General features: G+C 53.2%; 9 protein-coding genes across 15 annotated transcripts in view; 2 read left to right on the top strand and 7 right to left on the bottom strand.

Moving 5' to 3' along the window:
• The window catches only part of TLX1 (T cell leukemia homeobox 1), a 6,425-nt gene extending 4,004 nt beyond the window's left edge, over positions 1-2,421 (bottom strand). Inside the window, exons 1-2 of the mRNA XM_066190576.1 lie at positions 1,906-2,421; positions 41-242 (exon numbers count right to left, since the gene is read on the bottom strand). Of these exons, the coding sequence (XP_066046673.1) occupies positions 41-242; positions 1,906-2,374 (671 nt within the window). The 5' untranslated portion in view covers positions 2,375-2,421. The remainder of the gene's footprint in view (positions 1-40; positions 243-1,905) is intronic.
• A 36,094-nt stretch (positions 2,422-38,515) lies between these two features.
• KAZALD1 (Kazal type serine peptidase inhibitor domain 1) lies at positions 38,516-48,801 on the bottom strand. Of its 2 annotated transcripts, none has more exons than XM_066190574.1 (5): positions 48,728-48,801; positions 42,977-43,577; positions 41,596-41,756; positions 40,467-40,614; positions 38,516-40,252 (listed from the first exon to the last, which is right to left on the bottom strand). In XM_066190574.1, exons 2-5 carry the CDS (start codon positions 43,476-43,478, stop codon positions 40,167-40,169), a joined length of 897 nt encoding a protein of 298 aa, XP_066046671.1. In that variant the 5' UTR covers positions 43,479-43,577; positions 48,728-48,801; the 3' UTR covers positions 38,516-40,166. The 2 variants fall into 2 exon arrangements, with proteins under 2 accessions (XP_066046671.1, XP_066046672.1); XM_066190575.1 differs by lacking the exon at positions 48,728-48,801 and adding an exon at positions 45,073-45,090.
• A 2,255-nt stretch (positions 48,802-51,056) lies between these two features.
• Positions 51,057-56,037, bottom strand: SFXN3 (sideroflexin 3). Its single transcript, XM_066191038.1, has 11 exons — positions 55,981-56,037; positions 55,221-55,387; positions 54,828-54,998; positions 54,568-54,666; positions 54,231-54,306; positions 53,677-53,762; positions 53,215-53,342; positions 53,040-53,089; positions 52,833-52,882; positions 52,401-52,448; positions 51,057-52,134 (listed from the first exon to the last, which is right to left on the bottom strand). The coding sequence occupies exons 2-11, from the start codon at positions 55,382-55,384 to the stop codon at positions 52,038-52,040; spliced, it is 969 nt and encodes a 322-aa protein (XP_066047135.1). The 5' UTR covers positions 55,385-55,387; positions 55,981-56,037; the 3' UTR covers positions 51,057-52,037.
• An 804-nt stretch (positions 56,038-56,841) lies between these two features.
• Positions 56,842-64,929, top strand: PDZD7 (PDZ domain containing 7). 4 transcript variants are annotated; one of them, XM_066191034.1, is made up of 17 exons: positions 56,842-57,349; positions 57,988-58,395; positions 58,580-58,720; positions 59,109-59,283; positions 59,620-59,796; positions 60,019-60,166; positions 60,381-60,441; positions 60,870-61,295; positions 61,779-61,982; positions 62,174-62,212; positions 62,402-62,559; positions 62,734-62,825; positions 62,971-63,062; positions 63,159-63,230; positions 63,602-64,096; positions 64,403-64,503; positions 64,637-64,929. In XM_066191034.1, the coding sequence occupies exons 2-17, from the start codon at positions 58,203-58,205 to the stop codon at positions 64,784-64,786; spliced, it is 2,724 nt and encodes a 907-aa protein (XP_066047131.1). In that variant the 5' UTR covers positions 56,842-57,349; positions 57,988-58,202; the 3' UTR covers positions 64,787-64,929. The 4 variants fall into 4 exon arrangements, with proteins under 4 accessions (XP_066047131.1, XP_066047129.1, XP_066047132.1 ...); XM_066191032.1 differs by having other exon boundaries at positions 62,171-62,212; XM_066191033.1 differs by lacking the exon at positions 56,842-57,349 and adding an exon at positions 57,761-57,779 and having other exon boundaries at positions 62,171-62,212.
• An 80-nt stretch (positions 64,930-65,009) lies between these two features.
• On the bottom strand, positions 65,010-70,796 carry LZTS2 (leucine zipper tumor suppressor 2). The gene is made up of 6 exons (XM_066191037.1): positions 70,715-70,796; positions 69,863-69,931; positions 68,377-68,817; positions 67,498-68,013; positions 66,709-66,978; positions 65,010-66,624 (listed from the first exon to the last, which is right to left on the bottom strand). The coding sequence occupies exons 1-6, from the start codon at positions 70,721-70,723 to the stop codon at positions 65,947-65,949; spliced, it is 1,983 nt and encodes a 660-aa protein (XP_066047134.1). The 5' UTR covers positions 70,724-70,796; the 3' UTR covers positions 65,010-65,946.
• Positions 70,797-72,596: 1,800 nt separating this feature from the next.
• On the bottom strand, positions 72,597-77,630 carry TWNK (twinkle mtDNA helicase). 2 transcript variants are annotated; one of them, XM_066191029.1, is made up of 5 exons: positions 76,333-77,630; positions 75,570-75,810; positions 74,781-74,888; positions 74,314-74,455; positions 72,597-73,726 (listed from the first exon to the last, which is right to left on the bottom strand). In XM_066191029.1, exons 1-5 carry the CDS (start codon positions 77,591-77,593, stop codon positions 73,472-73,474), a joined length of 2,007 nt encoding a protein of 668 aa, XP_066047126.1. In that variant the 5' UTR covers positions 77,594-77,630; the 3' UTR covers positions 72,597-73,471. The 2 variants fall into 2 exon arrangements, with proteins under 2 accessions (XP_066047126.1, XP_066047127.1); XM_066191030.1 differs by having other exon boundaries at positions 72,597-73,690.
• MRPL43 (mitochondrial ribosomal protein L43) lies at positions 77,605-78,799 on the top strand. The gene is made up of 3 exons (XM_066191031.1): positions 77,605-77,942; positions 78,277-78,389; positions 78,568-78,799. Exons 1-3 carry the CDS (start codon positions 77,635-77,637, stop codon positions 78,780-78,782), a joined length of 636 nt encoding a protein of 211 aa, XP_066047128.1. The 5' UTR covers positions 77,605-77,634; the 3' UTR covers positions 78,783-78,799.
• Positions 78,800-78,849: 50 nt separating this feature from the next.
• On the bottom strand, positions 78,850-108,180 carry SEMA4G (semaphorin 4G). Of its 2 annotated transcripts, none has more exons than XM_066191028.1 (16): positions 108,064-108,180; positions 87,355-87,583; positions 86,042-86,190; positions 85,420-85,482; positions 85,243-85,341; positions 83,976-84,069; positions 83,652-83,765; positions 83,285-83,451; positions 82,967-83,136; positions 82,659-82,803; positions 82,360-82,582; positions 82,158-82,273; positions 81,678-81,829; positions 81,411-81,472; positions 79,730-81,314; positions 78,850-79,647 (listed from the first exon to the last, which is right to left on the bottom strand). In XM_066191028.1, exons 2-15 carry the CDS (start codon positions 87,467-87,469, stop codon positions 80,473-80,475), a joined length of 2,511 nt encoding a protein of 836 aa, XP_066047125.1. In that variant the 5' UTR covers positions 87,470-87,583; positions 108,064-108,180; the 3' UTR covers positions 78,850-79,647; positions 79,730-80,472. The 2 variants fall into 2 exon arrangements, with proteins under 2 accessions (XP_066047125.1, XP_066047123.1); XM_066191026.1 differs by having other exon boundaries at positions 79,730-81,329; positions 108,064-108,179.
• A 3,522-nt stretch (positions 108,181-111,702) lies between these two features.
• SLF2 (SMC5-SMC6 complex localization factor 2) lies at positions 111,703-136,909 on the bottom strand. The gene is made up of 20 exons (XM_066191025.1): positions 136,711-136,909; positions 135,040-135,083; positions 134,467-134,591; positions 133,139-133,196; positions 131,326-132,452; positions 128,033-128,115; positions 126,956-127,066; positions 126,514-126,681; positions 124,482-124,584; positions 122,984-123,059; positions 121,579-121,720; positions 121,042-121,150; positions 120,237-120,413; positions 119,554-119,651; positions 118,802-118,889; positions 118,190-118,312; positions 117,313-117,390; positions 115,631-115,717; positions 114,162-114,230; positions 111,703-113,031 (listed from the first exon to the last, which is right to left on the bottom strand). Exons 1-20 carry the CDS (start codon positions 136,818-136,820, stop codon positions 112,996-112,998), a joined length of 3,012 nt encoding a protein of 1,003 aa, XP_066047122.1. The 5' UTR covers positions 136,821-136,909; the 3' UTR covers positions 111,703-112,995.
• Positions 136,910-137,434: the final 525 nt, after the last annotated feature.

Genomic DNA, 137,434 nt, shown 5'->3' with positions numbered 1-137,434 from the left:
GCCGCCCCACCCCGGCCCACCGAGACCCCCGGTCCCTCACCTCCACTTGGTGCGCCGGTTCTGGAACCAGGTCTTCACCTGGGCGTCCGTCATCTTGAGGGCCTTGGCCAGGGCAGCGCGCTCGGCCGAGGCCAGGTATTTCTGCCGATGGAAGCGCTTCTCCAGCTCGCAAATCTGCAGGCGGGTGAAGGAGGTGCGCGGCTTCTTCTTCTTGGGGGGCGTGCGGTTCTGGTAGGGGTGACCTATACGGCGTGTTACAGTGAAGGGTGAGAGGGCCACTGGGGGGGACACGGGAGGAGGGGGGATGAGAAGCAGAGAAGCAAAGAAGCAAGCAGCGACACATCAGCAGAGGGGCTCCGGCTCCCGGCCGCTGGGCAGGGGACCACCCCCCACCGCTCCGAAGCCGCGGCTCCCCCGCCGACACCCACGCACGAGCTGCAAAAACTCGGCGGCAGCCCCGCGTACCAGGAAGGCCCGGCGGCCTTTCCTGGGTGCTGCGGGCACCGCCGGGCACCGCTCGGCTCCGGCGGAGGGGAAGGTGGCCGCTTGCCCGGCCAAGTGCCTGCCGGGGAACTGGGGGTCGGCAGCAGCAGCCGGTCCTGGCGCTGGGCCGGGGCTCCGCGATCCGTGCCAAGCGGGCTCGGGATAATTTCGTTCAGGCGCCGCACTAACCCCATCGGCCTCGGCCCCAGCGGCTCGTACACGGGAAGTAAAGTCCCGGACTGGAAACCGGAGTTGCAATTTGTTCTGTTCTGTTTGTTTTGTTCTGTTTTGTTTTGTTTTAAATATATATGGCTTTGTTTGTGTTGTTTTGGGGTGGTTTTTGTTTGGTTGGGTTTTTTTCCAACTCCACAAAAATAATTAGTGAAAAGTCACATTGTGTCTAAGCCAGGAACAAACTGAGTGAAATCCAGTCAGGTGCTTGCCAGGGGAACAGCCCGTTCGTCCACCCGCGGCCGTGCCCGAGCTCAGCGCCATCGGGTCGAAATTAAACGGGAACCTTCAAAAATCGGGCCTCGGTTTCCGCCCTCGGGGAGAGGCGTTCGTTTTTTCCCCGTTGTAATTTCGTTCCTTTTGTTTGTTTGTTTGCGTCTTTTTTTATTTATTTCTTTTCGTTGTTCGAGTTTTTGCTTTGTTAGTGCCGAAAGACGAGCCCAGCTATACCTGGAAACGGTGGCGAGGCCGGGAAGCGGCTCTAGCCCGAGCCCCGCTCTGTTCGGGTCTGCAAAAAGTCCCTTTTGGTGGGGAAAAAGGCTTGAGCCAAAACCCGCAGCCGGGGAAAGCCAGCTCGGTTAAGGAAGGGAACGGGACGGCCTTCCCGGGCAGGCCAGGGTCGCGGCCGCCTTTCTGCCTTCCCGCCGGCGGGCTGTGCTTCCCAAATAACTCTCGGTTTTGAAGGAAAGTTTCCCCGCGTGTTGGCCCGGGCGGCAGGGACGGGGCAGCCGTGCCCGCGGCTCGCGGGAGGTCGTGCGCGGGGTTTACCATCCCTTTTCCTCCTTGCCCGCCTTTGCCGACCCGTATCGCGGAAAAAAAAAATACGTAAAAAGCCTACATCAAACTAATAATTAGATCAATTAATTAAAAGGAACTAAAACAACAACAACAAAAACCCCCACATGCACAAACAATCAAACCAACTAAAATATCAAAACAAACAAACAAAAGGAAACACAGCTCATTTAGAGGGGGCTGAATACGCCTCGTTTCCCACCTCGTCTTGCTTCTGGCCTCCTCCCGGACCAGCTTCCCAGAACCATCCCGGCTGTTTTCTCCAGCCGGAGAGATCTCCGGCTGGATTCTGCGTGCTCCTGTGGGCACCGGTTGCCGCGCCGAGGCCGGGCGGCGGGGAAGGAAGCGGGACAGCGGGAGCAGAGAGGGAAGGGGGGTCCCGGTGGCTCAACTCACCTGTGAACCTGTCTTTTGTGTACCGCCTGTTGCTCTCCATCCAGGGGAAGGTGAGCCCCGTGAGGCTGTTCATGCCGTTCACTGCCGGCACGGCGGCGGAGAGGGGCTGGTGGACGCCGCCGGCCACGGGGCGATGGGCCGGGACGCGGATCACCCCGCCGGCCGAGCTCAAGGTGTTGCCGTTCATGCTCACCGCCATGTTCACGTTGTAGGAGCCGGGCAGGCCGCCCATGCTGCAGGAGGTGCCGGTGTAGGCGCCGGCCGCGCCGCCGCTCGCCCCGTAGCCACCCGTGACCGTGTTATAAGCGCTGCCCACGATGCAGCCCAGCCCGTAGTCCGCCGAGTCCTGCAGCCGCGGGTGCGACACCATGCAGCTGCCCGGCTCCGACGTGTTGAGGATCTGGTCGATGCCGAAGCTGATGGGCTCGGCTTGCCCTTGGTGCAGGTGGTGAGCCCCGAGGTGCTCCATGCCGCCGCTCGGGCACCGGGGCCGGACCTCCGGCCCGGGCAGGGCAGCACAGCCCCACACCGTCCCGAAACCGGCAACGGGGCCGCACACCGCCAGGGCACGCCGGCTAGGCGCTCAGTCCCATAGCACGGTGGCAGAGCACTCCAAGAAACGCCAGCAGAGCCACGCAAGGCCGGGACACGGCAGCCACACGCTCAGCACGAAGGCACACCAGCACAGCCATGCGCAGCCCAGGTACAAGAGTGAAACACCCCCGCAGCCCGGGACGCGACAGCCGTGCCCAGCGCGGCACAGGACACGGACACGGGAGACACAACCCCGGCAAACACACCCAACAGCTTCCAGGAGCGGAGACGCCACACCGCAGCCACGCACGCTGGTCCCGCTCCGATGAGACCCAGCACCCCCAGGTACCAAGACACGTCAGAAGCCTCTCACCCAGGACACACAGACGTACGCACGGACACACACACACACACACACACACACACACACACACACACACACACAAGGGTGCCCCGGGGACCCCTCGCCGCGGCGGGCGGTGGGGAGCCGGGAGCCCCGCGGAGCGGAGCGCGGCGGATTGTGAGTGCGATCGCCCGCCGCCCCGCTTGCCCATCAATCACCCTACCCAGGGCCTACTGCTGCAGGCCCTCACTCTCCATTGGTTGGATGCTGAGAGCAGCCCAGTGAATGACAGCAGAGAAGAGCACACAAGAGGAGTTTCTTCTTCCCCAGCCCCCTCTCGCACCCCCACCCTACCACAAAAAAAAAAAAAAAAAAAAAAAAAAAAAAAAAAAATCACAGCCCGTCTCGGCCTTATAAAGTGAGCTCTGGGTGAGTGCAGGGCACTGGAGGGTGAAATAGTGGCTGATACCGGGAGGCAGAGTGGGGACGTTTGGTCCTGGAGTTTGTGGCCGTGGACTGCTGGGAAGGGAGATCTTGTCTGCCAGCCCCCGCCGGAGAATCAAGCCTAAGTTGCGATCACCAGGGGCTGCCGCTGATCCCAAGCAAGGGCTGAAGCCGGATGATCCCCTTCTGGTGGGGTCCCAGACCCGCCATGCCCCTTTGTTCTGGAAGGGTGTTCTCAATTTCAAAAGTCGATGGTTTTTCAAAAAACCTTTCAAAAAGCTGCGGAGGAGGCCACTCTCCCACCACCAGACCCCAGAGCAGGGACACGGGGACGTTGAGAAGGGCACTCCACCGGTGCCCGGACCTGTGGAAGAGCTGTGATGGGAGGAGGCGAGGGGCTCTGAAACACACCTCCCCCCGGAGAACCGGAGCGGATCTCGTTCCCCCGGGATGATGGCAGGCCCCAGCTGCGCCCCACGGGGCAGCGGACACCGCTGACGGGGCACCGGCCACTGCTGGCCCCGCCATCTGCTGCCTCCGTCCCCTCCCGCCCCTGCCCGCGGGGAGATGGATGTTTTTGTTTAAAAAAAACATATTTTAAAAGTTTAAAAGAACATGAAAATGAAAGTCACTATTGCAATTTCTGTGAAACTTGTGGCTCTGGCCCATCGGTGCCTGCTCCACACAGCCGGGCCGGGGGCAGAGCAGCCGATGGGACGGGGCGCTGCCGTCTCCTTGAATCCGGCCTCCCACTGCCTCCGACCGGCGCTGCCCAGTGCGACGCAGCGCTCCCCGCCGCGGCGTAAGAGTTTTGCCCGGTAGTTTGTGCTCTGCTCGCCTTATCTTTCCCGCTACGGGCTGGGACCGGCCGTCCAGGCTCCCTCCTCCCCGGCTGGGGCAAAGGCTGCCCTTCACGTCTTCCCCGTGCCCGTGGTTTAGTGCCCACGAGGGACTGTGGGGACTCCCACGGGACAGCCTCCTCCGGGGTATCGCCCATACAAAACAATTGGCACTCGACAGGAAAGTCACGTCTGTGCACTCAGGTAGACCTCCTCACTCGTCCCCGGCTGTTTCATCCCATCCTCATCCTCACACTCCCAGTGTTGCACACAAGCTCACAAACACCCTCATGAGCTCACAGGCATTGGTATTCACTGTCCCACACATTCTCTTGCACACACACCTACATTTGTGCTCTTACTCAAACGTCCCCACACTCTCACAGTTACAACCTCCTGCACACGCACAGGTTCTAACACACGTTCTCATTCACACATGCACAACTGTATGTATTCACACACACAGTCACTCCCACAACAGGCAGCAACACACCCCAGTTCCCGTGTGTTCAGACACCTCCAGACATGCACACACTGACACACAGTGCTTGTGGGTTCCTGCCACCCTCGCCCAAGCCACGACTCTGCTGTGATACCCCAAGACCCGTCACTATCACCACATCCACCATCACAGCCCCACAGGGGAAGGCTGTGAGACCGCGGGTGGCAGCAGCAACCCAGAGTCGCCCCTCGGCCCCGTGCCCGGCCCCGTGCCCGGCCAGCCTGCCCCCACCATCACCCAGCCCTGCCTGCCCGCTGGGGTCGGGTTTCCCCCCCTCCCAGTACCTGCCTCAGTTCTTGACTTCTGAACTCTTCAGGGAACTCGCTGGCGCCAGCTCCATCAACCAAAGTCCTTGTGGTTAGGAGGAGCTGGGAAAGGAGGGAGGGAGTGAGGGCTGGGGCCAGCCGGGGCCGGGAGGCTGCCCTCGGGCAGGGGGCCTTCTTGTCCCACAGGACTGCAGCTGCCTTTCCCCTTCTTCAGGATATGCCTGAGCTTCTTCTTCTGCCCCTTGTCACACAGGAGATGTGGGGTAGAGCCTGCTCACCTGCCCGATCACGTCAGGTTGTCTCCACAGGGCAGCATTAAAACATGCCATGCCAGTCGTGCACAGTGCCGGAGTCCACTGCCAGTGAGCTCTGCCATCCAGAGGGGCTCAGATCTGCTGCCAAGTCCTGAGACCCAGGAGATACCCTCCCCCCAGAAAAAAACACAGCTGCCTGGTGCCTCTTGCACATTCCAAAGGCCCCAGGTGATGCCAGGAAAAGGCTTGGCCTCCCCTGTGCCAGGGATTCCCCCAGGCTGAGCAGATGCCGAAGGCCCCAGAGGGACTGGCCGCAAGAAATCACAAGGTAACACCAGTGATCCAGTCTGGTCAGTGAGGGTCACACCCCCCAAATGCTGAGCCCAAGGTAGAAGTTTGGGGTGATAAAGCTTGCCAGGAGACAGATTACAGGTACAGAATTCCTTCTGTCCTGCACTCAGTGAGGACAAAGGAGAAGAGCAGGCAGGGATAGGTCCTGACAGGGATTCAAAATTTCTGGAAATCAGTGGGAATTATTGATGAGTTTGGGGATGATGCATAGCCCCAGGATTTATTCTCTGCACAAACCAGACTTCACTTGCAACCTTGAGAAAGCCACAGCTCCTGGCATTGGAAGTTTGGGCACTGCACATCTAAGCTCCAGGACAACACCCAGTTCAGATATTCCAGCTCAAATTGCTCCTGGCCTCAGTTTCCCCTTATACTGTCCAGGCCTGTGGCTTGAGCAGTACTGTAGAGCACAAGACTCTGGAAATGTCCTGTCAATTAATATGCGGGTTTCGCCTCCCTAATTCTGAGGCTAAAGAGGCAGGGCTGCAAGCTCACACACTAAGATTTGACAGGGTCAATCTTGGTGCTTTTACGTTCATATCCCAACAGTAGAGTCTACAACGACCAGCACTCACTTTAAGGTGCATCCAGTGATCCTACAAATGGATCCCTGGAGTGGGGGCCAGAGACACCCCAGTCCAGCTGTCTCTGCCTGGATTCACAATCAGTATGCTTCCATTTGCTGAGGGCTGGATTTATTACTCTTTGCTAGGACTCGAAATGCCAGGTCCTGCAAAAAATAATTCAGATATCACACTCTAGGCAGAGCCCAGGAAGACAGACATGCCCAGGTTTTGCCCAAACTGCTGCTTTAGTTCTTAGTTCCTCTGTACAGAGAAATCCTGTTTCATGGAGAACACCAATAAGGTGGCTCAGACCTCCTTGGAGCTAGACAAAAGCCTCCAATGCAGGAGCTGACACATGCATTACGTTGGTGCAGAATCAACCCATTAAGGAAGCCCGATGCCCTTGGTCTCCGCTTCTCCAGAGCATCTCACCTCCTTAAAGTATCTGCAGTCACTATACATATTCCTGCAAGCCTTGAAACTTTTGTCCCCCTTCACCTACCCCAAGCAGCTGCTGGGACAAGTTCATTTCCAAAATGGTGTTTTAATCCTCCCCCAGATGAGGGCCCAGTATATCCATGCTAGGAAATGACAACTGGGATGAGGGCTCTTCCTGATGCATAAGGCTCTCCCTCCCCACGAAGTGCCCAGGGATCCTTTCTCAGGTTCTCTCATTGATCGTGTGCATCTGCCTCCTGCTAGCAGAGAGGAGCAGCCCAGCCAGAGCCTGACCTCCACCCTTCACTCCCCTTTTCTTCTGCCTTCCTGGCTTGCCGGGGCTCCTCTTGGCCCCTGAGCTCCTTTGCAGCTCGGGGCTCCCAGGAGTTTGGCATCGCAAGCTGCTTCTCTGCCTCGCAGCTGCTGGCCAGGACACCGCTGCGAAATACAAGCCTTCCTGAGGGGACCGTGGACAAAAGTGGTGTGTCTGGGACCTTGGCAAGATCCCAGCAAAACCCATCGGGCTCGGTCCGAAAACTGCGCTGCTAGCAGTGCTTTCCGGAGCCTATAAAATCCTCTATATTGATGAAAGGAGAGTGAACGACTCTGCCGCGGGCAGGTGCGCGGCGACACACACCCCTCCACAGAAGGGTGCGCCCCGACCCCTTCCCTCCCTCGCTTCGTTGCGCCGGGGCTTGCCCCAGCTCGGGTATTATCCATCTTTCTGCACGTCCATCACCTCACGCAGCTCCTTCTCTCCCGTCGTGGCCCTTGTGAAATTCATTACGGCGAAGGCGCCGCTGCGGCCTCGGGCTGCGCACGGGGCGCTGGCGGGAAAGCTCCGGGGCCAAGACAGCCCCGTCAGGCGTCCCTCGCCTCTCCCCGGACCGGGAGCCGAGGTCTCCGCTGCCGTCGGGGCTCTATCCCTCAGCACTGCCGCCCGCACTAAGTTACGCCGCAAGTGTCGCGACAGACGCCGATAGCGAAGCAGGACGACCCCCGCGCCAACCAGCCGGGTTCCCTCGGGGCCGTGGGTTTCCCACCAGGAAATCTCGTTTTCCGCGGCTCCCACCGAGCCCGAGTCCGCACGGGCGGCGGCGGCTTTTCCCCGGCTCAGGGTCCGCGGGAAGGGCGGCCTGCGCTTCCTGAGCGTTAAAAGCAATTAACACCATTTGGGGAATTTTTAATTGCTCTATAAAGCACGCTGTAAATAATTACTCCCAGCTCTGTTGATCCCTCGAATACGCACTGACAGTTGTAATTTATGGCTTTGGAAACGTGGTCCCGTGCATTCAGCATAACTCCTTATTACAGTAATGACTTAGCGCCGCTGCACTTAATGAGTATAAAGTGCCCGGCGCAGCGGGAGCCGCAGCATCGCACGAACTTCGCCCGCAACAATATTTCTCCCCTTTATGGTTACAAACGACCGAGGGGCTACGAGTTAATACGGCGGGGAAGGAGCGGAGGGGCCGGCTCCGCGCTGTGTCAACGACATCTCCCGGGGCAGTAGTTATCTACCAAAAATAAGTATTTAGAGCAGTCCGCAAATTGCCCCTTCACTCTCCTGTAGCCCCTGGCCTCTTGGAGAAAACGGGTTCAGGAGAGGGAAGTGCAGTGTCACGACTCGTCGCACCTGTGGGCGCAGGCAGTGCGTGTGCTGTGGAGTCCCGAGGAGACCTGCACCTTCCCTCTGCCTCCCGCCTCTCGTTGCCCTGGGACTGACCAGCTCCATGCAACAGGCCGGGGATCTCTCTTCCTTACGGATCCGCCCCTGACGGGGGTACCCGCGGGAGGGGAGGAAATGGGGTGGTGGCCGATGGGGCTCACCGTGCCCGGCGGCGCCCCATGAATATTCAATGTCGCCAGTTGCCGGAGGAGCATCTGCCAATAAATTATTGGTCCTGAGGCACCAGCCCCTCTCTCCACCGTGCAGAAATGCGTGTAATCCCATTAGCCCCGTCCCCTTGGCCACCCGCCCCGCACCAGCCCCTCTGTAATGAACGGCGTCTGGCCGCCACCCCCGAGGGCATCGACGGCAGTGGGGGACACCGGGGGCTTTGCCCCGTTATTAACTCACGGTTTAATTACACTCTCCGTGACGGCAAGGGAGCAAACGCGGGCTGGTCACCCTCGTCCCTCCACCGCCCTCCCCTGGGTCACCCCGGCTCCGAGAAACTCTGACCCCTGCGACAGCCAGGCCCTTCACGACATAGAGGATGGCAATCGTGACATGGCCCGATCCTGCTGTTGCCCCTCACCCCCGGGGGCTGCTCACCGCCGCCGGCCCCGGCTGCCGGCAGCTGCCCTGTTTGCTCGCTCACAGGGGAAGCGGCGGCCTCTTTGTCTCCCACCCGCCCCGAGCTTTAGGCCTTTTCCCCATCAGACAAAGTCCTGTTCCGCCAACAGATTTGTGTCTCTCCTCTCTCCCCGGCCCCCCCATCTTAAAAGCCACCCTCGAGGGCAGGGGCACAGGCAGCTCCCAAAGCCGGGCAGGCGGGAAGCGGCCCGCCCTGCAGGCTCCGCTAACAGAGTAGCTTTCACTAATGAATGAGAAGATCCGATAATAATGGTCTTAATTATTGCAAACATTGTTACGGGCTTAGCTCTAAAAACCTCAAAACCCTCCTCGGTAAATCCTCGCGTTTGTTTGTTTATTTCCTCCCTCTTTTCCCCTCCCCGAGGTCAATTAGTAGGCAAAAAGCAAATAGAAATTATGGCAGAACCAATCGGTAAACTTAAATCTGATTTGCTGCTGTTTGCATTGGAGAGGAGGGCCGGGCAGGGGGGGCTGCCCCGTTCCCCCCAGGCAGCTGCCGTACGGGTGGGTGGCTGCGGTGACGAGTCCTTGCCCTGCCCGCAAGTCCCTTCTCTCCCCGAAGTCAAGAGACTCTGATGGATTCAGGCGCTTTTCCTTCTTTACACTTATCTTTTACAAGTGATTCGTAAATAGGCTGAAATACGTGATCCGTAAATAAACAGAAAATATTTTTGTACCTAAGAAAAGTACCGACAAACTCCTGCACCAGGGATTATGACCTAGAGTAATTTTTGACCTTAAGATTTTTTTCTTGACATCTACATACTGTATGTAATCGAAGTTAACATTTGTGACGTTTTTATACCATTTATTTTATGACATTTTGAAATGTAATTTTTGGAATTAACAGTTGGCAGGGGGAAGTTTCCTAGCAAAGGACTACCCTGCTCATTTAACTAATTTTTGCACCTAAACTCATTGCTTAAGAATACATCCATACTGTTTAAGAATACATGCAAATTCTGTCAGGGCACTTAAAAACTTGCCGCAGCACTTGTCGTTTGCAGCACAGGTATTAGCCATGGGATAAAATCGAGAAAGTGATCTAGAAATAGGAAATCATGGGGGTTTCCAAACCCTAAGTCTCCTTTCCTGGCACCGCCTGCTTCCCGCGGGTAAAACGCCCAGCGGGTTCCACCCGGGGATCGATGCCCGGGGACGGGGAGCGCAGAGGATTATCCGTATTTAAACACAATTGACCATTGACGCAAAGAGTAATCTCCACACTTGTAAATTTAATCTATTATTTCCAGTTTTCACTTTCGTATTAAGCGTATTTTCCATCTGTAATTCGTTGTAGTAGCCAGCGCTACAGCCTCTTGATTCACCAAGTGACCATGGGGAGAAGTCAGAGCCGGCTCCATCCCAAAGGTTTTGCGGATGTTTCCAACTGCCCAAGTGGAATGCCGAAAATCACCTCAGAGAGCGCGACAGAAAACAAACATTAAACACGGTGTGTAAACATAAATTGGGCAGGAGAGTAGGTGACACCAGTTTCCCAGTTCCGTGCACATCACCAGTGGCTTTGAATTGCCAGTGCCGACAGGATCGGGGATTGCGAAACTCCCTGTTTTGTGTTATTGCTCCCTCCACGACTGTCTCGACCGGGAGCTTCCGGGGCCCCAGAAGAGCCCACAGTGCCTCGCTGGCCGATCAAGATCGCCCACGGACACCGGGGATGGGAAGGGACACGGATTTTTGTAGGTGGGGAAATGAGCTGTGACTTCTGGGGACAAATACTTCAGCGCTCCGATGGAATGGAGCCATCCGAGGCATTATATAATCTTCCAAGAGAGCTTTCTCCTTTCCTCAAAGTGTGCCCTGCGAAACAGGGACTCATCCTCTGCTGAAAATTTTCCCCAAATCTGCAAGTAGCAGAAGCTGAGGCTTCAGAGACGGAGGGAAAGGTGCCAAAACAGATCTGAACTCCCAGGGCAGAGATACTGTACCCCGTGCAAAACTCCCCTCCTCAGCTCCTCCTCTCGGACTGTGAGGTCCAACACAGAAATGCGGGGCTGGTTGTGGGGATTTCAGTCCTCGGAGAAATCCTGATCTGCCTTCCCATTGAGAGGGAAGCCGAGCCCCGAGTGCAGGAGTGCAGTCTCACCGAAGAGCCTCGCCGGTCCAACCAGAAATAAGAGCTAATGCAAGGCAGCGAGTGAGCTTGCAGCAGGATTTGCAGAAAGATGCTGGGAGAACTCTGGGGTCCGACACAGCCTACTGCAAAACCCAGATCCATTCCCCAGCCTCGCTCCATTCCAGGAGCAGCTCAGTGGCAAAGCTGAAGTTTTGACAGAGCGCTGAACCTGCTGCAAAGGAAACAGCAGTTTTGACACCCCTTTCATCCTCCCCGTGTATTTTTTCCCCTTTTTCCCAGGACTTTTACTGCTCATAGGAGATGAGTCAAGACATTTCCTTCTCCCCTTTCATAAATATTGCATCTCCCAAATGCAATTACCAAGGGCGAAGCAACACAAGTGTTTGCTAAATAAGATTATGTGATAATGTATTTTATGCCTGTGCTGTGACACCAGACAATCCCCCTATTAATAACAGCTCAATGAGATGTGGAAGTTCTTAACAGGGTGCTTTGGGGGACTGGGGATTTTTTTTCTCCTTCTCTTGAAAAATTTTTTTTTGTACCAAGGTAAAGACAAGCACAGAACCATGGCATCAGTTGTAAGGGAGGAAGAGCAATTCTGGGCACCAATTAAAATAACAAGTGGAGCTGAAAGCAGCCCAGAAGGTCTGGTTGTTCTGTAGATAACACATGGACTGGTTAGGGGGCCTGCTAAACATAATGTAAATCTCTCACAGACTTTCATAATGCAACAGGCCTAGAGAAGTTTGTGCACATTGCCATGGTCCTGTGAATGAATTAGTGCCTGACTAGGAATATTTGGGGACCTTGTAGGTTTATCAGAAATGCTCTATGCTAGTCCACACATCTCAAACTCTTAATAACAGGCAGAGCCTCACCTCTACCTGAGACAAGAGCAAGAGCTAGAAAAGCAGTAACAAAAAACATCCCTTGGTTCAAATTCCCTCTGCTGGAATAAGTCAGTCAAATTATCCCAATCAAAGCTCTCCTCTGGTGATCTCCAGCTCTCACCTTTATCTGCTTGTTTTTCCTTTTCTCCAGTGGCTGTGTCCATCTGCCAACTCCTATTGACCCGTCTATCCCTTATGGTCTTCTGCCTCTCTCATATGACTCTGTGTGTCCCTTTGCATATGGTCAAAAGTAGCTGGGGATGCTGGCTGCCCAGCCTGAGACATTTAGATTTGACCCCTACTTAGGAAGTCCTTTGAAAACTCTGTACTGCAAAGCCCAAGTTTTCTCAGTGGTCCCCAGTCCCAGCACCCACAGGTTAACAGCAAACCACCAGTTCCCAGGTCCATCCATCCACACAGCACCCAGCAGTCCCACGGTGCCTTTGCAGGACACTGGAGAACACACAGCAAATCGCTTGTGTTGAGCTGCCCATGGGGCATCGTGCTGAAAGTGTGAGTAGCCCCAGGCATCCAGTCAGGGATTTCCCTGCAGACATTTTCTGCTTCAGCCCTTGAACTGATTAAGAGTCTCTCCCAGAGCCGGTGGCCAGAGCTTGGTCCTCTGGGTGGCAGGGCCATCATCCCCATGTTGATGCAGACAGGGTGATACATGAATCCTTTGCCTTCTTTGATGCTTCCAGGGTAAATTCCTCCAGAGTCTGCAAAGTTTGGCTCTCTATTTCACATTAGCACTAGTTTGTAGCTGCCCTCTGGCCCCTGGGGTGGAAGGTCAATCCTTTATTTACTTAGTCCCTCACTTAGTTCATCTGCCGCCCTCCCAGTGCTTTGGATAATAGGCACAAAATGGGCTGCTAAGCTGCTCTCTGGCCATGAGCCTGCACTCCTGCGCCCCGGAGAAGTGTGTTGCCTTCTCTGGGTGATATCAGTGCCACACAGCAAAGCAGGCTGGGCAGGCAACAGCTCTTTCCTACACAGGGGCAAGATCTGATTCAGCATGGGATGAAATGAGGGGCACACATGCTTCCACGCACCAATATGGCTAGGCTGAAGATCATGAATGGCAGGGGAAAATTATAACCCTGACATCACACCTGTCCTGGCAGTTCCTGCATGGTGGTGTCTCTAGAGCTCGTCTTTGCTGCCCTGTAGAACAGCATTGTCCCTGGACACCGCAGTATCCTGGTTCCATTGCCCTCTTGGAGTGACTCAGGTCCTGTCCTGAGCCCATCAGATGCTGCTGCACCTGCAAGAGCTTCATCAGGCAAAGTCAGAGCCCTGTACTGGGCTGGGGAATGTGCCAGCTCCGGGATCCATGCCCAGCACAAACAGCCAGCTCCCTGCTGCCAGTGCCCTCTCTGCTGTTAGAGCATGCCCAGGACAAGAGAGCCTGATGGATCCAGCTGTGTCCTGGAATCCCCAGGATGGCTAATGGGTGGACTCAGAGACAGAAAATTCCCAGAAGCAGTGAGGTACAGATCAGTAGCCCAGCTACAAATCCCCAGCTGCAGCTGGCCACAAACCCAGTAGTTTTCAAACCTTGTCTGCCTGCATGAGCCCAGAGAGTGGCATTTTCCCAGTCCTGCCCCACCTGGGGACAGCCACCACTGAGCATCTCTCCCCTTTTTTGGGATGCTGCAGATCACTGTGGTGCAGCTGAGCTTGACCTCAGCTCCCTGTTGTCTGCAAGAAACATCAAACCAAAGTAATTGACAGTAGCAAACAAGCTGTATGACTAACTAAATGGTTATCAAATCATTATTATTGGATATTATTCACATTAAAAGGGTAAATTAAAGTACTTCTCAAGCACACCCACATGTGTGCTGGGTTTAGGCTCTGAAGAAGCAAATGAGAGATCTTGGCTCTCTCAGAGGAGATCATGTACCAGGAGTCTGCACAGGAGCTGGAATACAGTCCTGGGTCCCACCCTCTCCAACAGCAAGCGACCCGAGGTGCCGGTGCAGGCACTGCTGACTGCAAGGAATGGAGGTGTTTTGCAAGGGTCAGCCAAAAGCAGAGACAAAAGGGGTTTCCTTGAGGACCCCAGGCACCGGGAGGGAAGCGTGCCCTTTCCCTGGGTGCGCCAGGCTGGGTGTTTATTCAGGTCCTGGAGAACAATGCTGCAGCCGGAAAAACAACCTCCCTGCTGCCCTAGGCCCAGCTGGAGGGGCTGTGTGTGTCCCCCCGAGCTCGTCCCCTGGGTGGGTGAGTGGTGCCTTGGCTCACAGCCATGCTGATCATGTTTGTCACCACGGGGGCCTTTTTCTTTTTTAAAATCTTTTGGTTTCCGTGCTCTCCCAGTGCTTTGGATGACAGGAAGTAGAGCTTTTCAGAGAGAAGGTTGGGGATTTGGGGAGTTTCAGGCTGGGAGGGAGTACAAGCTCATCTGTCCTGACCTCCCACTCCAGCCCTGTCCCACAGCATCCTCTGGCTGCAGGAGTGCTGGCTATAACCTGTCACACTCTCCTGTGAGCCTGGGTGCACCAGAGTACCTCTGGAGCAGGGAAATTGCCCCTGTCCAACAACTGAGACCCCGCTCCTGGGATCCCAGCAGGCCCCAAATCTGGATGTGGTGACAGGAGGGGAAGGAAGAATGCAGCCGGTGCTGTGGTCTGTGGTTCAGCCAATCCAGACTTCCAGAGGGCAGGGGCTTCCAAGGGCATCTGCAAGCCAGGGATGGTGGGGTTTCAAGGCAGCACTAGGCTAAGCTCTAACCGCCCCTGCACAGCCACCTTTGCTGGCAGCCAGGAGAAATCAGCCAAATGGGAGCAGTACACCTGCTGAGGGTTACAGAGCCAGGCTGAGCCATGCCCAGCATTTAGCAGGGCTAAACTCTCACCGCAGTGGCATTTTTTTATCAGCTGGAGGATGCTGCAAGGCAGTCATCTGCCTCTGGACTGAGCGCTCCTGAGATGTGCTCCCACTTTGATTGCATTACAGGATGTGACAAGCTGATCCCTGCCAGGAAATTAATGAGGCCCAAACACCTTGCTCATCCATCAGCACCCAAATCAGCTACTTAACACACTACCCACCCTGGCCACACACCTAGCACTGCTTGTCACTGAGATCCTGGAAGCTTCACTTTCCAAGGACTTAATGTTGCTGCCAGGCTGGTAAAAGGCCCACACCATCATCAGGCCAGCAGACCCCAGCTCTCCTCACACCCCAGCAATGGCTGCTGACACCTCCCTCCAGGCTGTTCTGTCTGACCAATGCCTGCTTTCCCTGCCCACTGCCCGTAGGAACCGTCATGGTTCTCAGTACCAAGGCTGTGGGGAAATGCCCTGGCTACCAGCAAATACAAACCTCATATTTAGCAATTATTGGGGCAGGTTAACACAGAGCTGGAAATAAGAGCAGAAAACTTGGTGGGCTGGAGAAGTGTCTCTTCACCAAATCAGATCAGCAAATTGGTGAGAAATTTGAAGGAAAATGAATTAAAGTGGTTTGTCATATAAACAGTGGGGAGAGCAGTGTGCCAGGGCTTAATTTCACAGAGCAAAGGCAAAACAGGGCATTTGTAAGACACTAGTAAGTGGCATGTTTTCAAAATCCATGATAAAGGGAGCTGGGAAGTCAAAGAGATGAAGGCACTTCCAGCTCCTGAAGGCTGTGTTCCCCAGGGTCTGGTCCCCGCACAATGCTGTACCAAGACTGGTGTTTAATGTGCTCACAGCCTTGCAGAAGTTTTTATGAGACACTGGTGTACCATGATGCATTTGCTCACACTTGCAGCTTGCCAGGTGGATCCTCTGAAGCTGCTGCTGGGTTTTGGGGCAGTGATGCTTGATGCTTAGCAGCATGGCAGTGGCGAGACGACAGCTCCCTGGGCTTGTGCCAGGCGAGCAGAAATCCTGCCTGGCACCGCAGCATCCTGCTCGTCCTGTGCCCCACTGCCTGCATAGCTGGTGCTGGAAGGTGGGGGAGATGAAGGTGTCCAGGTTCCAGGGAAGATGGCCTGGGGGAGAAGTCCCTGCTGAGGAGCCCCAGTGCCTGGATAAAACCCTGGGGAAGAGGATCAGGCTGGTAGCCATTTCTCTCCTGCAGACTGGGGGTGCAAGGCAGCTTTGAGAGCCCAAACCTGCCCAGCAAGGACTGATGGCAGCTGATGCAAGCAGTGAAGCTCTTTGCACAGCAGACAAGGCCAAGCAAAGTCCCTGTGGGTCTTCACAGGGTGAGGGCATCCAAAATGTCCTTCAGTACCACTCCAGCATGTGCAGAGTCACAGCAGGATGCAGAAGATCAGGTCCTGAGGATGAGAGTGTCTGCAAATGCTTTCTGACGAGCTGCTTCTGTCCCTGAAAAATGACATTTCATTAAATAAGCTTTGAAGTAGCATGTGAAATTCCCATGTTGTGTTTGTGCTTCACTTTGTCTCCATTGGATAATTATGAAAAATACAGCTTTCCAAGTGTGTAACTCGCTCTTCTTCAGCTTAAAAATTTCCTTTCCACCTCATTCTCCAGGCAGCATTTTTTAACTTCATCTTAATTGTGGGGGGGAAAAAAAAGAAATTGACTTCTTGGTAATAAAACAAAACAGAGACAGAAACTTTCCAACCTGAAACTTTTTCACCAACGAAGTAAGGACCAAATGAAACAATTTTTTCCTGACTTTGTTCCCCTTGAAAAATTTCAAGAGGAAAAAAGTCACCAAAAGACAAAAATTCAGTAGTTTCCTCCCTAAGCTGATGGAGATCTCTCTAGAGGAAATGTGTCCGATAAGCTAAAGTGAACCCACCTCCCCTGCTTTATCTCAAGCAGTGTCAGATGGGTATTTCTAGCAGGATCTCTCCTGGACACTCAGAGCATCAAATTACTTTCCCATCCCGTACTCCTCCTGACCTGTTTCAGAGCTCCCAGGCTGATCCCCGGGGACAGCAGGCAGCCACACTGCAGGGGGATGTGGTCCCTGGCTGAAGGGAAGGGCTCTCACCACTGGCAGACTCCACTCTCCAAAGTGGCTGCTTCGCTGGAGAGGGCTGGGGATGTCCCAGGAGTTGCCCCCAGTGCCACACAAGTGGCTACAAGTTTTCTGTTTTGTCAGGGGTTTTCAGTCTTAGGAAAGCTTCTTAGCTGCCTCAGTTTCCCCACTAAGTGTTTCAAGCGGACATCTCACTGCAGTCTTTCCTAAAGCAAGTGTGAACCAGAAATATCTGGATTTCTTGGCATTAGAGGCATCTCAATTTACCCCTAAATACAAAGTCAGCAGCCCTTGCTTCTGACCCCACACAGGGCCAAACAGGGAACTGAACACCTCAAAGCACCCAGGTCCCAAAACACCCACGGCTCAGACTGGACACCTCTGCCAGCCGGGCTGGGGCACAGTCAGCAGTGGTGAGGGCAAGGCCAGCCATGTCCTCATCCCAGATATGTTCGTTTTCTGTATCTTAGGGTTTGATGTTAATATTCCCACCTGCCCAAGGAAATCCCCTTGGCTGCCACCACTGGTGGATCAACCCACACCTCCGTTCACTTTGTCCCTCAGGGCTTTGCATCCAGGTGCAAAGATGCAGGTGCTCATTTTTGTCATGGAGAGAGGGCCAAAAAGAGTCCAGCCTGGAAACTCTGACCCAAAATCAGGCCAATTACCCATTCATTGATGCTGCTCAATCCCCAGTGATTAATTGTCAAGAAAAACCATGTCACATTTTGCAAGCCCAGACTTCAGCACAGCGACACCACAGGTCCTTTATCAGCCCCGGGGCCAGCCGTGGCACCAGCCTGTCTGAGCCAGCCAGGTACCTCCACATCCCAGGGCTTGTTTGTTTTGGTGTAAGCCTGAGCGTAATTGGGGCTAAAGAAAAATACCCACAGCAAAACAAACGTGGCGCCAATGACGGACACAGCCCTGCAGCCAGCACAAAGACAGATAGGAGGAGAGCCTGTCCTGAGAATCCCAGGTGGAGATGCCCAGAGAGTTCAACACATGGCTGTCAACTGTTCAATTAATTTCCAGCAGCCCCTGTGAGAGTGAAGACTCCAGCCAGGCACCCCCTGCAGACTGGATGTGTCCAGGGCCAGAGGGAGAACCCCACTGCATCCCACCCTGTCTTCCCAACTAGGGCACCAAGACCACCTGCACCAGCCATGAGACTCTCTCATTGCTTTGTTTTCTTTGCCTCAGTTTCCCTCAGCATCATCCTGAATAATTCATGTACAAGACAGAGGATAAATCACAAGCAGTGATTAACATGAGTTATTTCACATGCTGGGAAGATCTATCTGCCTGAGTCTATCAAGTTGAGGTGATTAATGCAGCGTGCAGCCCTCAACAGAAGCCCTCACATTCAATTAGAGATGCTGAGGGGCTCCTGGACATCAAGAAACCAGAGACAAGACTGAATGGGAAGACCCCAAGCCACTGTAAGACATTTAGAGTGGATCCACCTCATATTAGCCTTAATCAGGATTAGTGGGATTCCAACAGGATGTGAAACGAAACACACAAATCAGGCACACTCTGACACCCTAGTGCATTTGTGATTTACTGCAAAGCCATCAAAGCTGCTTCTTAGGTCACATCCAACACACAAGTCTGCAGATTTGTCAGACCAGCCCTCTGATGCCATGGGAGTGGACTAGCTTGGGGGCAGAAGTTATTTTAGAAATATTTTTTTTAAGTGCAGCATCTGATTTGATTAACAATTATTTGATAACTAACTATTCATTAACATTAGTTAATTAACAAGCTGAATGTTATTTTACTTCTTCGATAACCACTGACTCCAAATGTTTTTTTCACCCTGTCCAGGGTAGCACTTGTTTCCAGGTAAGCTCCCCCTGTGCCCCATGAACACCACCTGATTTATTTCCAGCAACAGCAGCCTGATAGAGATGCTTCTGCATCTGCTGGAGGGTGCAAAAGAGGGAGTGCTCGGGGGATTTGTAGCCAAGATCACAGGTGTCCAATTTGATGGGGTTTGAATTCAAGTCCTGAGCTGGCTCTGCACAGACTATTTTTTGCTGTTTGATCTCTCTGCTATTGTTATACCAGACTCTTTCCTCTTGTATCAGGGTCTTCAACAACAAAATGCCTCTCTATTCAGATCTAGGTTTAATAATCAATGCAACACAAAACTCAGGAAAGCCACCACTGTGTTGTATCCACGTGGTGAGTGTTTAACTACGTGTTTTGGAGCGTTGACAGCATCAGACCCGTGGCACCCATTGAAAAGAAGGGGAGAGTCCATGGTCACAGACTGCTAAGCAGGAAAAACTTTCCCCAGCTCACTGGCATGGCCAATCCCACCTCCCTCTGCATCCTGGTTGGGCTCTCATTTCACTGCACAGCCCTGTGATCTTCCAGGGAGGACTTATATTAGCCCAAGCCATTAACACAGAAAGTTATTAGTAGGCTCTTGGGCAGAGTCTATTTTCATATTCATTTGGCTAATTAAATGTAAATCTGCTGCTCTGGATTACCACTAAGGGTCCTAAGCCCCATCAGTCAGCCTGTATTCACAGGGGAGAAAGGGTGTCACCTCTGTGCAGGGGTGATCCATGGTCACACGGGACATGCCAGGCTTGCCAAGTCAATGGGTGGCTCTGTCACCCATGGGTGACACAGGGGGGTGCTTCAAGTTATTTGGGCTCCAAGGAACAGGTACCACTCCTTTCTACCCGCAGGATATTTAAACCAGGGACATCTGGCCATGGCTTTCCACAATGGCAGGGCTTGAAAAATGTTCTATGAACGTGCCAGCCATGATCAATATTTGGAGCCTGCTGGCCCTGGCTGCCCTCCCCTGAGCCTGAGGGAGCATATGGGTGTTTCCACCTGGCTAGTGTTGCAGCAGCTTTTAAGATGTCACCGATCTCCTCACAGGGACCGTCTGCCAGTCACGTAGGCTGAGGTGACAGAGGAGTCCAAGGAACTCTGCAGGGTCACACCATCAGCCTGGTCCCCATTCTTGTTTAGGTACCCAACACACCACATGGCAATGCTACAAAATCACAAAAAAAAGGGATTTTCTGCTCCAGACAGGACACTGAAGGGCTGAAGGTGGGGGTAGGATGGACAGAGATGGATTCCCTGAGAAGTGGTGCGGAGATGCTTCCCTGTGGCCGAGGCACTCACATGAGGAACATGGCTCTCCAGTCGGCACTGACATCCCACCTTTCTTTACCATGTACTCTGTGTCTGGGTCAGGGCCCTGCCACAAACAGCAGCACAGCTGGATCTTGTTTCACTCCTTTTCTCAAAGCAAACAAACACAGACAGCGTCACCTGCTGGGTCAGCCTGGGGGCACCAGGGCAGGCAGGCATCGTCCTCCCTCAGCGGGCTTGGGTGCTCCAGGTTGCTCCTGCCATGTCGCCCATACTCAGCCTGGGCACTAGGTCTATCTTGCATCCCAGAAGTGGGAGAAACCAGCCCATCTACCTCTGTGGCCGTGGGTCTCAGGGCTTCCACATTGCTCACACAAGGGTGAAACCACCCTTTATGTGATAAAGGCAGGACAGAAATAAATGCCATGTGTGGGTTTGCCTGCCCAGAGACCCATGGGCATGGATCTGTACCCACAGAGTGCTCAAGGGATGGGCAGAGAGAGACAGAGCCAAGCTGCAAAGCCTGGGTCGGGGGGATGTGTGAGAGCCCAGGCTGGGGGAGAGTGCTGGGGAGAGCTGCCATGCCGTGGTGGTGGGGGAGCCAGTCCAGCCCTGCTGCCTGGTGTCTGCTTTTCAGTGCCTGCAGCAAAATCCACCTGCCACTCAAAGCAACCCCACATCCGCCTGCCCTGCAGCCCCACTCTGGTTGCATGTCCCAGCTGGTTGCAGATGGATAGGCTGGGAGCAGGCCAGCAATAGATTGAGTTGCTGAGAGCCAGGGATACTTTGTCCTGCTTTAGGGCAGCTCACAGGCAAAGCAAACCTGGAGTACCTGTCTGTTTGCTGTAGACTGAGCTGTAGCATTACACTCATCCTCTGAGTTCCTTGTTTATTTGGCATATGCTGCCCAGCTGCTTGGAATCCAAACACACACAATGAGCTCTGCAAGGTGGGGAAAGCAGGGGATAGTGTCTCCAGGAGTTCAGGGACTGTGCCACGCTGCCTGCAATCCCACGAGTAGGGAAGGTGCAGGGGAATTACTCTCCATTGCCTCCAGGTACCTTGCAGCCCCTTGTCCCACAGCCAGGCTGATCCTGCCTCTGCCATCTCACGGCCCAACCTGGTCCCTGTCACCTCCTGTTATCAGCCACTGAAATCCCACCTGTTTTCCCTGCCATTTGTAGGAGCACCCCTGTCTGTATTAACCCCTGACCCCAGCAAGATTCTTTTGACAACTCTGTTCACCAGGGGCTTGGAAGTTGAGTTTTTTTCTCCATGCCAGAGCTCAGCCATCCTGTCTCCAGCCCAGGATGCTCCATGGTCTTGCCCATCTTGGAGAGTCTGCAGTGCCTGCATCTTGGCACAGGGTTTCTGCTCCTGCCAAGCCAGCCTCTGATCCAGAGCAGTCCCAGCTCCCTGAAAAGCCTGGCAAGAAATGATGCTCACCTTCCGCTGGGAGATATTTGGAAGAAGTCCACCAGCCTCTCCAGTGGTCCCTGCTAAATTTCCATGGGACCCCTGTGTTGTCTGGGTACCAACAGCGAAGGTCTCATCCTCACACCTCCCAAGGCTTGATTGACTTGTGCTTTCAGCTCCCCCAGGTCCAGCTGGAGAACTTAGACCTGCCAGAGACCCTGGGAGCAGGGACAAAAGAGGGTTTAGGGGTGGAAGCCAAGGGCAGAGGGTGTGAGGTAGAAGAGCTGTAAACCCTCACCAAGAGAGGCCATCCCAGCCTTGGTGGATTTCTCTTCAACCTCCTCCCCTACTCACCCTTCCTTAATTATTCTTAATGGGTAAGCTCATAAGAGCTTCTATTAACTTTATTACCAGATCAATTAGTGCTTACTTCCCCCTCGCCCCCCCTCGTGTTAATAATACCGTCAAATATGAAGACAACATCTGCACTGCTACCCAGCAACCTGGAGAAGGTGCTGGGGAACACAGTCTAGTCTGAGCTCCAGATGCTTTGCTGGGCACTTCTGAGAGCGATGGATCCTCCCCAAGATGTGGTCTAGTGAGGAGGGAAGCCAGGGAGGAGGAAGATTAATTGGAGAAGACATTGGCACAAAGCAGCTCCAAAATCTGCTGGCATGAGCTGAGCAGGAGAGGTTTGGCACCAGAAGGAAGCCCTCTTGCCTGCAGCCCTGTGAGCTGGTGGGGTTGGCACAAACAGCAGAGGATACAGGTGTTTGTTGGTGGGTCTTGTGGAAGGAGCCATGGCATCAATCAGAGCACCACAGGATGGCAGGAATGGGGCCACTGGGACAGGAGATGGGGGAATGGCTGCAACTACTTTCTCTGAACAGAGGGAAGAGGACACCTTCCCAGCACAGAGTGAGGAGCAGCACCAGCACCTCTGTTCTGCTTCATGGGGGACATGTGGGAGGATGGGAACACCCCTGGGGCACACAGCATCCATCCTCACATCCCCTTTAGAGAGGGAGGGGCACAGAGGATGGATGTTGGTGCTGAGCACATCATCCAGCAATCCTTCCCCAAACTCTGTCCCTTTTGAGGACCTACTCCAAGCACCCTAGAGGACAGTGTCCCCCCTCAGCCCTTGGCACAGGCCTTGCACAAACCTGAGTGCTGGATGCAGAGAGGCAGGAGCTGGCTGCAAGCTGCCGTTGTGCTGGATGCCCTGGCTCTCAGCAGGGCCATTGCAGCCTGACTGACAAGCCCTGAAGGGAATGCACAGGGAAACTGTGGGAGCGAAAGGATTTTGAAATATTTAACCGGGGCACCTTGCATGGAAAGAAACTCCTCTTGCAAAGGCACCAGCTCCCACCACAGAGCATTTCTCAGACCCCTCATCTGCCCACGCAGTTTGTTCCAGCTTGAAAGGACCCACTTGAACATCCTGGAAAGGACACAGCCTTCCCAGCACCCCGAGTCACGTGTCCTCCTTGTGTCATGCTGACAGCTTGCAGCTTTGGCACTTGGAAAGTGCTGTGGGACCACTGCAAAATCCCAGCCTGCAGGGGCTCAGCAGGGCAGTATGGGAACAACTTGTACCCGAACCTTTTCAGTAAACAAGCACTCAGACGCATGTCTGCAGGGCCACCAGCCACCAGGTGAAGGTCCCTGCAGAGCCAGCTCCCAGTCCCATCCATTTGAGCCATGCTCAGCATTCAACAACAATGCAAATTTGTTCACCTGCCCAGGTCCCCTCCCAGATTCTGGAAGTTGCCAGATGGGGCACTGTGTTGTTTGACATGGTGAAAAATATCCACCAACAGCTTTTGGTGGCTGACAGCAGTTGACTTCTGTATGGAGACATTGCTGCTTGACTGCAACACCAGAAGATATCCCCAGCCAGAGAGGAGCTGGCAGGGGATTGCATCCTGCTCTCCTCATGGAAGGAGGTCCCACTGCCTCCTAATGTCATGGGTGGTTTTCTATGAACAGCCACCAACAGAGCCCGTATTTATGGCCAACAATTCCCATGGGGGCACAGGTGTTCTCACACACACATGATAGTGCTCTCTGCTGGCTGAGCACCCCAAACTCCTTCTTCTGTCATCTTTCCAATTGTCCCAAGTTTAGCTCCCTCCTGAAACAACTCATTCCTGTGTCCCTGGCTGGCCTTGTCCCTGCTCTTGCCTGCAAGTCTCCCTTCCATGGAGCTGATCCAAGGCTCTTTAGACTCCCAGTGCTGACCTGCCCCATCCACCTCTGAGGCTGGACAAGATAAGGTCTCAGCCCAGCACCTGGCCAGCACAGGGGTCTCCAGCCCATATGGGTAGAACTCCCCCCTGCTGCCAACAGGGTTGCTGCTCCCTAGTCTCAGACCAAGCAAGGAGCTGCCCAGCTCCCACCACTGCTAATCTGCTTACACCCCATTCCTAAGGAAGACCTCCAAAGAGAGCTCCTGGCCCTCATCCACTATGGGCTCTGCAGACTCAGCTCCAAAGAGCTCCAGTTTGCAGCTGACCCAGAACAGTGGTTCTGTGAACCTCCAGCAACACGTGGGAACTCTGAGTGACTGGGAGGTGTCCTGGGCAGAGCACCACAAGCCTGGGATCAGTCACAGCCAGAGGGCTGGTGGGGAAGAGTAACACCACCACCAGAGTCTGGAAAGAGAAGAAAACCTAGCCTGAGTCTTCTCAGTATCCAGCAGAAAATGCAGTTGGAAAACTGATGCTAAAGCCTTCTAACTTCATGTCCAAAGACTTCCCCTTTGCAGGTAGAGGTGGTGGGTGCATGAGGGAGAGAACGATGCTCTACTTGAATGGGGCTGTTGCTGCCAGGGGTGGAGAAGGAGAGAGCAAAGCACCACTACCCCCTGTGCCCAGCCCTTCCAAAATAAACAGGTCTGGGAAATAATGTGAAAGGAATTTAAAAGGCTTCAGTGTGTGTGTGTGTGTGTGTGTGTGTGTGTGTGTGTGTGTGTGTGTGTGTGTGTGTGAGTCCTGCCAGGTTAATACTGCTGCCTATTCGCCTGACAGCTCCAAGATTGATTACCTGCCTCAGCGCTCTTTATAACTTGATCAGTCGAATTAATCTCTGGCTGCGGGCCCATCTGATGCCAGGCATCACAAATTTAATTTGGAGGTGTACAGGATCTTTTATTCCTCCCTCCCTCCTTCCCCCGCCCCAATCCCTGTCCATGTCCCTTTTTTCTCAGCTCATCAGCACACATGATGTTCCTGCTGATGTAAGGATGACCTGGGCTGTCAAAGCTTCCTCAGGGCTGCAGGGAATAACATCAGCAAGCAAACCCATGTTACCCACAGGAAAAAATAATTTAAAAAAAAAAAAACAAAAACAAAACAAAAACCCCAAACCCCAAAACAAACCAAAAAACCCAAACCCAACCACAAAACCAGAGGCCAAAGCAGACACTAAGTAAGACATATTAATGTACTAAAGACTTAATGAAGTTGGGGGGGGAGGGTGTGGAGGGGAAAGTGCTTACTTTATTAGTTTATGGCCGATTAATGGGAACGGTCATTACAATGATGGAGATGGATTACCCCCATCAAACACAACCACCAGCCCCTTTCAAAAGGTAGAAGGGTGCCGGTGTTAGTGCCTTGCTGCTCAGCCAGGGCTTGGGAAGTGGGGTGCTCCACAGGGAGGGGAGGTGGGCTCAGGGAGGGCAGGGGGCTGCAGAGATGCCAGAGAGGTTTTGGGAGATGCCATGAGCTGGAGATTGAACGAATGAGTGGTTCAGATGGTGGGACTGAGGGGTCAGTGCTTTGGAGGAGAAATCCTGCAGAAGAAAGGAAAGGGCCAAGTAAAGAGGCCAATGAGCCCCTGTGCCAATGAGCAGCCTGGGGGTGATTTCAGGTCCCCAGAGCTTGGTTCACCTTCTAGGCTGAGAGGAGGACAGCATCTCAGATGCAATAATACCCAGCTCCCAGCCAAAGAGGGCACAGGATGGACAGTTAGACTGGCCAGAGGCATGGGAGATCAGCTCTATGGGTGGTAAGCAGCTTTCACCCCTTGCCCCTCCAGCACTCTGTGCTGAGACCCTCAAGTGTGTCTGCAGGACCAGGATGTGAGAGCCCATTTGGTTCACCCAGAATGTGGTTAAATAGCTGTCCACAGCCCAGGTGCCCTATGGTGATCACCCAGAGGTCCCCAGATACCTCATGATAATCAGAATTACCAAATATCTCTCCAGTCACTAACTGGTAGTTACGCTTTAGCTCCCTGGGGCAGGGCAGTAACTCTTATCCCTGTGAGCCATGGTTCAAGGACCATCTTCTCTCACTGGGGATTGATTAAATGCTCCAGGAAAACACTCACACTTGCATTCATTCAAGAGTGATTCCTCCATGTATTCAGCCCCTTTTATTCACACCACGCCAAAATTTATGCTAAACATGGAGGATAATTTACTTTTTTTGCCTTTAATGGCCAGAATATTCAAACTGAAAACAGGAACTGGGAATTGAAAGGGAACGTTTTAGATATTTGTGCAAACTTTCCTGTTTGTCTGGAAAGCAAAGGTGTTGTGCTTCACATATGGGGAAAAGAAACAGAGGGAGATACATGTCTTATTTTCTTCTTGAGTACCAGAGTCCCAGAGCATAGCCATGACATGCTCTGGCAGCCTCCTGACCTGTCTACCCAGGCACCACTGGCAGAGGTGGAAGCGCATTTGCCAGGTCCTTGGAAGAAGCAAATGTGCACCCAAGGCAGATGCCTTCCCTGTGCAGCCTCACCAGTGGCTGCTCCTGGTGGTGCTGTAGCTGAGCTCTGAGCAGCCTGGAGGGATGGCCATTCCTTCACACACTCCCCACAGCTCTGCTCTCACAGACCATGGCCTTTCTCCAGCTTGGGTTGGAACCATCTTGTTAAACCTTCTGTTTTGTGGCATCACTAAGGACTGGCAGACAGATGTGGTGGATCACAGCATGGCCACAAGCTTCCATCACTTCAGATCCTCTCCCAGCTCAGCAGCTCCTTGTCTGCGTGTATTAACCTGTGATTGAGCCAGTTTCCCATCTGACTTCTGGACAAGCCTGAGATTACTTGATCCCCAGAGCTTGGTGTAGCAAGCCTGTCTTGCAATTAGTTATGAAGGGATTGAGAACCCCCAGCAGCTCTCTTGCCACCCCCACCCACAGTCAGGCCCAGCAGCAAGGAAGGGGCTCATGGTCACACATTGAGCAGTGCTGCCACTCTCCAGCATCCACATGGACTCGCAGCCTTTCGTGATTCCCGAGTGATGAATAACCACCCTAATGAATGGAGGGAAATTGGATTAGTGCTGAACACCCATGTGCTTGAACTGTGCCTGATTAAACCCCCATCTGTGCAGGGAAAGGCTGAGTCTTCCCGCTTCCCAAAAGCCAGGGAGCTGGCAGTGCTTGTGCATGGTCTCGTCTGCAGCCTGTTAGGACATTTCAGGTGCTCAGAAGCATTTTTCCCCTCCACCAGTGGCAAACACCCCCTGAAGGCTGAGCTGGAAAGGTTGAGACTGGTTTTCTTCAGTGTGTCAATCTGTTCCCAATGGATGTTCGGCAGCTGGAGGAGGGAAGATTTACAAGACTTCTGAGTTGTCTCTGGGCTTGCTACCAGGTCCTTCCCTCAGCTGGGAAAGTCAGTCTCATCCTCCTCACCTCAGTTTCCTGGTTTCCAACTGATACAAACAACACCTTCCTACATTCAGATACTGTGTTTTCTTTAGAGCAGAGTGTCTTCCACTAGGAATTTGGCCCAAATGGCAGAAGCCACCTTTGTCTTTCCTGATTGTTTTGCATAGACCCCTTAGAAACAGTCTGGGGACACTGATGGGGATGACAGTTTCTAAGACATGGGTGCCAGGACTTGGAGTAGGCAATCTGCCAGGACCAAGGCTGCAAACAGAAAATTCAAGGCTAGAAGAGATGCCAGGATCCTCTGTAGTTGTCTCAGAAATACTCAGGACAGATCATATCAACCTGCCTACAAACACTGACAGCTCTAACTTAGATTAGCATGAAGAATCCCTATGACAAAAACACATGGCAAAGGATCCCAGTTTGCTCTGCAGATACCAAGAGCTGGCTAGACTACCTCTAATCTTAGTGGAAAGGCTGTTTTCAGCCCCTCTCACTGCTAAAACAAGTGAAAATCAAAATGGATCTTATTTTTAAATGTTTTTCTCTTCATTTGGGTCCCATTGACCCTTCTATCCAGCACACTCAAGCCCTTGGATGGCTGCACCTTTCTGCAGACTCTGGGAACAGTAGTGGAACCTGATACCAGGTTCCCACTGCTCACTGTCCTGAGACAGCTTGGGAGTGTTTCTGGGGAGAAACAGCAGCTGCAACCCATCTCATGGGCAAATAGGACATGCCAGTGCTATCCCAAAGACACATCCCAAGGAGTCCTTTCAGGTCCCCTCCCCACACACAGGACCTTCCATACCCAGGACATGGCAAGACACTGCAGAGCAGCACATCCTACACCAGGATCTGGACCTATACCTAGCTCCTGGCTCTGGTCGGTGCTGTCCCATCCTTTCCCAGCCTCTGCACATCCACGTGAAGGACCAGGAGTTTAATACACCATCAGCCTGACCATGAGCCACTTTGGATCAGCACAACTCAAGGCCTGACTGCCAAGTGCTTTTGGCACTCATTTTTTCCTCTCTTTCGTATAAAGTGAGGTTACAACATCTGCCGAACAGGTATCAGCATGGTCACTGCTCTGGTTGACAGCACAGCAGTCCTGCAGAAGAACCAAGCCAGACACCAACTCTTGGATGGCTTCTCCTGATTTCCGTGAAGGGTTAGGATGGGTTTGTCCATGGGCTCCATTGAGTTTACAAGAACAACTGTCGTCTTTGACTCTCATGGAGCCTGGGCACTGAAGCTGCTTTAACTGCAGGGCTCTTTTCCTACCAGGGCCTAATGAGGCAGGTGAGTGGCAGACAAATGTCTGTCAGCTGTGCAATGCCACTGCTGTCCCAGCATTGCTAGGAGGTGGCTGTGAGGCCACTTGACCCCAAGAGTGCCAGGACAGGCACAAGCACCCATGGCAGGAGGCTGCAGCGACCAGAGGGATGTTTAGCATTATCCTTGCCAAGATGGCATTATGGTCCAGCACAGTATCACAAGGGGGCCCAAAAATGCCCAGCCCCTTTCCCCACTCCATATCCCCATTAAGGAAAATTTCAGATGTGGGACAAGGTTGACACCAGTGATCTGTCACAGGCTCCATAACACTAGGGATCCTGCCCCAGATGTCAGGCACATCCTGGCAGCTCACTCTGGGGCTGGAATGACATACCAGCTCTGCTTCTGCACGTATATATTGCAAGCACACGAGAAACAACTTCAACTCCTAAATCCAACACACACCTTGTACCCACTCCAAGGACTAAGCCATGAAATCCCCTGCTCAGCCTGCAAACACCTCAAATGAGTTTTGCCCTCCAGCTTTGCCAGAAGGGTTGGTGAAGAGCTCTCACTAATGCACCCAGCAAAGAAAGGCTGTGGGTGCCAGAAGCTCTTCAACCGTAATGAAAGTCTCAAGTATCCCAGCCCGGCCAAATCACCTCCTACAGACGCAGAACGGTGGTGGAGTAGCAATAAAAGTGTCAGGGATGTCTCCTCGTGCATCACCAGACTGCAGCATTTTGGGAGCGGCCTGCACAGAGGTTAATTATTGCTTCCCTCTCTTCCCCTCTCGCTCCCAGTTTAAGATGGATCTGACTGTCAGGAGGGGTGACAGATGAAGACAAAGCACAGGTACGGCTCCCATGAACTCTGCGCCTGCCTGTATCATCCTAGAGCAGCTGGGAGCACGTGGAGTGGAGCTGGGGGGAGGGAAAGGAGGGGACGAGGAGGAGGGAGAGTTGAGAAAGCAGCAACCATACCAGTGCTGGAATGGATTTGCTGTGGGGAACGTGGGGTTGCTGGACTCAGAGAAGAGAAATTACAGCTTCTTCCACCCCACTCTTGTGGAAGGAATATGCTTTTCCTCCTCGCCTCTTCATACAGCTTCAAAACTTCACTCAAGATTAGCGGAGACCTTTTTCCAAATATCAAGGGAAGCATGAGAAGGAGCGCATGGTCAGCTGCTTTCTGTTCCACAGAGCTCTCATCACTGCAAGCACAAATATGTATTTGAGCATTTCCCCTCTGAGAGTTAATTTAAGAAAATCTGGGATCAGGGTCCCAGCTCTGCCACAATCATGAGTCTCTGAAGTCCTGTTCCCTAAAGCAGCCTCTGGCTGGGACAACACTCAAGACTTTTGGATGGAAGAAGCTTTGCAGAAGCTGTTATAAGCAGTCCTCAGCAGACAGATATCTATGAGCATCTCTTCTCCATGTGCAGCAGGAGGTGACTTGTCCTTCACTTTCCTTCCTGGTCAGTGACTTTAGTGCTAACAGAGTCATTGCCATTAAAACCTTGTCATGGCCTCTGGAGGTTAAAGAGATGACCATGACCTTTCTGTTTCCCAGGACATGTCCCTGTTCCTCTCCACAGAGCAGCTGGCCTGTTTTGATCACCTCTGACCAGACATGCTGCCCAGGGGGTACCCATCCCTGCTGCCCCCAGCAGGGACAGGGCACAGCTGCTTTCAAAGTACCTTCTTTCCAGCCAGCTGGGGAAAATCAGTTCCTATGCAGCAGACAGGAGAACATTGGTCTTTCCCAGGAAAAGCCAGCTGCTTTGCCTCGCAGTCAGTTTTTTTTGTAGTTAAGGGATGCTGTGACAGTGTAGCACGTGCCCCACTGTTGCTGTTTTTCCCCACTACCCCCACACAGAAATTCCTCAGGCCCTAGGAGCAGTGGCCTTCCTCTTCCACTCCAAGAGAGTTTGAAGGTATTCATCAGGAAGATGAATACACACCCCTTCCCCTGCTACTCCCTGCAATCTGGTTTAGCTCTCACCTGTGTTCAGGGGCTGCCAAAGCATCTTCAGGGAGGCTGCAAACCACAAGCCTGGGAGGTGCACTGGTTCCTCAGGGCAGAGCAGCACCCACATCTCCATCTCCCGCCTTTCCCTTTCTCAAGGGCACAGACACTGCAGCCACTTCAGAGGCATGGAGCCACCCCAGGCACCCAGGATGAAAAATTGCCCTGTTCCTGTTCCCAAAAGGGTTTGGATTTTATCCCATGCTAGGAGCTGAGAGGTGAGAAACGCCAGCATTGGCAATTTTCTTCCCTATGGAAAGGCTGTCAAGGCTGACCCTAATGGGAAGGTCTGCCTCCAGCCATTCCCAAACAGTGCCTTTCCTTTCCAGGCTTTCCAGACATTTCAGCCTGGCTTGATACCATTTAGCTGCAGATGCTGAAGGAAACATCACTTCAAATTAAACCAAAGGGGAGCACTTCAGCTGGACAGCTTTGAAGTAGGAGGCTTTGATAAAAGACTCTATTTCCTCCCGCTCTTGATCTTTCTTTCTTCCCCCTCTCCTCTCCAAATGGTGAGTTTAGGCATGGCTGCTCCCGCACAGCCACGGGAAAGGCTGTGACTCCCCCTCCAGGGGCATCTTCCATCACTCAGCCAAACAGACTTTCCTCCAGGGCGATGGGCTCAGTACCAGCAGCCGAACCCAAGTTCAGCCTCTCCATATCACCCAACAGATGTAACACAGAACCACACAGAGATCCTTTCTCCCTCCATGTGCACCCTGAAAAGGCCAGTTCCCTGCTGCTGGGATGGTGTACAGACCAGAAGGTATTTCCAAGGACTTCAGTTCCTGGATGAAATGTGCAGTACAGCTATCCTAGCCAACTGCCAGCTTGTCCCATGACATACATTGAGGCTGTCACACTGAAACCAGGGTAGGATGCCCTCTTCAGAGCCAGAAATGTTCTGCTGTGGGAATAAATGAGAAGATACTTTTAAGCCGTCATTTAGTTACCCTATGGCTTCCAGGCAGCTCCCACGGCCCCAGAAGGCTCCCATCTCTCCAGGCACTTTCCCGAGCCCTTTTGAACCCCAGTGCTCAGCCCTGAGTAGGCTGGACCATCAGAGCACCAAGCAAGCCCCGAGTGCTGACCTTGGATGAAGATTCATCTCCTATGTACTCCTCACCAGCCCTCCTGGAGGGCAGCAGGAGAGTCCAGGATGCAGGCAGCACGTGTGCCTGCCGGGGGTGGGTTGTCTAGTGAAGGCTGAAGGGCTCAGAACACATCCCTCCCTGTGCGACAGCTAAACGAGCCGAGACAATTAAATGTGCCATTTGATGGCTGCCTGGCAGAGCCAGATCCTCTCTCTCTTTTAATAAAAGGACTCTTTCCCAGAATCGCTCAGGCTGCAGTGAGGGCTGCAGTTTGTGAAGTGTGAGAGCTCTTCACATTTAATTAAACAGCCCATCCAAGCCTGCCTCGTGTCGGCAGAGCTCACACACACACTGCCAGAGATGCCCTGGAACCTTGCTCCCACTGCAGCCCTCACTGAGTGAAACACCCCTAACTCCTTCCATCTTCACTTCCAGCATGGACAGAACTGTGTCCCAGCTTGCCTGGACTGCATGAACCACCCCAAACCGGGCTGCTGTGCCCTCAGATATCAGTGCCCAGAGGGCACTTAACCCTCGCAGAGCTGACAACCCTCTTGATGTGAGTTGGGCTTTCCAGAGGGGGTTGAGACCCAGTAGCTACAGAAGTGAGGTGCTGCTGAAGTACCCAGAGTGTGAGACAGCCAGGGATAGGGAATCCATCAGTGGATCCAGCCCCATGGTGGACCACACCACCCCTCCACATCTCTGACCTGCAGCCACACAGGCCACCCCACAGCAGGGACACCATGGCCATGGCCTCCCTTGAGCCCTGTGCTCTCAGCCAGCTTCCGCCTGTCGCCAGCTCTGGTCCTCGTCAGCGGAAGAGGGGAAATGCCCTGCTCTTGCCCAGGGCAGATAAGAGAGATGGATAAGGCTGGGGGCAGAGGGGAGGCCGGCATTTGGGTAGCTTGGCTGACTTTTCAGAGAGCACTTGTTTTGCTGAGCCCTGTGGCTTAACCCTTCCTTCCCCAAGGCCAGGGCAAGCTGGCAGTGGGAGAGAGCTGGAGTTTTGGACAACTCCTGACAATACCATCCTAATGGGCTCAGTGCTTTTGGAGCTCCTCCATGTTTAAAGTGAGCCCTGTTGAGCTGGCATCAGTCGTTTCTGGCTCCTCCATCCTTGGGCAGGGAAGGCAGCATTCTCCCTCCCAAAATGCTTGCAGGGAAACTGCCACTCCCATCCTGCAATACAGCAGCCTGGTGGCTGATGGTTTGTTGTCTACAGGCATGAAGGGCTTCAATCCACTGTCTGCAGCTGTACTTGCAGGACATGCTAGACCAGACTTCCCTGGACCTTCTTAGTGCCCCTGACACCAGCTAAGATGCAAATCCAGTATTTTTCTGTGTTATTCTTCCCACCTGAACTCTTCTGTGAGGGAAGGAGTGGCTCCAGCAGGGTCCTGGAGAGATGCTGAACAGCCACCCCAGCCCTTCACCACATACATCCACATGTGGCTGCAAAGCAGGAAAGGTGGATGAGGGGATGGGATATGCAAGTTGCAGCTTCTGCCTCTCCTCATAGCCATAGCTGGAAGAGGGAGTTTAAAGAGAAGGGCTCAGGCTGTGCTTTGAATGTGGACATCCAGCCAGGTGAATATTTGGGGTTTTTACAAGTAGCCCAAAGTTGCTTTCCCCTGCTCCCCTCCCACATTCTCAAAACGGCAGAGCGCAGGCAGCTGGGGAAAGCTGCTGATGGGTACAAGCCCTTCCCAGCCCGCCAGCGCTCAGGGGCTGCTCTGCAGAGACCCCATCACTCACACTTTCAGGCCTGCCAAGCCAAAGGCACAGTAATTGCAAGCCAGATCCCTCCCCACTTCTGAAGCAGTGTGCTCTGGCAGGGACCAGGCACAGGGGCTCCCATTTCCGCCTGCCTCCGGCTGTTACGGAGCAGAGAAGTGACAGAGAGCAGCCCCGGGGCAGAAAGGGCTGCGAGGAGAGACAGCAACCAGCACTCCGATAAGGCGGGTCCCTGCTGAGCACCTCCTTGCTTTTGAGATAACGGATCCCACGCACTCCCTGAAGGATACCTGTGCTCTCTGCAGGTTTTGCCCTCACATGGATTATTGCCTGCTCCAGCTCATCCCCCTCTCTCCAAGGAGTCAGACCCCAAATGCCACGCCCTTGAAGAGGGGAAACCCAGACCACAGGGAGCAAACCTAGGACATAAGATGAGCGCACAAGTGGAGATACAACCAGGACCATCCCTACACACCACTAAGGATAGATCTTTCCCCCACCTGACCACAGGTGAAGGCCAAAAAGTCACCTGCAATGCAAGGAGAGTGTGAGGGCCCTCCAGCCCTCCCTGGGCTGGTGCTGCTCCTGATGAATCTGAACATCAGAGGGATGTTCAGATTGAACATCCGAAGGATCATCACCTCAAGGCAAGGTACTATGTCCCTTCACTGGATCCAGATTCAAAATCCCACTCACAGCCTCAGTAATGGTCATGGATAGAGTCACATCAGCAGCTCTTGGGCCTTTCAAGCCAGAGGAAGTGAAGCTTTCAACAGATACAGCTGAGGAAAAAAAAAAAAAAAAAGCAGTCTCAAGTTAAAACCTTTTACAAGCTCCAGCAGGCACCAGTGCTGGCAGAACCAGAGGGTGTTACCCTGCATCAATCCCAGCATAAAACCTCTGCTGTCAACACCAGCTAAAGAGTCCACAAAAACTGCCCCACACACAGTCCTGCCAGCACTTCAGCCAAGCTAGAGGACAGAGGCTGCTCGCATGGCTTTATCTGGCTGGAAAGGCCTCCTTAAGATAGGAGGCTGCTTGCTCTGCTGGAAGGAGCTGCAGGTGCCTAGAGCTGGTTTAGGCCCAGACTGGGGCTGGACTGAGACAGAGCTCCCCATTTGCCACAGCCTTGGTAGAGAAGGGACTATCTGTTGTCTAAGGTAACACAAGCAAAGCTTGCATCGGGGAACTGCTTCTCCTTGAGGCCACTCCTCAAACCAGAGCACAGGGCAGTCATACAAACCCCATTTTCATGAGAAAACAGTATGGGCAGTCCCTGCACCTCTTCTCACATCTCCTCCACCTGCTGTGCTGCTCTCTGCGGGAGTGGGTACTGGGGTTTGGTGGGATTATTCCCAAACAGAAAGGGCACAGATAGGATGCAAGGAGAGGAGGCAAAAAAGCCACAGGAGGTAAGTGCCAGCATTCAAGTGTCCAGGTAGACCTACAGCAAGAATAGGAAGAAAGCAGATTCTGGATCCTGTTAGGTGATGAATATGGGATGGTGCAATATCCTTCAGCCCTCACCTGAACACAGAGGTGCCTCCAGACATAGCTGGTCCTGTTGAGCCACCTCAGCTGAGCCGCCTCCCTGACAAGCTCTTGCTTTTCACCAGCCCTTGAACAAATCCATGTCTGGAGGGGCCACCCATGCAGCCTAGTGCACAGCACACATACTTGCTGCAGCACCAGACACCAGCTGTTCCCCATACCTTGCATCATCTCACCTTGCACAGCCTCTCTGTCTCCAGGAGGCTCAGCTTTCTACTCTGCCTCCTTTTAAAGGCAGCCCAGGGGTGGTAATGGTGAAGCCAAAAAGGGCTTTCCAGGTGGAGCTGACTTAGGAAGGGATGTGGGTGAGAAATTTTTGGAGAGAGGGATTGAACCCAATGCTTTAATCTGACCTTGCAAGCAATATGTGATGCCAGGGCAGAGCTCTTCCCTGGATGGCTGAGCAGCTGTACAGGGTGGAGCATTTTACACCTTACCCTCATCCTAGCAATAATTCCCATTTCCTGCAGGTCTGGCTCACATCTCCATGCATTGCCCAGGATTCCTGCAGTGCCAGATTGAGGGGCACACAGCAAAGCAAACCCAGCTCTGCATGTCCCTGCAGCCAGCTCGCCCAACCTCCCCCCACAGCTAGCACCCCGCCACTTGCTGTGACTGATACAGGGAACCTGGTGCTTTTATTAAACTCTTTGCTCCCTGTTTTAAGCCTAATAATAAATTGCATGTCACATTACGGCTGTGTTTATTAAAACCCATTGGCGTGGGTTCTGCTCTGCAACAGCATTTGAATTATTGAAAGCAACCCCCCATGGAGACCTATTTGCTGCAAACGCAGGAGGATTTATTTCCATTTTGTTTATCAGGCAGTATAAGTGCTGGGTGGAGGCAGGGAAGCTGTCTTGCTATTTTATTTTCTCTTTGAGCCACCACAGCAGGGTGAAGAGATGCCACGCAGAAGACAGGGGAAAAAATGCCATCCCCCAACAGGGGTAGGGATTGGTTGGGGACAGAAGTCCTGGGGGTGGCTGGTCACTCTGCCCTAAATGTATCTCTGGCTCTGGTTGAGTTCTCCATGTGTAGTTTCTTTGTGCCTCAGTTTACCTGTTTGCAGAGCGAGGTTACAGTACTGCTTCCATCCAGGCATGACCAGTGATCAGTTCAGGCTCAATGAGCCTCTGCCAGAAGCCACTGATCTCCCATGGGAGATGCCCATGGTGTGGGGGGACTGTCAGAATGGTCATGAGGGGTGTGTTTACCCTTTTGCAAGCCTGGTTCAACGTAGACACCCAAGGATTACAGCTGAACATCTCCAGGCTCTGCCTCATCCCAGCTCTGCCTGCAGCAGCCATCCAAAAGCAGCATCAAGAGGATATTCTGGCTCTGGTGATCATCCCGAGAGACACTTCATACTCATGTCGCTTGTGATCACCCCTCCCAGCAAGGCAGAGGTTCTGCCAGGGGCAGGGAAAGGGCACGGAGCAAGCTCGGATGAATTTGAGGGTCAGGGTGCCTGAGGCCCCGCGTGCATTTTCAGGCTGCCCAGCGCAGTGGCAGGGCCGGCGGGGCCGGTGGCTTTGCCAGGAGATGGCACTGTTTCACGGCTAATCACGGCCCTGGCCCAAACCTGGACTCGGGGATGGAGCCGCGGGTGCACCACAAGAAGCACGGCCAGCAATTGAGGGAGGTGATTCTCTCTCTACTCTGCTTTTGTGAGACCCTACCTGAGTGCTGTGTCCAGCTCTGGGGCTCCCAGCATAAGATGAGCGTGGACCTGTTGGAGCAGGTCCTGAGGAGGGCCATGAAGATGCTCAGAGGGCTAGAGACAGGCTGAGAGAAATGGGCCTGAAGAAGGGTAGGCTGAAGAAGACAGGGCTCCAGGAGCACCTTAAAGCACCTTCCAGAACTGAAAGGGTCTATAAGAGAGCTGGAGAAGGACTTTTGACAAGGGCATGCAGTGATAGAAAAAGGGTGAATGGCTTTAAGCTGAAAGGGAGTTAGATCTGACATTAGAAAGAAATGCTCTTTTTGTGAGGGTGGCAAGGAACCAGCATAGGTTGCCCAGAGAAGTTGTGGACTCCCCAGCCCCAAAAGTGTTCAAGACCAGGCTGGGTGGGGCTCTGAGCAACCTGGTCTGGTGGAAGGTGTCCCTGCCCATGGCAGAGCCGTTGGAACTAAATGACCTCTGAGGTCCCTTCCAATCCAAACTATTCTATGATTCCGTGTGCCCCCTGCCCAGGCCCAGACAGGGGCAGGTCCCAGCATCCCCAAGGGCAGGGAAGGACAGGGACAGCATGTTTTTGTTAGAGGAGTGTATTTACCTGCCACACTTGGTGGGTTTTCCCTGCAGACCGCAAAACCCTGTGGTTGGCAGCTGGTCAGAAGGTGCACCTCCAGGTCTTTCAGGTCCTGGCAGGACAAGCCGCCCTTTCTTTATACGCAGGCACGCAGTGACCTCTGGTGCCCTGGGAGGTGCTCGCACCCTGCTCATTCCCGGTGGCCAGGAGGTGTCGGTGCTGTGCCTGGGCCAGTGGCCATGTCAACACTTCCCAGTCCAGCTCTGCCCACCCCGACATCAGCCTGACCTCTGGGCCCTCCTGAACAGATGCCCTGAGTGCAGTCAGCTGGGCTGGCAGGACCTGCTCAGACCCCTCTGCCCCCAGAAAGCAACTGCACCAAAGATTGGCCAGCAAAGGAATTTGGTGCTGCATGCTGTTGGGGCAGACCCTCTGAACTCACACCAACACCAGGTTTGGTCAGGTCCCTGGGATCCTCTGGGTGCCTGAAGCTGAGAACAGGATCTGCAGAGCCTGGGGTACCCCCCTCCTTGGGGCAAGGGCTGCAGGAAACATCTGAGCAGCCAGTAGCAGAGGTGACCAAATGTGTTTAGAGCCAACAAATAACCTCAATTAAGCTCTGTGGCAGTGACCGATTCCAGCTGTGCAGCAATATTGGCTTCTTTAATTTTTAAGTGACTGGAAATGGCAAGACTGGGAGCTGGGATGAGGAGACACCAGCCCTCTCTGTGCCCCTGGAGCCACTCTGCTGCCTTTCACCTTGGGGGGAGTGGAGCTCAACTCCTGGCTGAGCTCCAGCCTGCCAGTCAGGCAGCCCTCTCCCACAGGGGGATCCGAGCAGTCTGGGAGACACAGCCCTTGGTTTGGTTAATTTTGGCCAGGAGCTTTTGCTCCAGTTTCCCCCCCGCCTCTCAGTCATCATATCCCCACCGCTCTTCCTGCCAGACAGGAATCACCAGCATCCCCTGCCAGCTCCCTACAGGGTATGAAGGCACTGGGTGTGAAGCAGAGGGGGGCAAGGACTGAGACCAAAATGCAGTTGCCCCGGCAGGGCATTGTCCTGCAGAGCACATGGAGAGCCAGGAATGGAGTGTGTGACCCATCTGACACTCTCCAGCCAGACCAACGCTGCATCCACACCCGCCACGACCTGGATTTGTGCCAACACAGGCAGGGCAAGCCTGGCCCTGAGGAGGGTTGGCATGGCAGCCCTGGCTGGGGGCCAGCCCTGGGCACCGGCAGGGAGCCCAGCAAGCAGCTCTTGACTGCTGAAACTCCGGGACACTCTCAGATTTCCCCATGGCAGCCTCATCCTGAGTGTGGCCCAATTCCACCAGCTCATTTTTGTGCAAAACAGGAAGGGGATCAGGATGGATAAAAAAGGCCCAGCTTCTCTGAAAGCATGTTTTACACCCAAAAAAAGCAAAATGAAAGCCAATGGCACACTTCTGTCCCTGGTGCCTCCTGAACACCCTCCGACCCTGCTGGAACAGCCCAGGGGGATTCTGTTATGCTGTCACATGGAAGGAGAAGCTGGGGCAACAATGGCTTTTGCATTTCTCTGGCTGAGAAGGAGGTTTCTGCCAGAAAGGATAGGCACTCCAGCAGGCAGGGCAGCAGTGCCCCATCAAGCTGTGGTGCAGGGGGCCAGAACTGGCCCAGCCTCACCGTCTGCAGGAATTTTGCTTCACTGCCAATTCCAGACAAATCCCTTTTATTTGCTTGTTCAGGTTTCAGTGCTGTAATTGTGTCATCTGAGCCAGCTCGCAAGAGAAAAAGGAAGAAAAGAAAAGAAAAAACATGTGAAGGAGAGTAGCACGGGACCCAAGCTGCCAGCCTTATTGCATCCTGCCTGCTCCTGCCTGGGGTCTGGCCAATTCATTTCTCACAGGGTCTGGCTCCCTGCCACAGCTCTGGACCTCCCTGGAGCACAGACTGAGTAACTGGGAGTGGTTTGGTCCAAATGGAGGTTTTGAGCACCAGAAGTCCTGTAAATGCTGCTGCTTTGGGGGTAAAGCACCCCTTGAATGTGAGCTCATCCCCAGAATGCCCATAGGAATGGTTTTGCCAGACCTCTCTGGGCAGTGAGCAGTAGAGTGCAGCTCTGAGCTTCCTTCCTCTGCTCCCTTCAAATTAAAGTTTGCTCTAAATCACTAGCTCTGGGAGGTAGGTGGGATTTAAAAAAAAAAAAAAATGTTTCCAGTGGAAACTGGAGCACACCAACTAGGCACAGAGCTGCTCCACACTTGACAGGGCAGTGGTCACTTGGGTGGAGACCCCAGTATCGCAGAACTTAGGACCCCAAGATGAAAATGGGCAGCAGTGGGACGGGATCCGAACACATGGGAGTACTGTGATTTGAGTCAATGCATCACCACTACAGGAGATTGTCTTCTGGGCACCCCCATTCCCAGGTGGGGTGGGAAGGCCAGGACCCACACCAGGACCAGCTGTGAGCACTGGGACGGGCAGGAGGGCTCCTCAACTCAAGAACCCACAATGGACAAGGTAGCGTCCACGGTATTCGCACCCTTCCTCACCCTCATAATCATCCTTGTGGATGCAGGACAGTCAGCTGGCCTTGGCTTTGACCTACGTGTATATTTTAAATAACATCAACTGAAATGACAAAGAAAAGCATGAAGTCAGTCAAAGGCATGGAAGGGAAAACACAAAGTCAGTGAAAAAAAGGCCGAAGTGTTTCTGACCACAAGGGTGGTTCAGCTGGAGACACGAAAGCACGGAAAGCCACAAGTGCCTGGTTTCCTCAAATCACTACTTTTCTGGTTAAAAACAAAACAGAAGAGAAGGATGTTTTGGCAGCAGGTTCCTCAGGTTCTGGGGAGAAGCTGGGATGTCTCTGTGCTTGCAAGATACAAAGCAGACAGGGGTGTGACACACTGTTATCAGAGTCAGGTCCCAGCTCTCTGCTCCAGCTCCCCCAAAAATTATTCATACAGGACATAATGTCCCTGCCCTGGCCTCACTCTCCCAAAGAGGGTTGTCTCCATCTCCAGCACCAAGTCCTCATCACACACAGCACAGCTGATCCCACAGTGTCCTACTTGCCATTGTGTCTCCACTCAGTGCCAGAGGACAGATCCACCCTGCTTCAGGCAGAGCTGCCCCTGGTCCCAGCCCTCGCCAACCAGCCAGCATCCCATCCCCAGTACCCCAAAAGGATGTGTCACCCTGTCCCCCACCCCAAAAATCCCCTGTGCCAGGATTGTTCAGAGAAGGAGTTTTGGGCTGGAGGGTGCTTGCTCCAGAGAGGTCCCCAAGCCCCAGGGAAGGGTTGCTGTGGGCAAGGTGATCTCTGCAGCTGGACGTGCCATCTCTGGGCTAGTAGTAGTCCTCCTCACTCTCCCCGTAGTCCTCAGGTGTCATGCGGGGCTTCAGCAGGGAGAAGTCTGTCAGGTTGAGTTGGTCTGAAATGGTAGCATGGGGACAATGTGACATTGCCACCCTGCTGTGCCTGTCCCCTTCCCCACCAGGACTAAAGCCAAACCATGCACAGCAGCTTTCTGGGGCATCCCCAGCAGAGCCCTATGCTCCAGCCACTTCTGCCATGCTGGTGCACTGTGCCCAAACATCCCTTCCCATGTGCCCATGAGAGCATGGGGATAAGGACATGGTGCTCACCCGGTGTGAAGACAGTCAGGCTGGCCAAGGCCACCACCTCCCCGACCCTGTTCCTGGCGAAGCAGCGGTACGTGCCCTCATCCGTCACCCGCACACCCTGGATCTGCAGCCAGCCTGTCACTTCGTATTTCTGGGGACCGCCTCTGAACTGCAAAACGGGGGAATTTCTGTCAGCACTTGTAGCAGAAGCAAGGGGGAGTCTGTGCCACAGAGCCCCGGGTCCCCTGTTTCAGCAGGCAGTGAAGTCCCAGGATTGCTCTTGCAGCAACCGTCCTATTTTCTGTTTATCCCCAGGAATAAATAAGCTTTCCCTGACGCAGCTGGGCTGCAGCTGTGTTTGCAGGCTGCTATTATGGTGTGGTGGCCAGGGGTGGAGGACACTAGAGTTTCCTCCAACCAGGCAGGGTAGTCGTGCTTGGGGTGAAGATCCTCAGCCGGACCCTGCGGCAAGCTGTCGGGAGGCTTGAAGGACAGAAAGGTGGAACGGGGCCACAGTGCCAGGTTCCACCTCCTTCTCCGGTACCCTCCATCCATCCCACCACAATTTCTTCCCCATTGGTGCCTGGCTGAGGTGCATGGCTCCTTTGCCTCTGCTCACACCCTCTTAATAGCTAGGTACACCCAGCTGGGTGATATATTTGGGGCTGGTGGCAGGCAGGATGGTGACCCCGGGACCTGCCAGCTCTGAGAGGGAAGCCCTGCTGATGGGAAAAAAGAGCAGGAACTGCCTGAGTGTGCTGGTAGGACCAGAGGACAACCCAGGCTGTAAGGCACTCTGGAGGTCCTCTTTCCAGCCCTGCCAGTGGGACTGCAAGTGAAGGCAGCACACAGAGCAAACTAAAGGCAGGCAAGTGGGAAACTCCCTGCTGCAGGATTCTATGAATAAGTTCAAAAATTACTAGAGGAAATCATAGAAGAGAGCTATGCTGATGGCTCCTACCACCGAGACACCAGCCCTGGCTGAGACAGTCCTCAAATTGTACAGCCTCCAGTCCCCCCTTCTCATCCCCAGGCAGCCAGGCTTGGCCATTCCCAGAGTATGAGCACTCTGAGGTCTGGTTGTCCATGAGCTCTGAGAAGCACTGGGTCACCCTGGGGTCATCTTCAATGCCCTAGGCACACAGCTCACCTGGACAGAGATATGGGGGTCATCTCCAGGCAGCAGCATCTCTGTGCCATCCTTCCTCCACTCAATGGATGCCATGGGGTAGGCAAACACCTCGCAGCCGAAGATGACATCCTGCCCAGTGACGTTCCACGTGTCATAGGGAGGAGAGGTGATCTGAGGCTCTGGAGAGGGGGGTACAGGAGAGCAGGGTGGGCTCAGAAGAGGCCCCACCCTTGGCAGATCCCATGGGCTCTCCTGGGCTGGTCTCTGGAGCAGCAGCATTTGGTTCACATAGAGATGCTGGGACCCTTCCTGCGTCTGTCTCCCCTCCCTCCCATGGCAGACCCTCACCTTTCCCAAGAACATCGTCCCTCCTCACAGCTGGGACTGGGAGCTCCCTCCCCAGCCCCCCAGTCCATGGAGGGTTACCATCCCTGCTGGCCTCAGTTCCCCTGCCTGTGCAATGATGCTCAAGCAACACACACAGCAGAAAGAGTGCAACAACAGCAAAGTTACAGGGCAAAGCTCTCCTGAGCGATCGGAGCACGCTCCTCCTGCGGGAGAAAGGCCAAGGGGCACTCGTCCAGCCTGAGGCTGAGGATGGATGAGGTAGTTGAGCTTCCAGCCAGATGAGGCCTCTGTTCTGACACAGGGCTCCTGCCAGCAATGAAGAGAGTCAGCAAGTCCCCATCTCCTGGATGGAGCCAAGAGCTCCAGGTTCCACATCTCTCCCCTGGAGGGATAGAGTGAGGACCACCCTTCTTACCCACACCTGCTCCATGATCTGGCCCATAGCATGAGCCAGAGTTCAACCTCCAAATATACCTCCAAGTATACCGACCAAATATACCAAAAAACACTCAAGGACATGATGATCTACAGAAAAGAATGTCAACCTTGACACCCCTCAGACTGTGGTGACAGAACTGGGTGACCTGTGCCAGACTGGGCAGGATGGGGCACGGCCTTCCTGCTAGACTGTCCCCTCTCAGCCCCCACCTGAGTTTTAAATGGGAGATGGAAATCACACAGCCAAGGCAATCCAAACCTGGTTTCTATTTGCAGGAGGCAGGCACATTTCTCGGGAGCAACAGGCCAGTGTGAACCCAGCCCTGCCGCCAAGAATTCACTAACAATTCCCTGGAACTTTCCCATCTGCTCCAGCAGGATTTGTTGCTTCCCATAAACTCCACTCCCTCTTGGCAAAGCTGCTCCCAGATTTCTCCAAGCACTGGATCTGCAAGGGGCTCCCCCAGAGCAGCAGTGTGGGGGGACTAGTGGGAGCCTGACACTACATGGAGCAACCCCCAGTGCAGTTCTGTCCCTGTGGTTTTGCTGCCAGGTGAAACAGTTAAGCCAGACCCCCTTTGCTTATCTCTTCCCACAGCTCCAGGGCCACTACCTGACTCGCAGGGACCTTCATGGGCCACAGTGAGGTTGGCATCAGGGTGGGCACGGGCAGCCTCCAGGAACCTGCAGATCTGGGCGTAGGTTTTGCCATCAGAGCCGCAGAGGGCCAGCTGGGAGAGGCAGGCACACTGGGGCTCGGGCACCTCTCCGTGACGCAAGTCCCCGGCATCCAAGCGGCACTCCAGGTGCTCCCCACACTTGCCGTAGAAGTGGTTGGTGTTGTCCAGGTCACAGATCTGTCCCTCCAGGTTGGCACATTCCCAGCAGCAGTCACAGGCATCCCGCACTGTGCCAGCCAGGCACCCGCGTGGCATCGGGCACTCCTCTGGCTGGCACTCGGTGCAGCCCTCCCCTTCCTCCAGCAGCCGCTGCCAGCCCCGCTGGAGGTAGTCAGAGGTGCTGGGAAAAGCCTGGCCCAGCTGGAGCAAAGCCCAGTGAAAAGAGAGCAAGGAAAGCACCAGGCAAGAGATGCTGTGGGGCTTGGCTTCAGACATCCTCACGGCAGCTCCTCTATCCCAATCCCACTGTCACCTGGATGGGGATTTCTGGCACTCCTCTGGTCTCCCTGTCTAGATCTGAGAAGCCATCCTGGCCTGTGAGGAGGGAGAAAGTGTGTTACTGGTGCAGGAAGTGTCTCCCACTCCTTTGTCTCCTGGCTGGCTTGCTCTGAACAGCAGCACTGCATGATGTGCAGGGAGAGGTTGGTCCCAACCCCTCTCATCCACAGCCCTGAAGCCACAGCCTTTGCACCCTGGAGCTCCCCGACCAGCTCCTGCCCTGAGATGCTGAGCATCTTCTGGAGAGACAGTGCTGATGACCCCAGCCCAACAGGTTTCATCCTTGCTCCTTTGGCAGCCCAGCATGCAAAGTCCAGGCTCCTCTGACCCCAGCACAGCCTGGGAAGCCACAGGGCTGGCGGGGCACTGGACAGGCTGCCATTATGAACATTATAGCTCAGCTCGTTCATACCCTGCTCCTGGTCTCCTGTCAGAAAGTTGCTCTCAAGCTTCTTTCCTTTCCCCATTGCTTTGCAAGAGTCATGAACCCTTTTTTCCTCCCTCACCATCCATACAAGCACAATGGAGTGGCTGATCCTGCAGACAAGGTGCTCTTTCTGTGCTGGAGGCACCCGAGCCAGGAGGATGCTCCCAGTCATGCCTGGCTTTTGTTCTCCCTCCCTGTGCTGTAACCTCTCTTTTTAGGCACCACCTACTCGAGGAGGGGAAAAGATGCTCACGTCCCAGAAGGTTTTGTGACCCCCTCAGTCATCACACAGCGAACTGAGGCTGATCATGGAGGAGCTCAGTGCACAGGTGAGCAACCACTGAACTGCCAGGGTCCTCAGCCTGTACCAGCACAGCAGGGTCCCTGCCCTCAAACCCCAAGCCTCCATCACCTGCTCAGGGTAAGAGGAAGCTGATCTGCTCTGGGCTTCCCTTCTCTCTTGGGGAGCAAAACGTGGTATCTCAGAGCCTGTCCCCAGAGAGAGTGACAATGAATCAAATCCCTTTGCGAACATCCCTCCCTGCCCCATGTTACACTCTGGCTGCCCTCTCTGAGATGGGGTGAAATTATGGTCCTCCACCCCAGGGCGATTCATCATAAGCGAGTGGGGCTAGGGAGGGGACCTAGGCAGACAGGCTGTCCCCTCCTCTCCCGCTGGTAACAGCACCGAAGGGCAAGCTGCAGCCCCTCCAGCTACACCCCCCACTCTTGGGACTAACACAGCCCAGAGCTGGGGTGGAGGTGGCCCGGATAGTGGGTTATACATACGCACCCCCCGGATAACAAACCATGAAGATTTGACCCGTTTACCAGAGACCACCAGGCGCCCTAGGGATGGAAAGGAGCAGAGGGTCCCACAGCCGGAGCCCTCCCCCGCCCACCGTACCCCAATCTGTACGGAGTAAGGCTCCAACCCCCGACGGATGTGGGGGGCCAGAGAAAGGGTACGGGGGACTTGCAAAGTTGGTCTCTGGCTCCTCACGTCTGGGGTGCAGGCGCTGGGTGTGCTGGAAGAGTGTTGGGAAGAAGAACGATGTCTCTTGGGGTCCCCCAGGAGCCACCCCGCCATAAGCCGCCACTTACCGGAGGCGCCGGTGCCGGGGGCCGCGGGTGCGCAGTGGCCGTGGCGGCGGGGCTGCTGGCCCCCAGGGCTGCTGGCCCCCGGCCGCTCCAGCACCGCCGTGATGTCAGCGAAACGTGAATCCCCCCGCCCCTCTCCGGGCCCGCGGCCCGTCCCTGGACCGGGACAAGGGCTGTCTGGCACCCCTTCCCTGCCGGGGTCCCGCCACGCACCGCACCCTGGACCCGGGGCTCCGCCGCTCCGGCTCCCCGGCACCGGCACCTCGCTGCTGGAATCACCCCCAGTCGTGTGCGGGACCTGGGCTAATGCTCCGCCCCGTCCATGGGGCAGGAAGGGACTGGGTGCCCTCCTTTGCAGTCCAGCTTGGCAGCAGCCCTTGGGGACAAGTGAATGGGAGAGGTGGGCACGGCTAAGGAAGTGGTCAAAAGCATCTCTCAACCTATAATTTGGTTGGGAAACACAGACTGAAAATTTGAGCAGCTGCAGTAAGTGGGAGGATAACTCCCAGGGGATGTCGCACTTGCCTCACACCAGGAGCCACGTTTGAAGAAGGTATTGGGGCGTACACCACGGTGCTCCCGTGGCTGCAGTGGAGCTACTGGGAGCAATGGTGGGGCTGCTCCATGCCACAGCTGTGCAAAACCCATGTGCACAGGGCTGGGGCTCCAGACCTCCCCAGCAAGCTCCCTTGCTGTTCCCTGCCTCAGTTTCCCTCTGGAATCAGCTCTGAGGAGTGGAGGAGCCGGCATACCTTTGCAGCACAAACACACACAGTGCATTTGCATCCTGCTCCGGATGCCATGTCGGGGGGATCACACAACCTGCTCCTCTCCAGGCAAGAAATTTGCAGGATTTAGTTCCCCCATGAAGCTGAAGCAAATCAGGACCCCTCTAAGGATCTGGTTTCCTTCACCATGCTGCAAAAATCTGCTTTTGCTTTCTAACACCCTCCTGCAAATTCGTTCCGGGTTCCAGGGCTTTTGCTTGGTCACGCTGTGAATCCAGCCATGTCTAACAACGGAAAATGTGGCAGGCTTCAGCCCCCTTAAATCTGTCTCTGCCAGCCAAGCTCCCCTCTCCAGCCCCCTGCTGCAGAGTGGGTTTTTCTGCCAGCTCTGCCTTCAGCCTCACATCCCACTCCCCCTCTGTGGCCCCCAGCCCCTTGGCTCAGGGCTGCCTTCCTGCCTGGTTCCCCTTGTTCAGCCTATTGAGTTCAGTCCCCACATGCCACATGTTTTCAGGTCCAGCATCCACGAGTTGCTGAGCAGCTGTGGCTGCAGCTGTTTTGGGAGCAGGGAAAAAGTCAGGAAGGGCTGGGGTTTTCCTACATGCAGCCCCAGAGCTGGGTCAGAGCCTGAGCAGAGAGGAGACAGACTGTAGGTGCCCCAGACAGAAGTGCTGAGTCTCCTGGGCTATCCTTGCCATACCACCCTGCCCGCTTTGGGATGAAGGACCGCCTGCTTATTCAGGTATTTCTGCACCAAACACACCCTCACCTGCCCCTGCTCCACACAGGGGCAAAGCAGTGAAGCAAGCCTGGCCCCATATGCCACCTCCTGCTCAAAAAGCTCCTGGCCAGCACAGAAACAGAGCCAGCACTTAAATTCCAGGCACTGCTGAAAACAGACCATCAGTGTTTCAGGTTGCTTGTGTCTCTTGCCCTTGCAAGGGGGAGCAGGCCCCATTGCTGCTGTCCTTTCCCACAAATGGTTCCTTTTCCCATGTGCCATGGCCCAAACACTTGGTGTGTCTTATCTTCATGCGATTATCATGGCCTCTGGGTGGCTGAATTCACCTGAGCATCACTGCATCAACCACTAACAGGGCAGAAGCCCTGACCAAAGGTGAAATCCCGACAGAGATCTGAGCAGGAACAACTCCAGTTGTGGAGCAACACAACCCAGCCTCAGACAGCCAAGAGCAGCTTAGCTCAGCTCAACAAGATGGAGCTCAAACATGGCAGTTAATTAAACCTCCTGCTTAATGAGACTATTGAATGTGTTAATAAACAGTAGCAGCTATGAATGAGAGGTGGAAGATCTAACCTGTGCTTAACAAGGAGTTCTGCTCAATCACACCTGAAGTCAATCAACACAACCACGGCTGCAAATAGGGCTTGTGGCTTATGTTGCTTGACAACTTTGTGGAGAAAAGAGTGATCACTGCCCTGCATGACCTGGCACTTGGGTAAATTGCTTTCCTGGCTCCCTACCAGTGTTGGCTATTTATCTTTCCTTTTTCCTCACTATTTGTGAGCCCATTGAAGCTCCTGGAACAGGGTTTTGAAGGCTGAGCCTAAAGCACCAAAGTCTCCTACTCCCTTCCTGGTGGGTTGCTCCCCATCTCACTGTTTTTTTCATCTTGTGATGGTCCCATAGAAGCCAGGAGTCCATGGTGCTCCTGGCAGGCCCACATCCTTGGCATCCCTCCAGAGCTCTTCCATCAGAATGAAACACATCACATCCAGTCAGGGGTACCACACTGCTCCTGGTCCCACTGACCCCTCCGCAGCTTTTGGCTGATCCCCCAAACACCCCATAGCAATCTGGGGTTTATGGCAGACAAGGCCAAGGGAAAAATCCGCTCTGGAAAAAAAGTCCTAGGCCAAATGACTCAATGTACATCACGTCAGGCAGGGCTGGCAAGCAGCTTTGGGGCTGGGCTGATGGGGTTGAGAATGTCGGTTATGTCACAGCAGAAGCAAATGTCACCAGAGATCCTGGGACAGAATGCTGCCAGCACACTGCCTAGGGCCATGGGAGTCTCCTTCTGATAATAAACCAAATCTCTCTCATTTCACATCAAATACACTGTTTCCTGCTGTCTGACAGCCTGAAACAGCCCAGTTCTGGCCAGCCTGCACCAAGGCTGAGTGGTGCCCGAGGGGTCCCAGCCACATTCCAGGATTCCACTGTGGGGACAAGTCACGGGCAGCAGGCAGGACCCCCCTGCCTGCGTGCCAGGCCAGACCCGCTCTAGGAAGCAGCCAGGCTCAGGTTTCTCCAGGCTTTTCCAGACCAAATTCCTCTGAAGAACCAACCCGTCAGCAAATTCTTAGGGAAGCAGTTGCAGCTGTGCACAGGGTCAGCCTGCCCCGAGGCGCGACGGCCGGATGGAAAGGGACGCCCCGGTGCCCAGCCTGCCCAGGGTCCCCGGCAAGCGCCGCGGCTCAGCTCCATCCCAGCAGGAATCGTGCCGTTTCGTGAGGATTTCCCACCAGCCCCATCCAAGCGCCAGTCTAATAACCCGGGGGCAGGAACCAAAAAGACGGCGGGGGCTGCATTCCGGGAATGTCCCCACAGTGGCACGCTCCTGCTAACTTTGACACTCCGGTGCCGGGTGAGAGTGGGTTCCAGCGCCCCGTGACCCGCCCGGCTCCTCCCACACCCCGACCCCGCAGGGAACCGGAGCCCCGGTTTCCCCACCCGGCCCGCGGGGCTGCCCCGGCACAGGGCTGCGGTGGCGGTGCGGACCGGCGGCTGCGGCGTCTCTGCTGCCACCTCCAGGGCACTGCTGGCCTCGTCCCCGGCCCCTTGCGGTGACACTGACCCTGTACCGGGGGCGGCAGAGCCTGGACTAATGGACACCTCAGCCCCACCACCCTCATCTTCCTGTACTCTAAAAGCCCAACTGTCAGCAGAGCCTGGGAGCCCTCACCGCCATGTAGTGTCCTGAGGGGCTTGGGCACACCCTCCTGGGATGGTGGGATCCTCTGTTCAGCTGGCCCTGGTGCTCAGAGCTGCATGCCCCCCCCCGCCGGGAGGGGGTGGGTGCTCCAAAGGGTGCTGCCAGCTCAGTGGCACCGCGCACGCTGTTTTGCCACCCTCCTTTTCCCCAGCCTGCAGAAGCGCCAGCAGGGCTGGGACGCAGCCAGGGAAGGTGACCCGCTGCTAGCACCCCGGCACCCCCTGCCACTGGGGATGGGCACTGGGGAGGGGGAGCCTGCCCGCTCCTCCTTGCAAGAGGCTGCCCATTTCCAGGCGTCATTAAAGAGCAATTAGCTGGAAATTAAGCTGAGAACAAGTATTGATTAGCTCATTAAGGCTGGGGGAGCCGGCTGAGGAGTAGGAATCGCTGCTGCTCGCCCTCATTATGGGCAAGGTTAAAGCATGTGGTCGGGCAGCTCATTAAAAATGCCAGGGACCAATCGATGTCCCCAGCCCAGCGCCGCCCAGCACCCCTGGGGAGATCCAGCTGTTGTCTTTCCGGGACTGGCCCTTGACCTCTGTGATGAGCCAGTTCCGGAAGGGACTGACCATCCTTGCCCTCCTGCATCCACTGCTGCATCCTGGGCCCCTCTGCAGAGGCAGCAATGTCCCTTTTGGGCTTGTCTACCCCCAAAACTCACCGGCCAAGCGAGTTTTCTCTCCCCCAATCAGGGGAATCCACGGGGGCAGGTTCCCCCTAGCCCAGTGATGTGGCGGAGTCTGGGCTCACTGCACTGCTGCCGGCTCCAAGAGAGAACAGACACCGTTGCTGGTTTGCAAGACAGCACCCCAGACCTGCAATGCTCCAGAACTGAGTTTTCCAGGTCTCTGCCTAGTGGTGCCAGCTTGTGCAGGTGCGGGACAGACCAAAGGGGATCTCAGGGGTGGCATGAAAGCAGGTGACAGATGAAAGACACTCAGTGGCTCTGTGTGGCCGAGTACTGCCACACCACACTGCCCTGTATCCCAGCCTCACAGCTCTTGGGGGGCTCTTGAGGAGACCCTGGACTCAGGCCAGCCAGACTCATTCAGCCGGACCCAGCCACCCCGAGCAGCTGTGTCTCTGGTCCCACATCCCTCCCATTTCCATCTCTGCCTCCGGTGGCCACCAGCAGCTCAGGGCAGCTGCCAGCCAGCGCACACAAGGAGGGTGTCCCTGCAAAGCTGGATGGTGTGTGTGGGAGGAGGAAGGTGTCATCATTATTTTTGTTTTCTTTACACTGCTCTGGAAATATATTGTATTCACAGATAATCCCGTTCAATTACACCACAATAAAACACATAATAAAAACGTAATTCATTTTTCCTGAGCGCTCCATCTCCCTGTGTCTTGGCAAGCTATTAAAAATTTGTCTTCATTTTTCTGGCAAGAGCCTTGTACCTTTTCATCTTTAATTTATGAGAGCAGAATAGCTACTGACAAGCCCTTATTGCACTGCGAGGGGCTGCATTATTTATAAGCCGCCAATGGCTGGCTCAGGGGAGATATTTGCAATATTCTGGGGCCAGGAGAAGGAGGGGGACAAGATCCCTGATATGCCAGTCCCAATCCCCTCACTTTCCCACCCTGGGTGGGCACTGAGTGCAGGTGTTCTCCTGGCTGCCCCTTGAGGGGAGCACCTCGAGCCTGGCCTCTGCCAGCCCCTGCCAGCTGTGGAAGCTGTGGCAGAGGGCGGCTTTGGCCTGCCTAGCCCTGATCTCGTCACCGCTGCATGTGCCCATCTTGCCCTTTGCAGTAGTCTCACACCTCTGCCCTTCAGCATGGGGCACTGCAGAGCACGGTTGCCTCCATCCCTCCTCTCCCTGAACGGACATCCGTGGCTCCTTCTGACTGCCCTGGCCAGACAGAAAGCTGAGCGGGAGGCAGCTGCTGCCCACAGGTTTGCCAGGGTCCTGTGACAGCCGCGATGTGCTCTTCAGTGTGCTCTCTGATAGCTGTACATAGAAAGTGGGATAAAAATAGTCCTGCAGGGAAGGCACAGGAGCAGGGCTGGGACTGTCCTGTGAGCGGGCTGCAAGAGGGGGTGTGAGTGTGGGCAGAGCCAGGGTGACGCTCTGGCCTCTCCAAACCAGCAGCATCCAGGGCAGCAGCTTAGCAAAGCTCTCCGCGCAGCGGCGAGGTCCAAAGCCGACTGTACTAAAAAAAGCCCTCCTGACAGCTGGATAAGCTTAAACACACGCCAGGCCAGCCACAGCTACTGCAAAGGCAGTGGGCTGGAAAGCAGGGAGCAGAACTCGACCCCAGGGGGTGCAGAGGCACCTCAGAAGGCAGCCTGCCCCTCTCTCCTGCTCCCATCTTCACCCCAATAGCAGTCCCTTTCCACTATATAGAAACTAGCCAGCAGCACACTTCTTTTTGCTGTTGGTTTTGTATAAACAATCTGCCTTTATTATTTGGTATATATAGGTACATTACATGTATATCAAAAATATCTAAAGGAAACCACAGTGCAGTTAAAGCTATTTGAGAAGGTCCACCTGAAAGCAAGCACTCCAGGAGGGGGTAGAGTAACCCCTCAGGGGAAGCTCAGCCCTGAACGCAGATGGCATTAAAAAGAGAATAAAAACCAAGACTCTACTGGGATTAAATGTGCCATTTGCTCTGGGGATGGAAGCAGCAGAAAGCCAGATTAAATCCCCAGAGCAGCCCAAAGGAGAGCAGAAGGTGAGCTGGGAGCACACGCCTGGGCTGGGAGAGCCCCCCACTCTGAATTCAAGCCACTACGTGCAATTGATCACTCACCCCCAGCTACTTTGGGTATGGGGAGTTTTCCTCTCCAAAAGTTTCTCTGCCATCCCCAGGCACCAGCTGCTGAACTGCTGGGCACCATAGGGTGCCTGCAGAGGTATTCTACCTTCAATTCCTGATTCTCTGCTGCCTCCTAAAGCTGGGGAGCACCTTTCCTGCCTCATCCCACTTTTTTTTTTTCTTCCACCACTGCTCACAAGGTCCCTGGTGCTGCTGCCTGCACTTCCCTGTGCACTGCACAGAGCTACAGGCACATGCAGAAAGGAGGACTGCACCAGGGTGCCAGCCAGGATGTCCCCAGAGCAGGGCAGAGCCGGGAACAGGGACTGGGTTTGGTGTGGTGCTGCATGGCTGCAGGCACCCTGGGAAGCAGGGCTGAGCACCTGGGACCTATGGACACACAACAGCCAAGGGAAAGCGGCAGCAGCCCCAAGAGGATCCGAAGAGTGAAGGTCAGCAATGCGCTGGCCCGGCAGCTCTGTGGGGCACGTTGGCCACCCCAGGAACCCGTTCAGAGCCCTTTGTTGAAGTAGACGGTCTCCAGCCACGGATTTTTCTTCCGGATCTCATCTTGGACTTCAGGCTCCAGGCTGCTCACAGGCATTGAGCTGCAGAGGAAACATGGATACAGAGGATGGAGGGGGTATATCCACCAGTGGCCACAGGTCAGAAAATACCTGCTGCACCCCATAGGGATGCTGTCCCTGTGGCCCAGCAGAGACCCTTGGGTCTGCACTGCTGCCTGTGCACAGAGATGTGTGCGCACAGGTTTAAGCTTCTGACTGCTTGAAGAAGCAAAAAAATCTCTTGAGAGTCAGAGAACAGCCCTATCCCACACAGGAGCCACACACGAAGACAAAGTGCCTGTCTGTACCTTTTCTGTGGGAAGAGTGCGCAGCACAAAGGGGTGGCAAACACCAAACTGCAAGGGAAAGACATGGAAAGGTGAATCTGGACTGTATAAATCACCCACACCCACCCGTGGCCTGATCCCAGAGCAGCAATGAGGCAGCCCAGAACTGTGCGGGGTGTTCAGCCAAGAAAAGGCTACAGAGATGGCCTCTCCAAGCTCCAGACCCCACATTTGGCTAGTGAGGTGGGGCAGGCAAAGTCTGTCCCCTGATGGCCCCAGAACCTCATATTCCATCCCATCTGCCTAGGATGCTACTAGCCTGGCCAAGCTCAGGCATCCCCCCAAGAAACTCTGGAGCAGGTCTCCCCCAACACTGCCAAGCAGCGCTGTCCCATACACTTGGGCTTGGTCTGTGCCCAGGGCAGCAATGCCCATTGGAGGAGGAGGACTTACCAGAGTCCCACCAGGCCGACCTGCAGGGGAGCGTTCAGGTACGGGTACCGCTGAAAAGGACAGGGAGAGGATGTGTGTCAGTGCGATGGACACAAGGTGGGAAGCCGTCTATTCCCCAACAGGGTGCCAGCCCTGAGGGGTGTCAACGATGAGCCAAGCTTGGTGGGTGTCTCTACACCCACCCACCCATCCCAGGTTCACTGGTACCTTCAGGAAAGCTCTCTTCTCCAGCATGTTCATGATCACCGGCGGAATGGCTGAGGCAGGAAGGAAGAATATGAGTTCCCAGTGTTCACAGCCCCCTGCCAGCAGTGGGACGCCATCCCATGCCGCCAGGGACCAGCTGCAAACTCCCAACACAGGTGGAGGAGGGGACACTCACCCATAGCCGGCGCTGCCATGCCAATGCGGGACACCACTACCTGGAAAATGGCCTTCTGGGCTGCTGCTGTGGATTCGCCCAGGCGGTTCCCATTCTCATCCGTGACAGGGATCCCCAGCTTGAGCTCTCTGCAGGGACAGAGGGCATGAGGGGGCCACAGGACACAACGGTGAGAGGATCAGGACACAGGACAGGGACATGTCTCCAAGGGAGGTTGGCATCCTCCTGTACCCCATCCACTGGCCGCACAATAAATCAGAGGGGGTCTCAGCTGGACCCACATTCACATTTGGCAGCAGTCCTCAACAGGGCTGTTACACGGCCCAACAACTCCCTGGGTTGCAATCAGGTGCTTGTACCCCCAAGTCAACCCCCCACGCTAAGGATCAGCAAGGAAGTCCCTGCACTCCCCACCAGTGCCTACGAACCCTGAGGCAAGCCTGTCCCATGCCAGGGGCTCACCTCTGCCTCATCAGCGGGATGTTGATGCAGTTGGCAGCTGCCACAGCCGCAAAAGGCACGTACCGGCCGATGAGGGCTGGCAAGTGCTGGGGAGAAAAGCAGGAGAATGTCATGAAAAGGGTCAGGGGGCAGAGCTGGCTGTCCCCGGGTCTGCCTCTGTCTTCCTGCAAGACCTTGGGGTGTCCCAGCCCCACTGGGAGAAAAATGTTCCCTCCTCCCCTGCAACTCTCAGCTGGGGCAGACCAAAAAAAAAAAAAAAAAGAAAAATCTGCACAGACCAAAGGGTCTGGGGGGTCTCAGGTCCTCTGCCAGGCCTGGACAGAGGCTAAGGGGTGCAAGAAGCCTGGAGATACATCCAGAGCTAGGCTGGAGGGACAGGCCATCTGCACAGCCATCACTGGGGAGAGCAGCTGCCTTGTGTGGGCAAACTTGGCAAACCCCTTTTCTTCATTTTCTCCCCCACTCCAGGTGAATCCCTGCTCAGCTCAGAACTCAGGGAGATCCCATGGGGAGGGTCCATGTCCTCTAGTTGTGATGGCCAAGGGTCACCTTACCTTGGTGAGAGATTTGAGTCCCAGTGCTGTGACAACTGCCCCCGTGGTTGCACTCACATAGGCTGTCCCCAGCTGGCTGAAAGAGCAGAAGTGACACCTGTAAAGCCAGGCTCTCCCTATCCCAGTTGCTCCTCCAAAGAAAGGAACAGCTCACCCTCCAAGAGCACCAGGATACCTGGGTTCCTGTCTCAGCTCTACCACTAACACTGACAGCCCCAATGGTATCCATCTCTGCCTTCACCAGGCCTCCATTGTCCCATCTCACAGCTCCCTGCTATTCAAGGCACACCCCTGGTGTTTTGGGGTGTCTCGAGAACCTGGTTAGAGAGATGCTTACCTGGGGGTGATGGGTGCATCCCCACTGCGGTTGGTGTAGTTGACAATGGCATTGAAGGACTGGTTGACCCACTGCCAGAACAGCACAGCTGGTGTAGTCCTACCAGAGAGAGAAGGGTGCTGGAGACACTGGGGGATGCCACCCATGCTCCTACAGCACAAGTATGAGCAGGGTATGGGACACGTGTCCCCTCCTCACCCCAGAGCCAGGAGGATCCTCCAGGCATCCTCTTGGTCCTGGGGTGAGGAGGGGACAGATACCTGTAGAAGGTCAACATGCAACCAGTAATGGTCATGTTCATGGGGACCTGAGCAGACATGCGTCCCACAAGGATCATCTTCTCGCCCGTGTCAGGGTGGAAAGCTGAGTCATAGATGTACTTTGCCCGCCAAAGCTGGTCCTCTGTCAGCCCAGGCTGTACAGTGCCTGCCCTGCCAGGTAAGGGTAACACCTGTTGAAAGACCCTCTGCCAGCACACATGGCCCAGCTGGTCCCCCAAATTGTTTGCAGCGGCTGGGAGATGCCTTAGGGACCAGCCAGGCAGTTTTGGGGGCTTTGGCCAGGGAGGCCAGTATCACTTCTATTCCCACTCCTGGGAATGGCTCCTGCCTGGGAGCAGTGCTGAGGGTACATCCATTCCTCCCAGTGGGTACCTGTAGTCCTCCACCACCCGTCGGGCTTCCTCCAGTGTAGCCCCTGAGAGCAGCAGGTTTCGGGGGTCAGTCACCATGAAGAAGTGCTTGGCCCGGCCTTGAAAGGTGCTCTGGTCCCAGCGGGGCTCCCGGATGTTGATGGTGGCAGGCAAGGACGGCGGCATCTTCTGGCAGGGCAGGGGATGAAAGGGTTATTTGGGATGTGGTGCCTGTGTGCCCCCCCACATCCCTGCTGCAGCAGCTCTGGCGCTTCCCCAACCTGGGGGGACAAGGGGTGAACAGGGAGCCCCTTTGTAAAGGAGTTCAGTAGCGACTCCTGAGCCCACCCAGCACATGAAGCAGCTTGTGGGTGGTGCGACCTGCAGTGGGACTGCACCTTGCAAAGCTGGGACTGCACCTTGCAAAGCGGCAGAGAGAAACCCCGACCTCGCTTACACCGGCCACCAGAAGCCAGGAGACCCCCACCCCAAGCAGAGCACTCCGGCCATAGAGGAGGGGACAGGGACACACCACGTGGGGGCCACAGCTACTATCAGTATCGGGAGAGCGGAGTGAGGAAGGGCACTGGAAGGAGGAAGGTCCCTCCCGGCAAGGCACCGACACGCCCGGCAAAGCACCGACACGCCCGGCACGGCTGTATTCCCACAACCGCCCTTCCCCGCGAGAAGCGGGGTTTTGCTCCCTTCCTTCCCGCGCCGAGCATCCCTCCCGCCACGCGTGACCCCCCCCGCATAGAGACCCGGGGCACCCCCGCACTCACGGCTCCCGGGACAGCGCCCGCCTTGCCCGCGCCGCCGTCGCCGCCACCGCCCCACTCCCGCCCCCGCGCGCGCTGACGTGCTGCCTCGTCACGGGTGGGCGGCCCCGCGCCGGGCGGGGCGGGGCGGGGCGGGCCGGGGAGGGCGGCGCGCGGGGGGCGGCGGGGACCACGCGTGACCGGGGCCGGCGGCGGGGGGAGCGGTACGTGCGGAGCCACACGCGGCGCCCGTGGCCCTCCCGCGCTCGTGTGGGCGTGCCCGTGGGCGCGCACGCGCCTGCCCGTGACCGCGCGCGTGTGCTCTCACGTCGGCGCTTCCGCTCGCTCGGGTGCTCGTGTGCGTGTGTTTGCACGTGGGTGTTCACGTGCGCGGTTCCGCGCGTCCCCGCGTGTCCCCTTGTCAGCCGCGCGTGTGTCCCCGGGGTCTCGATGCCCGCGCCACTCGCGCGCGCGTGTCCGTAGCGCCGCGCTCGCACGCGCCGCGTTGGCGTCCACGCGTGTCGCGGTTGTTCCGCCGGGGCGCGCGGGGACCGCGCCCCCGCGGGAGTGGGCGCCGGCTCGTGCGTCGGGCGGTGCGTGCCGGAACACGCGTGTGTGAGCGGGGCCACGTCCACGCGTGTGCGGCGCTCCGTGGGTGTCTGTGAGTGCGCGCAAGGGCACGAACACGCATGCCGTGGACGTGTGGGTGCATGGGGTGCGTGTGCATGTGGGTGCGTGTCCCCACCCCGGCCGTGCCCCCCCAGCCCCTCACCCCGGCGTTGTCGCGGGGAGCCGCCCCGGGGCGGCCCCCCCACGCCGGCCCCCGCCCCCGCCGCCCGCCCGCAGCCCCCCCGCAGTCGCCGCGGCCGCTGCGCATCACCTGAAACCGCCGCGGTGTCGGGTTCGCGCTGGCGGCGCCGGGCCCCCGCCGGGGGGTTACCGCCGGGCCGGGGTGGAGGCGATGCCCCCCGGGATGGGGGACACGGGGGGATACCGGCTCGCATCACAGGAGTGAGCGAAGCGGGGAGACACGACACCGTCCCTCCTCTGACTGTGCCTCAGTTTCGCCTGTGTGCCCCCGGGATGCTCTGCGCTAAGGGAGGAGGTCAGGGGGGACACCGCATCCCTTGCCACACGCAGCCTCGCGGGGGGACGCGCCCCCCGACCCCCTCGCGGGGGACACCCACGGGACTGCCCCCCCCTCCCCCCCAGCTGCAAGGCCAGCCCCGGCCGCTCTCGATTGACAGCTCCCGCACCCGATGGCCTCTCCGGTCCCACAGGGAAAGCCAATCCCCGCGGCCGGGGGGGCAGGAGGCGGTGCTGCCCCCCGGCCTCGCCTTCCCCCCCGCGCTGCTGCCAGGTGTCTCTTTCGCAGGTGGCACCATGGGGACAGGTGAGGAGGGCACGGGGCGGGGGGGAGGGAAGGACGGCGGTAGGGGGTCTACTGCGTCCCTTCGGGGAGGGGGCACCCGCGTTTGATGCTGGCGGGGGGTAATGGGTGGGCGCTGTGGGGGGCTGGCAGCGGCGGGGATACCGGCGTGTCCCCGGAGCCGGGGCCATCACTTATTTATTGAGGTCAGGCTGGGGCGAGCGGGGAATGAAGTGGAGGCGGGCACCGTGGTGGCGTTTCACCCACGCCTGGAAAATCCCCGCGGGAGCTGCCTTGGGGACTGGCGCACCCGGCTCCAGCCGCATGGCGTTGGGAATTCAGAGGGGCTCCAGGGAGGATGGGGAATGGCCAGAGGGATCAGGTCCTGCTCTCTAGCATAAAGCTGATGTCCCCGTGTCCCCTCTCTGGAGCCTTTCCGGATTTACGCTGTCAGGTAAAGCCCCTTTGCATCCCCTGTTCCAGATTTACACTGCCAGGGAGAGCTGGTTTTCACCCCAGCATCCTTACCCAGGGTAGGGCAGCCTGTCCCCACACCCCCATGGTATTACCCAGGAGCTATGTGACAGTTTGATCTTTGGGACGCTCTAAGACAGAAAGGGATCAAGCTGGAGAGGGAGTCACAAAGCTCCTTGTCCTTCCAGGCTGTGCTGCTGTACCTGGGACCTGTCTTGCCAGCGGCGAGTACCCAGGCCAGCTGCCCCCAGCATTGCACTGCTAAAAAAGAGCGGTGCCCAAGCCCGGGCATGTGCTGCTGGACTATGCCATGTCCCCCGCTGGCTGACGGGCAGCCCTGGCCCTGTGAGGACACAGCCAGCCCTGAGCCAGACGCTGGGACACCGGAGTGCCCAGCACCACCATGGCCGAGGACTGGGACGCAGTGCTGTCGGGGATGACGACAGGCAGCCGGTCACGGAGCTCCAGCAGTGAAGCCAGCCTGGCTCCCCGCTACCTCCTCAGCAAGCAGAGCCGCCTGCTCAATGGGACCACCCGGAGCACCCGTGCCGCCTCCCCCATGGGCCGTGTCATCCTCATCAATGCCCCCATCGAAGGTGTGTGGGGTGTCCTGGCCCCCTGCCCACCCCCATGGCCAGCAGGGCCCCAATGGCTGAATTCCCTGTGTCTAGGGATGGGGAGGGCTGTCCTGGGCCTGGGGATGTTCACAGTAAAATAGACACCCCTTGCCATTCCTCACATGCAGCGTTGTGTGATTCATCTGCTCCCCTGTCCCCACAGCCAGCAGCAACGAGAGTGATGTCATCAATGCCATCACAGTAGAGAAGAGCGTGGACGGCAAACTGGGCTTCAGCGTCCGTGGCGGCTCTGAGCATGGGTTGGGCATCTTTGTCAGCAAAGTGGAGGAGGGGAGCACTGCTGGTAAGAGGGTCAGGGTGAGGGACACCAGTGAAGACAGGCACATGCCAACAAGACCCTCTCAAGGAGCTCACAGTGACATGGGATCACAGCGACAATGCCACTCTTCGTGGTGGACAGCCACCATTTGCTCCCTGCTGCCTTTGGCCGTGAGATTTGCAGGCTGCCCAAAGTGAAGGGCAGGACACAGGAGTAGACAGCCCTGTGCCAACGACTCTGAGCTCCATCCTCAGGCCGCAGCAAGGTGACAAGCCACTCAGTGGAATTGTCAGGCACCCCTGCCTCTGTTCCCAAGGGGTTCAGATCAGGTTGAGGAGACACTGAGGGAGGGGATGTCAAACAAGGGCATCAGTCAGGTCAGGTGCCCATATGAGCCGTGTGTCCCTTATAGAGCAGGCTGGGCTCTGTGTTGGTGACAAGATCACAGAGGTGAACAGTGTGAGTCTGGAGAACATCACGATGAGCAGCGCTGTCAAGGTCCTCACTGGCAACAACCGTCTTCGCATGGTGGTCCGGCGGATGGGCCGTGTGCCAGGAATCAAGTTCTCCAAGGAGAAGACAGCGTGGTGAGCGGGGCATTTCCCATGCCAGCACCCCAAAACCCAATCCCATGGAGCGCATGCTGGGGGAGGTTGGTGAGGGATTCTGGGCAACAGGGAGGATCCCTGGGAGACCCGCAGGATGGAGTGGCATCAGAAGTCTTTGGCAAAGGTGGGGAGAGACCAGGGTGGGATACAGGATGGGATGGGATAGGAAGGTCTGGAGCAGGTAGGGTGGGTGCAAACCCCATGCGAAACATCCCCCATCCCCATCAGTCTCCACTGGGTGCCACCAATAGTCCCATCCTGCTGGAGGACAAGAGCCAAATCCCTGAGACCACCTATACTGTACCCATGCTCCAGGGTGGACGTGGTGAATAGGCGCCTAGTAGTAGAGAAAAGCGGCTCAACACCATCGGAGAGCGGCTCTGAGGACGGGCTGCGGCGCATTGTCCACCTCTACACCACCTCTGATGACTACTGCCTGGGCTTCAACATCCGCGGTGGCAGAGAGTTCGGCCTCGGCATCTATGTCTCCAAGTACGGCTGCCCCGGGGCATGAAGAGGTTGTGACACCCCAGTCTTTGCTGTGCCCATGCTGGGGCTCGGCCCCTCCTCTCTGGCAGAGCCCCCCCATTCACAGAAGACTGTGGGTATTGCCACCATGGGTGCTGAGCCACAGGGCCACCTAAATGGAGGTGTGGGGCAGGAGCAGGACTCCAGCAAGGGCTTGGCCCCATGCTGTCCCACCTGCTTCCCTAGGGTGGACCCTGGAGGGCTGGCAGAGCAAAACGGCATTCGGGTGGGAGACCAAGTCCTTGCAGCCAATGGAGTCAAGTTTGAAGACATAAGCCATAGCAAGGCAGTGGAAGTGCTCAAGGGGCAGACCCACATCATGCTCACAATCAAGGTACCCATGGACCCTCGAGTGAGGCAGGGGTTGGCATGTCCCTTCACTGGCACTGCCCCTGCTCAGCCCAGTGCTGGGGGCTGCTGCAGCTGCTGGCTGGTTGGGTTTCAGGCGGGTGGGAGGAGGGGATGTATTATTCATGGTTGGCGCCAGATCAAGTTCGCCGGTGCAGCCAGCACTCACTGACCCCCTTGTCCTCTCCCCCTGTGCCTAGGAGACAGGCCGGTTCCCTGCCTACAAGGAGTTGGTGGCCGAGTACTGCTGGCTCAGTCGCTGTAAGGGCAGTGTGGTGCGGGTACTGGCGGGGCGCTGGGCTGGGGTATGGTGGGGCTGAGACTCCCATGCATGGGATGTCTGACCACTGTAGGGAGGGAGAAGGTCTGCATGCCATGGGGTCCCAAGGCCTTGGAGGGAGTAGGGAGCTTCCTGTGCCACTGTTAGCGTACCCACAGACCTGGTGAACTTGCAAGGTCCCACCTGTCCTCTGTCCTTGGAGGAGGCATGAAGAACCCGCTGATGTGGCCAGCAGCCTTGTGGTCCCTGTGATCCCACAGCATCCTACATGGTCACTTTCTTGCAATGGCCAGCAGCCCACTAGTCCCCATGGCCCTGTGGGTTCCCCACACGTCTGCTGTCTTTGGGAGGCATGGAGATCTAGGTAGCCCACAATGTGTCACTGTGTGTCTCTGCTGTGCCTTTGCAGTGACCAACGGGCAGCTGCAACAGCTGGCTCAGACCTCGGAAACCAGCTCCTCCATCTCCTCCTACTCCTCGGGACCAGCACCAGGGGCAGTAAATGGGCTGGGGGCAGCTTCCCCAGTGTCCCCAGCCCGCACCGTGGATGTGGCCATCTCCACGGAGGACGGGCCACGGCGGGGCTGGGTGCGGGAACGCGCCGAGCGGGCCATGCAGACCGAGCCAGCCGCCGAGGGGCTGCCAGAGACACGGCGCACAGTGCGGCCCCCCGAGCTGCTGCGGGACACGGCCATCCGGGGCCAGGGCACCCGCGAGACCCCCAGCACCCACCCGCGCCGGAGCTTCACCCACTCGCCCAAAACGGCGCTTCTGCTGGCACTGAGCCGGCCACGGCAGCCCATTACACGCTCCCAGAGTGACCTCACTGTCGCTGGTAGGCACTGGGGCACAGCCCCACACATGGGACTCAACCCTGGCTGAAGTGCCCTTCTAACCCTGCATGCCCAGCCTGGGGAGTCCCACATCTCAGGCCCTGCCCCATGTGGAGAGCCTGTCCCCCACTCAAGCATCCTATAGCCCGACACACATGGATACCCCCTGGGCCCCACTCATGGGCTTCCTATAGCGAACATCTTGGTCCCTACCTTGGCACCCTATAGCCCATATGGCCCCTGGCCATCAGTCCTGGGTATCCTGTAACCCCACAGGGCCCCAAGTCTGTCCCTGGGGTTTGCCAGACACCTCAAAGCCCAGCCCCATGGCCCCTGGTGATCCACTGCACCCCACAGAAGGACTCTTTTCCAGTCAGTGTCTCCCAGTAGCCCCTCCAATCCCCCAAAGTTCCCTGCCTCCAGACAAGATTTGAGTGGCATCCCCTCACCTCTCCACTCCAACACCCCTTTCTCTCTGTCCACAGAGGAGAAGCGGAAGAAAGAGAAGCCAGAGGGACAAGGGGCACGGGGGGCTCCCCCAGGATTGCACCGCTCCAAGACCCTTGTCAACCTCTTTTTCAAGGGAGGCCGTGCCACCAGCCAGAGCTGGGCCCCTCCCAGCCAGGAGGCCCCTGGCTCTGATCGCCGGGCACGCGCCAAGTCCCCAGGGCGCTCTGACGGGGACAGAGGTATCAGCCTGGGTGACAGGGCAGAGAGGGACTCGACCTGGGACTGTTCACCCTTCTATGGGCCTGTTGTGGCATCCCTGGCATGAAAGGGGCACAGGGAGGGGTTCCCCAAGCATGCAGTTTTGACAATGGGCAGTGATGCTGCTGTTTGCCGAGATGGCACTCACCACTCTCCATCTCCCTTGCAGTAGGTGCTGTGCAGAAGTTTGTCATCCGGAGCCTGAAGCGGGGTAACAGGAGTGCCTGTGTGCCTGGGGGGGAGTGTGGGGCAGGCTCTGCATGCACCTGGCCCTATGCTGCTTGTGTCTGTCCCGCTCTGGTGTGGAGTGAGCTGCTGGGTTAGGGGGATGGGCAACTCTCTGGGCTGGCTGGGGCAGTCCTTGCCCCACTGGCCACCCTTGCTTGTTGTGCCTCCCCAGAGAAAAGCCGGCGTGCCAGCATCCTGGGCCCCATGGGCATTGCCACCCTGCAGCCCAATGGCAGCGACCCTGAAGCCCGGCTCCCGCACATCCAGGACACTGCTGCACATCTCCTCAGCCCCGACGAGGTGACGGCCGTGCTCCGCCACTGCTCCCGGGTACGCACCAAAGGCAGGGTGCAGGCAGGGCACAGGCCTTCCCTGGGTTTGTCCCTGGAAAGCTCCTGTATCCTAGGGCCATGGTCAGCGCTCTGTGCCCATGCTTAACTCTGGGAGGTAAACCAAGGAATGGGAGGGGGCATCCATCCACTGATCCCCCTCCTGTGCCTGCAGTACCTGCACGAGGGCAGCGTGGAGGATCTGGTGCGGCCACTGCTGGCCATCCTGGACCGGCCCGAGAAGGTCCTGCTGCTGCGGGACGTGAGGTGAGTGCTGCTAAGAAATATCTGGGAACCCCAATATTGTCTATCCTGCTGTGATTGAAGTGAAGCCCCACGCATGCTCCTCAGCCCTGTTCACACTCCACCCCAGAGGCTGCTACAACCTGTCCCCACCTTTTTCCTTTGGCAGGAGTGTGGTGGCCCCCACAGACCTGGGCAGGTTTGACAGCATGGTGATGCCCCTGGAGCTGGAAGCCTTTGATGCCCTAAAGAGCCGCTCAGGTAGATTCCAGCCCCCCAGGGACCTTGACTGGGGGCAGGTAGTGCTCAAGGGTGGGTGCAGCTCAGGGGGTGACTGAGGGTTCTCCCTGACTGCAGTGCGCTCACCTGCCCTCCGCCCGGCCCACCACGATGCCCCCCCCAAGAGACACCTCATCACACCAGTGCCTGGTAAGTGCCACCTGTAGGGTCTGCCTGGATACCAAACTGCCCAGTGGGGACAGGGTGGAGGGAGTTTGGGGGAGGAGAAAGGGAGCTGGGATACCTGAGTGCAGGGGCTCCCAGGCAAGAAGGCATTGGGCGTCCCTGAGTGTTGGGAAGACAGGAGCAGCACAATCTGTGGATCTGGGGTTCTTGGGGAGAAGGACATGGAGTGCTTGCAGAGAACTGGGTGTCTAGAGTCCCTAGATGAGGAAGATCTGGAGGCCTAGGTGGCAAAGGACCCAGGGCTTTGGGGTACTCATGGGAGGCCTGCGTGGCAGGGGTCCCAGGGAGCAGGGCTGTAGGTCCCTGGGGAGACCCCTGAGCCCCTCTCATTGCAGACTATCGGGGCGGATTCCTGCTGAAGCCAGCAGGGACCCCAGAGCCGGAGGAAGCTGGGGAGCAGCAAGCAAGCCCAGCCCGTCCAAGAGCGTCCCCCAGCCCCCGCCGGTCTCACCCCCGCACCTACACCCCACTCCCTGACGTGCCAGTGGATGCCTATGCCTCCGTCAGCCGGCCCCTGCCCACCCTTGGCCCTCAGCCCCCCAACTGGCTGCTGGCTGAGCCCCCTCCTGGCAAGGGGCATGGGCACTCTCGCAGCCCCCGGGCCACCTGGCGCAAGGAGCCCTCCAGGACAGCACCCAACAGAGAAGCCGAAGTGCTGGGGAAGCCTCATTGGGCAAGGCCCCCTCTTGCCCCTCTCTTTGGGGGGCCAGGGGGTGAGGGGAGGGCTGGGGCAGCCACCAATGGCCCTGAAGATGCTGGCAGGGAGGAAGAGGAGGAGGAAGAGTATCATCTGCTCACCGTCACCCTCTCCAAGCTGAAGCACTCACTCGGTGGGTGGCACATGGAAGGGTGGCACAAGGGTGGGACTCCAAGGGTGGGGTGAGGACTCTTCTGGCACCAGCATCAGTGGGATGGGTGGCACCCCCTTGGCAAGGGGCAAACCCCAGAGCATTCTTCAAAAATGAGAATGGGGTGGAAGAGCTGTCCCTGCCCTGGTCCCTCATCTCTGTAGGACCTACCAAAATAGGGCAAGACAGAGATGCAGCTCCCCAGAGAAAGGTGGTACCATGCTTGGGAGTGGGTGGGTGGGAGTCCCAGCCTACCCAGGTGTGAGGGGTCTCATGGCTCCCTTACAGGGATCAGCATCTCTGGTGGTATTGAGTCAAGGGCGCAGCCAGTGGTGAAGATTGAGAAGATCTTCCCTGGTGGAGCTGCCTTCCTCAGTGGCATCCTCAAGGTATGGGGGTACCAGCACATGCCAGGGGGTGGGCAGACATCCACTCCCCATCCCTTGGTGCCACTGGGTTGCTGGCAGTCTCCTTGCAGCCCAAAAGTAGCTGCACTTCACACTGTGGCCTTCTGGGACCCAGGCTGGACAGGAGCTGGTGTCTGTGGATGGGGAGAGCCTGCAGAATGTCACGCACCAGAGGGCTGTGGACATCATCCGCCAGGCCTACCGCAACAAAGCCAAGGAGCCCATGGAGTTGGTGGTGCGGGTGCCTGGGCCACCACCAGAGTGATGCTGCACCCCCTGTTCGAGGAGTCATGCTGTGTTCCAGAGGAGCCAGATGGATCACTCCTGCACTGAGCTATGGCTGGTCTCAGTGCAGCCAGAGGGTGTGAGTGCTAGACCTGCCCCAGGGGCATGGAGCAGCTGCCCACTACAGGACCCAAGGGAGGGCAGCACTGGCAACACAGGGGAAGCACAGATGCTCCCTGACCCTGCTCTGGACACACAGAGTCTTGAAAAAAAACACAGCCAGGGGCTTGTTTTTAATCGCCGTTTCCAGGTGGTACACCGATGAGCCAGGCTCTGGAACATAACTGAAATAAAGTACAAAAATCCCCCCCTGGAGCCAGGGGTGACCAAGCCACAGCTGGGCACAGCCAGACTTTTCCTTTGGTTTGACGCCCCTGGGTGCCCAGCAGGGCCCCCCCATCTCTGCCCATCCCCAGGGGTGTCCCCAGGGTGGCCCCAGCTGGCACATGGAGCACCACGCCCCTCTCCCCTGGCAGGCTGGGCATCACAGAGGCATGGGCTTTTTGGGGGGGGAAACAAAGGGATGCTGGGGGCAAGAGCGTGGGAAAGGCACTGAGGGCAGGCTGCCCCGTGGCAGGGGTGAAGGGGCACAGACTGGTGAGGTGTGAGCTGGGAGAGGGTGATATGTTTCGATAGGTCCTATAAAAATAGAGTTATTTAAAATGGCACAGAAACGAATTCCCTGACAAACACACAAAGGGGCATGAGGGAGGCTGGCATGGGCAGAGACAGGGCACACACCAAGTGACTGGGTGACAGTGCCAGCAGGGATGAGAGGGAGGGGACAAGTCAGCCCTCCCCCTGCCCAAGGTGACCCTGGCTGAAGCCAGTGCTGCTAATCCCCAGGAGCTAAGAGGATCAGCAGAAACCAGTTCCGGGCGGCCCCAAGGCCAGGACTCAGCACCCACCTGACCCCACATCTCACAGGCACTCCTCACTGTGGGCACCGATACACCTTCACCCCAAGACCTCAAGGCTGGGGAGGGGGCAGTGCCTGTTGTCTCCCCTGCCCCTTCACAGTGGCAGCAGTTTGCAGAGCTGGGGAAGAGCAAGGCCCCCACCCAGCCCCACAGCTCCCAACATCACAGGAGCTGGAGGCCCCTTCAGCCCTCCAAGCATGGGGCAAGGGCAGGCAGCATCTCAGATTTCGGTGGCTGTTATCTCCTCAAAGGGTTGGTCAGGTGGGTCACATGGTTCGGGCAGGGGGTCTTCGCCCTGAAGCCGGAGATGCTGGAGCCGCTGCTCGAGCCGCCGGTTGCGCCGGTACATCTGGATGTAGCTGTACTGCAGCTGCTTCTGGTAGCGGATGACCCGCTCCTTCTCGCCCTGCCATGTGCCACGTTCCTGCTCGAAGGCATCTCGCTGCTCCTGCCCGCGCCGCCGCTCCAAGGCCACCTCCGCACGCAGCCGCTCCAGCTGCCGCCGCAGGCCCACACTGCCCCGGGGCTCCTCGCTGGCTGGGGGGCATCCTTCACCAGGTGGGGGACATCCTTCACCAGTGCCTGGTGGGCATCGCCCGCGGGCAGCTTCCCGCAGCCCCACCACCTCCTGCTCGAGCCGGCCGGCTTTGGCACGGAAGAGGTCAGCCTCGCTCTTGCGGCGCTGCAGTTCGTTGGCACAGACCTCCAGCTCCAGCGCCTTGAGGCGGGCGGCCTCCTGCAGCCCTTGCACCCGCCGCTCACCCGCCTGCAGCTGTACCCGTGCCTCCCGCAGCTGAGCCCGCAGCCCCAGCAGCTCGGCCCCCCGCTGCGCCAGCTCTGCCTGTGCTTCCTTCAGCTGCTGCTTCAGCAGAGAGATCTCCCCTGACTTCTGGCACACCTGTGGGGACGATGGGGTTCAGGTGCTGGCAGGACCCCCTAGCCAGGGCCTTTGCCCCCTGACATGCGCTGCTGGGTAACTTACCTCCCACTTGGTCTCCTCCAGCCGGGGTGCCAGCTCAGTGCGCTCCCGCTGGAAGGAGGCACAGCGACGCTCCAGCAGTTCACGCTCCTGCAGCAGCTGGGTCAAGTCCTCCTGCAGCTGCTTCTTCTCCTGCTGCAGCTGCAGCACCTGGAGCTGCAGGACCTGCTGCCCCCGATGAGCTGCATGGGCCGCCTGCCGCGCCTGGGCCGCACAGCGCTGCCGCAGCCCCTCCAGCTCCTGCTCACACCGACGCTGCTTCTCCTCAAACACCTGTGCCAGGGGATGCACAGGTGCTGGGAGGGCAGCACTGCACCCTCCCACTTCACCTGCCATCTCCAAGATCAGCAAAACAGGGAGGGGACAGCACATCTCCCCCAAATGAAGGAAGGGTCTGGGAAGAGTGTGATGTGGTGGTACACACCTCCTTGTGCTCCCCTATTCTTCTGCATGATGGACTCCCCATGTTAGCACCCCCAGAGCCTACAGGGCTCCTCCAACTCCATCGCAAGCAGGGAGAAGCCACAGGTCCCAGGCTCATTCATAAAAGGGCGCCCCAAGATAAGGCACCCCAGTCTGTACAACTGGTCCCATGGGCTATACAGGGCTCCCCCACAGACTACATAGGACCACCCAACTGGTGGGAAAAACCCACATACCCAGACCCACAGGAAAAAGTATCCCCTTGCAAGGGTCTGTAACAGGTCCCTACCCCCAAACCAGGGGGTATGTCCACACCCTCCTCTCCAGGAAGGGAGACAGGTACAGGACAGGCGGACACCAGGGACATACCTGGCAGATGGCCACCTCGTTTTCATCCAGGCTGTCACGCAGGAGCCGCAGCTCGGCCTCCCTCTCCCGCAGCTTGTCCTCCAGCTCCCGCACCAGCATGGCCTCCTCGCCAGGCAGCGGAGAGCGCCCACAGGAGCCGCTCTCCGAGGAGGGCCGACCCCGACCACTCAGCGAGCCCGTGCTCTTGCTTGAGGATGAGCGCCCACTGTCCGAGTTGGAGGGGCGGCAGCCCCCCGGAGGGTCGAGGGGTCCGTGGGGGGTGGTCGGCAGGGCACCCACCTCTGGGTGCTGGCTGCAGCCCGTGCTGTATGTGGGCAGGCTGGAGAGGGAGTTGCGACCCGAGTCCGAGAGGGTGCTGGCACGGCAGCTCAGAGAGCCAGGCTTCTCAGCACCCAGCAAGTGGGTGAGGCTCACCTGGCTCTCCGAGAGCCCCAGGCGCGTGCCTGGCTGGGCATTCCGAAGCTTGGATACCACTGGCTTGAAGGCCATGGGGCGGATCAGGGTCTTCTCCACATTCTGCCAGGAAAAGAGGGGAGAGTGAGGGGTTGGGGAAGAAGCCCCATTAGCCCCAGGAAGGGCTGCCTAGGAAGGTTACAGTGAATGCCCCCAGCCCTGATGTCTTCACACCCCAAAGGAGACAGAGGCCAGTCACCACCCACTTCATCGCCTTTCCATGGGTGTCCAGGCGAGCTCCCCAAACACCCCTGGCATGATGGAGGGGACATTAAGAGCATAGGGATTGCCACCTCCCCAGGGACACCAGAAGTGTGGCCATATGACCCCATTTCACACATCTGAGCCAACAGTCCCAGTGTGGCAGAGGGTGTAAAGTCTAGACCGCAGCACACACCCACCCACCCTGCTGCTCTACCCCCCCACCTCTTCCAGCTTGCCAGAGACAGGTACAAGCTTGGGGGGCGGCCCCCGAAGGTGATCACTTGGTGCTTGGTCATCACGGAGATCATCTGAGTCACTACAGGGGCTGGCAGGAGAGGAGGCATCAAGCCAGTCACCACAGAAGCCCCCATTGGCGTAGGAGTGGGTGACGCCGGGCACAGACACACGGGGCTCCTCAGGGGTGGCCCAGAGTAGCCCCTCCTGTTTGCAGAAGGAGGCAGTGGAGGGGTCTCCATCACTTGCGCAGTCGTGGCGAGGCCGGGCAGGCAGGAGGCTGCCCACACTGCCCATGGCGGCAGGGGGTGAGCAGGCGGCGGCGCGGAGCTGTGTGGCCCCCTCAGCAACGGCCTCAAGGGGCACTGGCAGCGTCTGCACGATGGCCATGGCGGGGGGGCCCCTGGCAGGCAGGGGCACGTGGGCAGCCTGCAGGGAAGGGAGACAGGGCATCAGAGCCATGGGCACTGAAAACAGTGCCCCACCACTCACCCAGGTGGGCACGGGGGCATCCCCAAGCCCCCAGTCACCATCCCCAATCTTATAGGCGAAGGTTGTCTCAAGGGCAGAAGGAGATGCCAAATGAACCAGAACAAAACCAGGATTAGTTGGGGGGAGTGGTACCAGCAACCCCCAAGTTGGCCTCAGCACCCCAATGGACTAGCCTGGGGCTGCCAGGGTCTGTGGGGTGCTGGTGGCACTGTAGGGCAGTGGCGATGCAGTCCTGCCTCATGCCGTGCCCTGGCGTGACCCTGCCACGGGAAGCGTGCCAGGACTGGAGGCGAATCCCGAGAGGCCTGCAGAGAGCCGGCTTACAGGCAGCCTGCCCGCCTGTCTGCCCCATGGGCACCTACCAGTGCGGCCTCACAGAGCAGGGAACAGCCCCCCACACCAGGGTCAGCCACCTCCTTTGCCCCACAGCCCCCACCTCTCACCAATGACCCCATAGAGCCGGCTTTCCACCTCAAACCATCCTCAGTGGGGCACAGGGCTCCCTGGAGAGGGCCACCAAGGGGGAAGCTGCCAGGTGGGCACCAGGCTCTTTCCCAGTCCCAACACACGGAGGCCTATTCCCGCCCCCTCCAGCCGGGGGGGCTCTGCCGGTCTCTGCAGTGACTCCCCCTGCCCCAATCCACGCCATACGCCCGCGTGACGGGAGCCGGCCGACGGGCCGGATCCATCCCCTGCTGCCTCATCGCATCTCGCACATGGCTGCGGCTGGCACAGGGCGCGGGCGGGGGGGGGGGCGCTGCCCGCACGGTCTCGCCCGCCGAGCTGTCACCTGAAATCAATCCGCCTGCCAGCGCCCGGGGAGGGGCGAGCAGGGGAGAGATGCCGGCGAGCCAACCCCCCCGCCACCGTCACCCCCACCGGCACGTGCCATCCCCAGGCACCGTGACCCCACACCGTGCTCGTGATACCCTTGGGTGGGCAGGTGGGTGACCCCCTCCCCCCCCCCAACAGCTCCGCTCACCTCGCCAGCCGCTGCCCATCCGTCCGGTCCTCTCGGGCCCCCGCACCGTGAACACGGCTCCGTCGGCCCCTGAGGAGGGGAGGAGGAAGAGGAGGGGGTCAGGGGGCTGAACGGCAGCAGGGTCCCCCGTGCTCCCCGCTGCGCTCTCTCCCCACAAGTCCCCTAGCTGGCAGGGCCAAGGCAGGTGATGCCAGCGTGGCACTGAGGGTGGCAGGGGAGCCCGGCGGCGGGTGCGCTGCTCCTGGCACCCAGGGTGGGCTGTGGTCACGCCAGGAAGTGTGGTGGGGACAAGAGCCCACCATTGGGGACCTGCTGCTGCCAGAGGAACACCAAAGGGACATCTAACGGCCTCCCAGCCCAGCCAGACAAGGCATTGTACCCCACCCCAGCGAAACTCCCCCGGGATGTGCAGGTCAAGGGGATGGACAGCACTGGGGACAGTGGGTCCCTGCACAGCCTGGAGAGGACACGGTCACTACTTGGGGCCCCGCTAGGCAGGCGGTGGGAACAGACTCCATCTTCTCCCTCCCCCGAGCCCCCCGGCCTGCCGAGAGGGTCCTACCGCCGCCCGCGGAGGGAGAGTGCCCAGCCCGGCCTCCAGCAACCCAGTAAAACCAGTCACCATCTGGGGTGGCGTCACCTCCAGCCACTCCGGCCGGAGCACAGCGTTGCCGGATCCCACCCTTCCGACCTCGAAATGGCATGGGAACACTCGGTCCCTGCTCGGCCAGACCCCCACCCCGAGCTGCTCTAGGGATTTCGGGCCCCCGGGGACCCCCGTGCCTCGACGGCATCTCAGGGCCACCCCAGGACAGGGGGAATCAGGGTCAGCCCCCGTCCCTCCCCACATACCCAGCACATGTGGGACCGACACCATCCATGCCCGGCTGTGCCCCTCTCCAGGCCCCCGGCACTCTGAGGTTCCCCCGATGATGCTGCCCCCCTTGCCCGCCCAACGCCCCCCCCCGCCCTCCCACCCACCTTCCGCTGCCCCACTGAGCCCCAGAGCGCCAAGCCTGTCCCACGGTGCTTCCACCCATCCCAACCCCACAGCACCCATCCCAACCCCACAGCACCCTGAATTACCCCATGGCGCCCGGGGGCCCCACTGCCCTACAGCTCCCCCACACTGCCTTAAACCAATCCCCAAAGTTCCCCACGACACCCCCAAAATGCTCCTGGGCCTCTGCTGCACCACACCGCCCCGAAAGTGCTCCTAAAGCATCCCCAAAGTGCTCCAAAACACCCCCAAATGCCCCACAGCGCGCCTAGGCCTGCACTGCCCCATAGCTCGCCCCTGAATCACCCCAAAAGTGCCCCGCGACCCCCTCAACTACCCCATTCAGCCCCTGAGCCTCTGTATTGGCAGGACCGTCCCGAAGTGCCCCTGAAACATCCCCAAAGCACCGCACGGAGCTCCAGGGCCGCCGCTGCCCCCCCCAGCCCCCGGACTCCCCCAAATCGGCCCCGGGGGGCCCGGCCCCACAACACCCCAAGCACCAGCAGCTCCCTCCGAAGCACCCTGCCACCCAACTCCCCGGAGCGCCCCCGCATCCCGCCGGCCCCGCGGGACCCCCGGGCGCCCCGGGCCCGGCCCCCGCACTCACCGCGGCCCCGCCGCCGCCTCCCGCGCCGCGCCGCGCCCCGGCCCCGCCCCGGCCCCGCCCCCTCACAGCCACGCCCCCACGGCTCCGCCCCCGCACGGGGCCACGCCCCACGCGGACGGGGCCGGGACGCGGCGACACGGCGACACGGGGACACGGGGACACGGGGGGGGGGGGCGGGGGGGGCGTGGGGCACCCTCGCCCGGTACATTCCCAGTCACGTCCGTTCCGGGGATTCCCGAGGCTCATCCCCTTTTCTCCCCCAGCTAAGCCCCCCGTCTCAGGGCTCTGCACCTCCAAAGTATCCCCAGGCCTCTGGGATGAAAAACCCTCTTGGTTATGCCCCCTCCGCAATTATCTGGTAAGCCCAGCACTCTGCTAAGGGGCCTGGGGGCCTCTACCCCGCTTGACATCACATCGTCCCTCCCCATGACTTGTTACGGCTATTGCCACCCTCCAGCCTTTTGTGGAGACCCAAACTGGGGGCAAAAGGAGAATAAAATAAACCCTCAAGAAACCACCTGCCCCCCAGGGTCTGGGATCAGCCAAGATCCCCCCACGAGCTCAGCTTCTTTACCCCCTCTGGGGACCATGGCGGGATAGGTGGGAGATGGGGCCCTGGGCTATCCCACTGCCTTACTTCCACTCTAGAGTCCCATGACAGCACCTCACCTGAACTAGACTGGGTCAAATGGAAGCCAGTCTAACTGAATGGAAGGGACCCTTGGGCTGAGGGGGGAAACCCGTAGCCCCCACCCACACCACCATGTGAACCCAGACCCAGCTCCACTCCCTCCTGCTTTACCTCTGCTTCCCCAGGACAGTCCTCTGCCACCACCCTCATCCTGCCTGTGGGTGCTCACACCTGCACTGACAGCACCCAAGGGTGCTCTCCAGGCAAGCTGGTGCACCCCGGAAACCTGGGGCTGGGTGTGTGCCACCCGCCTGCTCTGGGCCCTCATTATGGCTCAGGTTAAAACTATTCCCAGCACGGAGGTCGGTAATAATCCAGTGTGCCAGGGCTGAGGCAGGATGCTCACCACAAGCAGGGACATCATCAGGGGGCCACCTCCTCCCTGGCCAGGGTACCCTCCCCAGACCCAGGGTACTCCAGTCACAGAGACAGAAAAGGCACTCATATTTATGCTTTAATAAAACTAGAAAGAGGAAAAAAAATCAAAGGGATTAGACCAAGATCCAGCCATGGACACTCCCTACCATGGCAAGGACTAGTCAGGTCACAGTATTTGATACCCACCGCCCTGAGGGCAGATCCCCCAAACCCAGCAGAGCAAGGCAGGACTGTTTCCGACATGGTTTTATTGCTGGTGATGCCCCCCCAGAGAAAGGGGCTTGGGAGACCCTGAGCAAAGTGGGACAGGTCAGGCACCAGCTGAGCAGCTAGAACTGGCAAGTTCCATGTAACACCTGCTCCCACCCTGGAGCATGAGCCACCCACAATCTCCCACATTTTCCTTCACCATCTTTCCTTTGTTGCCTCCATTCCACACAGGATTGAGCCCACAGACCTTATTTATGAGAGGGGGGGTTTCTACTACGTCCCTCTGCATAGTTGCCCCCCACAATCCCTCTCACTTAGTGACAGCTCAGGATTTCAGCTTCATTTTAGACATAATTTAACAACCTGCCCCAGGTCCAGGTTTACCCAAGTCCCAGACCTGCAGAACATCCCCACCGCCATCCAGCTTATTCTGCCTCCACTCTCCCCATGCTGCCTGCACTCAGCACCAACACAGAGCAGCCAGTGTTTGTCAAAGCACCGTCCCCAGCCACTCTTCGCTAGGATGAGACCACTCCTCCTCTCATGGTGGACCCCCATCTCAGACACTGTGCTGATGGTCAAGAGGTTTGTTCATGCAGGAGAAAGGGCCATAGAGGTGCGTGACAGATGCTCCCAGGGAAGAGGAGCCGGCATATTCCAGCCTTGGGCTGCCAGAACCAGTCTCTGTTCCTCCAGACGAACTGAGAAAGAGACCTGCTGGGCTCACGGCTTCTTGGAGGCTCCTGAGCCTCCCTCCACGATTTTGTTGGCTAAAATCTCCTTCTCCTCCTTCATCTTCTTCAGCCTGACCTTGCTTTTGGAAGATGAGAAGGAGAGCGAGGCCTTGCTGAACTCCAGCGGGAAGATACCCACGTCCCCGTCAAAGCGATTCTTGGACACCTGCAGGTAGCGCTTCCCTGGCCCTGTCACCAGCTTACGGTCCTGCAGGATGAGCACGTTGTCAGCCTCCTGGCTAGCCTGGGGAAAGGAAAACGTCTCCAGGAGGGTGTCAAGAATGCTGCCAGAGTGACAGGCTACAGAGATGCTCACAAACACTTGCCCAGCTCCTTTAAACCCTTTTACAGAGCACCCCAGGCCACAGCAACTCCAGCATTTCCCCAACACCAACCCCTTGTGTTCCCCTGGAACATCCAGTGACTCACCAGGGCCATCCTGCACCACAGCCCACCCTGAGGAAATGGGATCAAGGTTGTGTACAGAGAGCACCTCCTGCCCACTACTGCAGGGTTGGTCAGCATCACGGAAGAGACCGGAGTACTCAGAGAGTCCATCCCCGCACCCTCCCTCTTTAATTATCTCCTGCAACATTCCACTCACAGTCAGTATTAATTAACTGCACCTAAAACCCCAACAGAGCTTTAGCTGACAATGGGTATGCCCTCTGCCTCCATCAGGACTCTGAGAGACATCCCACACCTTTTAAGGCCCCAGCGATGATCCAGGGTGCTGATGGCAGCTGAGGATGACCACCCAACATATACTAGCCCCTTCCTGGGAATACACTGTGCCCAAGGGACAGGAAGGGCCATCCTGGCCCAGCTCACCTTGGCAGAGCCAAAGATGGAGGCTGTCTGCAGCTCCTTCTCATCATCCTCCTTGCGAGGATGGATGATCAGGGTGATGTGGCATGTGTTGTCTGTGGCAAACTTGCGGAAGGCACCAACGATGTAGTCCTGGGCAGCGAGCCTGCCACAGCAGCAAGAACGGGGTCAGGGACTGGCATTGCTTGGTGGCTGGGGGCAGCAAGGTGCTGATCCCCACAGCAGAAACCACCCAGGAACCTGAGGCAAACAAGCCCACACAGGAAGAGGGATGTGGTATGGCTGGCAACCTGCTCACCCCTTCCCACATCTTCCTCCCAAGGGCACAGGTTGCACTTTAATGAAACACGGTGGCCAGACAGAAGGTGACACCCTGTGTGGGTCCCCAGCCCCTGGTGCAACACCTCACAGGGACAGCTCCAGCAGTGAGGGTGGCAGAGAAAGGAAGTGTCAGACTGGAGAAGGGCTACCTGTCCGCAGAGATGTGCTCGTGTCCCATCATGAACTGTAGATTGTCAACGACCACATGGGTGATGTCATACATGTAGACTGCATGCTGCATGGTGTCAATCACTGTCCTGAGCAGGGGAGACCAGGATCAGCCCCAGCAATTAGAGAAGGTTGGGATGAGAATTCTGACCCAGGCAAAGGGATGGAGAGAAAGAGCTGGAAGGTACCAGGCTGGGTCCTGATGGGATCTGGGCACATCCCACCTCTGCATCTTCCCCACTGTACAGCACGTGCAGCCCCATCCCCCAAGTAAAGGTAGTTGGGATCAGAAGGACCCAGGTGCCCACACAGCCCCTGCCTACTGCCCTGCAATGCCTCCAGCCCACCGGGATCCTCAGAGCATATAGGGATGCGTGCAGGTGCCACAGTGCCTGATGAATAAAAGGAGTTGGAGGTGCCTGTCCTCCCTCTTCAGCGAACAACAGCACTGCAGGTAAGCAGGGTGTGAGGGGACATGTCCTGCCATGGGCACAGGCTGGCTTCAGAGCAACCACCTAGCACAGGGTCAAGTCCCCTCCTTCAGGCCCACCCCAGAGACAGGCTGTGAGAGCACCCATGAAAGGAGGAACACAGGTGGTTGGCCACACAGTCCCCACACACCACCCCTGGGACTTGAATAGTCCCAGTGTGTCTCCTGCCAGCCCTAAATCTGTGACTCACTGCGGGGGGAAGAGCCCCAGCTCCCCAAGGCCCTGCAGCACATGCCATGAGGGGTAAATGCCACTGGGAAGGGAGGTGCAGGACCATACTTGATGTTCTGCTGGCCATGGAAGGTCATGAAGTAGAGCGGGAGCTCCTCGAAGCGATCAGCCCACTCATCGTACAGTTCTAGCTGGTCCTCCAGGCGCCGGCCAGCAAACTGCGTCAGCATGATTTTGGCCAGGCGGACGTTGTTGATCTCGAAGCTGCCCCACAGCGTGCACACGCCCTGCATGCACAGGTCCAGTGCATACTCACTGATAAACGTGGTCTTCCCACTGCCCGTTGGGCCTGGTACAAGGACAACAACAGGAGAATTACCAGGGGGAAATGATCTGACCCATCCTCACCATTGGTGTTGGGGGTTTGGTTAGAGGTGGAAGCACCAGGGAGCGGGGTAAGAGAAGCCCATCTGCAGCACTCACACCACAAACAAATTCTCGTGCCACACTACACACCTGGGTGCTTGGGCATGGCCTCCCACAGTTATGCGTCCCCACAGGTCACTGTGAAGGGCTGGGCAGCCAGTGGGGTGAGCGCAGGGAGGGCCCGGGGTGGCAGGTGGGAGCAGGGGTAAGGAACAGCTCAGGACTTCCTGCACTGCCCCAGGCAAGGAGCCCTTCACCACATTGGCATGCACGGTCCCACCGAACTGAGGAATGCACGCCAGCCTCTCACATACCCGCAAGACAGGCTCAGCGAAAGCCTTGAGCAGGAAGAGACCTGCAAGGCTCATGAAGCACCACCCCCAGGAGGGTGAAGCCACCAAAGACCCCTCTGCTCACTCTGTCCACTAGTCACTGTGCCCGTTACCTGTGAAGATGGTGAGCTCTCCTCTGCGATGCCCTTTGAGGAGCTTGTTAAGCTCGGGGAAACGTGTCCACTTGACGCCAGACACCTGCTCGGTGTTGACCAGCTCCCCGAACACCTCCTCACGCAGCTGTCGGAAGGAGACGATGGATTTGTGGCTGGCAAGCAGGGCAGAACGCAGGATTTTGGTGACGTTCAGGCCCTGGTTCAGAGCTTCCAAAGGCCGGGGCTGCAGGTTGCCAGGGCGCACCAGAGAGCAGCGCTTGAGGCTCAGCTTGCGAGCAAAGAGCTTGGCAGCTTCCCAGGAGCGCAAGTCCTCGCCGAGCCACAGCGTGATGCGCTTGAACTGCTCCAGGTAGGGGAGAAGGGTGGGAGGCAGGTAGCTGGTCCCCCGTGGCAGGGCTAGGCTGGCCACTCCTGCAGCTTGGTGCAGGGCCAGGGCATCCAGCTCCCACCCAGTTAAGACCAGCTCCGTGTCTCGGCGGCCAATCAGGGGCAGCCCAAAAAGATTGCGGTAGGCATCGAAGCGGGGTAGAGTCTCTTCCACGTAAGTTATCGTGCCCCCATTTTTCTCCACCCTCACGAGCTTCAGGCCCTTCAGGGTCGCATCTTGAGGGCTGAACCAGGGGAAGACGAGAGACCTGGCAGTCCTCAGATAACGCACACCGAAGCGTTTCAAGGTGGCATTTGTCACCTGGGAGATACCAAACAAAGCCTTGGTCTCCTTGGTCTCCTTCTCATCTAGCAGCTCCCAGAGCGGCAGAGCCCGTTCCCAGATGCAGCGGGCATCCTCGCGAGCCTGCCGCATTTCCTCCTCCATCTCCTCCGACCTGGCAGGGGGAATGGGGGAAATGCCACGGAGCCGCATTTCCACGTTAGCCTGGAAGTCCTGCCAGGTGCCCTCGGCCAGGGTGGCTGTGCACAGGAAGCTGCCCGTGGTCTTGTCAATGAAAAGCGTGAACGGGGCATTGGCCGACAGCGGCTGGTCCCCGCGGTCGCCGACGAAGAGGCTGGGGGTGTGCAGGCAGCTGTACCCATCGTGGAAGGGGATCTCCTGCGCCCGCAGGTACTGCCGGATCTCGGTGACGGAGACGGAGGGCGCGGGCCCGTCGGGGGAGGGCAGCACGTCCTTCTTGTAGCGCCGCTGGCCGAGGCGGCCCGGCGCCCCGGGGCTCAGCGAGGCTCCCTTGCTCCTGGCCCCGCCGCACAGCAGCGGCAGGAGGCGGCTGGCGGCTCTGCCGGGCCGCAGGGGCGCCAGCGCCATCCTGACCGCCCTGGCACCCGCCCGCCCCGCCGCCGCTCCGCATGGGCGGCTGCCCCGCGGCCCCCGGCCCCGCAGAGCCGCTCAGGGCGCAGCCCCCACGTGGGTCCGCACGGACACCGCCATGGCCGGTCCCGCTCCCGGCGCGTCACTTCCCGGCGGGGCCGGCGCTGCCCCGTCCCGCCCTCCCGCCGGTTCCGGCTCCGGGTGAGCGCGGAGCCATGACGGGCCGCGGGTCGCCCAGCCGGTTCCTGACCGCCGTGCTGCACAACGGCGTGGGCCGCTACGTGCGGCAGCTCCAGCGCCTGCAGCTCCTCTTCAGCCCCACCGCGGCCGACGCCCGCGGCGCCAGGTACCGCCGGAGGCACCTCCCGACTGCCGGGGATGGGGCGGGGGGAGCCTGGTGACTCCTTGACTGGCCGGACGGGTCTTCCCCTGGGCCTGTCAGCGTGGGGAAGGGACAGTGCTGCTGCCCCTGATCACCCGGCAGCGGCGGGGTGGGACCCCCAACCCCCTGCGAGACGGGGCAGGAGCCGGAAGGCGGCTCCGGGGGCATCACCCCAAGTTCTGCGCCGTGACCCCTCCCGTGGGCCCGGCACGGGCGGACGGTGACCCTCGTCTGGCGGCTATGGCGATTCGTCCCTTCTGTGGCCCGGCTGGGGCTGAGGGTCCCCTCTGGCCCCCAGGCAGTTCGTGGAGGAGGAGGCACAGGACTTCGCCCGGCAACACCCCGATGTCGTTCTCTACGTGAGCCCCCGCTCGGGCCCGGGCCCGGCCCCGGTGCTGCGGGCCGAGTACTGTGAGTGCTGGGGGGTTTGGGGAGGGGATGGGGACGCGGGTCTCCCTGCCCTGCCCTGCACTCTCTCTGCCCGGTGCACATGGTGCCGGGGCAGCCGCTGCGGGATGGGGGAGCAGCAGCTGCCCCCCGGAGGTTGAGGGTGGGGGGATCCCGGCCTGACCCCCTCGCTCTGCTGCAGTGAACGGGACGGTGCGGGAGGAGCTCATTGCCAGCAAGACAAGTGAGGAGATCGTGCAGCTGGCCACCAAGCTGGCCAACCAGTCGGGCCTGGACATCATCCGCATCCGCAAGCCCTTCCACACTGACAACCCCAGTGTCCAGGGCCAGTGGCACCCCCTCACCAACAAACCCTCCATCCTCACCATCCAGGGCCCACGCCCGCAGCCTCAATAAAGCCTCCTCCACCCCCACGTCTCTGCATCCATTTCTCCAGCCTTTAGAGGGACGCTGCTACACTGTGTCCAGACAGAGCCATTTTTATTGCTGGGGGAATGTGGAGCTGTGCCTGAGGAGTGCCAGACACAGAGTGATGCCCCTCCTTGGGGGGTTGGGGGTAGTCCTTGGGGGTGGCTCACCCCCCCTTCTTGCAGCAAAAACAAGGGCTGAGGCAGGGTGGCAGAGTGTGCAACTCTTGCCTTTTCCTGCTAAGCCTCACTCTCCGGGAATAAGAGGCCTGAGCTGTAGCTCATGAGGGACCCTGGGGGTTGTCACCCATTCCTGTTTCCCATGCAGGGCTAAGCCCTTGGCAATGTCCTGATCGTGGAGGTACGAGCAAGGAACATGGGGGAGGACATGGACCCCCGCAGGTCCCTCTGTCCCTCCCCAGCTTCTCCAGTGTCAACACACTGTCCCTGGAGCATGAGATGCTTTTGTCAGCCCCGTCTCTCAGGTTCACCCAGGAGGTGGCAGAAGCAGAAACGGGAGGATTTAAGGACCATGGCTGCTTCTGGAAAGTGCCATGATGAGGAGAAGGCTCCAGAGGGAGGCAGGCCCTTATCCAAAGTTCTTCTTCCTCATTATGCAAGGACATTTCCCTGCCCACGTGTTCTCCCACGGGTGACAGGGCTGTGCCTGAACCCCAGTTCACCAACAGCACTGCACAGGAGGGCAGAAACACATTGTGCTTGGAGCCACAGCGGCACTGCAGACATCAGGGGCACGTGGATGGTGTGCTGGTCCCTTGTCACGCTGTAGGACAGGGTGGTGGCTGCCAGTCCTGCTGCAGTGCATCTTGCTGCCTGTTGCCGCATCCAGCGCCCTGGGAAAAGGGAGCAGAGCCCTGTCAAGGTTGGAGGCCCTGGGAGTGCCACTTCCCCAGGGCATCCAGCCCCATATTTCACCTGTGGCTTCTTTGCAGTGGGCAAATGCCCCTTTCACCAGCTGCTCCAGTGTATTCAGGACGTCAGCTCCTTAACCTATCTCTTGTCCTTCGTCAAACCATCCTCTCCCAGAGAGGAAATCCTGAGGGGGCAGATGTGGGACAGCAGGAAGGGGCTGGAAGCCACCGAGATCACCCCTCACAATGTGAGATGTGTCCAGGGCCCCTCTCCTGCCTGAGGCCTGGCAGCTGGGGAAACATGGCCAGCCCTACATGGGGAAGGGATCCTGTGAGAGGCACAGGCACAGTATGTCAGCCCTCAGCCCCCCTCCACGCTCTTCACCCACCTCTCAGCAGCTATCCAGCTCCTGTGTGCCAAGGGACGCCCAGCAGGGCTGGCCAAGTCCACACATCCACAACAGCATCTGTCTCACGTTGGATGAACAGACTAAACCTCTCCCTCCCCATGGTGTCCACTTTCAGCCGGGTGCCAGCTCCTGTCTCCAGCTCATGGCCACCGTCAGTGAGTTTTTATACATAAATAGAGCTCCAAATTTAAATAGATACTTTCTCCTTTGCTTTTTTTTCTGTACAGCAAGTCTCAAAAGTGAGTGAAAAGCTGAAAGAATGGCCAAGCCTGGGCACGACCCAGCTCTGCCATCCAGGAGGTAGTTTTGCCTGAATCTTGTAACACTGCTGGCAAAGGGTGGGAGAAGGGGCTGGAGGGGAGGAGGGTCCCACTGGCAGGACCCCCCTCCCCAGCCCCTACACGGAGCTCTCGTCCAGCTTTTCCACCAGTTGTGTGTGTTTTCGCTTCTCCAGAATTTTGCTGAGCTCCTCGGTGAAGGATGCACTGTAGAGTGGGGAGGTCAGTGGCTCCTCCTGCTGCTGCAACAACATGTAGCTGTTGCCATTCATCTTGCGGAGGACATTGGGCAGAGCCCCCACACCATTGGTGAGCTCGGCTGGCAGCGGGGGTGGCAGTGGGGGCACGGCAGCCGGCAGCTCCTTGACTGGGGACGTGGCAGCTGTGGGTGCTTCGCCCGGGATGATCCGCAGGCAGCCATCGGGGTAGGTGAGCTCTTCCTCCTCCTCCTCCCGGTGGCCCTTGCGCAGGCAGTTGGCCGAGACAGTCTGCAGCTCCACGCTGGCTGGCCGCGGCTCCCCTAGCACATACTTGCCCTTGCGCTTCTCCAGGCAGGACATGTAGAGGAGGATGATGCTGAGCACGGTGCAGAGCACCACCAAGGTGACAATGGCGGAAATGTAAGCCACCTTCATGTCGTTGGTCGCCTGGCTGGCGGCATGGGGTGATGGGGCAGCTGTAGGGCTGCGGGGCAGCTCGGGCAGCACGGTGAGGCTGTAGGCAGCCAGCAGTGTCCGGAGACCCTGCTCCTCCCCATAGCAGCGGTACTCGCCGCTGTGCTGGGGCAGCGTGTCCGTCACCAGCAGCCCATCCACCCCCACGCGCAGCCGGTCCTGCCCCGTGCCCGGCACTTCGCTGCCGTTCAGCAGCCACACGGCTCGGGCCAGGTTGGAGCGCTGGTCGCAGGGCAGCAGCACATCGTCCCCCTGCAGCACCGTCCGGTTCTTCCACAGCAGGGAGCCTGTGGGGACACGCACTGCCTTGCACCTCTCCCAGCCATTCTAAGCGATGCTGGACACCAGCATCCCCGTGGTCCCGAGAGGCAGCAGAGACTCACCCCGTCCAGAGCTGCTCCGGCATCCCTTGTTGCCACTTTGAATGTCCTGCACCAGCCCTGTGCTGCAAGGCATAGGGGGCTCAGCCATACAGCCTCAGCTGAGCCCACCCTCATGGGGGTCACGGCCACCGGGAGACCCCTGTCAGATGCCAGACCTTTGGGCTTGGCTCTGGGGTGACTGTGCCATGGAGTGACGTGAAACAGCATGGGATGGGGCAAGTGGAAGGTTCATGGGGGCCTGTCCAGGGACATGCAACCCATCCCTACCTGTCTTTGGTGGTGATGGCGCGGCATGCCCTGCCATCCCAGGCACAGTAGGGGTCCCGGGCGAGGATGCAGTCATAGCAGGAGGTGTACCTGGCACAGGAGGCCAGGGGCACCTGCACGATCCCACTGGCTGCCCCCACGTACAGCGTCCTCTGAGGGGGAAAGGGCTGGCTCAGTATGGATCTGACATGGTGCTGCTGGGCTGTGGAGTGCCCCATGATGCCCAGAGATCTGCCCCCAGCCCCACACCACAGCTCTTCCTTCATGGGTGTGCACGAGAAGGGCCCCCAGCTCCCAGTCAGTGCTGATGGCCAGGCTGGTCCATTTCCCCAGGCTACCCTCCTGGGCTCCAGCACATATCCTGAGCTGGGGTGACTCAGTAGTCATATCCCCCCCAACCCTCCAAACAGCGCAATGGCAGCTTCACAGCACAAGCATGCCACCTGTGTGTGGTGTCCCCCTACTTGTTCCACCCCTCACCTGGATGTGGGAGATCACCAGGCTCTCCACAGGCTGCTGGTCCCTGAACACCTGCACCTCCTCCACAATGTGGATGCCAGAGTTCACCACCACAGCCTTGTGGATCCAGCCATCCCCTGGAGAGCAGAGCAGAGGATTCGGGAGGGAATGTGAGGTGTGCTCTTTGCCCAGCAGAGGCCTGTCAAACTCATCTCACACTCACCCGTCCCCATGAAGAGCACATCATAGGAGCGGCCATCCAGAGCCTGCATCCTGTCTACAGCCAGCTGGCTGTATGCCACGTTCTTCTTCACCAGGAGTGGCTCCCCACCGGCTGGCTTCACCTCCTCAAACATGAGCGGGTGCAGCTTCACAAAGTCCAGGACACTGTTAGGCAGGTCCTGTGAGGAGTTGTAGCCCTTCCTGCGGGAGTGGTCCGTGATGCACTGCCCAGGGGAAACAGGGGTCAGAGAGGAAGGTGGCTGCCCCATGCCCCCCTGCTCTACACTCCTAGGCACTCACGGAGCCGGGCCGGGGCTCAGGCACTGCACCATCATAGCGGGACCATTTGCGAGCCCAGTCCTGGTACTCCATGTAGGGGCCCTCGAAGGCACGTTGCAACGCCGAGATGTTGTAGCGGCACACAGCCGAGGCTTCCATGGTCCTCCTGAGGAGCAGAACCTCACCTAAGCCTCGGCAGATACCTGGGTGCTCCCAACCAGTGCACCCCCACATGCTCAGCCCCTGCCTGCACATCCCCTCAAGCATCTCTAGCTCCCCTGGTGCTGCAGGCTTTTAGTCCCAGTCATTTTTGCTGCTGCCCCACTCACCACTGTGCTGAGAGTGTGAAGGCAGCATAGAAGACAGTGCTGGCCCAGCCGCCCCCATCCAGGCTGCAGACGCTGCGCAGCACCTCATAGTAGGGGATGTAGCAGACCAGGCGTGCCTTCATGAAGGATGTCCACTTGCGCTGCAGAATCTTCTTGCCCCCCACATCACTCTGGGAGGGTGCAGAGAGCACTTCTGCACAGGCTGGATGGGTGTTCATTCCCCTCTGCCTGTGCCTCAGTCTTCCCACAGGTGGAGGCATGCTGCCCCTGCACCAACAGGAGCACTGCTTGGCTCCCTGTGGCTGGGGACATGCCTACCTTGCAGACACGGGCCACCCGGGCCACTCGGGCCGCCTGACTCTTGTCAAAGAAGGATGTGGTCTCCTCTCCTGCCCGCTCCATGAAGAAGTAGTAGATTTTGTCATCGTCACCCACAGGGCTGTCCTTGCTCTCCCGGACCAGCACAGAGGTCACAAACTCAGCATCTGGGGACACAGCGCAAGAGGTGGTGATTGGAGACCAACACAGAATGGGGAATCCCTCCCTGCCTCAGTTCCTTCTCATAGCAAACCACACAGGACTCCAGAGCCAGCCTCCACATCTGCTCCACACTCTCCAGGGCAATGCACAGTATCCCACAGCCCATGATGCCAGCTACAAGATGGGGGGAACAGGGACATCTCACCATTCAGCCAGTGCAGCGGAGACTCCTCTGTTTTCAGTGGCCGCTGGTGTAGGTTCCTCCTAATGTCAGGGAGGCTCCGAAACTCGTAGCGTGTTGCTGTGTACAAGCCTCCATCTGTGCAGGGCAGGTGCCCATCAGCATGGCCTTGCAGCCTGAGGACAGCCCCACAGACCACCAGCATCCCCATGCCCCATGCAGAAGAGTGGGAGGAGGAGGAAGTCCTGATTTGCTAAGGCCTCTGCACGTGGAGCTCCCTGGAGGGGTGTTGGGGATGGTCAGTGGCATCCCACTTGTGCCCACCAGCCCTGGAAAGGTGCTGCTTACCCACAATGAGGCCAGTGTAGCCACGGGCAGGGTCATATGGGCACTTCTCCTTGCCTTCCTCAAAGTGAGACGGCAACACGAACCTGTTGGCATCCTTGAGGGGGACAGGAAATCAGCTTAGACAGGAGGGGACAGACCCACCTCACCTGCCAGCCTCAGGCTCTCTGCAGAGGCTGCTAGCAGGGACAAAGTGATGCCCACAGCCATGCCCTTGTCCAAGTAAGACAGAGCCCCCTGGCACCCTCTAGCTGGTCAGAAACCACACAGCTAGCCACAGCCCCCAGCCAAGAGTGGGTAGAGGGCTCTGGGAGGAAGGGGAGCCCAGCTGGGCATTACATGGGTACTGGGCAGGAGCCAACCAGTGCAGCCAATATTCCCAGACAGTGTCTGGTTGGCAGATGTTGCTTATCCAGCCTGGGGTCGCCCCAGGTGCCGTCCATGTCATGGCAGGAGTTACTTTCTTTGGGGTTTGCAGTTCAAAGCATGTCAAATAATGATGGGGCCTTTCCAGCTTGGCAGCTCCTCCGCCCCTTTTCCAGTGCGTGCGATGGCCAAACCGGACCAGCAGCACAGCCATGGGAACGGGCACAGCCTCTCCAGGGCTCCCTGGCCACACTACAGATATTGTCCTGGGGCCTCTTTGCCCCCCACCTCAGGGAGGGAGGTGGGCAAATGGAAATTGAGTTTCCATTGACTCAATGAGCTAGAATGAAATTGGGTCAAAGTCCCACTATGAGTATAACAAGGCTGCTCTTGGACACTGCCATGAGTCACATCCATGTGGGGACTCTCATACTGGCACAGGAAATTCCTGGGGAGGGGCTGCTGAGTCAGTCCTGCCCCTGTCACCCTTCTGTGGGCATGCATACCACCTGCCATCAGCCACTGCAGCCTCTCCTCTGGGAGGGGATTCTGCAACAGCAGGCAAAGGAGACCAGGTCCAGGACTGGTGCATCCCATCCTGCTGAGCCCACATGTGTCCCCCATGGCACTGATCCATCCCCAGCACTCTCGCTTGGGGTCAGAGTCCAACCCCAGTCATAGGGTGGGGACTTATGGCATCTACATCATGGTGGCCACATCCTCAAACCTACTCACCCCAACCTGGGAGTCACTCACCCCCACCATGAGCCAGGGAGGGGCAGGGACAGCTGTAGAAAGGGAGTGGAGCTGTGGGTTGAGATGGTGGAAGAGGACAGGGGCTGCACCCCTCCGGGGTGACAGAGTGGCAGGGGACAGGTGGCAGCTGTGGGTGAGCGGTACTCACGATGGCGGCACAGAGCGGGTGGAAGGCGTAGGTCCCACAGGCATAGAGGTGGGTGCTGTTCAGCCGCTGCAGGAACCGCACGTGGTTGAAGCACTCAGTCTGTGGAGGGCAAGCACAGGTGTTACAAGACGGGAAAGGGTGGGAAGTCCCTCCCTGGCACCCACCCAGCAGCTCTACCTTGTTGTTTTTGCCCTTCTGCAGGCAGTCCATCTGCTTCTCCGGGGAGGCTTCCCAGTGGATCTACAAGGGGAAGAGAGACTGCTACTGCATGACTCCCATTGCTGCATGGTCCCCCTGTCACTGCAAGCTCCAGTTTTCATCAGAGTCATCAGAGATGATAAAATCCTTATTTATTTAGGGAGAGATGGTTGCTCAGAGCACAAGATGGCACCCTGCACACATCCCACCAGCCTGGGGCAAAAGTGGTCCCACACCCCAACCAGTGGGCAGACATCCCAGAGAACTGCAGGAGTCTGGAGGATTTTGGGATATCCTTTACTGGGGGAGCAAAAGAGTGTGATTCCCTCCCTGCCCCTCATTCTGCTGGGGAATCCGTGAAGCAGGCAGCTCTGAGCTTGGGGATGTCTCCCACCGCCGTCCCCATGCTGTCTGGCTGGAGAGAAGAACCAGGTGTCCACAGGGGACCTGGGGACAGACTTGGAGACATCACCTCCAGGCAAGACCTGAGACGGCGAGGGGCAGGTGGAGCAGGGATAGAGTGGCCACTGTTTGGATGGGGATTGGGCAGCGTGGGACAGGAGAGGACAACCAGCCAGCAGCAGGCAGAGGCCGGGCTCACCGTGTGGTGGGAGCCGTCGGCCACGTCACTGGAGTTGAGGGCGAAGATGGCTCCCCTGGCGCCCACGTAGAGGATGCCCCGGTCGTCCTCCAGCAGCAGGGTGCTGTAGTTGAGGGTGTGCGCGTTGAAGCGCCGGACTCCTGACAGCTCTGCAAAGGGAACAGGGGGCTGAGGGGGACCCTGGGGCAGGCACAGCGCGAGCCACTGGGAAGAGACAAGAGAACGGAGCTGGAAGTGGGTGGGATGGCACTTACTGAGGTTATCAGGCAGACAGTGCTGGGTGACAGCAGTTACAGCAGGAGGAAAGGAAGGGAGGAGGTTTGGTAAAAGGCAAAAGGCACTAATTCAGCTCAGGCTCACAGGGGAAATTTCTCTCTGTTAATTAAAGCACAGCTCAGGGGTGGGAGCTGCAATGTCTGTGCTGGGTACGGACCTGCCATGTTGTTTGGGAAACTGCTGAAGAAAGCAGAAACATGCCAGCAGTGACCCTGGCTCTGAACTGAGCCCAACCAGCACAAAGGGAAAGATGAAAAAACCTGAACCAAAACTGTCATACAAGGGGAGTGATTCTGCAGTAACGCTGAGTGCTCCTGCCCACCAAGCCAATGAAACCTTCCAGTCTGGGGTGCTGAGAAGTGTGAGGTAGGACTCAGCCCTGGCCAGAGTGACCAGCAGGAAGTGAAAATTCTATGAGGCTTGGGTCCCTGTAGACAGCTGGAAAAGGAATGATTCCCTGCCTTTCCCAAAAAAGAGTCATTGCCTGGAAAAAAAAAGGCACCCTAGCTGCTAATGAAACTCTCCTACCATCAATTGCTATGTTGAGCCTCACTAATGAGGTCAATGATGCCATAGGGATCTCCAAGGGACGATGACACTGCTGGGCTCATTAACACCACAGAGGCTGGAGGTCAAGAGCCCTGTGGCAATTAGAGAAAATCATGGAAAAGAGTTTCCTGCTGACTATTTGGGCCATGAGATCCCAGCCCAGGTGTGATGCCCAGCTCAGGACACCCTCCAAGGCCTTCTGGGCAGGGCCAGAGGTTGGTCAGGGCTGGTTCCCTGTACATCCTTGTCCCACTCTGGCTTTTGGGGTGATGATTTTGCCACGGTCACTTATTTGGGGCACCCAGTACCAGACAGCCATGTGGGCTCTGATTTCTGGAGCCCAGGGGATCAGAGGCCCCCATGTAGCCATCCTCCCATGCTGAGCGCCCTGCTCCAGGGGGGCAGCAAAGACCGGATGAAGTCACAATGCACCAAGGCCAGCAAAATCCCAAACCTCACTGCCACCACCAGGACCCGCACCCCCTTACCATCAAAGGTGACTGTTGTCCTGGGGGTGGCATCCAGGTCAGAGGCGTGATGGTAGCCCATGGCTGCCGCTGCCATGAAGAGAGTTGTCAGGAGATGTGCCGGACCTCTGCTCATCTTCCTGCTCTCTCAGCAAGGGCAGCCGCCTCAGCCGCTGCCACTGGGCCGGCACAGCCGATCCTCGGCACGGGCTCTCCAGTTCTCTGGGACAGGGCTGGCCACCAAACCCTCCTGAAACACAGAGCACTGGGTCAGACGCTCCTGCTGTCCCAGCAGCTCACAAGCAAGCAGGCTTGGGAAGGAGCCAGCTGCATACACGCATGGATGCTTGACCCGGCACAGCCTCAGACCAGGGATGGCTTCAGGGAAAAACAAACCCTCGTTTGCTAAAGGGGAAACTAAGGCATAGCACAAGGCATGGAGCCTGCAGCCATCACGGAGCATGGAGGGAAGTTTGAGCACAGTGACCTTCTGCAGCATCCCCCTGGGTCAGCAACCATTCAGTCAGAGCAGGGAGTTGCTTGCTGAGCACTAGGGTCAGCTGCTTGGAGGTACATTTTCCTCCAAGTCTTCTCTGGATTCATCCCTCATTCACTCCCAGCCTTTTGCTCCAGCAGATCCCCCTGACTGAAGGGCATGTTTCAAAAGAGCCAGCTGATCCCCCCCAGCATTTCACACCCAAAAAGCAGACACATTTTTCCCTCAAAAGCAGAGAAAGGGGCTCAGGGCCAAGCCCCTCTGTGGGTCTCTTGGCACATTAGGGTACCCCAAGACCCACTCCCAGAGTGGCTGCAGCAGGAATGGCAACAGTGAGGGTCCTGGGGAGCCCAGGGTCTCCTCTTCTTCCCAAAAGCTCAGCTGACCATGTCCTGCTGTGCAAGATACTTGCTCCCAGTTTTGCCCCCCCTGAAATTATGAGACTCCAGAGGACTGAGGCATTGGGAAGGATGCTTCAGACATGCAGGGACGTAAGGTGAAGGAAAATCCATACAGGAAACTGCTTGGAATCTTCGGCAAGTCTTTTCAAGCGGAAACAATCTTTCCCCCCAGTGTTTTTCCACCAGATTTCAGTTTCTCTTTCATCCCAAGTTGCCTTGAAGCTCCACATCTACTTTCATGCATTCGATCCCCCACAAATAACCCCCGCCTCTCCTAGTTGCACTGAGCAAAGCCACTAGATCATCTTGCAGGCATTAAGGAGGAAAAAGACAACTGGGTATCTCTGAGCCAGAGAGCACCCTGGAAGTAAGCAGCACCTATGTCTTTGCTAACAGATTTATAAATATATATATATATATATATTAATATTAAAAAATACCTGACCCTGTAGAAAAGCTGCTCAAACACGCTCACTGCAGATGATTTCCCTGAAGCAATTAGTTCTAGGAAGAGGGGAGGTAAAACCAAAGTGAAAAGGGCTTTGAGGCTGAAAAGGGGAAGTGAGAGACTGGATGTGGAATCAGCCACAATGCTGAAGCTTGCGTCAAAGTGCTGGTTCCTTCAAGGGCTTTCAGACACAAACCTCCCACCTGCACTGGCTGCTGCCCCAGAATATTCCAGGAATGAGGCAGATGGGAAATGTTTCTCCCCTCTGTCCCACTGTCCTCCAGGCTCCAGACCAGCACAGAGCACCTAATCCTGGGTGCAGGCAGGCTGCTGCATGCAGGGCTAAGCTCCTTGGGGAGCAGATCCCAGAGCAGGCTCACTCCATGTTACTCCTGTTTCCAGGACAAGCCCTGTGCAGACAGAGGGTCTGCCCATGAATGACAGCACAGCAATGCAAGGCAGGTGAGTGCAGATGGACATCAAGGAGAAAGAATTTGATTTGGTGGTGCCATGCCCAGCACGAGCCAAGCCCACCAAGCTTTGGGCAAAGCAAGTGATGGAGTCACACCTGGAACACCAAAGCACCATGGCCAGCCCTATGCTAACAGCTCTCCATTCCACCAGTGGAACCAGGGCCACTCTGAAAGTTACAGGGACCCTTCCCCAAGCCTCCACATGGGGACACAAGTCTGGAATCATGCACAAGACACAAGAGCTGCTGCGCCTGGGATGTGAAAGCAGAGTGGAGGAAAAACCTCCTTACGACAAGGCAAACAAAGATCTCTCATAAATGAGTAACAACCCTGCATGCTGCTGGGCGTCCTCACCTTATCTCTTCTGCACAAACAAGTCCTGAACTTTGCCTACTGCTTGGCTCCCGACGTTCCGGGGACCAGAGCTGGGCAGGGCAGCAGGGATGGTGTTTATCAGAGCGCCGGCGCAGTGCTGTGAGCCAGCCCCAGCTAACATTTAACCATCATACGCACCGAGCCAGTACAGGGGGAAAACAAAAATAGATTAAACTGGGAGGTTGCTCAGGGTTCCTGGCTGGGCAGGGGGGAGCAGCCTCCCATGCTGTCAGGGTTGGGCTCTTCTGCTTTTTCCAGGGAAGCAGTGACACCCATTTCCAAAGGCTCCTTTGCCCGAGATCAGATGTAACTTTGTCCTAAAGAACATTTAATCAGTCACGCCGTAAGAACCAGTTAATATTTTACTCAAAGATCAGGGCTGTTCCAAGTTCCTTATTTTTTTTATTCTCTAGTTTTTATTTTTCATACCTAAGGTGGGGGAGAAAAAGCAAGAAGGAACTGAAACAATCCTTGGCTCCCCTCAGGTCAATACCCCGGTTTGCAGCTACACCAAACACCCCCAAACCCATCACTTCCCCCTTGTCAGGGTGCAAGTTCTAAGCTCAGGGTGAAGCCGAGGGCTGAGGCAAGAAGCAGAGGAGGTCTTGTTCTGTGGGACCCACCACTAAGTCTGGGGGCAGGTAGATTACACAAGTTCGGAACTTCAACAAGAAATGGAAAAAAGCTGGCAATGAAAATGCTGCAGAGTTTTCTCTGGGGGAAGGAAACAAAAAGGGGAGGAAAGGCTGAAAAGCAGCAGTAGCTCCAATAAAACTAGGAGTTCAAGAGAAACACTACCCAGAAAAGCCCACCCCATCCCCAGGAGTGAGCTCCCAAGTCCCTTGGCACCTCACCTACTTCCCAGCACAGAGGGGGCCGACATAGGACCTGATAATCCAGCCTCAGCTCCCACGCTGGCCGGCAACGCTGAAGAAGCAGGTGGTGGATGCAGGGCCCAGCCACAGGGCTGACGGACACCTTGAGAGGGGCAAAGTCAGGAACCAGCTGCTCTACTCACAACGTTTAACATCCGCACAGGCAAAAGACTACCCTCCTACCACTGGTTATCAGTGCTCCTACGTGCTTCAGCCACAGCTCCCAGCATGGAGCCAGACCCAGGCACCGTCTCTCACTAGTGGGATGTGTTTGCTGGTCCCTGGGGAAGGAGGAAAGCAGTGGGGCAGCAGAGGCGTGCAGATGTGGGTGAGCCGCAGGGGAGCGAGCGAGCCCTGGTCAGGTCTGACTGGGTTTACTGGGTCACGACGGAAGCTGTGTGAGCATGACTGTGCCGGCCTCAGCCTCCCACCAGCAGCCAGCCGGCACAGCACAGCACACCCAAACGGGCTGGCCCAGACGGCACCTCCTTAAAATCCCCATGACCAGCGTCTCTGGAGGAGCAAAAAGCCTTTTGATGAGTGCATTTCACAGTCTCAACAACCTGGATCTGGCCAAAGGAAGGAGCCAAAGCTGCCACACACCTCAACTGCCACTGCAGCAGGACATTCTGTGGGTACAGGAGCCCCTTCCCACTGCCCCATGGTCCTCAAAGTCACAAGGCAGCAAAACCTGGGAGCACAAGCTGTGTGCAAGCTGCAGTGCAGGGAAGCTGTGCTGTCTGTGGGGATGGCAAACATGAAGACACCACAGACAGGGTCTTACAGGCCCCCCATGGATGTTTCCTCATCAGCATAGCTAAAAATTATGCCAGTTTTTTTTATTTCAAAGGAACTCAGGAGAAAGAATGGAAGCAGTGGGTGGGAGCAGCACTTCTCCAGCTTACCCTCAGGATCCATTCTGGATGGCAGGACAGATTTGCAAAGCAGGATAAGACACTTCCCCATCCCACTCCTCCCTAGACAGCTCGTAGTTGTTCCACCAGGATCTAGTAAAGCCCAAGCAGGCTCCCAGAGTGGCTGCTGGACATTTCTCCTCTCTCATAGGCTGTTCCTCTTGGCATCACAGACTACTACAAGCAAGCACTGCCAGTTTCCCAGTGGGGGACAGGGATTTCCAGTGGGTCTTCCCTGGGTTATGGAGGTGCAAAACAGCCTTAACAGAATCCCCATCAGGGGTTGCACCAGAAGACACCAACTGCACTTTGCTTTTTTATGGCAGCCCAGCCTGGGCTCTTCAAACCCCTTGCAGCCAATTCCACTCTACTCACTGGGGCCAAGCCTGGCACATCCCCCTGCAGCCACTCGCATTCCCACTGTCACTGAACTGTTCTACCCTCCAGGAGACCCGCTCAAGTTGCCCTCAGGTTCAGCTGAAACAGCTCAAACCGTTCCAGGCGCGGGCTGGGGGAAAGGCACCTGCCTCAGGGGATGAGGTGGGGAGAGGCTCCCAGGCGTGGGAACAGCCAGTAAGTTATGGGAAAGGAGCCATCCAGGGATGGGAGACAAGCCTAGCCCCAGCCTGGATGCGAGTGCAATGCATTCTGGGCCCCCTTCCCTGGAGGCGGCAGACCTTGGGTGGGAAATCCTGCGAGATGTGGGAAGAGGAGCTGGGATGGAGGTTGCCAGGCAACTTTAATTCAGTCCTTGACGAACTTCCAGCACTTGGCTTCTGCTGCACAGCCCAACCAGCAAATGATAAAACATCAGATCCACCCCAAGCCCACAGTGTCCATCTGTCCATTTGTTGGAGGAGTTTGCTTCTGGCCTCGTGCCCAGGTTGCCCTGCAAGGACGTGGGTCCCCTGTGGCAGCACCCCCAAAGGCCACCCCAAAAAAAGCCACCACTCCCGGCACAGATTTGCAGGGGCAAGATTTGACCCGTGGGACTGGGCTGGCGCTGCTGCACAGATATTTCTCAACCAGACAGAATTTTTGTCAACAACACAAGAAAAAAAAAAAAAAAGCAAACTTGCCAAATGCCCTCCAGGAAGAGGGGACCCGTGCTGGGTCATGGAGAGAAGGAGCACAGTGACCTCCTGGGAGCCCCTCCCTGGGTTTATTTTAGTTGCTTTCTTTAAACAAAACCATGCTTGACCCTGAGGTGCTTCAGCAGACACACACTAGATCTTCTGCCATTCAGGAAGCAGATGTACTTCTCCTTTACCCAAATTTGGGATTTGGGCACTGAGAAGGGGAGGAAGAGCTGCAACATCAGCTCCTCTCACAGAGTATACTTTCCTGCTCCCGATGCAAAGCCCCCACGCAGAGCACAGCCATCATGGAGCCAGGGAGGCGGCTGGCAGGCTCCTGCAGGCCATGGGAACAGGCTCTGAATTCTCACAGCACAGTCCCCACCAGCCACCAGCAGAGCCCAGCACATCCAGCAGAGGAGAGCACCCACCTCTGATCCCAGAAATGTCACGGCAGGGAGGAGACATGTGAAGTAGCAAAGTGATGGGTGGGAGAGCAAGTAGGGACAGTCAGGGATGTGGGCCAGTTTAAGGGGAACCAGTGCTGGAGGGAGCCAAACATCCCTGGAAAGACAAGCTGAGCAGTCTGCAATAAAACTAGTAACAGCCCAGTTTCCAACAGATTTGACCCCCCAGCACCACATTTTAATCACCATCCCCCTGCTGCATTCCTGTGGGGGATGTTGCCCACCCCACAAGGGGCAGGGATACATGATGTCCCCCCGGTGCGGCTGCAGGGATCAGGGTGTGTTAGCTTCTCCCAAGCTCCCTGTTTTCACTAATCTCACAAGAACTCGTTCCTCTCCTCCATCAGGTCGGGTCTGATGTGGAGCAGTAGGTTCAAAGGGGCTGCCAGGCAGCAACAGAGCTCAGTGTCAGGTCCCCATGAGAACTCTCCAGCCATTCTCCTCCAAACCTACCCAAAAAAATTCTGAGTGAGAAAATAAGGGAAGCTGCTCTTCCCTGTGCCATGGCTGCCAGGCACAGGCACAGCTCTGCTCCAGTTGGTCCTGATGTGACACAAGCAGACAGCAAGAGCACAGTGCCCAGGACAGCAGAACAGATCACTCCTCCACTGTCCACCCTAATGGAAAACCCAACAACACTGTCAGTTGAAACAGCTCCTTGCCTGGATCCAGAGGCATGATGGCCAGGAGATGACCCGGAAGGGTGCAGGGATCAAAGGCTGAAGGGCAAACCCTTGCCGCTCAGAAGTTGGACCAAGAGCACCAAGGAATGCCACAGCCAGCTCAGATCCAGAACCCCTGGACAGAGCAGCAAAACTCCCCTCACAGGAGCAATTCCTCACATGCTGGAGGCCATCAGCTCTTCCAGGACAGCAGTGAGGACACAGTTCCTATGGCTCTTCCCTCTCACACATCACATATCTCCCCTTTGGAGACACCACAGCAGGAGCTCTGGGTTGACCCCACAGCCTGGGAGCGCCTGAGTGTACAGCAGGGAGTCGTGCAACAACCGGGAAGTGAAACCGGATCATGCCGAGACGAGACTTGGTGCCTCGCTCTGACTTCAGCCACACGCCTGCAATCCAGGATAAGGGGGAGGCAGAGTGCAGCCATTGAGCCCTGGGGTATGGGACGCAGATCTCTGGGGCTCCCACCTCCTCCATCATTAGGAAGAAGCAAGCTTGGTGCTAGCAACATCACCTCCAAACTCCAGCATGTTCCATCCTTTTTTTCATTTGCAGCATGACAAGCTTCACGGCTGGCCGGCAGCCCCTCGGCAGCCCGGACAAACGAACAGACAGACAGCCCTCCACATCACAGCAAATTCTCCCAGCAAGGGGGCGTCTGCATCCAAGTGGCTCAGCACTGGATGTGATCTGCAATTCAGCCTTCAAAGGCTTTGTGGCTGAAGCACATTGTCTCCTCAGCAGAAGCAGCAAAATAATTGTAGAATTAAATTCCCAGGAACAATTAGAAAGAAAACAAGAAAAAAATCCCAACCCTAAATGTAAAAGGACGTCTCAAAGCCAGCAGATTTCAGGGCTTTTTAAAGCATCGGAATCCATTAGCCCGTCCCTGCGGCTGCACTGTGTTTCATTTCACTGGGCTCATACAATGCAAGACACGGAATTAACTTGGGTGTTTGTTTAGAGCCGGTTTGTCTTCCAGTTAGTTTCCAAAGCCAGGTTTGAGTTTCAAAGATGTTTCTTGGCAATGCCTGGGGTTCCCACCGTCAGGACGGTGCGGGGCTTTCCCAAGGGGAAACAGAGGCTCAGAAATCACACGCAACCTGGGGTCCCTCAGAAGTGGGGGCAAGAGGTGGAGCAAAACCCAACTTGCCTGCAGTGAACATGCTGCAAGCCTGTTCCTCTCCCTTTTATTTATTCCAAAGATAAACTGTTTTCTTTTCCAAAGTCCAGCAAAACCAGATGATGGGAGCGGTTTTAGGGCTTCCAGTTTCAACAGTATCTTCTTGTTTCCTTTGCTTTCCCTCCAACAAAGCTTCAGTTTGGGGTCAAACCCGATTTTGATATTCCACTTTGCATTCAAAACTGCATAGCACAAAGCAGTAACATCTGGCTTTTCCCACAGTTGTTTGCATACCACCAGCTTTGCTGCCCCAAAATCAGATCCCCGCATTATTTACATGGGCTGGGCTTCGCAACAGGCAAACAGTCACCCTCCATCAGGTATCAGAGGTGGGATTGTACCTGGAGGGATCTTTTAAACAACAGGAAAAGCAGAACCCAGAGCACACCCTGAATTACGAAGCTGCATCCCGGCCCCCACACCGCTCGGTTACCTGGTGCCTGAAACCCTTGGCCTCCTTCATCTCTGAACAGCAGAGCTCAGGCCCCAGGAGGAAGGAGGCTTTGGTGATGACCTTGCTGTGGCAGAGCCTTCATGCTTGTAAATCATGAGGAGCTGGTGGCACAGCCAGCCAGGGAGGAATGGAGATGGCAGGATTTCCTCCTAAAGCACCAGCCAGGAAGGGAGCTCTCACCTTTCAAAAGGAACAGGCACCCATCCAGCACCACTGTCAGGGGGGTACATAAAAAACCTGGGGGCATCACCTCTCCCCTCTGAGAGGCAGCAGGCCCCCAGGACAGGCCCCCTCTCACAAAACCACCCATCACATGAGCTGCTTCCCAACAAATTGCATCAAGATGCCAAGCAGAGCCGGCGGGCAAGTGCAGGGAAATTCCCCACACGCGGCCAGGCAAGGCTGGCACCACAACTCCATTGCCCTCCTGCACGGGGTGCCGGCAGAGACCCCCCTCACCAGTCTTCCTAAGCACACCTGGATGCTTTTTCCTGGCACATGACCTGCCAGATTTGCTGAATAAACCTCCCAGCTCCAACAAACCCACTGCATTCCTGGTGGGTAAAGTGGTGAAATGTTCAAATAGATGTTGGAAAAGGCAGGGGGAATGCGGGGGGGCTGGAGAACAAAGCCTCATCTGCAGGAGCTGAAAGGGTGGTTGGGATTTGGGGGTTTTTTTTCCCCCTCAGGTTGCAACACAAAAACAAAGTCCTGATAGGGATCTCTCCGGCTGCATCCCTTTGGGCAGAGCAAGCCTGGCCAAACCAAGATGAAGCACAGACCTGTCCTGCAGGGCACACACGCAGCATCTGTGGCTGCCATGGTCACCCTGCCCAGGTTTGGGGTTCAGGTGGGGGGGCCCCAACCAGCACCTGCCGCAGAGGGAAGGAAAGCTGCCGGAGCCCGCAGTGGCAGGCCAACTAGCACCAAAAATGCCGCTGTTGTTATTAATAATTTCCCTGCATCTGAGCAGAGCTGCACTCCTCATCCATTTTGGGAAGCCTCTTTGTCTTAGGAAACTGGGTGTTTTTGGCACCCGAAGAGCCTTTTCGTGGTTCCCGTTCCCACTTCACACCCTTGTTTAAAAGGCCAGGCACAAGTCACCAGCCCACCTGAGCACTGATGGAGAGAGCAAAGAGAGCCCCAAATTCCAGTGCTGCAGGTACTTTCTACCTTTGGATTGGCACAAAGATACAGAGATGCCCAGCACAGGCTGGTCTGCTTTGTCTGGGGGCCATCTGCAGCCCCCACAGCAATACATCCCAAGGAGATGAATCCGGACGAGTCAAGGCTCAGACAAGCCACATTCCATGACCACCCCCTGATTTCCAAAGGAAAGAAGAGGGGGGCAGGGATTGCACTGCACCACCTGCATCGGTTTAAGTACCTCATCCCAGCCATCTGAAACATCAGCTGACCCCAGGCAATGCTCAGCCTTCCCAAACACCCCCAGTAGTTCTCATCCCTACTGACCCCTGATCCCCACAGCCTGCTGGGGAAGGAAAGGGCTGTATCCAGCCCTCCCTGACCAGAGCTGGTGCCCTGTCTGTCCGCAACTCCTATCGTCGTGTTCCTTCCCCCTCCCACACCCCCAGCATGGTCCCTCGTCACTCCTAGCCGGGTCCCCCAGACCCACCTCACCCCACAGCCCAAACCTGTCCCCAAAGAAAGCTCCTGCACTGTCACCAGATCCAACATATCCCACCTCCCCTCCTGCTCATCATCCCCAAATCCTCACCCACATCAGACCTAGCCTGAACCCCACTCCATGCTGCTTCCCTCTTGTTTCCCCCAACGCATTTTTTTTCAACCACAGGAGGTCAGAGCCCTGCTCCTCTTTCTCTGGACCCTTCCTGTGAGCAGCACCCACAACAAGCACCCCAGATCCTGCCTGTAGACTCAGCACCCGGATCCAGCACCCGAGCAGACAGAACCAGCATTCCAAATCCTGCTTGTGGACCCGGACCAAGACCCGGTACTCCAGATCCAACAACCCAACCCTGCCTGTGAATTCAGCCCTCCTAATCCTGCCTGCGGACTCAGCAGATGAGATCCAGAACCCCAAACCCTGCCTGCAGACCCAGACCCGACCCTGAGCCAGCACCCCAAGACCCACCAAGCGATTCAACCCCCGCACCCAGCGCACCACTCTAAATCCTGCCCGTGGGCTGAGCACCCAGCCCCAGCCGTCTGCACGCAGTACCCGCACCCAGCCGCACGACGCAGCTTCCCGCATGCTGCCCGCGTTCGCGGCGCCCAAACCCGGCACCCCCCCGGCCTGCGGACCCGCACCCGCCCTGGCCGGCAGCTCGGCTGGCGCCGCTCGCGTCCCCTCGGTACTTGCCTGGTGCGGTGCGGTGGCGCAGCGGGTGCGGGCCGTGCGGGCGGCACGGCCGGGCAGGGTAGGGCAGGGCAGGGTCCGGCTCGGTACGGCGGTCGGGCTCGGCTCGACTCGGCTCGGCAGCGCAGCCCGGCTGTGCGCGGCCCCGCCGTGCCGGGCCCCGCACCGCCCCCTGCCGGCAGCGCGGTGCGCGGGGCCGCCAGCACGGCCCCCAGCCAGCGGCCGCCGGTGTGGGGCCGCCAGGAGGAGGAGGAGGAGGAGGAGGAGGAGGGGAGCGGAGCAGGGCCGCCCCTGCCTACGTTGCGTGGGAGCAGGTGGCAGCATGTCCCTCGGCAGAGTCGCGGCAGGCAGGGACAGGATGCTGCCGTGCAGCCCCTGGTCGGCCCCAAACATGTAGGGTGATGGGCTGAGGGTTCACTCAGCACAGGAGGCTTGGGTGATGCAGTCCCCAAAAGGCCCTCGTGAATGCCCTTTGCAAAGTCAGGGAGGCAAAGGACTGGTATTGTGGACTTGACACTATGGAAAAGCGTGACTGAACACGGATAAGCATCATCCTATTCCTCCAGCACAGCAAGCACATGCTACCAGTACCGTCATGACACAGTCCTCAGTCAGAGCCACCAGTGTCAGCACAGCACAGCCCTCCGCCAGTGCCATAGTGCTCACTAAGGTTTCTTGCCCCTCAAAGTCACCCCAGCATCCTGCACTGCATGCCTGAGTCAGGCACTGTGCCCCATCTTCTCTCTGCTCTCAGCACGTCTCGCCATTCACGCATGGCGGAAGGTTGTTTGGAAACACAGGTTTCTCTGGGGCCCTGTGTGGAGCCTTTTTATCCTGGGTGGCTTCTGCAGCTCCTCCCCATGTGGAGGAGCTGCCAGGTCCAGGCTTGTGTTTGCTTTCCTTTCGTAAGCTTCCAGCACCTGGCCAACCCTCCCTCCTCACCCCTCACAGCAGCAGCAGGCCTCCTGAAAGCAAAACTCTGAGCCAACACTGTGTGTAATCAGCAGGTTGGATCTAGGGCAGTTGGAAATCAGCTGGAGCAGGGGGTGGGGAAATGCTGTACCTGTGTACGCTGGATTACAGCTCTCTCAGAGCTGGCAGGGTGGCCAGGTTATGCCAGCCTATGGTTACAAAGCCATGTGGTGTCCAGTCAAAGCACCGTTGCCTCTAGATGCCAGTTCATCTCCTCCACTCCACACCAACCTCTTCCAGGGGTGGGGTCTCCAGGAGGGGAACAAAGGCCACCCCAACTCCACACCCTGCAGACCTGGAGCCAGACCCACAGCAGGGCATAAGATTGAGCAGGTTGTGCTACAGCTGCTGAGCATTGTCTGGGGATGAGGGTCAGCTCTAGTTGAGATTCCACCACCTTCTGGACCTTTAGTGTCAGTAAAGACAGCAAGGCCAGGGTGTTCCTGTGGAGAGCCTGACTAGCATGCCATTCTCAAGGCCTCTGACTGCCAAGATCCTACCTCCTACAAATGCTGTAAGTGGGAGGGAGGGTAACAGAGGTTTGAATGCCCCCAGTCCTCACCCACCAATGAGTCTCAGCTGAAGGGGGGACTCATCTGAGTGCTCTTGATGACAGGTGGCTCTGTCACCCTTGCACACACTCCTCAAGCAGCCACCACCCCCTCTCCCAGCATGATATCCCAGGACCCGTTCCTTGTCCCCACTCTCAGAGCAGACGCCACCCACCTCCTCAAGCACTCCCTACTTTCCCACCCTCACCTCCTGTGTGCTCCAGAGGCTAATTACCATTTCCTCCTGTCCTTAGGCAAAACCTAGCGTCTCCTCCATGCCTCACTTTGCCTTGCCCCTCTGTGTACCCTGTGGAAGTGGGAGGCCCACGTACTGGGAAGCAGGCAGGGATGTTCTTGGCCAGCCTGTCTTACCTAGGTATGGGGTGTTCAGGTGCTGCAACGCAGCTGGTCCTCCACAGCCTCTCCAAACCCCATTCCCTACCTTAGCAGAGGCACAGCTTGAGGCTGTGGGGCCAGTTATGGGGAGGACTGGTCCATGAGCACTGGGGAAGGAGGTGCTAAGGCTGGGACAGGGCTGCCCAAAACTCCCCCTTATCCAAGGCACTGTGCCCATCCCATCCTGCAACAGCATTCCCTGCCTCCCACATGGCTGGAAGCCGAACCCAGCATCATTTGGAGCTTCGTTAGCTGCTGGCCTTGCAGTAAGATAATTAGTGTGTGAGTGCAGAGCAAGCCGAGCCTGGCGCGACCAGCACTGCACTTTTACAGGCCCGAGCTTGCAAGGCTTTAATTAATTAACACGAGTCATTGGCAGCTGGAAACAGATCTATTTTCAGAGCTTTGCCTACTCTGCTGCCCCCATGAGATTACCTGAAGAAATTTAGGGCTCCATGTGGTTGAAGGCCAGGGCCTTCCTCTTCTTTGCATGGCTTTCCCAAGAGTCAGAGTGGGCTCCAGGCAGCAGGAGCCCAAACAGACCCAACCCTCTCCTATACTTGCATCTCTCATATCCACAGATTGGTTCTGCCAAGCAGGGAGGTCTGGCTCCTGCTTCAACCCTAGCTCAGAGCCAGAAAGGTGCTGGAAGGGGAATTTCCTATTGGGGCAGCTCTAGAATCATAGAATCATTAAGGTTGGAAGTGATCTCCAAGATCATTGAGTCCAACCTTTGACCAAACAACACGTGGTCAACAAAACCACAGCACTAAGTGACATGTCCAGTCGATTCTTGAACATCTTCAGGGATGGTGACCCTACCACTTCCCTGGGCAGTCCATTCCAATACTTTAACATATTTACAGAGAATAAATTCTTCATGATGTCCAATTTGAACCTCTGCTGGTGCAGCTTGAGGCCATTTCCTCTTGTCCTATGACTTGTTACTTGGGAGAAGAGACTGACCCTCACCTTGCTACAGCCTCCTCTCAGGCAACTGCAGAGAGTAACAGTCTCCCCAAAACATCCTTTTCTCCAGGTAAAACAACCCCAGCTCCATCAACTTCTCTTCATAGGATTTACAGCCCTACAGCTCCTATCCCAGCCCAGGGCCAGCCCAAAGCAGAGGACCCTTTGGTGCCTTGGGAAACCCCTCTCCCCTAAACCATACCCGATTTTGTCAGTCATGCTCTCTCCCTGTTACTCCAAACAGCCTTTAGGAAAAAGAAATGCTTTTGTGCCCTCATCACCAGCCCAGAGACTGGTTACTGTTTAATTTCTTCTTGTTGTCACTTAAACACTGTGTCCCACAGAGAGAGGACTGTGTAGAGCAGGCTCTGCCATGTCACAGCCCCATCTGTACATGGGCCAGCTGCCCAGCACAGCACAGCCCCACCACTCCTGCACATGGCAAAACCAGGCAGATGCCAAGAGCCAGCATTTTTGGGTTCACCTGTTTCTGCCACAAAACTCTACCCGTGGCAGCGAGTAGAAAAGCTCCCAAACAGCCTCTTTCACCCCTCAGATGCCCAGGGAGACAGGGCAAAGTCATGGCAGCTCTCATGTTTCACTTGGCACCACACCCCCATGCCAGCCGGCATCCCAAATGATGCGAAGAATTATAACAGGGCCACGACACCGTGAAATATTGATGGGATTAGCGCGGATCAGCTCTCCCAGCACACACGCTGGCTCACCCCGAGCCTGGGAGACGGCGACCTGCACGCACTCAGGTTGCAGCTCAGCGCCCGGGGCGGCAGCGCTGCCGGGCGCTCCCTGCCAGACACACTTCCCCAGCCACCGCCAGCCGGCAGCCTTCCTGGAGGGACACGCGGACCCCCTCAGAGCACACAAGGACGTGATTTAAGGTGCTTTTTGCATGACACTGCTCTGCCTCAAGTGCCTCAAGGTCTGCTGGGGATGAACCATTGTCTGGGGTGGTTGTAGCTCGGCACCAATTGTCACCCTGGGCCCCGAGGGACCCTCACCCTGCCTGCAGTCCCAAAACATGCACAGATGCATGCCAGCCCTGTTGTCCCAAGACCTTAGTGGATGTCCCACACACAGGGGTGTCCAGGGTGATTGTCAGAAGACCCCCACACTCCCCACTGCTGCGTGTCCCCACTCCCACTACTGGGAACCAGGTTTGGTCAGACAGAGGATTTCATAATGGATCACAGAGGGGTAAATACAAACAACTTAGCAGTATCAAATAGCAGCCAGGATTAACTTAGAAATACACTGGCAGGGTGCACACCATGGGAGCAGCATGTCACAAAGGGCTCTGTCCTGGAATTGCTGCAGTAACAGGGCATTAGTGCCTCTCAAACCCATGGGGTTGACCAGGATCCTCAGCCTTTGGTAGGAAACTACTTCCTAAGGCAGGCCTGGCTTCTGCTCAGCAATACCTGCAGCCTGTCTTTCCCTTGCCCCAGGTATGAAAAGTAAGATAAAACTCCAGATCTGGGATTTGGTTTGCCTGCCTCTGTAGTCCGAAAGGCAGCAGGCATCCAACCATTCCAAGCTCCTCTCCAGACTGGTTTCAAAGCCAGCTGGGAGTTACAAAATCACGGTGCTCCAGCTACTGGGGCTTTACAAAACCCACAAAAGAATTGTGAAACCCAGGCTAAGGCCATGCCAGCCCACACCGCAGCGAGAGGCTTGTTATAAAGTCAAAACCACCAGCGGAAAAACGGGTACTTTCCCCTTCTGACATGAGAAAGTAACAAGCAAAACAGCCTTTCTCCAGGCCCCTCTATCCCTCAGCTATGCTGTGAGACCTGCACTGCTGCTTTACCTGCCTCCATGGAAAAAAAGCCCAATGGGGAACCCACCAGTCCCAAACCACAGGGGAGTCTCCAGCACCCACCACCTCATCAGTGTCTTTTGCCCACCACAGGAGCATCCCACCCAGATTCCAGGCCGGCAGATCTGTGGGAAGCAGAGGAACAGAAAAGACCCCACGGTGTTGCCTGGACTCTGACAGCAGCACTTGGGGCTTCCCAGCAGCTGAGTACAAATTCACCAGGCTTGGCTTTGTTTCTTGAGAGCGTCATGGACTTGTCAAGCCAAGCATGATGCTCCATAGATTAGCCCCAGGAAAAAAAATATTCCAGTGGGCACAGAGCATGAAAGGCTTGGGAGCCTCTTCCCTTCAAGTCATTGAGCAAACTTTCCAAACCACTGTTTCTTCAGGCTGAGAGCCAGCAGGGAAAATTACAATTGCAGAAAAATTTGTCTGAGAAAGTTATAAGGAGATGGAAAAAGGCAGGGGCAGACCAGAAGAGCCAGCCTGTGCTGCAGCCCCTCCAGCCCAAGGCTCAGCTTCAGGGAGGGATGGGACTTTTCCCCCCAGCTCAGTATAGCACAGAGTTGCTGCCTCGACTTCCTGCAAGATCACATGCTGCATTTCTCCTCCCATAAACGCTTGGCAGTGGAAATTGGGATGTTCTGCCCAAGGCCATTTGTTGATGAAGGCTGCCAGGTGCCGGTAGCCCCAGCCGCAGAGCCAAGCACCGTGCCAGGGCAGATCTTCTCAAGGGAGAAGCAGCTGAGTCACAGCAGCCTCCGATCCGTTCCCACAAGCCCGGCTGCAAGAGACGCACGGGAGTTCACGGAGGACAGGCGCTCACACAGGGAGCTGGCAGGGTTTGGTTTGCTTGTCTGCAAACCTCTCTAAGCCAGCGGAAAGCATCTCCCTGGCTCAGGATCTGTCGGCAGCGTGCCCTCAGGGAAGGGCTGGTGAGACTGCGGGAGGGCAGGGTCCTGACCTGCCTTTCAACCAGGCAGAGCTCCTTTGGGATCCTCCTGCACCGTGGGGGGGGAAACGCCTGCAGGCACTGGGACTTCCATTTTAAAAAATAGTTTTGAACCTCATCGTGGGGTCTTGTCCCAGGTCTGGGGCAGGAGGAGGACAGAGGTGGCTGCAGGCAGGGAAGAGACAGAGGCACAGCTCCAGGAGAAGTGACTTGCTGAGCTGGTCGATGACAACCCCTCTGCCCCTAATCCCAGCTGCTCCCAGTAAAAGCAAGCAAGCTCCAGCCTGGCCAGAGAGCACAGGGGTGTCTCTCTCTGTTTCTGCAGTGGAGCACAGATCCCTATGTTTTCCCCTGCATGGCAGGTCAGGTTCCTGGCACACGCTGCCTGGAGCAGTAACACAAATACCTGGGCTTGCATGAGGGATGGGATAAGACTGGTGTCTATTAAAACTGCCCTTCTGGGTGAGCCAACCTGCATGCCCCCAGAGCTAAAGCCAGGAAGGTGCAGGTTGGCCCCCAGCATCCACCCTCTGGGCCAATCCACCAGACTGGATCCATGTCCCCATGGCTTCGCCTTTTTGCTCTCTATGTCACTGTGCCAAGCAACCTCTCTCCCAGCCCTGCCTCCTCCAGCCAATAGCTTGGATGACCCATGGGCATCCTACCCCTCCTCCCCAGGCACCAAATCTCTAACTGCTGTCTCTGCCACCAAAGAAGAAACAACCCCAGCAGCGCAGTAAATAACACCCCCCACACACAGCAGAGCACTGGCAAGCAGAGACGGGCACATCCATCACTCTCGCAGTTTTTCTTCAGCTCTGACACTTTGATAGGGGCGAGGGGGTGGGGAAGGAAAGTAGCTTCCAAAATTTATGAGCTAGGATTTAAAAATATAGTCTCCCAGAAGCACTGCAAAACCCAGAGATGGTGAAGGCAACTCACTTAGAAGTTGCCTTTAGAAACGAATGCAAAAGCTGTGCCTGCCTTGGAAAGAGGGGTTTGAGAGACCTACAAGGCTGATGTCACAAACCACGTCCCTGGTGGGATCATTTTGCAAGTCACAGCTCTCCGTGCCATGCATCACAAGTAAAGTGAAAGGCAGAGGTAACAAATGATGGGTTAAAATCCCTCCAGCCCAATGGTAATGTCACCTTCAGTGCAGACAGGATTTGGACTGTCACCTTCAGTCTCCCAGAGTTTCGCCTCTACATCCCTTACCTTCCACTTGTACATGCATAGCCAGCCTTCCAGTCCTTTTGGAAACAGATCCCCTTTACGCAAAGAAAAGAGCTTGTAGCTGTAAATTTAGCTGAAAACATCTCTGCCACAGGGAATCACGTATCAAATAATAAAGCCAAATGAATGTCAGGAAGAGCAACCACAATATTGGAGTCCTTGGTCTTTACAGATGGACTATCCCTCAGCAGGGTGCTGCAGCATGAACAGCTGAAAAATGTTACCCCGTCATTAAAAACATCTAAAAGTAATTTAGCCTGAGTGACAATGATGCTCAAAGCAAGTTGTTTGTCTGCAGAGATAAAACGAGCTCTTTCAAGCTTGCTTTTTGTTATAGTTTTCTGTTAAAGTCAGAAAGGACTGAAAAATGCTGAGCTGACAGCCTTGCCAGCAGAGCCCTGGTGCTGTGGCCGTGCTGTGGGGAGCATCACCATGAGTTGCTCTGATGCCCCCTGCCATCACTCTCCCATATTCCCTGGAAGGATGCTCAGAATGGTGCAGGAAGATGGTCCCCGGGGCCACCACAGCATCTCTACTGCATTACAGTGCCATTTAAGATGATGGTTTTGCTATGGAAACATCTCCCTCCTAACAACAGATCTGTCAGCACGTGTCCCGAAAGCAGGCCAGCATTCATTACAGGATAATTTTTACTTCCCTGTGATGAAGGCCAGGAACTTATCCTTCCCATGCTTTTCTTAAAAAAAAAAAAAAAAAAAAAAAAAACAAAACAAAAAAAACAAACACACACCCCCCCCGCCCCACAACCCAACAAAACCAAACAACCCGAATATCTGCGTTCACCCATCAACAGCACGGCATGAACCCAGGGTTCCTCTAAAATCTCCTCGGTGAGCATATTGTTGGTGGGCTCTTTGGACACACAGAGCATTTCAAATGTCCAGTGTTAAATATTTCAGGTGAAACATAACCCTTCTAAGTGCTGCCAGCCTTACTCTGAAGCTCCAATTCAGGGAAATTTCCCAGCAGCCTTCAGGAATTGATTTGCTTCTTGCTGGTACCTTCTCTCTGTGCTGTTCAACTGAGTTAATGTATTCCAAAACCTGTTTTTTTTTCCCTCCCCCTACATAATCAGATTTTTGGAGGCTGCAGTGTGATGCCTTACAAGCAGTTTTGTCCTTAGGTGCTTTCTGAGCGGGCTGCATCCATCACATCCTGGTGCTTTAGCACATCTCTGTACGAACGGTTCATTTGAGAGTCAGCTGAACTCCTTTGATTCATGTTCCTGCATATCCATACAGCTAATTTACCTTTATTTAGAAAAAAAAAAAAAAAAAAAAAAAAAAAAAAAAAAAAAAAGGAAAAAAAAGGAAAGGAGAGGAGCTATTAAGAATATTAAGAAGGACAGTGTCAAGGCCAGCAGAGAAAGTGCCAGAGGGCTGGGTTAATGAGCTGTGTGGTTGCTGCTGTCCAAGTGCCCAGGCTGGCTGGAGCCAGGATCTGCTGCCCAAGCAGGGCTGACTCAGTCCTTCACTGGGCAGACAGTGCAGTCTACAGTGCCCTACACCCCCCCTTTGGAGTAGTCCCTATGCTTTGGTGTCCATAGTTAACCTCTCTTGCTCCAGCTTCCTCCTTGGTATTTTCCAGAGGAGGGGCGGTGCACTTGTTCAGTTTGAGCCAAGTCCCCTACCCAGCCTAAACTGCAATCCTGTGCTTTAGGGAGAAGGTGAAACACGAATATGGATAAATGGATATGCCCTCACATCTCACAGGAACTCCACTCTGTTCAGTCCTGTGGGCTGGACAAGGACACTGCCTGACCTGCTGCCTGTGCCTGCAAGGTCACTGAGCTGTGCCCTGGCAAGGACACTTCCAAGGAGAGGGAGCAGGGATTTGCAAGATGCTCGTCATGATCATTTATTCTTGTCATTTCTGACCCTCAGGGTAGGAAGAACATCAGAGCACTGCAGGCACAAAACAACAAGCTTTGTAGGTCATATCAGTGTGTAAATTACCATTAGGAACCACAGCACGAAGCATGAATAATACTTCCTTTATTCCATCATATACCTCAACGCCCTTTAAATAAATGCAAATGGTTTTTTGTGGACGAGGTTTGTACAAGATGCCTGCTCGGGGACTCAGGGCTGAAATGGAGCTGGAGCAGTAATTTTGCTCTCTCCCCTGACAAGCCAGAGTGTCCGCAGAACTATCTGATAGGCTAAGTGACAGTCCAAGCCAAACCAGGCAAAAGAGCCAGGAGAACACTGTAAATCTTCCTCGCTGAGATTTATGCTCTGCCCATTAAACCAGAACCACAAAACACATGTCCTTCCGTGCTACCCTCCTCTCTCTGAAGGACACCAAGGCAGGAAAAAACTTTGAAGAACTCTAGGCCTGGAAAGGGACCTTCAAGAGCCAATTGCATCGTTTCTGAAAAGCCACCAACAGTCAGCCTCGATGGCTTAAATCCTAAAATCCTTTCAGCAAATTATGACCTCGATTGCTAAAAATTATCAGATAACGCAAAGGCAGAGAGAGATGCGCAGTGAGTCATCGCCCCCAAGCACTTGAACTCCCTTTGGTCTCAGACGGAGTGGGGTGAGGTTGCCCCCAAGAGGCAAATCTGACACAGCAAGTAGAGAGAGAAAATGCTGAACTGTGCTCTAAAGGTACCACATAGGAAGGATTAAAAAAAAAAAAAAATCTCCTCGTCTGCTCTTATTTGTACTTCTCCCTAGCTGCAAACATCTATGGATGGGGTGGGACGGGAGAGGAAGGAGGTCAGCTCTGGCATGTGGTTGGCTGTGTTCTGCTGGAGCTCCTGAACCACACAACTTGTTTTCCTAGTCTCACTCACAGGGTCATTAGAAAGATCAAAAAATATCACTGAGTTTTCTTCAGCCAAATGAAACATTTGATCCCATACCCTTCACTAGGCTCCTTCAGAGCAAGGGCTGGCACCACCTTCAACAGCAACTTCTGTCTCAGGAGTGGATGGAGAGACACAGTGGTGGACACCACGGACAGTTTGGAAACTGACATGACATGAAATCTCTCAGCTGTTCACGTAAAGCATACAGGCAGTAACACCACACTGGACCAAATCCTAGCACCTTGCAGGGGGTGAAGGAACAGGACAGACATCTGTGATATCTCCCCAGCACATGCTCCACCCTCCAGGGATCAGCAGGCTGGAGCTTTCTCAGCCAGGGAGAACCGCTTTCATTTCACAGACCCTCACTGCATTTTTCTGCCATAAAATGCTCTTTGAACCTCTAAGCTTTTAGCATCCACAACATCCTGAGGCAAGCAGAACCCCAGCTCCTGTCTCCTTTTGTTTGCTTTGAGCTTTCCTGCTAATAAAAGAACTATGGAGTCTGAAGCCGTATTACAGAGCGCCATAGAATGGCTTCTCCTTATTTGCCTTTTTTCTGGCCATTTGATTGTTGAGCTCTCCATCTTACTTTCCAACGTTGTAACTATTTCAGAGAGATGCAGGCGACTTAGGGCCACTGCAATTTATTCCTGTCCTTTACACACAGAGACTCACTCGCTCACAAAGGGCTAAACCTGTGATGTAACCACAGATTTAACTATTCCTGCAGCTGTTTTTCCAGAGGACACAGTTTAAACACCCAAGCTGAGATGCACCCAGGGTACTCACTGCTCCTGCACCAGGCTCCTCGTGGGTCCCCCTGTCCTGCTCAGCCGGAGAACATTCCCGCATCCCCAGCACGAGCCCCTGCCGCAGCACCTCAGCTTACTGTCAGCTCCAAACTGGAAGCGTCATCTCCAAAATTACTGTTGCGCTGGCTCCTGCCAGACTCTTAATTAGAGGAAGGCTGACACAGTTTCTCAGCAAACGGCGTTCGCATACTGCGGGAAAAAACAGAATGAGGGCAAGAGGAAAAATGAGCTAATCAGGGAAAATCAACTGGAGGGAAAAACACATTGTGTTGCGCAAACCTTACCATAACAATGCTGGGGCACAAAATACTGGGGGGGGTGGGGGAATGGGTTAGTACACAGGGGAGGCTGGCAGCACTTCACAGAGGTGGAGGAGAGCTGATATACAGCGCAGCACCTCAGCATCCTCACCTGGCAGGCCTCTCCTCACAGCCTGGTTAGGGCAAAAGGGACACGTTCAGTTTCCAGCACGAGGATCAACGTGTCTGAGAGCCTGAATGATGCCGTCTCCGGAGCCCATGGCTGCTCTGCCTGATTTACACTGCCTTTATAAAAGCCTGCAGTATGAATAAAGCACGAAACTGAGTCCTTTGCCCCCCTCTCCCCACCACTGCCCCAAGCAGCTTGAAGCTATTGTTTTTATTCCAGCTGCAGCCTGGTGGTCGGTCCAGAGAGCAAAGGGACCCTCTGCTCCTGTATCTGCTCCAAGAGACAGGAGTTTCATCCAGCCTCGAGAGAAGGGAGCCTGCATCCAAGCCTCAGCTCACAGCACTCACTGCTCAGGTGAAGGATTCGCCCCGTAGCACAAAAGCAGCACAAATCCATTTACCCTTTCTGCTTCTCTCGGCGAGAGGGAAGGAGCATCGCCTGCCCGGCTTCAGGCAGCTTCAGCTGCAAATGCAAACCCAAAGGGAAGCACTGGGACAAGGGTGTGGGAAGATGGCCCCTTTATCCACCCCTACACACCATACGGGCCTAACCTGCCTTGAAAAGCTTTAGGCTGATGGCAAAGGCTTTGATGACCACGAAGGGAACAATTCCAGCGGAGTTTCCATCCCCTCCCCTGTGGCCTCCCTACAGGGAACTGGGAGGTGGCAGGAAAGCTGAAGGAGGTGAAACAGTAGCAGCAGCTCAACCACGCAGAGACAAGGGAGGCATTCAAAAAAGTACTACGTATCCGAACGCCACTTAAAAGCAGCCTGAAAGTATAGGACTGGCTTTCTCCAAACCGATACAAAACATCAAGATGGGAAGATACGAACGTTTTTCTTCTCTCACCACCCAGCCTTGCTTTTGATACCAGATAAAATACTCCCTTTCAAATTCCTGACTGCAAAGGCGAGGAAGCGCGGGCTGAAAAAAGCATCAGTCAGGCAAAACTAAAAGCCTCTCCGCGAAGAGAAGCCCTTCGAGGAATTTACTTTTCCTAGGATCCTTCCCACCAGCAGCCCACGCCATTCCCCAGCACTGAAAGCCCTTTTCAACACGTGATGAGAAGGGGCCCTGCCGGTAAAGCTGGCAAAACATCCACAAGGCAAAACACGAAGGTATTTCACAGCCTGGGGGGGAAACAGCAATTAAAGGAATTCTGATAAGTTAAACCACAAGGAATAAGCTAAATCCACTAATGATTGTCCGACCTCTCCGGGTAGCTCCTTTGGAGCTCCCCAGCAGCTGCTTAGGCTCCTACAAGCACACCAAACCTCTTCCCTGTTCAAAGTCAGCCAGTCCTAAGAGCCTTTTCTCTCTTTCTGGATGCAGAAAGAAGCACTAATATGCCAGTGGAAACAGCTGCCCCTCTGGCAGAGGGCAGTGTTTCCCACGGGGGAACCTCAGGCAAGAAGCAGTTTTCCAAAAGCCCACAAAGTCAAAGAACAAGACTCCAGAAAAATTAGGAGGGTCATCTCCAGCAGCAATCTGTCTGATTTGCCCTTCTGAGTAAAACAAAAAGTCACACAACCACCACAAAGCAGTGGAAGATGAAGCAACAAAAAAAACAAAAACACAAACCCCAAGCCAGGGATCCTGTGTTATACATACAGTTCTCCTGGGAAAAGAAACAAACAGAAGACCAGCATTAGTACTGAAGCTCCAGTATTCCTGCTAGTGACAAGATGAGCAGAGGAACCCAACTACCTGGAAGTACTTGCCTGAATCTCCACAGCAAGCCCCAGGCACCCAGGACTGATACTGGACAGTGCTGAGCACAGACACCTCTAATGGAGACAGATCCGGCTGTGCTCAGAAAACCAGCACTGCAGCATCCATCCCTCAATATTAAAAGTCTTTTTTCCACAGTGAAATCCTGCCTCTCAAATGCCTTTGCAGCAATCTAACCATATGTTCCACCAATAACACACTTAAGGTGTTCCAGTCACCTGCTTTTCCCAAAGACACTCTCAACTAAATCATCAGCTTTGGGGACTTTGGAGAGTTCCTGCAGCTGCTACATCAATGAAGTGTCCTACTGACCTTCAGCCAGACCTACCTGCAAGTCATTAATCACTTCTGAAATCCCCATCCATTACCAAGTTCCACAACAGGAACAGTGAGAATATGAGATGCACAATTAATTTCCCTGCCAGGTTTCTTCAACTTCAAAGCCAGAACTATTTGGGTTATTTTAAGCCATAGAGAGGCTTGTTACAAAATAAAACAAAACAAAACAAAACAAAACGGGCAGAAAAAGCAGCAAGGAGCTACAAACATTTTTTAACCAGACTTTAATTTTTTTCTGTTATTACTGCAATAAAGTGCACCTACTTCCACATGATGTGTGATAATCAGGCTCTTAATATAGCCAACATACTATCAAAAGATAGACCTCAGTGCAAAATGCTTATCTGACGACATCCAAAGCAGTTAAGACCTTTTGTGTACAAACAACCTTTTCCAGTGGATGTAAATCCTGGCTGAGGGACAGCAAATGAGTCGCCAAAACACAAGGGCAGCAGGTTTGCTATTTCACTGCCAGGAGCCCCTTGTAAAGACCCTGTAGTGATGCTTGGGAATCAGCTCTGTAAGAATTCTGATGAGCACAATTTAACCCACATCTAGACTTCAGCATTTGAGGAATTACTCCTCAGCTACAAAACAGATGGAAAAGAAGTCCAGATCAAGGAGGAGTGGGGGAAAGAGGGAAAATGCTAGAACAGGCATTGAGCATGAATACAGAGGAGTGGCTGAGCTGAGAATGATTTCAAGACTGTCTCCATCTATAGTAAGCTAATCAGCTGTGAACCCAAGAATTGTAATGTGCCATAAGAATAAAATAGGATCTACAATTTTTTTTGGTTGGTGTTTTTTGTTTTGTTTCGGGTTTTTTTTTGTTTGTTTTTTTTGTTTGTTTGTTTTTTGGTTTTTTTTGTGAAACAGATCCCATTCTGTCCATGGACATTTAACTAGAAAGGAGTGTCTGGTTTTATTTTTTCATTGTTCTGTTAAATGAAAGTAAATATCAAAGTGGTTATTTTGTGTGGAAAAACCCTGAGCAGTTTCAACATGCTTTGAACTGCAGTACAAAAGCTGTTCATCTAAACCCCTCCCCTTTTCTTCTTCAAAATATACAGGCCAGCAATGTCAACTTTACACAGTAAGAAAATATATACACATTAAATACAGTAAACATTCCGCATTTTTTACCTTTATACAATATTAGTGAAAAAAAATAAAAACATTAATAAAATTACATACAGTATATTCAATAGAGTAAGCAACTGTTACAAGAGGGAAGGCAGATGAGCTATCAAAGGGCAAAAGATGGCATTGACAAAACAATGTAATACTTGAAAAAAAAACATTTAGTACGAATTTACAAATCTAACAGATTTCATCTTCTAAGATGTATCCATTCTACAGCAGTTTATATGTAATACACATATTTAAATTTGAAGGGTTTGTAGTTGGCAGGTTTTTGAAGCCTTATTTTACATTCTTATAATAGAGAATTTATCATACAAGACAGGGTAATCTACAAGAATTAAAACAGTATTATAAAACACATATGTTGATGTTATTAAAAATCTCACTTATTATGGGAATCCCCATTGGTGCTTCTACCCAATACCTTAACTTCTTCTCTCTATATACACTCATCCTATAGACAAACCACAGTGTAAGATTTAAGTGATAGTATTTGTACAGAGAGCACAAAAGGAGATCACACCTTCCTCTGATTATTCCATAAACAGCTCCTGGAGCTTTGAGGACATATTGTATGTGCAGCAGGACTTCACACCAAGGAATTCAGTCATCATATGGCTTTAACAATCTTTGCAAAAGTGAGCCAAATGCTGTTCTCTAATCTCCACTGAAATGATATTTCATTCTCCATTTTAAAAAGGTGCAACTGCTGTATTTTGTATTTTTAAGAGACACTGGATGTTCATACCAATTCTGCTTTGCAGATTACCATGATTCAGCCCACACCTGAACCACTTCCTCACCTGCTCACAACAGGGGAGGTCTAACACTCCCTTTGAACTCGCATTTCATGTCACAGGGCAGTTCTTTCCCAGCCAACCTAAAACAATGCTTGCAGGTATGTGCTGGCAAGAAAATAAATACATACTGTTTTCAAATATGTCTTGTGATTAACAAGGGAAACAAGAAAACGTTCTGCAGCTTTCAGTACAGTAAAATATTTCTAGCTAGTTCTGATAGGGCTGTAGGACTGGTTGAGTTTTTTCATTTTATCCACTTCAATTTTTCAGAAGTAGAGCGCTTGTAGTAAAAAACAATGTTAGTCAAATCAGATTCTCATGTGTCTAGTGCTTGTGTCTGAATCAAGCTCAAGTTCTAACTCAGGTGACTGATTTCTTCTGTAAGTTCCAAACAAGGTGAAGCTCCACTCATTCTACATCCTTCTTGATTTCAGTTTCTGTTATTTTTCCCTTAACTAGGGAAGAGTTCATGAATCTGGCTCCCAGAAGTCATGCAGTTTTCCCTAAAGAGTAAAAACAAATTAGTATACAAGTCAAAAATCCAGTGTCAAAGAAATGAGTAGAGTAGACAAGTGCTTAGTTTGGGAGCGCCACTGTGCTGGAAGAAGTCCCTGGAATTTTATTCTGAAACACTTGCCAGTTTCCTATATGTGAATCAACCCCAAACATCTCCAAAGAAACAACACTGAAAGAGCCATCTTGCTATCAACTTTCATTAATTGTTAAGTAGATTCTGCAGCCATGTGTTACATGTGTCACTCCTTGCTCTAGAACATGAAATATCACACACTATACACACAACTTTTTCTTTTTTTTTGCATTGTTGGAAGCAATTAATAGTCCTTTAAATGGTTAATTTCACAGTTTTTAACTGTGATCAATACTAGGCATATATGTATAATTTAATTTTTATGTAAATGATACTCTGCATTACTGGAAAGCTAAGCTTTTCCAAGAGAGATAGCTTTATGTTCCAAGACAGGACTCAAAGTTGGTCTGATCACGTTACAACAGAAATTTTACAAGACAAGGCTGGAAGAAAGAGCTCTGAACTTTTTGTATCAGTAGAAATTATCCACCTATTCTACCAAGGGCATCTAGGCGTCACAAAGGCAAATATTTCTGAGACTTATCATGGCATTATTTACTACTTTTACAAACATGAGAGACTTTGCCTAACCCTGGTTTGAAATTTGACACATTCAAAGCGGGAGGAGTTGTTGAGAGCCCTTAAACACATGTGAATAAAGCCCTGGACCCAAGAAGACTCAAAGCCACGAGGTGCCAGACCACAGCAGGATGTGCCTCACTGCATTCCTGCCCCAACGTCCTTTAGGAAGCATCTGCTAATAGCTGTAATCAGAGACAGGCTCTGTGACTCAACTCAGGACTGGGACTTCACACCTTTACAAAAACAAGTGCTTTTAACGATGGAGAGGAGACACTGCTTTTATTGAAGCCAGCAAAGTAAGAATTTTAATTAAAATCTATTCTAATACATCTAACTGTATTTCACAGCCATGCCATTTATGTAGAAAATCTCTTGAAAAGAATAAGCCATTTTCAACTGCTAAAAAACTACTTAAATGCACCCCACAATGTGGGAAGAGAGAAAACTGCCTCATTACAGTACCTGAGTAAGCCGAGTGGTTTGTATCACGTCCTGCCATTTCCCATATATCCTAGCAGCCAAGCCTTTTACCTGCAAATTCACACTGATTAATTTAGCCATTTATGTTTAAAAAGACAAAACCGTACCCTTTGCTCCCCCTCACAGCTTCAAACTCAAAAAAACCCCGGATAACCCAACAACCAAGGTTTACTGGAAATGAACAATTTTATTGTCACAAAGTATCATCACCTCAACTTCAGATCCCTGTAACTCGTGACTCTGAATTTAAAGCATGCACTCCACGAACACATTAGAGGCACATGACTCCTCAGCTTAAATGTTTGGAATCACCATGCAAACAAAGCTCTGGCCTCCAAACACCACCTCATCCCTGGGAAATGAGGTTTGTCACACAAGTCTGATTGCACCTAGAACAGGTGCAACTGCGGCCACAAAAGCCAACAACGCAGCACTGGCTGCTTCTGAAACAAAATCCTTGTACGTAAAACTGTGCTTTTTCATACCCAATCCCAAGCAGGTGTTTAATCCAATCCATTCACACTGAGATTTGCTTCAAATGCTGTGTTAAAACCCAGCACAGTGGCATCCACTAGAAGTTACCGCAGTATTGCACAAACGAAGCAGTGGAGGAAACCAGAGTAAGATTTTCGCTTCTCAGTGCAAAGGCAAATAGAAACAGAAGCGAAAGCAACCAGAGATACAACACTCCAAGGCAAGAGTAATTAACTTGTTAAAAGTATCCATGATCCACTAATCTGTCTGAGTATGAAAAAAAATAATGTTTTTGAGAGGTAAGAAAGCACACAACTGCAAATGTCTGATTTAAAGCTGAAGAAGCCAAGGCTTTTCAAAGCTGGGGCTGGTCCCTTTCTCACTGAGTTGACTTGGTTTGTTACAACAGCATGCAAGGCATGAAGGTCACAAAATTAGAACTACCAGCAGTAAGGTTCACACAACAAAGCAAACAAAAGGCAGTTGTCCAAGCTGGGTGCTACATCACATATGCAGTTGGCTTAAATCCAAAGCATTTTTAATCAACTCATTCATGTGAAAAATAAAATGGAGACTCATGCAAGACAGGAAACTTTCTCAGTCCTCTGTATTCTGCCCTGCAGGTAGGCCCTGCTCTTACAACTGGAGTCAGCTACCACTGACTGCCACAAAGAGAAACAGTAAATCTGTGGGCCTAAACGTGGAGATGCCTGGCTAAAGGGAAGATCACTCACATTTTAGAGCTGTTGAGAGTCCCATTGTTAACATAAAGAGAATTTTCAGTGAATTAAAATGGGCATGTACTTATCCCCATGCAAAGACATGACGCAGACAGAAAAAACAGGAAAAAAAAAACCCAAGCCCATGAAGAACTCCTAGAATTTCCAGGGCTGAGATGAGAGAACAACATGCATCACAAACACCAAAAACCACCCCAAAATCAAAACAAAACAGAAAAACCAAGTTTTGTACCTTACCTTAGACCGATAAAACATTCTTGCATCTTCCCTAATATCACCTTTTACGTGCTTATCTAAGGCACGACAAAGCTTCAGTAGGTGTTGCTAAATAAAGACAAAAGTGTACAGCTATTAAATCCTCCATGTCAAAACTACAGGCTTTCTACAAATATTATATCAATTTAAAAATTACATGCTTCAGTTTGAATTTTTGTCAGAAATACACAGTTAAGAAAGAGAAAAGAATGAAAACAAGATCACATCACAAGATCCTCTACCTGCTGCTGGCATGTTCCTGGTAAATCAGGTCTAAGATTTTTTAAAAGCAGCTTCAAAGAACAGCAGAGCTATACAACACAAATTCTGAAGTTCCTACTAATTAATTCGCAAATCCTTTCTGCCCCAAAACAGCAAACATGGTGCAGCACCATTCATATCTTTCATCAGCAAAAAAAGTTCTGAAGTTACAATAGCTGAAAATAACCTTTTCAGCAATGATGACTCAGGTAATTTCTTTAGTAGGAATTGGCTGAGCAGGTAAAATATATCCAAGGTTTTATGCGCTGATCTTTTATTCTCTCTAAATTTCTGATTACTTTAATAAAGCAGTTTTGCACTTCATGATCTCCTGATAATGACTCCCAAGGTCTTTCACATTCTTTTAATTTCTTCATAAAATTCCTGTTTTCTATCTCACTGAACAGCTGCCAAGAGGCCCCGCTCTGCAGAACAGGTGAAACATGCTGAAATTTTATTCATAAACATTTGCTGATGTCTCAAGGCCACCACAATTTATCCCCTCTAATTGGAAGAGGGGCAGAAATGAGAGAGTTAACATTGATTCTACATAAGTCTAGTCTGCACAATATTCAGCCACACCCCTCTTGCCACTTGATGGCTAACAGGTCAGTGAATAATAAAACCTTTGTTAAGAAATTGAGACATTAAAAAAAAACAATTGAAAATATCAAGTTCTCCACAAATCTAAGTAATATACTGAGACACTTGAGCATCCAAATTTAGCCAAACATTACTGGTTTATGTCTCTCAAACAGTTCCTATGACAGATTTCTTAAAAGCCAAGAGTGATTGATTTCACAAGGCAGGTTTACACACACACCTTGCAGCAAGCAACTCCCAGCAAATGATCACAGAAATCTCAACAGAAATACTGAAAGGCTAAGCAGAAAGTATTACTTAGCAGATGTTCACATCACATGGCACAAAGGAACTAGCACTACACAGAGAAGAGCTACAGTCTTTGCTTTCACTTGCTGCATTCCAGCACAGGAAACTGACACGTGCTCAAAAATATTTTACTGGATATTTTTAAAGTGGTTTTCTCCTAGACAGAAAAATTTCAATCCTACTTCCAAAGTTGATAGAACTATTTAACTTAGAACTTCTGTGTTAAGCTTATCTCTGATACTTTCTGAGAAAAATTGACACAACAAATGCCTGCTCTTTCACAGCTTTATGTTTTGAGGTAGCTCCATCCACAGAAACACAGAAGAGACTTTCCCATCTCTGCAGTAAACACATGGAAGTTCTGCATTTGCCTTGTACAGAACAAAATTTTCCCCCAGTGTTATTATGCAACGGTGTCCTTCCATCACATGATAGCTCTTACCAAAGCAGACTAAACATGCATGATAAACAGTATTTTAAAATCTAAAGGTCTAGCCCCGGAAGTTACTTACCCTTTGACTCGAATTTACAACATCAAGGAAACTGGCTTCACTGACTAGATGAAGGAGGACGTAAATTAGGTAGTAGACCTGGGGAGAAATCAAAAGAGCTTTAGCAGTCAAAGCACCACTATAACTCTTCACATCTAGAAACTGAACCATCTCTGCTTTCTGGAATGAACCCTCCAACAGTCAGGCCAATGGACAAGTATATCAACACATCTGCCTCAGTAACTCATTTGAAACAGTATATTCACATATTAGAAACATTTTAAACCAGTATTATACTGTTTTAAATAACCTAAGTAACCCATAAAAATATGTTTTTAATAACTGAAAATTAAATTCAGCAGTTGGCTTTATATTCCCATCATCTACCCCCTGATCAAAACACTTGTTGAGAGATTCCATGATAATCACTCAAATAACCAAACCAATATTCAATTTTTGGATGGATGGAAATACTAAATCTTTCTAACACTTGTTTGGGAGAAGAGATTCATAAAAGATTCATAAGTCTTTTTCTGAAGCTTGCAGGTGAAGGCTTGGCTCAGCACCAAACAGTTTTCACTGATTACATCATTACATTCTCTGATTACAGAAGTAGAGGCTCAAGACACCCCCGTGACTCAGAAAATCTGACCATTTCCCTCTTTGTAAAACAACCCAATACAGATTCCTCCATCACATGCTCCTTTCCTTCCTCCATGACTATAACCAAAATTAATAATATTTTAAAGAGGAACAATAGCCAAACAGTGTATTTTTAGTTCCACATACAGAACTGTTAAAAAGTAAAAGAAACATTCCCCAAATTGTATAACAAATATTATACATAAAATATTAAAAATATGCACTAAAAAGCAAAAAAGCACAATTGACTATATACCTCGTGTTCTAGTTCTGCATGAACTTCATCACCTGCATGCTCCTGTTCTTTTCTCATCTCTCTCATCTTCTTCAGTAGATAAGAAGGTTTCATACACACCAGAAAGTGATGCAGAAGAGACAGCTACAGATACAATTATTAACAAATTGAACTGATTTACTAACAACAGAAAATTGGAGCTGAGTGCCACTACAATATTAGCTGTCCATTAAGACAAGGACAAAAAAAGGGATTTTTAATTTAAAAAGAAGTTTTCATGCTTTGAGCAATTTTTGACTATTCACACACTTCAGTGTTTGTACACTTCCTCAATAAAAGATCAAACCTATAAAAACATTGTGTCTCCACATGACTAGAAAAGGAAGACTCAAAAGTGTAGACCTCTTTCCAATATCTAAAATTAATGTTTAGGCATATAAACAAGCACAAGCTGCAGAACATGCAGGTTACACACATGTGAAAATACACTAATCTAAACAGAAAATTATTAATTGGTTATTTGGCAAGGTTCTTGAAAACAGGCTTACAATACTAAAACATAAAACACAAGCATGCAATATATATGTTTTCTAAACTTGCAAATTCTACAAAGACAACACATGTAAGCAGTACCTGCTCGTCACTGTCATCAGGTATTTCTAGATGCTTTTTATGAAGAAATTTTGCAATTATCACTAGGCTAAGACGTCTTCTTACTTCCCTGAAAAACAATTAAAAATTATTTCCCTTAGAATTTTTTTAACCCACAGTTTCTACAAAGTATGTGAGGCTATGCCTATCTTCCCGATACATAAACTTGCTTTCAACTATTAAACTGGATTTTCTGAATATAGGTGCTGTATAAACCAGTAAATAGGCTAGTAAAACCAAAGTACCCTTAAATCTCATTGCAACTCAGCTTCCGCACAAGTAAACAATGCCAGATACTTGTCTACAAGCCTGAAGTTAATGACCCAACTAATCCTGCTTACTCAGTTACATTATAATTTACTAATTTCAAACACACAGAACTTAGAATGATGCTTAGAAGCAGACATGAATCACCCAAAGAGAATTTAAATTTTGGTCACTCAGACAAGAATTAGAGTGATGGATGTCAGAACCTGAAGCTAAGCCTTTCTTTGCTACAGGGTGCTAAGAATCCACAGCCCAGAGACTACATAAAAGTTTTAACAACTCTTTTTCACAGCAGAGGTGATCAGGAAGCTCTACATGCACACCAAGAATTGCACACACACGAGAAAACAAATTTTTTTTTTTTTTAAGTATCATGTAATAAAATACTGCATTTTTCAGACCATGAGCTTATACAAATAAACCACTGCTAATGATCCTACATATTTCTGACTTTACAGTGTCATTACCGTCCCCGCACGATCCAGCTGGGCATGAGCTGAACGAGCCACAGGAGGTTGTGGTGACTGCCGGAGAGTTCACTCACTGCCAGGCACAGCTCAGGCACCTTTAAAAGAGCAACAAGGCATCCTGAAACTGAAGAATGGCTGTTTGCTTTGTTTACAAAGGAGCACACATCTACTCCCTAGAAACACAGGCAGCATAAGTGATAAAAGGAACTGATCTAACAAGGGATGACGTAGATAAAAAAATTTTCTGCACTGCACCAGGAGGTGAGCCTGCTAAATACAATTTAAAGTAGGGTAGTTGAGATGAGAATCTTTTTAGTGACATCTTACCAGCATAGCGCAATAATGTCTTCATTCTTTCAGACTGCCATTTTAAACTACAGCTATTTTACCACACATAGTCTTAAGATAAACAAACTCTTGTAGAAGAGGACAGGCAACTCAATGTCATGCAACAAAAACCCTCTCAGTATAGCCACCCACTTCTTAAATCTCACACAAACACAAAGCTTTGAATTTTTCATATTATTATATGTACTATTATTGAAAATTCTGTATTACATTTTCAGCCCATACTTAAGAGAAAAAAAAAAAGAAAACTTGAAAACGTAAGTTGCAGTTTCACAAATCCACAAATCTAGTAGAACATATTTAAATCTAGTAGAATAAATTTATGAAGTTACCTTTGTATCCCAGTCTTTTATATTCATCAGAAGCTTTACAAAAAGGCACTGAAAATCTATCAGAAAATGGTTTCTTAACTGTTTTTCCAAGCTTATTTTAAATAGCAATATAAGCAGCAGCCATATTTCTTGGTCAGTATATCCATCGTGAATTACTGATGTACAGAAAACTAGAAACTTTAAAAGAAATACAAAGCATTAAAATATGGAATTGCTTTAGCTTATTTTGAAGCATGATGAGAACTCAAGTTTTCCACACTCACATTAAAATGTGCCTCAAACGATGTACTGTTTTGGCAACATTCATGTACTAACATATCCCCATCCTTCAGTAACAGCAACCTTCTTTTTTAATATCTGTTGGATATTATATAATATTCCCATTTTGAGCAATGGCAATATTCCTCAGACACTACTGGAGCAGGAAAGATCTTTCTTTACTATATAGATAATCCTCCTTTAATTGAAGGAAAGGCCAAAAAGATTTTCTAAACATCCCAGTAATACTGAAAACTGAAATCAGTGGATAGTTTCTTCTACGAGTGGGAGCCAAGATGTCCTATAAAGTGCCACAGCTGTAAAAGGGAGTCAGCAAAACTCGACAGTTGTGAGTGAAGCCAATGGAAATCAAGAAACTGAAGTTTGCAAAATGCCTGCAATAAACTGCTGAATGTGAAGCTGAAGTCTCAGGATAGTATCTACTCAAACACGTGCTCAGGACTAGACTGAAAACCCTATTTTCCCTCCCAGGAAAAAACACACACAAAAAAAGAAACCCAACCCACAAAAACCTTGGAGTTCTCACCTTAATCACATTAATTAAATTGTTTTTAAGTAGATTGGGGAATGCTGGACTGGCAAGGGCTACATCTTCTCTTGGCTGTTGTTGACTCACTGTTTCTTGCACCTGACCTCTAATAGAAGAAACACAATCTGAGCAAAAAATGAACAGCTCAAAAGCCCACAAAGGCTTATTGACATCAAATTGAAGAAAAAAAATCCTGCATGCATCAAAATGCCTTCAAATCAAAATAATCCTCAGCTACAGGGCATCTAACACACACAACTAACTCAACTTGTAGCCAACTACTTTGCCCAGCTATTTAGCTAGCATTCCTGCAAACCTTCATTAGGAAGATGCAGGACAAAGGACAATGTTCTGGTTTGCTGAATCTTGACCTAGAAGGCATTGTTTGAATTCCAGAGTTATTTATTCTGAGACCTGAGCCAAGAACTTATAGAGTATGGGAAAGAAAATAAAGAACCTTCTGATTCTACATTCTAAGCACAACACTTGCTTTCACAGGATCTAGGCAAAAAATATCAAAAGGAAAACACTTACAAAATGTCATGCTCGTTGAAGGGGGGTTGAAGATGTTGCAATGGAAAGAGAGATCTGAACCCAATACCCATATTGACAAAAACAGTTGATATATCAGCTATTGAAGGAATCCATGGTTTATACTGTTCATCACTGATGGAAGCTAGAAATAAAAGACATGGAATGGATTAGTTTAAATTTAGTTCTTAGCATTAGTTCCTTTTAAGGGAAACAAATAAGCTTAGCAGTTTGCATCAATTCTAGCAGCTCTCATCTCAGAGGCATCAGCACATTAAACAGTAAGCTTATTTTCAGAACAAGGAGGGAGGAAAAAAAGTCTAATACAGTATTTTACACTAGGGAAACATCTCGCCTACACAACAGGTTGATTTACTTTCAAGTTCCACCCATTTTCTGTCATGGTTCTCTCTTTCATCGCAAACAGCAGAACAAGCAACAAGGCAATATTTTTGTCTAAGAACACAAATTACTGCCTGTGTAGGTAAAGGTAAGAGGGTGTTATCACAGTGGGACTGGAAGAGAAGCTAAGCAAGATTTGAAAACAGGCACGGTTTCTGGAACAGAAGTGGTAAACAAGGAGCTCACAGCCTTAATTGTTTGAATGCTCATTCATTACCTCAGACTGTTCATTCATGCCAGCAAGGCACAAAATAAAGGAAGCTACATTCCCTCTGAGATCAGCTCTGATTTCAAACAAGAATTAAAATATGGGGTACAATTTGGACAGATCTGTGCAAATACTTACAGAGAACCACATTAACAACGTTAACTGGTAGTCTTAAATGAATGTCACTTTTGACAGATCTGAATGAAGACATGGGGAACATACAAAGGAACTTGTAGTGGAGAAATATTTGAGTACAGACAAAGGAAGAAGACAAAACACAGAAGACATTAGCAGCACTGTGGGCTGAAACAGATCCTTCAAAGTGTTTCTGTGCAGATGTATGATTCACTTCACTTCTGTCATTTATCTGGAAAGTAAATTATGAACTGCCACATACTGGGTATGACAATGTGAAAAACACCTTGTAGCCTTTAAGTTACAAACGTCCACATCATCCAAAGTAAAAGACAGAAAGGAGGGCAAACTTTTGAGCAGACTGAGCTTCTCTTCAGGTCAATTCTATTTGTGAAACACCAGGAATGAATTTAAAAGGCTCTGCACAAGAAGCACTACTTTGGAGGTATGTGCCAGGACCACATACTGTGATACAGGTTGCACACACTCAGTAAAGGTCAGCCCTCAGTATTTCTGCATTACATTAGTAAAAACAGAGCCTAAATTCAAGCCAAAATCACCCAACAGAACCAGCGTCTTTTACTTCCTCACTAACACTTTCCTAAACTGAAGAGTAAAGTGCTTTCACTGAGGTGGTCAGTTTTCCATCCTTCAAATACTTACAGTTTTTTAGTGTTAGCTCCATCAATCTTTCTAAGATCTTGGTGGAAACACAATGGTCAAGATGAATAGACATCATCTGTGAAGAGAGAAGAAGCTACACATCAAAAACCTACCTGCATGACATCACCAGTTTTCTTTTAATTAGGGAAAAAACCCCCACATAAAACCAGAACAAAAACACCACCAAACTTCCCAGCAGAGTAAAATGAGTAACAGATTAAAAAAAACCAAGAAAATCTAACTCCAAAGCCTCTAAAGCAAGATACACCAATGAGAACAGAATACCGTGAATATTGATTATTTCAAGCAGTGCAAAGATGATATGAATACTTTAAAATTAATTATTTACAGTACCAGAATGCTGTAACCCCATGTTGCTTTATAAACAAGTTCTGAGGGTTAAGAGAATAGAAATGATGACGTACCCCTTTGGAACCCATTTGCATCTGTGATCAAATTGAGCTCCCTGAGCAGGAGTGGAGGCAACAGAGTTAACTACACCCTTTTCCAGTCACAGACAAGTTGGACATATGCAATATTAAACCCAAACAATGAATTCTTAGTTTTTCCCATAACTCTTAACTATAAAAACATGACTATGAAGTACAGTTCAGGTTTCTTGGAGCACACCACTGGCCCAACAAAAACTACTTTTTCTCCCCTAAGTGCTGGATAGCTTCCTGCTCTGTAAGTGATATCAATTGGCTCACACTTCTTCCTTATTAGAGGAACACGAGAACTCACAGAAAGGGAGAAGGCAATTTTTAACCAGCTGGAGGGAAGAGCAAAATGTTTAGCTTTTGGCAAATGTAGAAAGCCAGTCAACAGACTGAAGCTGCAATTTCCCAGGTCGTCCAGATTTCTCTTTTGTTTCAAGTGCCATTAGAATGTGGCAATTAATAACAGAATGGAGACTGGAGGGGGGCATTTTTGTGAGTAACAGCACTGTATAAATTCCTGGTGATTCAGACACTGATACAGTATCTCGAAAGGAGAGTCATCACTCTTCCTTTGAGAATGACTCCAGGGTTCTTCCTGAGTCATAAGGTACCTTTTCCAAATGAAAAATTATCTGATAATGCTGGTATCACTGATGATTTGGAAGATTATATATGTAGAAAATGGTACTTTTGCATACTGCAGCATGTATTGTTTTTCTAACAGTGAAAGGAAATAAGATTAGCATTTGCTCATGATTTTGCCCAAACAACCTCTCCTCACCTACTGTGTCATTTCCCAATGCAGTAGCATATATGAATATGGACAGGGACATGCAGCTTTGCATTCACTTCAAGTGTGGAGAAAAGGTTCTTCATTCTTTTACCCCAGTGACAATCAAAGTATTTCAGACCGGAGAACAAATCAGTACCCAGGAGAAAAAAAAAATATCTGATTTAAAAGTTGTTAATGGAACAGAATCACAAACTTCTTCAACTGGCTTCCAGGAAAAATATTACACACACAGAATTATTATAATGCACAACTAGCACAGACTTACCTGGAAAAGCCACTTTAGAATTGGTACAGAACACAATGTATCATGGTAAGCAGAACTTAGAACACCATTAACAACTAAGAAAACCTGCTGTGTTACACTAGAACTGTAAGAGAAAAATGGGGGCAAGGAAAAAGGACAAAAATCAATTAGCGGTTGCATCATCATTTTCGCAAAAACATAAGAACTTCCTCACCCCTCATATCATCATCAACAGCAAAGAAAGAACTGAATATTCAAAACAGATGTCATACCCATATGTCATAGTAATCAAACCTTTATTTTTAATAGCAATCAAATTTACAAATGTAATTTAGAACATCTTTCTCTATATAAATCCATAGTATACAGTCTGGAAACACCTGTATTATTGGGGAGTAACAGTTTCAAACAGACATTGATTTACACCATTGTACTATGAACCACCATGCCTGACTACACAGACAGCCTGCTATGCTCAATGAGACTATTAAATAAGATTTTTAACTGTTCAGTGACTTTTGCTAACACTTTCTGAATAGGAGTGAGAAAACATTGTTTTCAAAGTTTTTAAAATTCCCTTTTAAATAAAGGGTCTGGAGGAAAACTAATGCAATTAAAGTCCCACAGTCTAATCTCACTGGGCAAATTTGTGGGGTGCAAACAGTAGCTGTAGGAAGAACAGAAAGTGTGCCATTGCTATTACTGAATCATTGCAGCTTTGGTCACTGGGATGAGGTCAGCTGGTCAGAGCAGGGTGCTGATAACACCAACTTGATGGGTTCAAATCCCATATGGACCACACACTTAAAAGTTGGACTTGATCATCCTTGTGGGTCTCTACGAACTCGGATATTCTATGAGTGTTCTTTAGAAAGTTAGGGACGTCACAAGCAGCTGAATTAAAGATATCCAGCTTCCCACATAGCCTTCTTTAGTCTCCTCTCTATCTCTTAAATCAGGTAACTCTGTTGAGATACCTATGTCCTAACTCCTACATATCCCTCTACCTGCCTGACTGGTGAGACCTTCATTTGCCAACTGGGCAGCCAGTATGTGCCAGCTGTGCCAACTGGGGTGAATGCATAAGCAATTAAATCATAATTGCCTTCTGCAGGGGATAATCCATTTAATTCTCATTCCTCCAGTCACTGATTTACAAGATGCTTTTGAAGCTCATACCCTTGTGATCTCCAAAACATATTAATAGAAAAGCCTGAAGCCAAGGGAGTGTATCACAAACACTACTTCCTCAAGAGACGGAAAGTTACTCTTCCTCCTCTTCACACCCAGAACTGCACATACACATGTACATAAAATCCTTTAAGAATAATTCTTTAACTGAATTCTCTCAGTTCCTCTGATGCATGTTTGGCACAAAATACCAAATGAAATAGCCAGGATTTTTCAGGATTTATACTCGTGGCATTAGGCAAGTACTTGCCCAGCTATCTGTAGTGAGACAACCTCGTACATGCAGAGCAGAAATGCCTGTGGGTTACAGAGCAGTTGTTTATGTACACACAGACATGCTGGGGGCTCAGTGACTGAAACTAACAGATGTCAGAGATCCTGACTCTCTGCAATCCTCATTAGATGGAGCCTCAAGTGCCAGGCCCATCCAGGAAGGAAGCACCAAAAGTCTTTCAGCAGACAATGTAACACTAGAAGGTCACAAATAGATAACCACAAAGGTCGTTCAGCCTGCAGATAGTTAAGCTTGTGTTCATCAGAACGTTTCGCTTCTGCATTTGTCTCCCACAAACTGGTGAGGTTATCACAATGGTAGAAATACGGAAGAGGCCAGAACAGCTGTTTTTCCTCATGTCTCATTTAAGAGGCTTTTCAAGAATTCCAGGGGAGGAAAGAAGGAAGCTTCAAATTACAATTTACTGTTCTGTAAAGCTAACCCGAAAAAGAAAATTCCTGGGAAAGGAAGTCAATCTTGCCTATTTACTAAGAGCTCATCTAGATGCAAAGATTAAACAGTACCTTAAAACTGCTAAAAATAAAAATTGTACAAGTAAACACAGCAAAGTGAAGCACATATTCTTACTTAAGAAGCAGATATTCTATACGATTTTGAGGGATGAAGTGAAAATTCCTCAAGTCAAGGTTATGTTGAGTGAAGATTTTCCCAGCAGCTGATAAATCAAATAAATCTTCTCCAGGGTGTTTGTCAGGTATGACATAAGTTACTACTGAATATCTCTTTATAAATGCCCTGTAAAAATCAAAAGAGCTTTTATCAATTCAAACACTGAAAAGCTATTTGCTGCTTGAGAATGTTATTTGCAGGTGATGAACACATCAGTCTTATGTGAAAGCTGAATTGTTAGAATACAGTAGCACCCAAGGAAATCCACTCAATCCCAGATGATTTTAAAATGGTTCTCATTAAACATATTAACAATTGTTGGAAACAGCGAGAGGTTAGGGGAAAACAAAGGCTAGAAAAGCAGAGATCAAGATATAATTGGTTTTGGAGCTGCAAGGACCTGTTTTCTTCTGAGAGATCATCTCCACTGGCATTGTCCTCATTTTCTCCATCTGAAGCATTGTTCTCTCTTTCTATGTCTTCCTGTAACTGTTTCTCTATTTCCTCTAACCTGAAATAACAGCAGCAGTAGAGCATATCATCACCATTTAATATTTACAACAAAATCAACAAAATCAAAGCTCTGAATGTGAACCCTGGAGTCAGGAGCCAGTTACACATGGCAAAACCATGTGAGCCATTGCATCTGTGTAAAACCCAAGGATCTTGCTATTCCAAGACGTAAAGTGAATGTTTCTCAAAACCTAATGAATTTCCAACAGCACAATCAATCACTGGTTTATCAGACACAAATACTCAACCAATTTCTGATAAAGTTTTTGTAATTGTACAAAACTTTCAATCTTGTGGCTGAAGATTTTTCTTTTTTCTAAGCACCAAACATCTGTTAAAACACTATTAGTTACAGGAATACCTGCTACTCCATGAGCAGTCAGCTCATAGTTACCAGGGTCAAATTCTTTAATTAAAACAGTTAATCACTTAAGCAGTTAAACACATATACCCATCACCACTACTTGCTATTAACTCATAAACCACATTTCACTTACTACCCAAAAGATCTCTTGTAAGAATACTCATTAGCTCTGCTCACTGACCTGTGTAACTACTCAGACACCAATAGCCTGCAAAATTTGGCAACCAATACTGAACAACAAATACCTTTGAAAAAACTAGTATAGTCAGTCTATGTAAATATTTCTATTTCATGCCTGACCAGCAGCTGCTAGCTGGCTCAGTGACCTAAAACAAAGGCATTAGTAAATTTAGCCTGGCTCTTAAGGGGTAAACAGACGCATCACAAGTCATTCTTTGTTGCTTGGAAGGAGCATGTCATTCAGCTTTTAACATTTAAGCAACACTTGTACGTCCTGTCAGTTCAGTCGTATGTTGGTGGCATCAGCAGGCAAAGCTTACCTTGCTGCTAATCAAACCTTATCAGTTCTGGGGAGAAAAGGCAAATCCAAGCTTCTACAACACCATTCCACATTTTTCAAACCAGCTTTAAGAAACAAACCTTCCAGATTCTTCTTTCTCCTTCAAGAGATGATCCAAGCTGTTCACATATGACACCTTGCTTAAAACAGGAGTCTTAGAAAGCTGTAAATGAAATAGTAAGACATTTAAAAAATACCAAAAGCCATCAATTCATTATTAGACAATAATCAAAATAGAAACCTTTTCCAATTTTAATGATATTTTACATGCAGATATAAACCTAAAGAAGACCCTGCAAAACAGGATGATTTTTAGTTTAGGTTTCTCAGTCCCTTGACAACTTTACATAATGGTCAAATCTCTCTCAATGACTAAGTTAGAAATAACTGCTTCACAGTGGATCTGAACAGTGAAGCAAGTCTCTACATGTCTGGGGCTGACCTACAGCTAGCCTTCACAGAGAGCATTACCATCAGAAGCCTTTTACCTCACAACTTTACTACTGTTATCATCCACTGAGACCCCAGGAAACCCCATTCTTGTGCAAGAGACGAGAACCTCCAAAAATTTCTCAGTTTTTTTTACTTTCAGAGTCCCTAGAGAACAAAATTCCAGTGTCTGCTAAATCACCTTCAAATTAATCAAACAAAACAAAACTTCTGATCAAAATCCAAGACAAAACCAAATTAAGAAGATAATAAACAGAACAACACACAAAGTTTTAACAACTTTTGCTAGTGGCTTGTTTTTCAGTAGCCAGTCTTTTATTCAGCTTGTAGCAGACAACAGATTTGAAAGCTTTTATGGCCATGATTCCATTCTTTGGGCAAGCACAGTTCTTCTGACACCACCCTGGTATTCAGTCACCTTCTAAATGTAACAAGCAGCATGTCTTTGTGGGGGAAATCTTGTAGGAAAGCTGGACACTTTCTAGCTTATTTTATACTTGGTTAATATGTGTCAAGTAACTGTTGAACAACCGAGGAATCAAAACTTTATTCCAATGTACATGTATGCCCTTTGCTACAAGAGAAGAATGTGAGTATATGCAAAAATCATGGCCATGGAAATGTTAGGACAGTTCTTAACTGTTTTGTCGTACTTGGCCATTAATTATATCAGGAACAGGTCAGCCAAACGTGGTCGCACACATGTCCCACAAGAATTTGATCTAGGCTGTGTGTGTTTATATGGCTTAACCATTAATGAGGTAGTCATGTTGGCTGAGATTGTGAAATACATATGAAACTACACAAGCCTGATCTGTAACACTCTTGACTACATAATTTTAAGAACAGATTAAATAATTATAGTTGCTCAACATCTGCCCATGGAGATAGTAACTCAGTCAACAAATAAACCCTATCAGAGATTGAAAAGCATGAGGAGAAGGGGAGGCAGAAGAGAGAATCCATACAGGTATTCTGCTGTTTGTTTTCCACTTCAGAAACTAGTGACAGGCTGACCCCAGCCAGCAGCTAAGCACCACACAGCTTGGTCATTTCCCCAGCCAGTGGTGAAAAGCAGTGAAAAGAAAAGCAAGAAAAGCAAAGACAAGAGAATTCATGGGTTGAGATAACAAGGGGTTTATAGGGGAAAAGGTATAAACAAGAAAAGAAAAAGCAATTCAAAGGCAGTCACTCAGCACCTCTGAGAAGCAGAAGGATGCCCAGCTACACTCTGAGAAATGGTGACATGCCAGACCAACCCCCCCACTTGGTTTTTTGATTGCTGAGCATGACATGTGGCATGGAATATATCCCTTTCCTCATCCAGGGTCTGCTTTCCAGGCTCTGTTCCCCTCCAGCTTTTTGTCTGCACTATGGGGGCAGCATGAGGAGAAGAAAAAGCCTTGATGCTGTGCAAGTACTGCTCCACAATAGGTGGAAGACTGGTCTATTATCAACATTGGTTTTGTCTGAAACACACAGCACCAAACAGCTGTTCTAAAGAAAATGAATTCCAACCCAGCCAGGCTCAGTATGAAATCTCTTTGTTTAAATACAGCCATTTCCAACCTGTACCAATCGTCAGGAATGTCACACTAATGCAGGACCTTCCCTATTAGAACATTATTTTACAATAAAACTTCAAAGTCACTACTTATTTGACAAGCTCTTATTGAACAAACGAGCTGATTTTTAAAAACACAGACTAATTCATCACCATAATATCCTGTACACAGGGATTCAAAGAAGTAATCTATCCCTTGTGATCAGAATTCATTCAGCTTTTTGAAATCCTAAAATACTTCCAATTTCCATGAAATACAACCTCAAAGAAAACACCACACTTACTCATATGCAGATCTCTGACAATCACAGACTGTGTCAGGGATATATGACTGGAGTCTAGCACACAGATCTCTGAATGTCTACATCGATTTCCTCCAGTTAAATTCGGCTCATAAAAATCTTACCTGACTAGGAAAACAAAAACATTAGACTACACACATCTTCTAAATGTAACCTCCTAACTTTAGGGGGGAAAAAGCTATAACAGAACTAAAAACAACCAGAAGGCATACAGCTAAATCAATCTGGCTGCATAAACCATCTTTCATTCATTTCCAGGACAAGCACAGTAACAAGCACATCCCTGCTCTAACTACACTAACTGTACAGCAGCACAGGACCCTTAAGCCAAATAAGCAGTTTTGCAGGCAAATAATTCTGAATTATCATGCATTATGAATAAGGGAGAAAATCATATAAAAATACAACATTACAAAGCTGATTATCTGCTATCTCATTACGCTCTGCTGTAGCTTTAGTGGGTGTAATGAGAATCAGCAAGAGGTGGCTGAGTGTCGGTGCAGAATACATTCTTGAGTAATATTAATGTAAAGTAACTATTACCAATCAGTCACACACATCCTGACTGCTGTTAGCAAGAGTTCTACTGGCACCACTTAGACCAAAATTTGACTGAATCTACAAGTCCACTGAGTCTTTTGTAGAAAACACGGTCATGGTTTGTGCCCTGCATGGTAGTGAAATATGTACTGGAAGACTACTGAACATCTCAGCTGCTGGAGCAGCTAGTTATTTAAAACTGAGCCAAAGAGCAGAAATTAGTTCTCCAGCACACCTGAACAAGTTGCTGTCTGTATGTGCCAGATGGAACAGGTGAGGTTGCAGGCAATTTGATTTTTGCGATGAGATGTCTCCATTCACCTGGGCCTCTGTTTGTGTTTTGGTGGTATATACCTACTATGGAAAATTTCACTCTCCTAAAATTTGAAATATAGGGTAATAACTTAGCACTATCTGGGCCGTGCACTGTGCTAAAAATCTATATTACTTTTCTTGCAAATAATATCCATAAAAGAATACTTGAAAGAATGTGCTTTTTTGTTTTTAGCCTACTTACATGAAGCTTCAGTAATGGAGTTACAGTGTCCTGAGAAATGCTGTCAAAAGAGTCTTCCGGAGTTCTTGCCTGTGGTTTGACACTTGAACTGAGCATTTTTTGCAGTGGCATTAATACTTCTTCATCATCATCATCATCTAGAATGGATTCCAAAACATCATCTTCACTCTCAGAGCCGCTTTGCCATTTTCTGTTCAGCTCGGACTTGTGTGTAAAGTTCCTTTTAACTTCTAGTTCTCCTGAGGATTGTGAAGACTCCTGGCAGCTGTCCATGAAAGACTCTTTCAAAGGCAGTGAAGGGGGAACACTTTTACCAGCCTCTGGGGACAGTCCAAGTCTTCCAGAGATTTCCATTCTACAAGAATCAGGAGTACTTTCAGAAATCTCGTGGACTGTATTTGAAAAACTGTTGCTGGATTGAATACTGTATCCTTTATTCCACTCATGTCTTTCTGGTCTTTTATCTTGCTCTTTCCTAACATCCAATACCTGAGATAAGCCAGCAACCTGGAGAGGGGATTTCATGCCTTTTGTTTGTGTTAAGTGGTGGGGAGAAGGCAACACAGTACTTTTTTCCTGAGAAAAAGGGTGGGACTTTTCCAAGAGAAAGCATGAGTTAGCCAGCTGCAATTGATTCTCTTTGGTATCCACAACAGAGATGTGGTTATTTTTAGCAGGACTGTGTGCAGAATATGAAGATGACAAACCTACAGTGGAGTAGTTATTTTTCTCCTTTTCATTGCTTGAGTTGAGGAATTCCTCTGAAAGAGTCAAATCATGTCTAGACAGGGCAGCAGGCTCCTTGAGTTGAAGAACATCATCATGAGGAGATTTTAAAAAGAGATTTTTTACAAACTCACATCTCCTATATTTGCATTTTGAAGATGATCTACTAAAAGCAGGGTCATTCACTTCAGATTGGTCTGAACGATCTACATCCACACTCACTGCGGAGTGTTTTCTTTTCCCAGTAGAGTCTCTTGGTTTGGACAGCCCAAAGGGCAACTTAAGGAAGTGTGAAGAAACAGCTGGGCTCTTTGGTGCACCAGAGGCCATCTCAGATGATGTTCTAAAAGGAGATGTCTCATGTTCTAAAACCTGCATTAGCCTTGGCTGAGATGGGTCATCTGTGAAGTGATGGAGAAAAAAATACAACACAGTCACCATGTTTAAAAAAATCAAAAGAGTAACAATCACAGCTTTAAAAAAACCAAACACATAACAGCTTTCCGTTTAAAAACTAACTCCTGTTTTTAAGTCAACTAGGACTACAGAAGCAAGTAATCTGATGGGTTTCCACAGCCATAGACCCCTTTTTTTTCCTTTTTAAAGTTTATCTTCCTACAGACCTACCTCAAGCTTTTTAGATTCCATTCTACCACCCATAGAGCAAAATTATGTGGTTACAAAGGTCAAAAAGCAACAAAAATACCAGCTCAACTTTAGTGGTTGGGTCAACAAGAATATTCTTTCTGGATTAAGCTGAAAGGCACAATTTATTAACCACCACAGAAAATGTGGATTACCCAAAGCTCAAGAGAAACCATAAAAATAATCTGGGATCGAGGTTTTAAGACAACGAAATAACAGAAATTATAATTAAGTTACAATCACTGTGTTTTACACTAAAATCCTAAATTACTTTTAAAACTCTTCAAACTTGCTATGTATTAGAAGTAACAGACTTTTCAGCAGCAATTATTGTTTTAGTAAAAGAACACAGAAAACAATTTCAAGAAATAAAGCCATTAAAAAGAGATATGAAGTGATGAATTTGATTAATCAAATTCTATATTAACAGCAATGTTCATACCTGAGGCAACCTCCCTTGAACCAAAAGGGAGTATTTTTCTTATAGGACATCCATTTCCCTAAAAATAAAGACAGAGAGACAAAAAAAAAGTCAATCGTATACTTTTTAAAACCAGTGTTGAATCCAGCACAGACTTAGTTCCACACACCCCCAGAAATATGTTAATAGACCTCATTTCAAGACAAATTTAAAACACAGCTGCAAAGATCTCTCCAGAACCCAAATTATATATTTGTTTCTTCAGATTAAAAGTGACTTGTAATTAAATACTACATTTTAAATAGGACCACTCCCATCTCTATCTAAATACTACGGCTTAAAGGCATCTATCTGAACTGCTATTAACTGCAACTCCTAAATAGCAAAAATTTGCCAATCTGCTCACTAAGCCACATTGTAAGAAAACACAAGATTATAAGGCATTTAAGATAAAGGCATCTTTTTCTACAAAATACAGTTTCCAGTTACAATTTCTACTGCATTTCCATGCTTGCATGTAGCCCAGAATATCTCCCCTTCTTTTAAAACAGGATTTTTCACTGTTTGTAAAATTAATAAGAACCAGCTTACCCAAGCATGACCTAAAACGTACAAAGGAATAGCAAAAGAACATAAACTTCTGTTACATTTGAAAAAGGCAGCACCAAGAATCTAATCCTATCATATAAAAATTTTTAAAAAATCTAAAATTTTAAAAATTCATATGCACAATGGGTCAATGATTTCCACCTTCATTAACTCTTCTAAAAACACCTGATGCAAAACACTTGTTCCTTAGAATGGCTTTACAGGATGTGGCTTAGATTGTTTCAATTTCTGCTTTTCCCATTCCCTTTCTCTGTAGAGAGCTTCCAGTGACAACCTAAAAGCAGAATCAGTAGGAGAGCAGGGCAGTGGGGAAGTGTGAGCTCAGGGATGTGGCACTCACAGTGCCGTCATTTCCAGCCCCAGCTTTTCAAATATCAGCTTCTGGAGGTGACACCCCTTTGTCAGAGTCTGAGCTGGAATCTGTGAGATCCACACAGTCATTCTTCTCTTCCCAACTATTTCCATAAGACAATGGTGCTCTCCTTACATCGAGACACTTCTCATCTCTTCCCTGTTCTGGCTAGGCAGTCTTTTCCTTTTTGCTCAAGGAAAGCATCTGGGACCCTGCAGTAACGAGGAGTTTCTGAATCACAGCTTTTGGGTATGAACAACAAACCCAGGGCCCTGCACACTCTGCAATCCTCTGAAATGTTTGCACTGTCCTTTTCCTCAATTCTTTTCCAAAAGACACCTATTACAGGACTTATTTGGTGTTTGGTCTGGCATCTCTTTCTTCTGACCTTCTTTGGAGAAGAGGAATTCCTTTCAAAACCTTCAGTGCATAAAACTGACAGTCCCATTCCTTCATCTTTTACATTTCCTTTGTCTGGTGAGGACAGCACAGGTCTGTCTTTATGGCCATGGTCTAGAAGAGAAAAGACCAACTATACACAAAAACGATATTGGAAGAAAAAAACCCCAAACAACAAACCTTGTTATAGTGTATTACTTGGTATTCTCTCTCTCACATGCAATCCAAAATTAATTAACTTAACCATCCAGTTTTGCTACTGCCATGCAAAGAATCACATGACCTATGATGCAGCTTCAGTTGTTATAAACAATCTGGCTTAAGCATGAGACATAATTTGAAATAATAATTGCATCTCTATTTAAAGAAATTAATTTAAACAGGAAATTGATATTCTCAGTTACATTATTAGAAAAAATTTATGTGCTCATTTTGACATATTTGGTAAGCTATACTCATTATGTTGCACTCCAATACAGAATGAGATTGGACTATCATTCTGCACACTTACATAATTAAAATCCATATAAATGTCTTCCACTTAAAAAAAAACCATATTTACCTTGACTTAAAACTGGTTTGAAGAACTCTGTAATCATCTGGTTTCTGAAAAGAAAACATAACTTTATCTTTTTAAAAGAACAGTACCTAAATGCCCATTCAGTGAATGTTATAGATTTAAAGTACTGTCAATTATTTCTACAGATTTCCTTTAATGCCAGCAGCTTTTATTTCTGACGAATCAGAAAAAGCATCATCATCCTCTTCACCTTCTAGCCTTCACTCTGCTTGGCTAATGAAGTTAACCTCTCAGTTTCCTCACTCAAACTGTTTTCTTTATAATCCCAGTAAATCATAACCACCCTTCCACCTTAAACTAAGTTTTCCTGAATGAGACTGACCTCACCTGCATCCAGTATTCTAGGTTAAAAAAAAAAAAACAAAAAAAAAACCAACATAAGGCTGATTATCTGCTATCTCATTACACTCTGCTGTAGCTTTAGTGGGTGTAATGAGAATCAGCAGACCACTAAAAATCCAAAAGAAAACACAACACCCATAAATACATGCTCTCCCGCAAGAAAAGAAAAAAGCTGCACAGCCAGGAGATGAACCTAACAGACCTTCCAAAACTAAGGACACAACCTGCATGGAAGAAGGAAGGAGGAAATACTTTCACTTGTCTTAAAAAACAACCCCCTGAGCATTTGGTAAAAGCAGTCTGTGTTTACAGCCCTACTCCAGGTTACCTCTGGCTGGATACAAACTTTTAAAAGCTGAATTGGAAACACAAGCAATAGCTTCCAAAATAGCAAATTCAAGTAACATAGGAATAAACTACAAAAAGCTACTACAGCTTTAATGAGATAGAGCATCTCGAAAAGCTCTATAGAAAGGGAAAAACAAAACAAAACAAACAAAAAAAGAAACCACCAGAATAAAACCAGCCAAAACAGAAACTCACATAGAAAAACTCAGCCTTCTAGACAAGTGCAACAAAACCGAAATTGCAGTTTCGTTTCACTTTCTTGGGCAAAAAGTAAGATTGAAAAAGTGAACTTTTACCCTGTCCCCTTCGTTTAAATAACAGTGCTATCAAAACAGAAGATCTGAATAAAATAAGGCGCCGCTAATAGCATAAGAAAACTTTATGACTCGTCTCATTCTGCAAGAAACAACTCGGCAGCCTCTGAAAAACCCCAAGCTCTTGGCAGGTTTTGAATTTCTAGTTAGGAGACAAGCGTGTCAAGTCTAAAGACACTATCACTGCCAGCCAGAGTCTTCCCTGGGCAGCGTCCTCCAGCACCGTTAGCGGCGCAGGTCCCGGAGCCGAACCGACACCCGAGTTCTCGGTTGGGGCCGAACCGCTGAAGCCGCTCAGCTCCACAGGTGACCTGGGAGGGCCCACGTGGGACCACGCCGGGATTTTGAGGGATATGCTGGAAATGCCAGCCAGAACTCAGCTGGACACTCCCTTCAAACTCCCGGACGCTGCCAGACCTCTTGGCCAAGGAACACCAGCACCGGTTCCGATGGGGAGGCCCCGGCCGGGCCCCTCGGCGGCTGGAACACCGGGGCAGGCTCCCGGTGATACTGCCGGTAACCCCCACCGAGCCGCCCCCCGCCCCCCGCTCTGGGCAGCGGGCGCACGCCGCAAGCCGAAGCGTCCCGCTAGGCGTGCTCGCTGCCCGGCGACAACCGCGGCCGCTCCTCTCCCGCGCCCCGCCGGTACCTGCAGCTCTGGGCCGCCTCTCTGCCCGCGGCCGCCGGCGTAACATGGCGGCGGGACATGGCGAAGGGAGGGACCGGAGACGGCAGCCCCTCGCCGAGCGGTCGGGTCATGGCAGGAGCGGCGCAGCGGGCCCCGAGCGGCCGAGGGGAGCGGCCGACCCCGGCAGCATCGCCAGGAGAGCGGCTCGAACGCCCCACACGGCCGGAACGCCCAGGGCGGCCGCAGGTCACGGGTGGGAACTAACGGGCTCCGCTCTTCCTTTTTTTCAATGGACTTAGACGCTGATTGGCCGAGCTGCTGCAGCAGGTGCGCCTCCCATTGGTTTCTTTCCGCCGGGGGCGGGACGGGCAACGGAATTACGGCTGTGATTGGCTGTTGGGGAGCGGAAGGCGGGTGCGCCATTCCGCGTCCGAGGGAGGAAGGGTTGTTTGGCGCCTTGGTCTCGTGCCTGTGCCCCGCCCGCGCTGCCGCTCTCTGATTGGTGCGCTCGGGGCGGGCCCCGCCCCCCGCGAGGCCCCACCCCCGGGGCGCTCCCGGTGTCGCGGGCGGGGACGCTCCGGGGACACGCTGGGGACACTCACCGGGCGGCTCGTCCACGAGCAGAAGGGTCCTGTGAGGAGAGCGGCCACGGACCGCCACGGGGCTGCAGGCCGTGAGGCTTGCACTGCGCCTGGGAGGAGATCCAGGCTGCGCATCCTTCTCCAGAGCCGCGAGACAAGGCGGG

The sequence above is a fragment of the Chamaea fasciata genome, unplaced genomic scaffold (assembly GCF_029207755.1).
Source record: "Chamaea fasciata isolate MVZ Bird 193981 ecotype frontalis unplaced genomic scaffold, bChaFas1.0.hap1 SCAF_9, whole genome shotgun sequence".
Classification (NCBI taxonomy): Eukaryota; Metazoa; Chordata; class Aves; order Passeriformes; family Sylviidae; genus Chamaea; species Chamaea fasciata.
This window is presented reverse-complemented; position numbering and strand designations above follow the sequence as displayed.

Excerpts from the sequence above, each read along its gene's own strand:
- KAZALD1 (XM_066190574.1), bottom strand. The coding sequence starts at position 43,478 with ATGTCTGAAGCCAAGCCCCACAGCATCTCTTGCCTGGTGCTTTCCTTG. Across the intron at positions 41,757-42,976 it reads TGAAGGTCCCTGCGAGTCAG|AGCCTCAGATCACCTCTCCT; the intron begins GTAGTGGCCCTG and ends CCCCCTCTCCAG. Across the intron at positions 40,615-41,595 it reads ACCCCCATATCTCTGTCCAG|TTCAGAGGCGGTCCCCAGAA; the intron begins GTGAGCTGTGTG and ends CCCGTTTTGCAG.
- SFXN3 (XM_066191038.1), bottom strand. The coding sequence starts at position 55,384 with ATGCCGCCGTCCTTGCCTGCCACCATCAACATCCGGGAGCCCCGCTGG. Across the intron at positions 54,999-55,220 it reads CGGGTGGTGGAGGACTACAG|GGCAGGCACTGTACAGCCTG; the intron begins GTACCCACTGGG and ends CTTACCTGGCAG. Across the intron at positions 53,090-53,214 it reads CATGGCAGCGCCGGCTATGG|CCATTCCGCCGGTGATCATG; the intron begins GTGAGTGTCCCC and ends TTCCTGCCTCAG.
- PDZD7 (XM_066191032.1), top strand. The coding sequence starts at position 58,203 with ATGGCCGAGGACTGGGACGCAGTGCTGTCGGGGATGACGACAGGCAGC. Across the intron at positions 58,396-58,579 it reads CATCAATGCCCCCATCGAAG|CCAGCAGCAACGAGAGTGAT; the intron begins GTGTGTGGGGTG and ends CTGTCCCCACAG. Across the intron at positions 64,097-64,402 it reads CAAGCTGAAGCACTCACTCG|GGATCAGCATCTCTGGTGGT; the intron begins GTGGGTGGCACA and ends GCTCCCTTACAG.
- LZTS2 (XM_066191037.1), bottom strand. Across the intron at positions 68,014-68,376 it reads TCTCTGGCAAGCTGGAAGAG|AATGTGGAGAAGACCCTGAT; the intron begins GTGGGGGGGTAG and ends TTTTCCTGGCAG. Across the intron at positions 66,979-67,497 it reads ACGAGGTGGCCATCTGCCAG|GTGTTTGAGGAGAAGCAGCG; the intron begins GTATGTCCCTGG and ends CCCCTGGCACAG.
- TWNK (XM_066191029.1), bottom strand. The coding sequence starts at position 77,593 with ATGGCGCTGGCGCCCCTGCGGCCCGGCAGAGCCGCCAGCCGCCTCCTG. Across the intron at positions 75,811-76,332 it reads AGAGCTCACCATCTTCACAG|GCCCAACGGGCAGTGGGAAG; the intron begins GTAACGGGCACA and ends TCCTTGTACCAG. Across the intron at positions 74,456-74,780 it reads GAGCACATCTCTGCGGACAG|GCTCGCTGCCCAGGACTACA; the intron begins GTAGCCCTTCTC and ends CTGCTGTGGCAG.
- MRPL43 (XM_066191031.1), top strand. The coding sequence starts at position 77,635 with ATGGGCGGCTGCCCCGCGGCCCCCGGCCCCGCAGAGCCGCTCAGGGCG. Across the intron at positions 77,943-78,276 it reads GCCGACGCCCGCGGCGCCAG|GCAGTTCGTGGAGGAGGAGG; the intron begins GTACCGCCGGAG and ends TCTGGCCCCCAG. Across the intron at positions 78,390-78,567 it reads GGTGCTGCGGGCCGAGTACT|TGAACGGGACGGTGCGGGAG; the intron begins GTGAGTGCTGGG and ends GCTCTGCTGCAG.
- SEMA4G (XM_066191026.1), bottom strand. The coding sequence starts at position 87,469 with ATGAGCAGAGGTCCGGCACATCTCCTGACAACTCTCTTCATGGCAGCG. Across the intron at positions 82,804-82,966 it reads TTCACACTCTCAGCACAGTG|GAGGACCATGGAAGCCTCGG; the intron begins GTGAGTGGGGCA and ends TCTGCTCCTCAG. Across the intron at positions 81,330-81,410 it reads CCGGAGCAGCTCTGGACGGG|TGCGTGTCCCCACAGGCTCC; the intron begins GTGAGTCTCTGC and ends GGTGCAAGGCAG.
- SLF2 (XM_066191025.1), bottom strand. The coding sequence starts at position 136,820 with ATGACCCGACCGCTCGGCGAGGGGCTGCCGTCTCCGGTCCCTCCCTTC. Across the intron at positions 133,197-134,466 it reads ATTCCTCTTCTCCAAAGAAG|GGAAATGGATGTCCTATAAG; the intron begins GTCAGAAGAAAG and ends CTTTATTTTTAG. Across the intron at positions 132,453-133,138 it reads TTCAAGGGAGGTTGCCTCAG|ATGACCCATCTCAGCCAAGG; the intron begins GTATGAACATTG and ends ATCACTTCACAG.